The sequence below is a fragment of the Hyalella azteca genome, unplaced genomic scaffold (assembly GCF_000764305.2).
Source record: "Hyalella azteca isolate HAZT.00-mixed unplaced genomic scaffold, Hazt_2.0.2 contig6811, whole genome shotgun sequence".
NCBI lineage: Eukaryota > Metazoa > Arthropoda > Malacostraca > Amphipoda > Hyalellidae > Hyalella > Hyalella azteca.
The window spans coordinates 471219-587537 of NW_025936959.1; the positions used below are offsets into that span (position 1 = coordinate 471219).

At 37.0% G+C, this 116319-nt stretch overlaps 3 protein-coding genes and 1 long non-coding RNA gene across 5 annotated transcripts; 3 read left to right on the top strand and 1 right to left on the bottom strand.

Moving 5' to 3' along the window:
* Positions 1-11365: 11365 nt before the first annotated feature.
* On the top strand, positions 11366-12648 carry LOC125178072. Its single transcript, XR_007156777.1, has 3 exons — positions 11366-11446; positions 11569-11616; positions 11868-12648. It is a non-coding gene; the product is annotated as an uncharacterized LOC125178072 (long non-coding RNA).
* Positions 12649-24897: 12249 nt separating this feature from the next.
* LOC108677236 (visual system homeobox 2) lies at positions 24898-97214 on the top strand. Of its 2 annotated transcripts, XM_047881008.1 has the most exons (8): positions 24898-25306; positions 26219-27262; positions 57970-58029; positions 65905-65992; positions 79970-80096; positions 90400-90577; positions 94005-94402; positions 95049-97214. In XM_047881008.1, the coding sequence occupies exons 2-8, from the start codon at positions 26875-26877 to the stop codon at positions 95682-95684; spliced, it is 1875 nt and encodes a 624-aa protein (XP_047736964.1). In that variant the 5' UTR covers positions 24898-25306; positions 26219-26874; the 3' UTR covers positions 95685-97214. The 2 variants fall into 2 exon arrangements, with proteins under 2 accessions (XP_047736964.1, XP_018020921.1); XM_018165432.2 differs by lacking the exon at positions 57970-58029.
* On the bottom strand, positions 91226-93467 carry LOC125178071. Its single transcript, XM_047881009.1, has 3 exons — positions 92912-93467; positions 92003-92116; positions 91226-91376 (listed from the first exon to the last, which is right to left on the bottom strand). Exons 1-3 carry the CDS (start codon positions 93214-93216, stop codon positions 91241-91243), a joined length of 555 nt encoding a protein of 184 aa, XP_047736965.1. The 5' UTR covers positions 93217-93467; the 3' UTR covers positions 91226-91240.
* A 7061-nt stretch (positions 97215-104275) lies between the features above and the next one.
* On the top strand, positions 104276-112144 carry LOC108677230. The gene is made up of 2 exons (XM_018165426.2): positions 104276-104421; positions 107542-112144. The coding sequence occupies exons 1-2, from the start codon at positions 104276-104278 to the stop codon at positions 108392-108394; spliced, it is 999 nt and encodes a 332-aa protein (XP_018020915.1). The 3' UTR covers positions 108395-112144.
* Positions 112145-116319: the final 4175 nt, after the last annotated feature.

The following is a 116319-nucleotide window of genomic DNA, read 5'->3' on the forward strand; positions in this document are numbered from 1 at the left end:
TAATTATAAAGTCATTAACATAATAATAAGGCAATAATTTTTTATTTATGTCTGTTCTAAACAGGACGATGTTCTGAGTAGCTGGAGTAGCTGCTAGAAAGAAAGAGCCTTCACAGACACCCGCTATCCCGACATACGTACGTCTCAGTGACAGGCTGTCACTAGAGCTCGGCCTGCTTGAGGATCGCATCCAGGTTCACCACTTTTGTTTTACCTTTAATGAGACGATTACTATTGAAATGTTGTATGTGATAGTTAATTATGCTAGGCTGTATACTATAAAACAATTCGTTCAACACATAGATTAAAAAAAATTGACTATTAGTGGAATGTTAATCAAATTAGTATAAACTTTAGGATATATTACGAAGGCTGTTATATTTATGATTTATAAAGCGAATTAACAAATTTAACTGAACAGCTCGGTAAAGCATATGAATAGAGTTATGGTGTCTATGCAGTTGAACAGAGTTCACTGCATACCTCGGCTGAACGAATATTCTAAAGTAACTGGGAAATTACGAATGCAAATTTTAACATTTCTGCTTCACTAAACATTTTTTCTGGTATAAAAAGCGTATAATATCGTATAAACTAAATGATATTACTGACCGAAACGGAGTAATTTATTCCCCAGATTTTTTTTGTAACACAAATTATATGATGAAATTCTCAATAATTGTGGTAATATTTAAATTTTTTCAACACTAACTGAATTAATCTTTGCCATTTTGAAGCTCGCTGAAATAACTAATTACTAATTTCATCATAAGAACGGAATCGCATTAAGTCAATTGAGCAGCGAACAAAGTAATCTAATCTAAGTTATGACCAACATCCACGAACCCAATGACCTCGCGCACACTTCTTAATTAATTTGCACTCTGCGCCCTCAAACCCAGGTCGTGAAACTCAATTTATAGAGCGGCTTGCTGCGTTCGTCCTGCTTGACTCAGAGCCAAACTAATCCTGCAGGGCCTATGAGGACATATCCTACACTATATCCTACACTATATCCTACACTATATCCTGCACTATATCCTGCACTACTGCTCCTCAAGCAACGCTAAGGTATTCATTTAACTCGCTAATTGCTCACAAACTCTACTCTCACCCTCGCAGACGCATCGTTTGACGAGTGTATATATGCAGTATTTGCTGGAGGCTATTTGGACTTATGGTGCGGTAGTCAACTAGCGAAATTGTTGATTAAGTATCAGATAATTATCACAATTATTTACTTGACTTTCATTTCAAAATGCTAATGTTCAGCTGATGATTACGTTGTCGAAGTGAACGAACTGGTCAATTAAGACAATAATTGCTGATATGAATATTTGTTACCGTTTGATACTTGCAAATTATTAGCGATGTGTAACACTTTACACTCAATGAACTTGAGTGTAAATGGGTTATGGCATTATCTGTGCATTGGACTGATACTTGGGTAAACATGTTTTAATTAATCTGATTAGATAATGTCTGTGCGCAGCAATTTCTCGGCAAATGAGCGACTTCAATTCATCCTACGTTTTGTAATACAATATTCCTAGTAAACAATCCTAGGTAATTTGACAATCGTTACAAACTATCTATGACAAACTATCATATTTGTTATGAAATCTACGGTATAAAATCGCATATTATTTACACTTCCGAATCTACAGAATTAAATCGTAGGTTACTTGCTTTAGATGCGGTGGCATCTCCAGCTTACAAATATGCTAGATTATTCTACCTATTGAATCTACAGCATATAATCGTAGATTATTTTTAACACAATATTTTCTGTATACAAATGAAGACGATTTAAATAAACTATCTATAGTACATAGTCTTACATTCAGGATTACTACTTAACTAGAAACCTGTGGCCAGTGAATCTGGCCCAAAGTGTTACACGATGACTCAAGTGAATGTGTCAATGCAACGATGACGACAAAACGATGATGAATTGATAACACACCACTTAGGAACACAATCAATGATGGCATTCAAGATCCAGGTAGGTAACATCCCGTTAGATGCTAAATTAATCTCATTGACACTTGAAATTAGCACTCACAGGCACAAGTTATCCTGGAATCAAACTACAATTAATAAGACGGCAGAGTCGACAGCTCGCATGGTTGTCGTTGCGTCTTGCTTCAGTCGCACTCTGGAGGCCGTCATTAGCAAGCAAATTGGTCATTGCGTTCTTAATCGGAGCCGCCGCCAGCGACCCGTTGAACTGCCTTCAATTCTGACCATAATTGTTCCCTTTGCGTTTAATAATACGGCAACAGCGGATAATTGTTCCCTTTGCGTTTAGTAATGCGGCAACAACGGATAATTGTTCCTTTTACGTTTAGTAATGCGGCAACAACGGATAATATTCCCCTTGCGTTTTGTAATGCGGCAACAACTGAAAATTGTTCCCCTTGCGTTTAATTAGTAATGAGGCGACAACGGGAAATTTTTCCCTTTAAGTCACGAGATGAAGCGTATGCAGATAGTTATCCCCCTTGAGTTACGAGATGAAGCAAAAGTGGATAGTTGTTCTCCTGACGTCAAGGAATGTAGCACCATAAAATTTGTTCGACTTAAACACCATTGTGAGAAAAAAAATCATTCGAGACTTTTGCGACACTCCAGCAAACTGTTGACAAATAAATGACAATTAATCAATACATTCTTCCATTTGTTTGTATTTGAATGAAAATACAATTAAATCTTGACCCATTATCAGGCCATGACAGGATATCTAATATATTTATTTTGTATATTGAATTTCGTAATACGTTTTCATATATTTTTGATTCTCATTGCCCTCTATCTGGCCTTAAATTCTTTTCTAACAGAAAACCATTTTTTTCTCACGTAATCGGGGATTTCATGAAATAATCGAATCCAATTTTGTGTAAGCACATAATACTTGAATAAATTCAAAAAACATAGCGCGAATAATTCACGGATGTTCACGATTAAATATTCGGCGAGTGAAGTCGTACATTTCGCTACATGGTAGCCATTGGATGGCCGTCATTAAGATGCAAGAGAGAGAGCAAATTAAAGCACGTTGTTGGGCAGAGACACTGCAGCGCCTGACGAAATTAACAGAGAGGCCAGGCCGAGACTGTCCAATATAGCATCATGGCGGGTGCCGACCCCAATACTTGCGTTCAAATTACCAAGTGGAACGGACCGGTCAAGCCCACGAGCTTTAATTGAGTCCGTTGCTTGAGGGGCCAGCGGTAATTTGAAATCCTACGGCCGAGTTGTACGAGCTGTGCAGAATGTAGGTACAAGACTGAGCTGTGCAGTATGCAGGTATAGGACTGTGCTGTACAGAATGTAGGTACAAGACTGAGCTGTGCAGAATGTAGGTACAGGACTGAGCTGTGCAGTATGTAGTTACAAGACTGAGCTGTACACAATGTAGGTACAAGACTGAGCCGTGCAGTGTGTTGCTGCAAGACTGAGCTGTGCACTGCTGTTAAAGGACTGTATGCAGTTAAAAGACCTAGTCTGAGCGGTATGTAGTTCAAAAAAGAGGCTATGCGGCAAGTAATAACTAGTTCACGAGTACAAAACTCATTTCGGAAAAAATACGTCTATTTCTATTTTGAAGGACGCTTTGACAAAATAAACCCTGCAAATATGCTATCCATAACTAGCAAAATATGAGTAATTGCTGAATGAATTAAGAGAAAGCATGCAAACCTATCATCATAATTTTTTATATATTGGCCGGTTTATCGGCGTACAACGAAATACTGAAGGTTGCGTGAGAATTGCGCGTGTCACGCTGCGTGACGCGTGACGCTGTAACAGCATTATCGTAGCACTTCACTAACGAACGCAGATAACGCTACAACAATGCGTGCTTCTCAGCATGACGCTGTTTTATTTGCTATTCATTCATATGCGATTTCATGTGAGGAATATTTTATCGCATTCAGTGTATCATAAAAAGAAAATTTTGATTTAAAAATGTTAACAGAAAAAGGAACGTGGGAAAACGAGACCGAGTAGTTCAGTTTTGTTTAGCAGTAAACTCTTAGTAATTATTATGAGCGTTTTAGCTTTGAAAACAAATTCTCGACGTCAGTAATAAAAAAAAGTAAAACGTCTAGTACAAAAAATTCCAGGAAATCCATCAAAGTTGCCCGGTTCTCGTCAGGGGCAATTTGTTTGGGCACAAAGACTAGGAATTGGCTGAAAAGTTTGAAGTTCTGCAGCGAGCTGAAGAATTCCCAAGATTGGCGTCGTTACCTGCCTGCAAAGTGCCTTGATTGCCACCACTGTTTTCAATCGCAATCTTGCGCCAATAAAGAAAAATGAAACGATATGTATGGTTCATTTCAAAACACGGACTTTCTGATAAATTTCTATCAAATAAATATTTTGCTAGTAAACTTATACGGAATTTTTGAGGAAAATAGCTGTTAAATAATTTCCTCATTTTTTAGAAATTACCACGTGACCAACCTCTGCTAATCTCTAATCACGCACTCACCATTCAGCTCTTTATACTTTACTCGGCTCATCACAATTCATGCTCCCTCAGCTCAGCCTCTAACCATTCCTGTTCTCTCATCTGAGCCCCTCACAATTCCCACACTCACAACTCTGCTCCTCACAATTCCTACGCGCACAACTCTTCTCCTCACAATTCCCACACTCACAACTCTGCTCCTCACAATTCCTACACGCACATTTCTGCTCCCCACAATTTCAACACTCACAACTCTGCTCCTCACAATCCTACGCGCACAACTCTTCTCCTCACAATTCCCACACTCACAACTCTGCTCCTCACAATTCCTACACACACAACTCTGCTCCTCATAATTCCTACACGCACAACTCTGTTCCTCACAATTCCCACACTCACAACTCTGTTCCTCACAATTCCCACACTCACAACTCTGCTCCTCACAATTCCCACACTCAAAACTCTGTTTTTCACAATTTCCACACTCACAACTCTGCTCCTCACAATTCCCACACTCACAAGTCAGTTCCTCACAATTCCCACACTCAAAACTCTGTTCCTCACAATTTCCACACTCACAACTCTGCTCCTCACAATTCCCACACTCACACCTCTGCTCCTCACAATTTCCACACTCACAACTCTGCTCCTCACAATTCCCACACTCACATCTTGGTTTCCGATAATCACATTGCAGTCGGTGACAAAGATCACTCATTTTCAGTGTCCCTTCAGAGAGGATTATCAGCAGATTATCGATGTCCAATCAGCGACCAATTGCTGGCCGTCGAAGATTCTGCCATAATTCTGCACTGGGCGGGACAGCGGCGCGTGTGGCCATAGATCCTTGGTTGTAATCTCATTGCTGGACCCGACGTTCGCAGCAACACTGTCACTCGCATGTAACATTCGGACTATATAGACTAAAACTGAAGGAAACTATGAAGTAAAAGCATCAGATTCTGCGTTAATATTGCGCTCTATGTCTTGCATATTCGGTTTGATTTAATGTGCAAATTTTCGATAGTCAATTATAAGTTTATCGTAAACTTCGGAACTCGCAAGGCACACGAGCGGGTAGCAACAATCTGATAGAGCACTATAACGAATAACTCTAAATCTCCTACACCACATAATTTTACAGCGCTGATGAAGTAATTGAGCCGAAAACTAAACTTAACAGCCTGAAATATTTTTTCAAACGCAATGCATTGTGTAAAAGTCCAAAGCTGCAAACGACAAGTCGTATAAAGAACGACAAAACACGACCTGTATGAGGATTTTTGGAATTGATAAATCATGCTTATCACTTAATTAAGAAGTACTAAATCAAGTAAAAAATTTAGAGCACTAAATTGCGCATAATGCAAAAATAATTAATCATGTAGGATCTGCCTAAATACAGTTGATGATACTGTATATATTGTTTCGGGTGCCATATTTTATTAATTTGTTCTGCTATGGTTCACGGTAGGATTGGTATGGTTTCCAGTAGGGTTGATATGGTTTCTAGTAGGATTGGTATGGTTCCCAATAGGACTGGTATGGTTCTCAGTAGAATTGGTATGGTTTCCAGTAGGGTTTGTATGGTTTTAAGTAGGGATGGTATGTTTTCCTTTCCAGTAGGGTTGGTATGGTTTCCAGTAGGATTGGTATATGGTTTCCGGTAGGATTGGCATGGTTCACAGTAGGATTGGTATGGTTTCCAGTAGGATTGGTATGGTTCACAGTAGGATTGTTATGGTTTCCAGTAGGGTTGGTATGGTTTCTAGTAGGGTTGGCAAGGTTTCCAGTAGGGTTGGTATGGTGTCCAGTAGGGTTGATATGGTTTACACTAGGGTTGGTATGGTTCCCAGTAGGATTGGTATGGTTTCCAGTAGGGTTGGTATATTTCACAGTAGGATTGGTATGGTTTCCAGTAGGGTTGATATGGTTCACAGTAGGATTGGTATGGTTTCCAGTAGGATTGGTATGGTTCTCAGTAGAATTGGTATGGTTTCCAGTAGGGTTGGTATGGTTTCCAGTAGGGTTGGTATGGTTTTCAGTAGGGTTGTCATGGTTCACCGTAGGATTGGTATGGTTTCCAGTAGGATTGGTATTGTTTATAGTAGGATTGGTATGGTTTCCAGTAGGATTGGTATGGTTTCCAGTGAGGTTGGTATAGTTCACATTAGGATTGGTATGGTTTCGCAGTAAGGGAGGTCTCACACTCGAGAAGGTTTCCCTCGACTGCTGGTGCTTAATATATCGCCATAGCTCGCGCTTGATTCAATTTACTAATGATAGCGGTCATTAGGAGGACTTAGAGAGTTGTGGCGTGTGGGCGAGTGGGTGTGGTGGGTGAGTGGCGTGTGGGCGAGTGGTTGTGGTGGGTGAGAGGGGTGAGTGGCATGTGGATGAGTGGGGTGAGTGAGAATGGGTGTTCGGTCCTAGGAAGTTGTCTCAAAGCAAACTTTGTTGGAACTTAGAATTCAATTCCCAGACACAATTCATCGGAAGGTTGAAGATAACATAAATGGTGGATGAAGTCCTAATTAGAACAATGCTTCAACTCGTGACAAAATGCAGTGATGGAATGAGAAAAAAGGGCTAAAAGAGCTATAGTGTCAGCTAAAAAGTTTATGAAACATTAGAACACGACTCCGTGTAAGCGAAAATCGAAAATGACATAAGTTATGTACTTTCTTGGATAACTTGATCGAACTGAAGTGACGGTGTTGTGTTACAATCTATGAAAATAATCTCAGTTAGATCAAAGCTGGAAACTTTATATAGGACTACTCATTTTATCATACAATTTAATTAAAACGCATTCTGTTTATTTGCTCCTATGTCTATTTCGCAATCCGCTAGTTTTCCTAATATAGCGTCGTTATTTAATTATCGGTTGCATTATTATTATAAATATTTATAATTATAGTTCCCTATCTTTGAAATTTATCGTCGACATTTTCCGTTCAATTACTGATAAGTAATTCCTTTGTTGAGTGATCACGCAAAACTCAGCGATAATTTTGGCACCGGACTTATTTCATTCCATTTCCAGCTTGATAAATTAACGAATTAAATCGAAGCAAATGACGGTCATTACGTAGCAGGGTTATTTGTATCACCTCGAGGAACATCCCTCCTGGCTCCTCGATGCTCCATTTAACAGCGCTTAGTGTTCAGCCTCGTGAGAGAATATCGCCGCTTTATAGGCGGTCAATGGCCGGCTTATGTGCGACCACCGATGTGTAAGAGTGTCGGATGGTAGACTATATATTCTTAAATTAATCTAGGGCATTGTAGGTTTGAGTGATCATTAGTTCAAAATTCTGAGTTAAGACTGGGAGGCCAGTTTGTAAATGATAACAGAAATGTTCCGTTGGCTCATTATCATTTTGGCACGAAATTGTAATGTTACTTAGAGGGTAACATTACACTAGTCGTCGTATCATGCTACATATTAATTATTTGCATCATCATTGTTATTGCTTTCAATTGTTAAAATTTTACCATCCGCTTCGAATGCTGTTAACTTAAAATCACGGTCAGAAACCAATTTGGAAAAAATTGTGTGTAGCCACGGTGTGATAGCCAAAATTTGTTGAGAAAATAAGTAATGACTGCTAATATATATCAATACACAAAAGTTTCAGCAGAGATTTTGAAGAAATTATATTATTTTTGTATTTTGCAGGCCGTCTTGTTGCGGTTCTGAAAAAAAACAGACCTGGAAGTCGAAGCTTTGTCTATTTACGAGCATCGCAAACTCATTCAAAAGTCTTCACCTAGTTTTGCTTTCTGACTTAGGAAAAATATATTCCCGATAAAATTATATTTCTTCTTCTATCGGGCAATGAGTGCATTCGATCAATTGGTTTGCGTTGATCTACAACTAATGAAATTTGATTGTTATTTAAATTATTATTAGCAGCTTTTTGTTTGCGAGATTAACTTGGTCGGCTGCTTTCATTTACTCGTTATGTTTTCTAGAGATAAAAAGACATGTATTACATATCAGAAGTTACAGATGTTCTATAATTGGCCATTCTAAGCCGACAATCGGCTACCGCTTATGGATTCTGAGGAACATTAGTTCGTTCACTGAAAAAATATACGGATTACAGAGGTCACTGAATGCAGTGGTTAACCGACTGTCATCAAGCATTTACTACTAAACAGAAGCTAATTACCAATTTACTAAACATAAATGCCGATCAAGATCATTCGAGTGGCCACACATATCGTAGTTTCATACTCCTAACAATCGTCTATAAATTCTGATACGGGAAACAGCTTCAACAGAGAACGCTCGTCGCTTATGAATTCTTGACCAGGAATCTTCTCTGGAATGCCGTGGATGGTAGGAATGGCCTCAGGAATGCTAGGAGGCGTCATTTGCGGCTGTTGTGAATCCCACCCTCGGCCTCACGTCCCTTTGTCAGACGAACTACATCATATCGCTGTTCATTTGACCTCCACAGCGATATTTGCAGGGAATTAGGGAAGTGTCATGGGTGGCCGAACTGCCAGCCTATGAGTGGCCACATAAATGAGCCTGGGATGACTTTAATAGAGTTTATTATGGCACATTTGTTCGAAAATGAAAGGAACTTATCACCAATCGACCAAATATCGGGAATTTGATGGTCAACAATAAGATTCATCAGACTTGAATATGATTCTTGATGTATTTGGTTATATAATTTATGGTTTGATTAATGGTGGCTGATGAATGGCCATTTAACTAAGCAGAGAATTGGGTGATTGTTAAATAAATTTTTAATAATTACGCCTGAATATAAAATTTAGCAGCCGTTGCCGTCGAGAGTGTTAAGCAAGTCAAGTATTACTATTATAATTATTATTATAATTATTATTATTACTATTATTATTATTCATGCGAGTTCAAAAATCCTATAGTCGTCCTCTTGTTAAGTTCATGATTTCTAATACAGAGCGCGGCTCCACAAGTGTTGCGTTATCATATTGAAATTTTCATATTTTCCCTAAAAAATCATATGAGCTGCAGTCATGATGAGCAATATAACTCATTCGATGGCAGCTATGCATGCAACATACTTGTTTTATGCTTGAAAATTTTGTGTACATTGCACCCTAGCAAATCCCCATGCTTATTGAAAACATCTTGAAATTCACAATTATGTGGCAAACAGATCGGGATTATTATGAATAATGCCAAAACGTCGGAATTTACATTTCTAGTCAACCATGCCGTAATTTGCATGCTTTTGGCTTATGTTTGTGGTAATGATTCCGGAATTCAAAAGATTTTCCCGTCAGAGGAAAACATATCGGGATTTCCATGTTTTTGTCAAACATTCCCAGATTCCGATGTTGGTGGCACCCTTGTCGCGATGTCCATCATTGTGACAAACATGCCTAGGTTCCTAAAATTGTGGCAAACGTGACTTGATTTCCATGTCTGTGGCAAAAATGACTAGATTCCCATGTTTGTGGCAAAAATGATCATATTCCTATATGTGTGGCAAAAAATGATCATATTCCTATTATAGTGGCAAAAATGATCATATTCCTATATTTGCGGCAAAAAGACCATATTCCAATATATGTGGAAAAAATTATCATATTCCCATATTTGTGGCAAAAAATGATCATATTCCTATTATAGTGGCAAAAAAGACCATATTCCTATATTTGCGGCAAAAAAAAACATATTCCTATATTTGCGGCAAAAAAAAACATATTCCTATATTTGTGGCGAACATGTCGGGATTAAATGCGCCTAACGATTGTCGTCGCGTAGCCAGCGTCACAGCGTCGGTGCCATCGATTTGTCATGGGAGTTTATTGGGTTAGCTTGACCGCCGTATCAGCGGCCAGCTATAATCTAATTCTGCGGCCGATTTTACGACATAATTCGACCCTCAGTGATGATTTATCACCCGTGGCTCACACGATTAGCATTTGGCTCAGTGGGATTTATCTCGTGGACGAAATATTTCCGTACGTCTCCTGGAAATTTCTGCCAGTAATTCGCGAAAAAGTTGAATAGGAGACATCTGAGAACAACGGGAAGGTTGGGATCTTATGTTGCTGTTTAACTGATATTCTACTTTCTTTGACAATGCAAGGGAAAGTCAAGGTATTTTGGACATAATGATGAGTAAACTGAAAAACAAACAAACATCAAGTGTAAACACGCAAACATTTTGTGTAAACTAAAGAGGTTAGCAATGTGCACTGCATGCTCGGTCGAAGTCTACAATAGCTACGATTCATTTAAAAACAAATTAAGAAGTTGCGTATTGGACTCTTAAGTATATATAGCAATATTTAGTTCTGCTTACTCGATAATCATTGACTGTTCTACGTAGATACGTTGACTGTTCACAAATAATCTACGAATAAAGGTTAGCTGATCTATTTAATTTTTCTCTGTCGTTCATAAGCATTAGGGATAAAATGGCTAGGGAGGCAACGGCATTATGACCGCTATTGAATTACCCAAACCTGATTTGGGTTGTAGGACGCTATTCTGGCGCTCATGAGAGAATCTGTTGCCAGATTTTATTGCATCGTTTGTTTGCATTTGGAAGAGAAAGCGAGAGTCGCGTATTATAGATGGAGCGTAGATAGCTTTGTGAGACAGCTTTTGACAACCAGAGTTGGCCCAACCAAGAGGCAGAGTTTGGTTTTTCGTACAACCAGACAGCAGAGATGGTTGTTGACACTTAATAGGGTTATTTATAGGAGCATATTTGTTCCGGTTATACCTAGAATAAACAACAAGATTTACTCGTGAAGATTTGTTCAAAATTTATTACTTTAATTATAACGAACCATGCAGATAAAGATGTATTCCAGAAACCATCATGTCTTATGATGGAAATTCTCTACTTGTTATATGTGCAGGTTTGGTTCCAGTCGCACCAAGTGGCGCAAGACGGAGAAGACGTACGTGGGTGTCAAGAGCGCTATATAGGCCTCTACGGCGCACTGGTGCGTATCAATACAATAGGTTTATAACTTGATTTAATGCGATATAAGATTTTATCATCATTAAATAATCAGATTTATGAAACATTCATCGTCACTGTCTAATTATTATTCTATATTTTCAGAAGATGTGCGCAAGAACAGCCGAGGAGCCACTGAAGTAATTCATGAAGGTGAAGATTTAAGACGAAAGATGATGGTATATATATTGGGGATTGGCATTATTGTGAAGAAAATTGTTGTTGTGATAGTGGAAGCGCATAACTATAAAATACAATTGACAATCTTCAAAAATGATTACAAAATAATTAATTGAACAATAATTGTATTATTTACCCACTGATTAGGGATGATTATGTTTATCAAGACGAATAGAGTTTTTCATACTCGATACTAATTGATAGTGTCCAATATTGTGTCCCAGGTTATCGCTCTCTGGCGGCTCAGCGTCAACAAAAACACTGGAAAAAAATATGGAAGTGCGGAAGAAATAACATGCCCTGGTGATAACCATGCTGATTGCTGATGAATACAAAGCAATGTTTTCTTCAACAGTTTCATCAAGTTTTTATTTTCTGTTGTTCTCAAATTTTATGTTATTCTTGTCTCCCGGCTTTTCATCGGTATGGCTTTGCCCAGGCACTGAATCAAAATATGCAATACCGGTCATTCGTTTCCAGGCTTTCATCTTCATTCGGCAATGTATTGCTTCCCCGTTTTGAGGAAACGCTGTGGAGGAATGCTTGCAACTTAAGAAAATCCAAATCGCATATCGCTATCGGCACATAATGAGATACAAACAAACTTTGAAAGGAATTAATGCAGAGTTTAACTGTGACTTTAATTCTGACTATGACAGTTTCTTAATTTGCTGGAAAATGAAAAGTTTTCGGTAGAACGAACATTCCTGTCTTCCATAAATGGCACATGCATTGGCTCCTGCATGATGTCGGTAACACAATTTTTGTCATTTTACTGAAACTCAGAAAATGCTATAGCAATCATCATCACTCCGATTTTATATTGAAGTGGCAACTCAAGTGTTGTAGATCACAATAATTATGGTTTAAATAAAATGATCAATGCACAATTACTGTTTGTTTTACCATTATCGTCATACTGCTTATAAGGAGAATGAATGGTCGCAACATCGGTGGCCGGTGAGAGACTATACGCAATAGCCCTTCACATTGAAAGGCGTTTTCCTATGTTTTTCGAAATTAAGAAAATTTTCTTCGATTTTTTTCCACGCAGATTTCATTACAAGAAATTTAATTTAAGAAATTTGAGTGACTTATAATTATTGAGTATTTTCTATTGAAGTTTACGATGAATGATGTTTATTACTAATGCAGGTGCGGATAACATACCTGACGATCTAATACGCGACAAAAATAGCAATGTGTTAAATATTTAAATAACAATGTGTTAAAGTCTGGGAGACTTCTAAATAAGGCAGGTTGGGATACCTCTGATTGTTTGTAATGCATGCCAATAAATCTTACTTTTTCTCTAAGGTCTTATATAAATTTCAAAAATTCGATTCAAGATCATAGACATTTGCTCAATAAATGTTTTATAAAGCTATTTCCTTGTGTTGATTTCTTACCCAATTATTCATTTAACGAAAACGTATATCATATAAGAAAGAAGGAGAGATATTCGAGTTGAACGAACAATTTTATGGCTTCAATTAAATTTTGATATGATTATTGCTCTAACTGATGGATAAAATTTGATCAGCATTCCTGTGAGAACTTGTTAGCTGCTTGTTCATTCAATAATTTTTAATTGATGCCGAGAGAAAGGTAAAACTTTTACATATATCATAATTCTTCCGAAAATATTATTCACGTTATGAATATTACAATTTATTTTCCAAGTCAAAGAACAATAAATACTTTACATATGTGACACCGAATGAAAACTTGTAAAGGGCAAGGTAAATTTGAATCAAAATTGGATTATTTAAGAACGGTTCTCTTACCTTACCAAAAATTCGATGCATGCATTCGAATATCGGCTCCAATGACAACCAGAACAAAATAATCTTTCAATGAACTAACTACGTGCATAAAATAAACGATTCTAAAGCTCGAGTTACCCATCCTGCTTTTCCATCTCTGTACTTGACAGGCGTTTGTGTTCGAAAACAGGTGAATTTTGCAGAAATATTTTTCTCTCGAATAAATCCATGAACATACCCACCTCATTCCCATGTTCCCTATTATGTTAGACTCTCACATGACGGGACAGACGTCAAGTGCATATTATTTACGACAGGTCATGAAATGCATAGAATTTGACACCCGATCGACCGTCTCGTCCTTCTATAGCACAAGACAATTGCTCGCGGAAACCTAATATATCTGCAGGAAAATTCTGCAAATTGGAGTAGTTCTTTTATTTGATCACTTAGGTGATTGTGTTGGACCAGGTCAATATTGTATGACAATGGTGACACTGGAATGTGTTTACTGCATTTTGGTCTCCACGTCGATCTCCACATGCATCTCAAAGCGAATCTTTACTTGGGTCGAGAAAAGACTTTTCGACGACTTTCATATGAATGTTCTTAATGCATAAGAGTTTGATTATTGGCAGAATCTACACGCGATTTTCCACAACAGCTTCCGAATTTACCTCCGCAAATATCACCTTAAGGCTGTCTACTAAATTTACAAGAATTATAATTTGAATCAAGAAATGAAAATCCTAATAGATCTAATAATACAAAATTAATAACTTATATCATAAGAAGAAATTTCCATGGTAATCCCTATTATACTCACCAACAGCTTTCGATAGATCTGCACAAATCTTACCCAGAGATCTCTCACAGTATTTCCACTGGGATCTCTACAGAGACCTCGGTCACGAACACACACGTTCGAACACCGCGCATTGTTCGTGCACACGCTCGCACGTAAACACATGCACTCGAAATGCCGCCAGTTTTGTTCCAGCGCCTTTGCGGCCAAAAACACTTGTCGTCAAGTTACCAAGCCCGATTGTTCGACAGGTACTGTAGAATAGTCTCATAATTATGACGTTAAATATTTTGGAACACGGGTAGTTTTACATAAAATTAAACGTTACTTGAGAGAAAATAGTCCTGTCAAGTTTCTGGTAAAGTAGTAGGAGATAAATACATTTTTTTAATATTGGTTATAAGACGTGCAATTTCAGAAGCACCTCCTAGCCTCTGTCAATTGGTATTGTTAACAATTCATACTGATACTGTTGAAAGGTGTTGTAGTAAATTGTAAAAATGGTGGTAAATTGATGGAAAAGAAAAATAATTCAAAATAATTTGTATACATTTCGTTGGCCTAAAAGACTTGAGAGTATCTATTGATAAACACTCATAGATATGGAGTTGTGATGTCCGTGTTTTTGTTAGACAAAATAGCCTCAATATCAGTTTGTTGAAAAATCTAGTTACGTCGTAAAAATCTTGATACATTTAACAAGCTACTAGCTGCTACGCAGAGCGGAATGCATATTCATGATCTTATTTAAATAAAGTTTTTGAATTACATTAAAAAGGGCTACACATTTCTCGAACACAAATTAATTACAACAAATTTTTAATATTTCTGTAAAATTCATGAATTCATGAAACATTCTCTCATTAATTATATGGTTAACATAGAGCAATTAAATGTACAAGACTGAGCCAAACTATAGCGCCTAGCCTAGCTGCAATAATCCAGCCAACATTCACCGAAAACTGAACCATAAATAATTTGTTCACAGCTTGCGTCTTTTGAATGCATGGAAAAGCTCTCAACATTCAAGAGTCCCGGCGAACATCTCAGTTGAATTCTCGAAGCGCACCATAAATTACACTCAATGATCACCACGCACGAGTGTTTCGACTCTGTGAAAAGGCGCCCGACTTTCGAGAGCCTCGTCAGAATCCGTAATTTTTTATCCAGTGAAGAGGTCCTCGGGATCCAGCGTTCCTAGCACGTCATTGTGACGGCAGCTGAGCAGCGCCGGCCTTCGAGAGCCAAATGATCACCGAAGAGTGCCTCGTGGATGCCAATTATATCGTTACCTCAATTCTGACTACACTGCTCAGAAAATTTGTTAACTGCTCATGCGGTCAAGAATTTCTGTGAATGTTTTACTCATATTTTCTTTCATGAAATGTCTTATTTTATTATTACATGACCGTGATAGGGGTCATAAATTTCTCTAGACTCTTACGAGCATGAAAAAATATTGTGATAAAAAAATTGAAAATAGCACCTCAACTTATCATCACTTATCGAAGGATTCGATGCTTCTCTACCAAAAGAAAAGAGTAATAATAATTGTATAACATACCGATTATGATGATTCAAACTGTGCAGAAACCAATTGACTGATTATGATGCATGGCAAAACACGAGTTTTTACACCAACTGTAAACGATTTTAAGATTTTAAAACACTTGCTATAGCGAATCCAGTTTTTATTGCGACTGAACACATGAAATGAATTAAGTCCCAACAGGAATTTTTGTTGAAAATTTAGGGCTAGCTGAATTGATACCGACCAACTCCAACTCTGGAAGCTCTGTAAGTTTGTCTCGCTCTGGAAACCATAGAAGTTTGGCTCGCTCTGTATGCTCTGTAAATTTGTCTCGCTTTGGATGCTCTGTAAGTTTGTCTCGCTCTGCATGCTCTGTAAGTTTGTCTCGCTCTGCATGCTCTGTAAGTTTGTCTCGCTCTGCATGCTCTGTAAGTTTGTCTCGCTCTGGAAGCTCTGTAACTTTGTCTCGCTTGGATTCTCTGTAAGTTTGTCACGCTCTGAAAACTATGGAAGATTGTTCGCTTAGGATGCTCAGTAAGCTTTCCCGTGCTAAATACATTGGTAGTTTGTTTTGCACTGGCAGCTCTGTAAGTCTGTCTCGCTCTGGATCCTCTGGAAGTTTGTCTTGCTCTGGTAACTTTGTAATTTTTTATCGCGCTAGAGACTCTGGAAGTTTTTTTCGCTCTGGATACTCTGTAAGTTTGGCTCAGACTGAAGAGGATGCAACGAAGAATTATCTCAATTTTGCTGCTCAATTATCGCTGCTCTGGATGTTTGTCTCAGCTCTGGTCACTCTGACCGAGCATGATGAAGCAGAACAGCTCTGTCACGCAATCGCCCGGGCTGAAGGCATCATTCAAGTGGAACAATTTCTTAAGTAAACAACCTAAGTGTCAAGCTCCGTCTTTAAAAAATGGGGGCAGGACCAACGGAGGTTTTTTAGAGACCAAAAGTTGGCCATACATGATCCGACCATATCAAGCAATTCCAACTCTTATCTTGAAATATAATTTATTAGTCAAGACAGAAATGGTGGAGATAAGCCTAAAATAATGGGGACTTAGGCCTAAAATATGTGAGGAGACCTGAACTTACATAATGGTGAAATCAAGTACAAAAGTTCATAGTTCATCCCAAAAGTTATAAGTATAGTAAACAATAAAATTATCAGACATTTGAAACTAAATATTGAAGAAGTCACGCCTGAAAGAATGAAGTTGGATATAGAAAAATGAGCAGGTGGAGGCTCTTCGAAAAGTGAAACGTAGCGCCGGAAATTTTGAGTGATCGGTCACATTCATTTATGATGAGGGGTGAAACCTCATATAATTGAGATGACAAACCCGCAGTAATAAAAGAACTCATTCCTAAAATAAAAGATCTTGGGCTATGAATACCGGAGCAGTGAGGCCTAGATTTTACATGGATTGCTTGTTTATATATCCTTCATAAATAATATTTACTGTTGCATAAAATATGTCATTTATATATTACACGCTCACCAATATTAAAGGTTATTTAATGTCAGAAAATTTCTAGATACAAGTTGAATATTTTTGATTAGAAATTTTGATATAATTAGCAGAACAATCAACACACCGAACGACAACCTAACTTGAAAATATAATGAAAGTTTTTGGGATGTAAAATCATATAATAAAAAAATGTAATAAAAGTTTTTGTCTTGTAAAAACATTGCCTGGTGTTATGCTTCTCTTATATAAATTGCCATCTTTGCTACCATTTAAATTTCCATCTGTTTACAGCCATTTCATTCTCTCCGTTATTCTCATCAAAAATTATATTAGTTTAATTTTCACTCAAACTTCCTATTTAACTGTAATTACTGACGAGAGAACTTTGTTATAGTTGCTGTCCAGTGACGCAGCTCGCATGTCATCTTTTTCCATGGACCTGTTCGTGAAACCGGGACTTTCTTCAGTCGTTACTGCATTTAGTTGTGTTGTCCAGCATCAGGGAGGTTCCACCTGCATTTAACCCCTAACAAAATTTAGGGCATATGCTTCAGCCTCCGCCTCAGAGTTGCTATGTTCGCGTAAGAGTTATTCTGGGTTTAGTTGGCCACCTGATCGCAATCAGCGACTAGTCAGAACCTCCTTGCCGATTTTATAGTCTCCTGAGAGTAAGGCAAGAGTTGGCAGAATAAGGACCAGGCGCTTGTACGTAGCTGTTTGATTCGGAGACCGGAATGTAGACCGGCAAGCGGACATATATAGAAAAGCTGATTTACGTTCGGTCCCCGTCCTATAGGCGGTTCCTAATTCAGGGTCGCCACCAACTCAAAATTTTGACAGGCCGTCTTCACTTGTATATGTAGTCCAGCATCAGGGAGGTTCCATCTGCATTTCCCGTCTGCACTTGGTTTATGTGGTCCAGCATCAGGGAAGTCCCATCTGCATTTCCCATCTGCACTTGGTTTATGTGGTCCAGCATCAGGGAGGTTCCAGCTAGATTTCTCATTTTTATTTCAGTTTTTAGGTTCCAGCAGCTGACTAGTTCCTAGATATTCTTATGACCTACGGTGGCGGACATCTTTAACTAATATTCGTAAAGTCACTGGGAACGGTGGTATAGAGTGCTCTTATTTCTGTGCGTGACTTCAATAAATTTTTATTTTGCGTTTAAGATTTTCACTCTATCCAATGATTATTCTGTATATTTTGACACACCCGCTTCGTGGTAGGCAATTTTGAGTCTGTACGTGTTTTTTATATAAATGGGGGTATGGCCTATTTTTAGGATTTTCTAGTCCTCAATAAGAAGTACACTTTGATTACAACAGATTACTTTGCTGCGTCACAAATCTCTCTGCTTTTTGACTTATTCAAAATCCCAGTTTCAACGTAATTAGAAAAATACAACTGCGACAATTTTTGTGATGCGACAACCTAATAAGGTCCACCTGTATATTGTTCAACTACACTTACCTCTAATTATTGATCGCGATATCAAAAGTGCTGTAAGCTTTCCCGGTCTACCCATTCTATAATTTCCTTACATTTTTGTCTCGATCAATATCCGACCTACGGTCTACTGGCTGGATCAACACTCCATGTTTGATGTAATTTATACCGACCAAATTTTTGCTGCGCATTAACGCTACGTGGAACGCGTGTGCGAGACATGTTTTACTATAATTCTTATTTATTTTTGATTCTAATAGATGGAAAGTCGGGAAAAATTTATGTGCATCCATAAATTCCCGTTGTCAATATACCGGCTTCTTCAACCGCCGGCATCTTTTTCAGTCCCTGATGTCTATTCCAGATTTTTTGGTTCTCTTATTCCATCCTGGAGGATTTTAATTGTCTTTCCCATATCTCCCCTTATCCTGTCATCTCCTGTTTATTCTTTCTCCCTCCCCACCCGTCGCTCGCTCTTCGTCCATGTCATTCCCCTACTCCCACACTTCCAGTTTATCCTGTCTCCCTGAGCCTGTCTCCCCGCCTCTTGTTCTTCCCGTTAAACCCCCTATTTCGTTGTCAGCAGCCCCCCTTTCTCACCCCATGCCCCTCTCTCGCCCCCTGCTCCTTCTTCCCCCTTCACCTCTCACCCCCTCAACCCACGTCTCCCAGCCCTTTGCACTCTCTCACCCCTTATCCGTCTCTCACTTGCATCCTCTCAACCCCTTGCTTCTCTCTCAACTCCTTACCCCTCTCCACTCTCTCTCACCCCTTTGCATTCTCTCATCTTACCCCCTCGCCCCTCTCTCGACCCCTTGATCTTCTCACTTCCTCGTCACTCTTTTACCCCCTCCCCCCTTGCCTCTTTATCACCCCATTCCCCTCTCTCGCCCCCATGCCCCTCTATCACCCCTCTATCCTTCCCTCACCCCTTCGTCCCTTTCCCGCTCACTCTACCCTGTATCGCCTCCTTCCCCCTTGCCCCTCTCACTCCCTCAACCCACGTCTCCCAGCCCCTCGCCTCACTCACACCCCCGTCGCCCCCACGTTGCCCCCGGTCTGCCATTGTGATGCTAATGCAGCACCGCTGCCACCAACGCCTCACAACACTCGCTGTGCTTCCTCTGCTGCTGTTACAGCTGCTCCTGCTGCTGCTGTTACAGCTGCTGCTGCTGTTGCTGTTGCTGTTACAGCTGCTCCTGCTGCTGCTGTTACAGCTGCTCCTGCTGCTGCTGTTGCTGTTACAGCTGCTCCTGCTGCTGTTACAGCTGCTCCTGCTGCTGTTACAGCTGCTCCTGCTGCTGTTGCTGTTACAGCTGCTCGTGCTGCTGCTGTTGCTGTTACAGCTGCTCCTGTTGCTGTTACAGCTGCTCCTGCTGCAGTTACAGCTGCTCCTGCTCCTGTTGCTGTTACAGCTGCTCCTGCTGCAGTTACAGCTGCTCCTGCTAAGATGCTAGTTCTGCTGCTGCTGCAGATGATAGTTCTGTTGCAGTGCAGATGCTAGTTCTGCTGCTAATTTGTTGCCTGGTCCACCGTTAATATTTACGCATTAGTTGCTAATGGAAAAGTTTAGTGTTCTTTCTGTTGCTGGTGTTATGGCTGATGCTGTCCTATTTCTTATTTAAGTGCTGCGGTAAAATTAACTATATTTTTGCGTGCAGCTCAGTCATTAAATTTTTTACAAGTGTCTTTCGATCTGGTCTCATACACCCCCTCAATGAATCAAATATCAATCCCCAAACCACAAAACATTGAATATGTTTGCGCTGAAAATAAATGTTTAATTGAAATATTTTGTTGAAGATGCGGTCAGCGAGGCTGCAGTGTCTGAATAAACAGGCCGTAAACTGGCAAACATGTCGCAGTACAAATGCATTCAAATCTGAGCAAGGTAAAATTTAAATATTTATTCAAATATGTGGGATATAAAATCAGTAAATTGCAGGTTCTTTTAAAATACTTCAATCATTATTTTGAAAACGATTTTTACATCTAACGTTGTTTAGTTTATGAAGAAGAATATTTTGCATGTATAATTATTTAATTATTTATCGAAAAAGAAAACTTTTTTAAAAAGCAGCTCTTAGCCAGCGACAGTTACAATTTGCCCCCCTAATTTCGAACAACAATATTAGAAATGTGGAATATATCTGATATCTTTTAGGTGGTTTACAAATTACAGTTTATTTACATCAGCTATTTATTTGGTTATCAAAATGTTTTATTTAGATCTTCATATCCTAATGTTAATCTAATATAATAAACGTAAGCAATGAAAACTTTTGACCAGTACTTATATCATTAGTCTGCTTATATCGCAAGTTCACAAGGAATTTAAAAGCAAAGAAAAGGCCAAGAAAATTCACTATATCGATATTGAAAACGTTTCGGAGTCCAGCTCCATCATCAGTTCGACTAATCCAGATTATATGAGCTAAACGCATTATTGAGACATGGTTTTCGTTTGAAGATATGTAGAGACTCCAAAATTCTCAAATCCGAGCAGCCAGAAGGGGAACCGAGAATCCTGAAATATTTCGATATAATGTTAGGTCTTGTTTAGGTTTTATGTCTGTCTTTGAATTTTGACTTTTAAAGTGATTTTATTCATTTTTAGTTTAGTCGAACTGATGATGGAGCTGGACTCCGAAACGTTTTCAATATCGATATGGTGAATTTTCTTGGCCTTTTCTTTGCTTTTAAATTCCTTGTGAATTTTAGACCAATTATTTATAAGCGCAGTTATTCAGTTTACATAATCATTGTTATATAATTGCGAATTCGCTTGAAATAATTAATGTTAAACAAAATCAATGTTAATATGTTAGCAAATCATGCATTCAACTATACTGAGTTTGACTTAATGAATTAAAAAACGAACTATAGAAAGTGAAAACTCAAAATAAAATTCGTCATCTATACTGGCTACGTGGTGGTGCATGAGTCACTCACGAGACTTTAACTTATGAAAGATACCTATTATTATTATAATAAAATATTATAAAAACTTATTATTATATTATAAGCTCATTACGGATAATAAACTATTAGTATCTCAGTGATACTTATATATATGAGAGATTGCACGCAATTCATGGTTGACATGCATATGGTTGACATGCTATATAGTGGAGACAAAAGACACTCTGCGTTGAGGTTGAATTCTGCATGAAGACTGAACGCAATTCGTGCAAAAATAAGGAGTCTGCCATGGTAGAACTGGAACGCTTCACCAAAATTAAGAAAAATTAACCCTAAGGTTGAACCTACTTTGTAGCAGAGAAATTATTTTGTTGGCGGAAACTTTATTTCATGATATACGAGTCGACTAAAATAACAATTAAATATTCTAATGACCATCGTTGACTGTCTAATTTTCTTCACTTTATAATTATGCATGGAAAATATATCACTACACGGCTACACGTGGCCGAACTTCTAGAAGAAACACTTGTACGTATATAATGAATGAATTAAGAATTAAGTTTCATAAATAGTTGAATTTGTTTCATTTCCTATCGAATAATATCATATTTGCTACTTGTCAATAATTTAAATATTTTGATTGAAACGGTTAGTTGAAATTATAATCTGTCAAATATTTCAGGTGGCGTTTTGAGAACACTGAATTGTTCAGAAAGAATAATTTTTTGAGAAAGAATAATTATATATACTGGTAACTCCGCACAAGTCATTTTATGTCTGAGCAATTCATTATCAATCAATTCACATTCAAATTTAATTACGTTTTATAACGAGTTTGAGTTCGAATATGAAAATATTTATTATGAATACCATACGAGATGGCTCCTTGATTTGTGGTGTGAAAAAATGGCGAAAAACGTTTTAGTAAGGAAATACGTGCACAATAAACAAAAAGAATTTAAGTTTCTGCAATAATTAATAAAATCTGCCTCCAAATTGACGACCCATAAAAAATCTATATATGATAGATGTGCAGATAAAGATATGAATGCGCCGATTTTTTATATGTATAACTTTTATGATAATATCTACTTATGAGAAACACACGCTTATAAATATTGGGCTATATATGTCGATCGATCTCGGCTTATTCAACGATCAAGTTCCAATGCTAAATTGAAATTCTTATCTCTTCAATAGGATTTAAAAATTTTTTATCGTTATAGTACAATTAACAAAAAATATAACTCAGTACTCACTGCAGTGAGTGACAGAGAGCTCATTTTCTCGTCGACGAAAACGTGAAATCACGGACAGACGGACGGACGGACATGACGAGCTCAATTAATTAATTGCACCTTTTTTCCATAAATGAGAAAATTAACAGTCTTAGAGTTACTCACAGGCAATTAACAGTCTTAGAGTTAATAGGAAGTTGCATATTGAAAATTACAGGGAATTTATTTATTGATGATTTATCACGTATTTGTAATTCTTGATAAAAATCAAAGGAAAAATTAAGGTTTTGAAACACGAAATTGTGTTTTATGTTGAGTAAATGAACAAGAAGAACGATGAAGGAGAGTGAGGCTAGTACTACATATATTTTTCATGGTATTATAAAAAATACAGTTTGTCATAAATTTTTCATTGTGATAAATGAACTTGCCTTCTCTGCACCTGAGCGACAATTAAGTTGAGCGCGATGACGTATGAGTGGCACTGAAAACAAAGATTCTTTATAGATTAGTGCATGAAAATTGCGAACGAATTCCAGCTATTGTTACAAGTTACTGTACTTTACCTGTAAACTTTTCGTATATATTATATATAATTACTGCGCTGAAGAGACGCAGATCATCGATTGCCTGCTATATGCAGGAGGCAACGGCCCAAACGTGTGCTTGACATGCGTGATGTGGACAGACGAATCCATGATTCAACAAAAATATTTATATCTCATTTAAAAATATATAATAAGATTTTTAAAATATATAATATTTGGTTGATTAAAATTAAATCAACAAGTTACCAATAGATTAACTTAGTCCAAATAATGCCTAATCCTCAATTAAGAAGTGTATAAAATTTGAATTTTCAAACAGGTGTGATTAATCCATCGATCTTTATACGCATATGGTGATTATTTATTTTTTCTCAGTGAAAGTATACATCATAAAGATTCAAAGTTATCAATAATAAGCTAGTAACTTACGAAATCGTTTATGTTGAATTACTTCAATATGATCAAAAAAGTTTCGCATTTTTCACTTATGAAATTAAAAGTTCATTTGGCCTGCTTGATAATATTTTCAAATGAAATTAGATATTAAGACTGGGCACTGGTATTTGTTTTTTATCAACTGTAGAGAATATAGTGAACTCTGTTCGAGTGTATTCGAGACCAGTGGCGCTTAGTAGCTTGAAAATGGAGCAACATCAACATCGTTTGCTCGTTCGCCTGTGCTGGTTTTGAAGGTTCGTTAGAGATCGAGGCAGGTTCTGTGACAGTTACAGAGATATCATGTCAGTTGCATCATCGCTGTTATATGAAGTTGCGGCAGCCAGCCTATATCTACTGAGCTTCAGTCATTTACCGATGATTGGCCATGTAATCAATAGATGGGCAAGTTGATTGGGTGCTACTTTAGCTGGTTCAGCTGGTCTAGCTAGCTTATTGGCTGCTAGTTTGTTCAGGTCAGGTAAGTTAGGTTGTTCATTGGCTTGTTGTAGCCCGAGGCGTAACCTTTTACTGAATTATCGACCAGTAACACCTCTACGGTAGCATCAAAATTCGCATTGTCCTTCTCATTACGCATGAATATCAAAATTCCTCTGTAAAGTTTTACTTGATATTCACAATAATTTCTTCAATCCAAAATAATTATGACCTTTATAAGCGTAAGTTAAATAATAATATCAATTAACATGTGAGCAGTCGAAGCGCTTTTCATGCACAGGTTGGCGTTCACAGGCAACTGTGGTGGGCCACGGCCGTCCCTTGCGCAGCGCACGCCCCACGCAGGCAACGTAAGGAGGCCTGCCATTTTCTCGGTGGCAGCGCAGCGCAGGACCGACAGACCGCCCAATTCTCGGCTCAGGTCGCAGGCAGAAGCGCTTCGGTGGCCGCAGACGCAGCAGTCCGCACCGACGATCTCAGCAGCACTGTCGCCGCGCTCGCTTGCTCTGAGTCGCGTTCTCTCTTATCTCCACCAACTCCGCTATGTTGCACCGATGATCTCTGAAATGTTTTAATATGTATCATGGAAATTGAACATTTAATTCGATTTATAATTTGGAAAATTTAGCTGTTAGTCGATTTATTTTTAAACTAAAGGTGAGAAAAAGACTTGTATGGTGAATTCAAGTCATGCGATAAATGAAATAACGTGTATTTCTTTCCGGTGCAATCGGAGGGACTTGCATTACTCGTTTTGTTCTAATATTTACGCGCATTCGAGATAAGGCCACCATATGAACGCAAATAAAATTAAGTGGTAATTTTGATAAATAACTGTTTTTTCGCGAGTGCATTTCAATTTACCGATAAAGAAATTCTTCTTGGAGATTAAAAATGTCGCAATAATTCAAACGTCGAAAGAATATGAGAATAATAATAACAAAAATCTGTGAAACGCACTGCGAGATTTGACACTCATCGCAGGAAGAAAATCAGATGATATACAGATCGAGGAGAAATTAACAAAACACGGTAAGTAAATGCATCCATCAATTTGTGTAAGCATCAATGAATTTTCCTAAAACTATTCTAACAACATTTCAGAAAAACAAAAATTTAACATCTTCATTCTTTTAGTCTTATATGAAGAAACTCTGCGATGTTGATCCTGAAATACAAGTTCGGTATCACGGAAAACATCACACGCACTTGGTGTTGTTGAACTGACAATAAAAAACTCTAATTCAAGCTGACAAGTCATGAAAAGTTTTAACACAATATATTCCGCATTAAGTTCGAACGCTGAAAAACAGACAGACACGTTACGGAAAGTTTATACACTCATTCATATAGATTTAGTCCTGCCCATCTTCGTCATTGTTACCTGACCGCTGATAGTGCAGTATATATGTATATACATCAATATGCAGTATAGTATAGGTTCAGACTCTTTATTAATTCATTATGCACTGATGCATATAACGTTATCCATCGCGGGCCACGCCATGTTTTGCAAATAATCTTTTATCATTTATGTCGTTCATAGGAAAACGAACAAAAAATGGGCAGAAAGATGTTTTATCTTCTATATAGTGTGTTTTTGGTAAAAGATTGAAATTAAAAATATTTATGCTTCAAATGGGTAGTGTAGAAAATTATTGTATCTTTAGTCCCTTACGAATTAGAAATTTGATTAGTAATTATATATATACCCGCTTGCTACTTTCATTACGTGTATATAGGAACTTTAGTATGCGCAATTTTGTGGTGAAAATAATGACGATTAAATTTATTTAGTAACCATTTGCTTTTTCGGGAGATTTATATGTATGCATTTTTGAATATTTCAGTTTTCTTTCAAGCTGAAATGAAATCTGATGTATAGAACGCTTATAAATATTTTCAATGATCGCAGTTAACGTTAGCTACCTTCTGCAATTTCAGGTTATGAAGAAACCGCCTGGGCTGGACCTGCAAAAGTAACGAAAAAGTAACGAAAAAGTTGAAAATGTGAAACGATTATTCCTGATATTACGAGAAGTATCTGAAAATATTTTGAAATATTAAATAGACAGAAATCAATCGAGTGAAATGTAAGATTGGATTTTAATTGTTCTTTTAGTGATTGTTAGAAGCTTGAAAATTCATCGAGGCCTTACAGTCACTTCTAATGCTGCAATTTACATAAAAACATTGCAAAATTTACCGTTCGAAGTTGTCAAAAATTTTTATTGATTGCACATGATTCATAAAAAGAAAACTCACCTACATTGAATATCTGGAAACTATCGGTTCTGATGCAATATATTCGAAAAAAATATCGTTTCAAAGCCAAAATAATTTCGCTTGTTGTTCATTTGAATTATATCCACATTTGAAAGCAGGGATGGAACATTGATACTTTGATCATTATTATGTTTTTGCATGTAGGTAAATGAAGGTATTCTGCATCTGCATGTTTATTAATAGATAATAATTCCAAACCAAGTTCTTGCAACTCGCATGAGAAGAACTGAAGACCAAGATCTCACTAGCTATAAACGCCGCAAGGAAGTTGAGAATTTAAGATTTAAAATATTAATTAAAACTAAAACTTCCAAATGATGGACCGAGGCGGACTCCATGTTTCCCCGTCACTCCAAGCCGCCCACGCGCACATGACAGCCCTAACAGCCCCATCGTTGCCCCAGCGAAGTCCATTTGCAATACAAGAACTTTTGGGCTTGAACAGTCAAGGAGATTCTGGTGCCCCGTCGATCAGTCAAGGCGGATCTCTCGGCGCTGCGCCCCCCTTGATCTACTCCCGACACGCGCTAGCGGCGCAGCATGCCGCCACCGCGCCGTTCTTCCCCGACTCCCGACATATGTGGATGAACCATGCCTTCCTCCCCGCCATGGGGGGAATATCTCCCGTCGGGGGAACAGTGTCGGGGGTCACTTCCATGTTGGGCTTGCGACATGATCATCCACCGCAACCTCATAGTCCTGGTGAGTAAACTTTTCGCACGGTGTTTTTTTACTGTTATTAATACATATTCAAATAAAATTGTTATTTTTCTATAGTAAATGCACGTAATACTTTAGATAAATGATATTAATAATCTAATTGGTATGATAGTTCTATACTTCTATTAAAAACTGTTGTGCTCTATCATTCTATTGAAAAAATTGCTCCAATATTTAAAATTTTACAACGATGAACTCGTCAATATAAAAGTCGACAAATTAACAAAGAACCAATAATCACTTGTTCGTTCTAAAATTGTGGCTCGTATTCAAAAGAGTCTAATTTTTTGTCGTTGTGACTCGCTGTTATTTTTTTGTTCAATTCATTATTTCGTTTCAATTTATCCCTGTATGTAATGCACCATTGATAAAAACTTCTTAATTGAAATTACTAACTTTTTAATGAGAACCTAATACCTGCTAACTGGGGAAAATATTTGTATTAGATCTTATTATTATTTTCACAAAGTCTAAAATATATTTATTTATATCGCCGTGAAGTGAAATAGACAGTAAATGCAGAGCCATAAATAGTAGTTGATACAAACTAACATATGGATCATTTCAAATGATAATCGACCTATATGAGAAACCATACTTATTTTCACAAATTTTTGATAATATCCTGAGTGATATGAACAAAATTATCGAAAGTCGCACCTGAATAAATAAGAGATTTTCTCACTAACAAATTTTTTATATGATTCTGAAGCTTAATACCTCCATGTTATTAAAATTATGAAAAGGAAAAATTTATCCGGGCATCAATTTGATCTTCGATTTAGATAATGTTTTGCATAGAAACTTTTCTTTTCTTGAAAACAAAGCCAAGCCTATCCTTGTAGTGGCAAAATTAGGTATTCAAATATGTGGATCAAAGTCCGTGGACTTGATCCTATTTTTTTCATGTTCACAATAAAATGGTAGGGTGTACGTAGATACCTGTGTTGCAGCTTATTCTGCCCATTTGGGGTGATTCATTAAATAAAACAGTCAAAAATGTAAAAATTTTCATATATGTGTACTTTAAGATCTAATTTCGCGAATATCAGCTGTTTTTTAGTGACTCAGATGCATTAATTAGAGCGCATATTTTGCTAGCCTTTTGGAAATCAGTTATGATACGGATGTTCACGTTTTTGAACTTACAATGTTTCAGATAAATTATAGGCTTGGAATATGGAGAACTTGATTGTTGAATCAGCATATATCTACATGGCCAACGATTCGAAATTTTATTACGCGGCTTCATCGAATAGGCAAAATGCATAAAAAAATTTTCGACGGCTCGAATGACTGTAACCTACATGCTATAGGATTTAAAGCCATATACAAATTCTAATACTCTAGTATCATCAGATGTATGAAAAATTCTATTATATTTATTTTTACATACACCTTTAATTTTCCATTCGGTTATACAGCGAGAAAATTTGATCTATTTGCTCGAGGACGGATATACACAATTCCGATTATTGTTGATTTAATTGACAGTTTATTATATGGTACCCCAATAATGTTACACGATAGACACAAGAGCTTAGTTATTATCTTGTAAACATTTAACATTAAGGATGCTTGCTAAACTTGCGGTTCTATATCGTTTTTCAGCTTCAGTTGTGACAATTGAAACACAAGAAAAAAATTTATTGCTTCTTGTATGTAGTGGTCTTTCCTTCTAAGTTTGCATTTAAATTTTAAACGATTAGAATACAAATAAAACAGCCTTAATTTTAAAATAATCAAAGCATAATACAGCAGCAGAGTCGTTGACTTCAAAATATCGTGGATCAAATTATTCAGTCTCACGATGAATTAACCCGTCAGATTATCCTCATCGATGCTTAATTAAGTCGTAATTTAGCTTCATATGTGATTTATATAATTAAGCGGAATTGATTTTAAAAACATACTCGCGTACAAATCTCTGATAACATGGAAACTCGCACGAAACATTTTTTTTTCATCACAATGACCCACAAAAAAAACATTTTTTAACATCATAATGACAGGCAAAAACAAAACATTCTTATCAGCTATAATGACCAACGAAAAAACATTTTTATCATCATAATGGCCGACAAAAAAAATATTTTATCAGCATAATGACCAAGGAAAAAATATTTTTATCATCATAATGGCCGACAAGAAACCTTTTTTTATCAGGGTAAGGACAGACGAAAAAATATTTTACACATCAGAACAATATAATTCACATGACGAATATGAATCAACTTAATTGTTATGTGATGCGTACTGTGAATTCTCAATTATTTTTATAGACGCTCATTTTGTACGGTATTTTAAAATACATTTTATTTAAGTATTGAAAACGCTAAAAATGCTTCGTTATCTGTTAACTTACTAAATAACAGTTTGTATAAGTATATAAGTTAGTATAAAGTTCACTGAATTTTGGGAAGCTTTCATGTATAAAAACTCGTTATGCTAGTGAACAAAAGGTTATTATAAAATGTATTCAGGTTATTCACGTATCTAAATTAAATTTCATTCCAGAGATGAAGTTAAAAATGTCTAATAATAAGTAAATGAATTTCGGTTTTCTTCATTCGAAATAATATCTGCAAGATGGAATCTTAAATCTTCATGAAGTTATATGTTTGCAGTAGTCACCTGCTAAAATATTATCGCCTAAAATTTGAATGAAAGGAATGGACTGCTGAGAACAGTAATTTTTAATTTCCGTGCTGAAGTTTGTTTTTAGACGTCCGGAAAAATATCAAAAGTGATTTATAGTAACAGAAATTTTATCACGTACATTTCTACAAGTCATTAAAAGATACATATATATTATAATATCTATATCATACGTTCACAATATTATTATATAATTTTATTATTCCTATTTTATAGCCAAAGTAAGCCAACTAAAACGCCACCATATATAAAGCCTCAATGGGACAAAACTGGTCGGGAGTCGTTCTCCATGACAGCCTTCAAGAGCTTCCCTCCCCCTTCTTCTCATTCTCAACCAAACGGAATTGATTTATTGAACAACCTACTGCTAACCCCCGCTCTAAACCCCCTCTCCAGTTAACGCTCTCTCTCTCTCCCTCTCTTTCGCTCTTAAATTTTGATTGCACTCTCAATAAATCCAGACATTCTACTCCGTGTTCTTTATTCCACACACGGCTTCCTACATATCCACATATATTGTGTGACAACTTTATATTAATGCAAAATTTAACACACAAGTTTTTTAATATGCAATATACAAAATTCATTACAAAATGTACAACACAATTAATAACAGCAGGAACATGACTCATTCCTGGAAACAAATTAACTTTTTATTATAAGACTATAGAAATACATTAAATAATTATTTAACATGAGGTAAAAACTACACGATAAAAAATTTGTGTTCTAAATTGTTTGTATATAATTCTAATAAAACGACTGTTTTCAACGCTCAATGCTTCAAAGATGTGAAAATATGTTGAGAAATTCAACTTAAATAAAGGTATTAAAACATCTTACAATAAAACATGAGAGAAGCAGAGCTAACAAGATCAGATTTTTAAGCTGCAAAATTTATTCTCGGCACTTGAATGAAGAATAAATTTGTTATGAATATTTTTTCTTGAATTCCATTGTTTTTCAGAGGAACTAACACGCGTAATTTTTTTTAAAGCTTAGGCGTAGAAAGTTGGAGTGCAATGAATCATATTCATCATTTATTTAAATGTGAAATGGAGAAGCTAACCGAAATTCATGGTATGAGAAAATAATTCTAATGCTCGTCAATTTGTATAAACTTGAAATTCTCGCCTAAGCAATTTACACAATTTGTCTACAGTCTCGCCGTTATCAGTACTAAATTGTTTATATATTTTCGTCATCGAATATAATTTTATTTATATTGTCTAATCATCAGGTTTAGTGGACTTTGTTTTCTTAAAAACCTATTCTGGGGTAAGCTAATTCCATGCTTATTTATTAAACACAATATTTGTTAATTATATTGTGTTTTAATACATGCTCTTTTAAGATAAAATTTCGAAATATTATTGAAACATGAGGTATATATTCAAGTCACCATAAAATTTATGCTCGATTTCCATATTAACACTGTTATTACATTATCACCTATCATTGCTCTACAGTAATATTATATTTGATTATATTATTTGCAGTTGACATTCTTAATTTTTCTCTCATTACATTCAACTGTAAAAGACTGTTTGTCATTTGAACATACCATCATATTGAAATATTAGTGCTGAACATAACATCTTCTTGATCCGTTCTAATTTCCCGTTTTATTCATTCGTAAACTTTTCACTTCAGATTATCCATAATCTAAACTTCTCTACTTCATGCTCTATGTTAAAGTTTCATTAATACCCTATGTTGCATCTTATCCATATATTAATGCTCTATTTTACAAATTATCGGCACATTATCAATCGTTCATATATCATATGTTATCGACAAATCCATACTCCATGTTATATGTAATAGGGACAACCTTACTCCATATTCCAAGTTATCAACACGTTCATACTCTATATTACATTTTATCGACACCTTCCTATACTCTATTTTCTTCGCTATCGACTAATTCTTACGCAATATTTCATGTTATTGAAACATTCCCGGCCCCTTTTTCTATGTTATCGACACATTCTTGCTCCATATTCTATATAATCGACACATTCATAGTCCTTATTTTCTATGTTATCATCACATTCCTACACTATTTTCTATTATCGACACATTCCAATCTTATTTTCTACGTTATTGACACATTCCTACCTTATTTTCTTTGTTATCGACACATTCCTACATTATTTCCTATTATTTACACATTCCTACCTTATTTTCTTTGTTATCATCATATTACTACCTTATTTTCTTTGTTATCGCCACATTCTTGCTTGGTTTAGCCGCTTTTTGTATTAGACGAAATTTTTTCCGATGTTGCCATTTCCTGTTCCAATTAGCGGCGAGGGGAGCGTCAGACCTCCCTCGGTCGCTGCCGCGGGGAGCCTGCCCTCGCCGGGCGGCCGTAGCGGGCGACGTGCGAGACTAGTGTGAGGGGAGAGGTGATAACAACGACTAGGTGCGAGGGAAGAGGTGATGATAATGACTAGGCGCGAGGGGAGAGGTGATGACAACGACTATGCGCGAGGAGAGAGGTGATGATAACGACTAGGCGCGAGGAGAGAGGTGATGATGACGACTAGGCGCGAGGGGAGAGGTGATGACAATGACTAGGCGCGAGGGGAGAGGTGATGATAACGACTAGGCGCGACGGGAGAGGTGATGACAATGACTAGGCGCGAGGGGAGAGTGATGACAACGACTAGGCGCGAGGGGAGAGGTGATGACAACGACTAACGAGAGAGAGGTGATGATAACGACTAGGCGCGAGGGGAGAGGTGATGACAACGACTAGACGTGAGGGAGAGGTGATGACAACGACTAGGCGCGAGGGAGAGGTGATGATAACGACTAGGCGCGAGAGGAGAGGTGATGACAACGACTCGGCGCGAGGGAAAGGTGATGACAACGACTAGGCGCGAGGGGAGAGGTGATGACAACGACTAGGCGCGAGGAGGGAGGTGATAACAACGACTAGGCGCGAGGGGAGAGGTGATGACAACAATTAGGTGCGAGGGAGAGGTGATAACAATGACTAGGCGCGAGGGAGAGGTGATGCCAACGACTAGGCGTGAGCGGGAGAGGTGATGACAACGACTAGGCGTGATGGGGAGGTGATGACAATGACTAGGTGCAAAGGGAAAGGAGTAGTTACGACTAGGCGGGAGGAGAGAGGTAATAAAATATTTGCCGCAAGAGGAGAGGAGCAGTAACGCCTAGGCGCGAGAAGAGAAGTGATAAAATCTAATAAGGTGAAAAAAGGAGTAGAACAGTAATTATTAGGCGTGCGGGGAGAGGTAATGAAAAAGATTAGACGTAAGGAGAGAGGTAATATCAACGACTAGGCGCAAGGGATGAGTGATAAAACACTAGACGTGCGAAGAGAGGAGCAATAACAACTAGGCACAGGGAAAGATGTGATAACTACGACTAGATGCAAGAATGAGGTGATAACGATTAGGCTCGAGGGGATGCGTGATAATAACGACTAAGTATGGCAAGAGAGATGATAACAACGAATGTGTATATATAAGAGGAGAATTGTTAACTTCAGATGAACTTGAGGCGAGATGTGTGAATAGTGACTGAAGCCTGAAGTGGATTAATGCACTTAAACTTCAATGATAAGCGATTTATATAATTAAAATCAGTAAATATGTTATTATTGCCAGATCTCCCTTGGAGTTCTGATAACTACCACTAGTCCAGTGGAAAGACGTGATAAATATATGTGGGGGTACTGATAACTACGACTAGTCTTGTGAAAAGAGTTGATAAGTTGTACTAGATTCATTGGGCAGCTGCTAGAAATGGAATTAAATTTGATACGAGCACAATTTCACACCGGATTTCCAACCAACAAAACAGGTTGAAATTTGCTTAGTACGGTTCTACTGACGTCTGCTCCTACTGATATCCACAGGTGTAAAGACAACGCTCCAGTATGCCTATTAAAGTAAACAATATTCATTTAGTACTCTAGATAAATGAGTCAGAAGGCAGCACCGAAGTGGTAGACCTCAGTGAAGCACGGACCTTTACATCAAAAACCTGACATAAAATACATCAGTTCATGGTAAGCTATGGTCCATGTTCCTAATTACTTCATAATCGCTCCTCGGCGTGTCTCGCTGTTTTGTTTATTCGCGACGAATTCATTACATAAAGTTTGAAGTGACGCATATCTCGTCTTGTATTAAATCATTAAATCATACAAAAATCCCACGAAAACGAGTGATTTTCCATGGATTATTCAACACTGGTTGTTATAAACGACGTAACTTTAATCGTTCGCCATCTAAAAAGCAGGGCAGCTATCAGCGGGGTTAGAGTGGCTTCATCAGCAGCAAATTGGCTGACATTAACACGAGTTTCTTGCACGGAACTCCGTGAGAGTTGCACTCATCTGTAGAGCCAGGACAGACTCGTAGAAGTAATATTGCTCAATCTTTCCCTTTGTCGCGTATAGCTCTCTCCTCCTACCTCATATAGCTCTCTCCTCCTACCTCGTATAGCTCTCTCCACCTATACCTCGTATAGCTCTCTTTTCCTACCTCGTTTAGCTCTCTCCTCCTACCTCATATAGCTCTCTCCTCCTACCTCATATAGCTCTCTCCTCCTACCTCATATAGCTCTCTCTTCCTATACTCAGTTCTCTTCTTTTGCTATCTTTGCTTCGTCAGTGCTTTTGATTCCGTTATTATGATCTATCAGTCACTTATTATTTTTTCACTGGATTATTTTTACCAAATTTCAATCTCTTAACTTCCTACCAACGATTTTTTTATGTGGTAGTTTTACCATTTTATGCATTGGTCCTCAATTCAATACGTCAATTATACAGTCACGTTAATTCTCTTTTTATCTTTTCATTCTTCCTTACTCTCTTCCATCTTACGCCTCTCACTCCCCTACTCCTCACGCTTCCCTATACCCCCATCTCATCACGCTCCCTCACATCCCTTTTCTTTCACTCCCTCCCTCACTCCCCCCTCACTTCCCCACCCTTGAACTCCCCACTTTCTCCCGTTCCACCTCTTCCTTACTCCCCCACACTCCTCCCAAACCTTACTCTCTTCTCATCCCTACTCCTCTGTTCCCTATTCCTTTACACTCCCTCACATCCCCTCGCCACACACCAATCACACTCCTTCACCCTCCCTACACTCTCCCACACTCCCTCACATTCCTTTTTCCCTCACACTCACTGCACTCCCACACTCCGTCACATTCCCCTTTCCCTCACACTCCCACACTCCTTCACATCCTTTTGCCACACACCCCTCACACTCCCTCACCCTCCCTACACTCCCTCACATTCCCCTTTTCCCCACACTCCCTCACACTCCCTCATACTCCCACACTCCCACACTCCCACACTTCCCCCAGCAACGCTTCCTTCTCAGCGCGGTGACTTGCAGGACTCGCATCCTCCGCAGCAGCTCTCGCATCCTACATGCAAATCATGTCCTCATATTTGCCAATGGATAATTCATCCGTAATTTTTTACATTATTAATCTTTAATTGAATTCATAGACTAATAAAAGGAAACTAATTTTTTATCGTAAGTTTTATTGTTCAGTGTTCATACAATATAATGTGCATGTGACTCAGAACGTTTTTCTTGTCGTCTAATTCAAAGGCAATATTTTATCAAACGAGTGCATATTTGGCCGTGTTGTAAGCGGCAGTATGGATCAAAAGATGATATATTAACTAAGTACATGTACTCATAAACTGCAATACGAAACAATAATACCATGATATCAGCACAACACGTCAGAGGTCGGTAAATTTGTGAGCACCGCTGCGTTTATACTGAAAAATTCCAGTAATAAAAAATGAATTTACTCTTAAATACTAAATTCCCAGGCAATAATAGCAAGAAATCAACATTAATACAGATAAATTTTAGTGTGGATTGATAAGGGGGATATACAATGTTGGTGAATTCGCAAGCACGGAGCTGTGATCGGTCTAGAGTGTCAAGTTGCTGAGCGTTGTGTGGTCCAATTAGACCTTTAACTTGAGCCGTGGCTCAGCTCGATCTTGGTGTCCGGTTACACTTCAGATTTATCGCACATGTTAAAGAATCTATCGCGGACCTTACATTTCTCTCCATAAACTAAATGTTTGGAAGTACCTCATTGGAACTAGTGAAAAAGCATTGGGAAAAATTTGTACTCTGATAGTAAAAACAGTTGTGAAATATTAGGCAAATAATATGTATGCATGAAAAGTGATTGAAGGAAGCTGGGGAGGAGATACTCTATTAATAATTTCGATAAGACGATGAGTTATTCAGCTCTTTTGAATAATATCTTGAATACGTTATTGTTATCTGTGAATCCAATATTGCGCCACCAATCAATTGATCTGGGTTTAGAGTTTGACGTTTTTTAGAGGAAAAAATACTCAATAAAAAATACCCAAATAAACTTCGTCGTACAAATTTTTTCAATCGTCACAATAATTAATTTTCAAGTAATATTACCGTTAGGTTCTCAGAAAGAAAACTTCATTACAAATGCTCATTAATATCACTCGAAGTGTATTGTGATGCTATTATTCCACTTTAATATACCAGATCCTGGTCCAAATTTTTCCCAAAAAATCGCTTGATTCACCATACCTAACAATTAGTTTTCATCTGTACATAAATAATATAAATAAAGTATAATTTACAACTCATCGATGGCGCCTGGAATAATGACTTTATTTTTGACGGCGAAATTATAAAATCCTTGAAAATGATCCAGTCGGATCGCTGGCTCAAATTTAGGTTTTTTTGTAGGATCCATAAAACCGCAAGGACATACCGGGCGAAGTTCCTTTATTCCTCTATTGACGTCGGTTAACAATACCTCCTCAATACAGAAGAAAAATGTTCTTAGCTATCCGATCTTCTGTCACCACCTTGTCGTACGTTGATCTAAGCTCTCTGGTTTCTCCAGGTTTATTCCCTATGGCTTTTAATATTTAGACATTATTGAGAAATTCAGATCTAATTTATTTTTCTTCCGTTATTCTTATATTGTTTGATTTCATTTATTTCATAAATTCTGTACAAATTTCGAATAAAATTTTTATTTTCGTTTCTTAATTCTGAATTTAGTTTGCCTGAAATAGCTTCCAAATTTTCTTTCGATTGGCTAATTGAAAGAATTTGATGAGATCTGAAGCTTTAATTCGGACCTGAGAAAGTTTCTTAATGTAATCCCTAATTTCCCTTTAGCAATTTTTCCATTAACTAGTTTACTAATATAAATATTATCGTTGGACTCGCTGTAGCAAAAAAGACCGATATTTCTACAATTTTATTCAATATCTCAAATTTATGCATACAGTCACACATTATAAATTAATGTCATCATAAACCTCTAACTGATCCATCATAAGATTTTTCTTAATTTCCCACGTTCGTCTGATTTTCTACAAGAAAGTCAGGCAGATCACATAACCGTGCGCGCTGTTGTTGTGCCCACCAGACGTCACTCACACGTCAAGGTTTGATCAGCGATCGAGTCAAAGCGAACGAATATTTGCACATCGTCTGAGCCATGAGGTTCCGGTGAGGTACCAATTAAAAAAGGCATTCAATGCGTACAATGAAAGATGAGAAGGATTTGTATTATTCGGATTTCAATTAATAATTTTTGTGCAATTTGACAAACGAGACTTTGGAAGTTTTAATCAATTTAAAGCCTTACTGAAACACAAGTAATTGTTTCGATTAGATATTTTTCTCTTCTTTTGTTGAAGTTCTAGCATCTTGCAATGAATCTCTTTGAATCATTATAAATCGAATTACAAACGTATCATTAGCAATCATGTTTCTCCGTTACTTATTCCTCCTACTTTTTACACGTCATATTTTTCCTCTCATTACAATTTTTTCAAACCGCGGCAAGTTTTTTGAGAAACTTTGTTGGCCGAGCGTCCGCCTGGACAAGAGCGTTGCAGTTGACTCAGCTGAAGATGAGACGCCGATAACCGTTAATTAAAGACGGATTTCCAGGTTCCTGGAGAGTGGACTGAATGCAGTGCCGAATAAAGAGTGTTTTCATAAGTGCCTGTCAAAGGCTGGCTGCGTCAATGGACTTCTGGGCAAATTGTTGTTGACGATTGGATCCTTTCTTAATAGGATTCCTCCTAAGATGTGGGATTGCTCAATAGCACACGACCAGATTATATAGAAGGAAAAATGACGCTATTCACTTTTTCGTGGATTGTGATCTGGAAGCTTAATTCTTGGTACTTCAAAATTTACTTGAAATGATATTAGGATTTTTAGAAAATTTCTGAATTGTCGTTCGTTTGAGTACGAATATCGTAGTGTGCCGGAATGAATACACAACTTCGCAAGTAGTAACTAAAAAATGTACTCCAAAAAATTTATAAAACTTAATATAATTTTCAAACTTCCACTCTTCCTTCTTTGCCACGAATTGTAAAAAATTGGAAATGAAAGTTATCTAAAGTGCGAGTACCACTAAACTCGCACTTTATCTAAGGATATTTAAGTAACTTTATCATTACCTTCTATCATTTATTTACTTCTCTTTCCCTCATTCCTTTTCTGCACGCGGATTATTTACGTAGTCGTAATATTGCACAGATTTCATTTATCTGTATGTTCATTATTACTGAGTTTTTCTGTATCTTACCTTTATTAAATCACATTTAACATTCGACTCAATTTCCATCACAATCCGTTCAATTACTCAATTTTTATTTTTTCCGGTAATTTTTTATAGCGAAATCTTCCCCATCAACAACGTTTTTTTCCGTGTTCGCAGAAGAATAAATATCAGTTTTCATCCAGCTTTAGTTTTTCAGATTCTATGATTTATTAGCGCAAAAGATGCCGCAATATTTATTGATGACTCAGTCATATATATACTCGGAAAAAATAAGTGAGAGCCATACTGACCCATTTTCACTAGACAAATAATAGTAGCACCGCCACGTCCGCTCTCTGCTCGCTCTGAAAGTAAGAAAGTAGATCACTATTTGGACAACATGAACTACTCGTTTTCAATACTACTATCACTACTACTGCTACTACTACTACTGCTACTACTACTACTGCTACTACTACTACTGCTACTACTACTACTGCTACTACTACTACTACTATAACTATTACTGCTACTATAAAGTCGTTTCCTTGCTTCACTTCTTGCCGACGCCAAACGTGATTTGCTCTTCTCACGTCCAGCCTAAAGTAAGAGCGAAGATTTTTTCAGGCTGCCTTCTTGGTTTCGGGATCAATTGCGTGGCGCGGACTGACCACTCGGGCTGCATGTATCGCAGTCGAGCAGCAAACCTTTTAGGGTATTGCTTTACACATCACTAATGGAGGTGTCACTCCGGTCCTGCTTCTGCATCCTTTTTATGTTCTTTCACTTTGATTATTTATTTGTTATTTTATTTATTTATACTTCACTTTGATTTATTTTTATTTATTATTTATCTAGAAATAGAAGGGACTAAAGTCACTTCTATTTCTTTATATTTCTTCTTACGCGGTAAAATGAATTTCGTCTTCATATATTACTGTTTAATTTTATTTATTTTTGTGAAGTATTATGTTTTTTCTTTAATTTGTTTTCTTTCTGTACTGTATTTTTATTTGTATTTACTCGCATTTTCTAACTATTTTCAGATATTTTTTACACTCCTACGATTATTCTGTCCATTTTGCTTCTCTTTTCGGCATAGAAGGATTTTCATTACCTTGTATGTATATTGTAAATTACTGTATGGTTATTGACAACATCTTGAATGTTAACTCAGTTAAAAATTACTTTTCCTTCTCAAGTCTATATAAATTCAAAGCAATATGCATGCATCAGACGACATAGTGCGGATGAATTTCTAAATAATCAAAAATTGCGTAATTTTTTATGGTTAACTTCGAAAACGTTGTATAGGATAAAAGACACAATACTCTTCGCTAAAAAGATATATATAATTTTAACAATGCTATGGATTTTGTTCATTAAAGATCTTGGAACGCAAGAGAACAACAACAATGTCTGCCGCTCTAGCTACACCGCGACTGCCACACTCTGCTACTGAATCTTTTAACAGGCAATTTGGTCGTGCTAATTGTAAGGCTGTGGTGCACCCTGCTGATATTGGCCGCATGGCTTGCAGTCAGCCATGCTCCAGCAGCCATCATGGCTGCTTAAAAAGCCAGCATCGATCTTTTATATTGAATTAAACATTGCCGTTTGCAAAGATGACACAATATTTATTGATGACTCAGTCATATACACTCAGAGAAATAAGTGAGAGTTCGTCCGTATAGCGATAGATATTTTTATATATATTTTATGAAATTAATATATACCACACATGGCAATAGAATTCAGCTTCAACCAAAATAAAGTTGAAGGAAAGTGTACATTGATCGTTAACAAAGACGTCAATATGGCAGCAGCAACAGCTATGAGAAGCCTTTATTACATTTTGTATATTTCTACTTGTTGATGATATGGTGAACATGGTATCCAAAAGTCGTAAAAATGCTAAATTTTAATTTATAGCCGTAATTCATTTTCACGAGGAAATCAAATTGTTTTATATAACATACAGGAAGGATGAATAAGTTATGAATGACTCAATAGTGATACGTAGGCCATTAAACCATATCGATGAGCGAAAATTATCCGCCTATTATATTGAAAAAAATTTACCGCTCAAGTTTATTTGTTGATCTACCTTTTCTATGGATATTTTGCGATTGAAATAAGCATGAAGTCAAAATTTTGTTCGTATGAATTTTAACTTTGACCAGTACTGCTTTTGAATCATTCATAAAAAATTTTACTTTACTCATAATCAATTAACTAATCATTAAATGAATAATCATTTGTAAATTGTAACTAATCATTATTCATCATTATCCTAAATTCGCTGTAACTTTTTCCGATTTTTCAAATTATCTGTCGAATAATTTGAAGATAAAAAAAAGATAGCGAGATCAATGGCGTTAAGAAGACATCAAAAATGAATGTACGAATCACCCTCCAGAGAGCGCATTTCACTCAGCCATTCATTGACAGCAGCATTACTACACACTAATGGTCGGGCATATACAATATACATAATATACTGTGTTCCAAAGTGCGTTACTTTTATACTCAGAAGGCTGATATTTAATAGGGTTTAGCCTGTCGTCTTCTCCATGAAATTAATAGGAACGCGGCTTTGGCCGTCACTATTATTTGCACTTGTAATATTAAGTCAAAAATGCCCCGAGGAGTTGAATCCAATTGCGATATTTAATGACTTAAGAAATAAATGCAAAGAGTGTGGGATAAAAAATGCATTCAGGTTATTGTCATTTAAGTGTCCACAAAATGAGGCCTTAAATTTAGTGAATTTTGGTAAATAAAATATTTTGAAAATACTCCAAAAACTTTCAAGTGTTGATCTATTTGACGTCCGAAAACATTTTGTTTATCTTGCATTTAATAGTTATTTTATATACTTTTTATTCTAAATTTATAGCTTCGAGGCTAAAAAACAGTATCTTGACGTCAATATTACTGAGCATCCTCTACCAAAGTGAAAGCTTGTCAGTTACGTGGATAGACAACAACCTCAATACTCAAAAGGGATTAATCTTGATGAAGAATAAATAATGAAGCTACTATGTATCGTAGCTTGGTTATCTTTTGAATATTCAATCACTCACGCACAACCTAGCGTAAAATGCACCGAAAATTCTATTCATCCAAAATTCGTGAAAAAACAGTAAATCAAGAATAAATTTGCATGTATGAATTTATGTCAAAACGATAAAGACTCTAGCTGCTAGCAGGCAGTAGAAATATTAGGACAACTTTGAAAAAGTTGTTGATTGATATTTAAAAAGATCCATTATCTCTCCAATTCATTAATTAAAATTTGTTACATGTCACCAATTAAATGGTGAAATTTCTATTGAGAAGTGAGGCACAAAATTCCAATGGAAGCTCGAAAGGAAGATCAAATGTGAGCAAAGGAGAGGTTAACACGTTGGTCCCGGGCATGGCAGTTCGTTGCCACCAAATAAAGCTTTTTATAACCACTTACGCTCGGCAATAAGCTGCCGCAACGCTACTTTACCGGACGCATCTTGCACATGCAAATCTTGAGGACATGAGACCATGCTACTGCGCCTGTTATTGCTGCTGCTGCTACTGCGCCTGTTATTGCTGCTGCTACTGTGCCTGTTATTGCTGCTGCTACTGCGCCTGTTATTGCTGCTGCTACTGCGCCTGTTATTGCTGCTACTGCTGCTCCTGTTATTGCTGCTGCTACTGCGCCTGTTATTGCTGCTGCTACTGCTCCTGTTATTGCTGCTGCTACTGCTCCTGTTATTGCTGCTGCTACTGCGCCTGTTATTGCTGCTGCTACTGCGGCTGTTATTGCTGCTGCTACTGCGGCTGTTATTGCTGCTGCTGCTCCTGTTATTGCTGCTGCTACTGCGCCTGTTATTGCTGCTGCTACTGCGCCTGTTATTGCTGCTGTTACTGCGCCTGTTATTGTCTCTAATATCGGTACTGTTATTACTGCTGCTACTGCGCCTGTTATTACTGCTGCTACTGCGCCTGTTATTGCTGCTGTTACTGCGCCTGTTTTTGTCTCTGATATCGGTACTGTTATTGCTGCTGCTACTGCGCCTGTTATTACTGCTGCTACTGCGCCTGTTACTGCTGCTGTGACTGCGCCTGTTATTGTCTCTGATATCGGTACTGTTATTGCTGCTGCTTCAGCTACTCTCATTGCCAGTTTTATTGCGATGATGTCGTTACTGTTATTCCTAATTATACAGGGCTGCTTGTGTTGCTGATATTACTTCTGTTATTGATTCTGATAACGGTACTGTTATCACTGCTGCTGCTGCAGCTGCTATTGCTCTGTTATTGCGGCAGATTTGCTGCTACTACAGCGGCATGAGTAATTATTGCCGTTGACATAAACATGACCAAGTTCCTTTATTTATTTATTTAATCGAATTTCAATGCCTTAACCATTGCTGCGCCGTCTTCAGGAGATTTTATTTTTCTCTATAATATTTTCATATATTACATTATGACTTGCTTTTGAAATCAATGACCATTTTTCTTCGAGTTCTTTAATTGCTTCTCATGCAGGCAGTGAAAGAAGAGAAGCATTTCTTCTGAAATACATTATTTGAACTTGTTCAATCACTTTCTTGCTTGAACCGGAATATCTCTAAATTATTCCGTAATAATTTAATTTGAGAACATAATTCCTCTCAAATATGGTGTCAGAATGTTTGCGCGCTGAGACATATTTCTAAGAAGTCAGATATTTCTATGACGCCAGACATATTGCAGACATACTTCTATGACTCACAAGCTTCTATGTTTCGATATTTCAGACGTACTTCTATGACTCAAAAGCGCCCATGTTTCGAACACATCGATCTTCACACATGTAACGCAAGGACAAAAATGTGTCGCATGTTTTCCCTTTGATTATTTTTGTTCGTGAAGCTTGGCAGTGAAGTCTGCCGGTCCTCCATGGCCGAGAACTTCAATGAAACACTCGTCCTCGGGACCTCCAAAGGCGCCTTTTGTGATAGCAGGGTAATCACGGTGCGGAAACGAGAGCTCGATTCCCATTGATTCGCAATCCTGTGTTATTCCTACGGGACCTTTTGAAAATGCTGGCCTCGAGTGGTTTAAATTAACATATAATTTCGTTCTTTCAAAGATTCTGGAGAGCCAATCAGAAACGAGGAGCTGAATTGAGCCTTTTGCTCATTGGCTGAATATTGCTCGCGAACTCCTATACCCTCGGCACCAGTCTCTTGCATAGCAGCCCTTCTTTTGTGCTCTCTCAATTGGCTTCCACAACGCTAATAAAGCCTTCATCATTGAATTAAAGAAAGATTAGTGTCGCTTCAAAGACCATCTTTGTTTGTGCTTATTTTATTTGCTTCCTGCTATCGACTTTATTACCCACACTCCTGGTCCAGTATCCTTAAAGAGTGACTACTATTAAATTTATCTCTAAACCTCTGCTTTAAGCAGACCGAACAATCTTAGACAGAATGAATGAATTTATAATTATTAAGCTGATGAATCTAAGCATTGAGGTTGAGAATAAATTTCTATAAATGTGGTGAGGCCGGTATTTGTTGCTACGTTCGTTAAAGTTTCCCTCAAAAAATTGAAATTTTAAATAATTTTTACGATTTTAATTGAATTCGTCCTGAAGAGAATTCAAGCATTTCCCATCTAGCGGCCGCCGATACTCCACCGATAAAGGCACCTGAAAGAGCTGGAGAAGATAATGATACTATGGCTCTAAAGACCCAGGCTTGTGGACTTTTTAAACATCTTTATGTCCTTTTTATTACTTCATTTTCAGAGAATTTGCTCGTTGCGTTCACTTTTTCGTTTTGTTTGGGTGAGGTGCAAATGATTCCTTCAAACACATGTCATCGTCGGCCATATTGGGAGAATGTATAACTATATAAACTTAAAAAAATACTCTCCTAATCTAGGTCTTCAAAGTCCGGTAAAGAACGTACAATGTGGGATTTGATACTCGTAATTGAATTTTCCGCGAAGCTTGTTTTTATATTTCTATTGATTGTTTGAAATATGTTACCGAATTTACAATGAGCCATGTTTCAGTCGGACTTGACTGTTCAATAACGAGTAAAATCTTAAGTTATCCCAAATTATAGGCAGTTATGTTTATAATAATTATTTCAACCTTTACATAAAATTTAAAGCGGCGGAATTACGTCCATCCTCAATCAAAAGTCTTTGTATTTGCGATTGTTCTCATTTAATGGAAAAAATGTTAATAGTAACTTTAATATCAGTATTCGTGCTTATAATTAATCTTCAGACATTATTCAAATTGGATGTGATATAAGAATAAAAAATTTAGAGCTTTGTCTTCAATTGCAATACGTGGAGTACACGTGAAATATAATCGGGTCAATCATATTTTTCATTTAATTTGACATAAACTAACTATATACTCATGACAGAACAAGTATAATTTTATACCGGTATATAACGTACCTAGTTACTGCACTTAACCTTTATAACTTTTTACGGTAACTTACGTGTTTTTTTGGGTCACAATCCAGGCAATTAGCCAATAAAAATTTCCGCAAAATGCTGTTTTTTAGTTCATATAATTCAAAATTGTTATTTATCCATAATTGAACACATTATCTTACCATACCAATTGTATAATAGGCGATGAGACTCGTGCAAGAGCGACCGAATGTCGTTCACGGTCTTTAGCTCCCCTCAAATTAGTCCCTAAGTAATAAAAGTTTTCAATTAAGACCACAACGAAAGGGTTACTCCATCAGGCTTTATGGCGAATTTTTAAAGCTTTATTGCCACTCGTAGCGCTGCAAACGACGTAAAAACAACACCATATTGGACGGCCGCCGTGAGCTTTGCAGAATAACTGGATAAGTGGCAGCGCGCGTCACTATAAGTAGCAGGTTTGAGATTCGTTCTGCAGCGTCTTATCGAAAACATTAATAACTACGAGCCTTCATATAAATGTTGTGTTTTGCAATTGATGGAATGATTATTAGTAATTTTTATAGGTATGAGTAATTCTGAGCAGTTCGTACGCAGTTTGAGGTTCTTCCTGTGTGCCAGGGCCTTAAATCGTACAAAATGTTTTACTTCTTCTTTCACGTACTTGCGCTCAACTATACGCTTTTGTCATCTAAACACATTAATAATCTCTAATATTGACTAAAGTTTTCTGTGATGTCATTCTATGGAAAAACAAAATAAAGAAGATTTTTGAAGAGTCAAATGGAAACTTGTTAGTTGAAGCATTAAAGGAAAGAATGTTCTTGAATTTCATCTAGGCTCCCTCGCTGAATACCGAGCTACTGGAGTTTGTTCATTCAAATTCGATTCGTTTTCTGTTCTTTAACTTTAGTGGAGCGCTCTGCCTCTTCTTATCAACGTCTATGAGGCCCGCCTGTTGCAAACCCTCGAACTGCAATCGACTGCGAGACAATATATTTGAGGGCAATTTAAAAATTGTCACTTGTCGCCATCGCCAATGTTTCGAAGAAAGTTGCCGCACTTTGCAGTTGGGAAGCGCCATTATGAATTTTAGACTTCGGTATCCAAGAATAGGCCATTGAAGAGCTAAATTTTTATTCGTGTACAAGACTCATTGAGATATTAACCATAAAAATATCCTGGGTAAATGAATAACTTAAAATATTTCAACGTGTAAAATCGTGTATTTTAGCGGTGAAATTATGAAGAAGGTTTTTAAGAGAGAAACTGAATGCTTCAAATTTGCTTCTGAGAGGGTCTTTTAGATTTCTATTAGATTTATTTTATGAAATTAGAGTTTTATTCATTGACTTCGCTACTTATAATAGCTAAAACTATTTGCAAATTATTCACTACTAAATTATGTTTTCAGGATGATCGACCATTTCAATGTAAATTTCGTACGGATGAATAACATTGATTGTGTCTATGTGCAGAAATACGTATTCATTGCACAGAATTGATTCATGGAAGATTGCGAGGTACTCCTATTATTAATTTATTTACAGACACCTCATCTCCCTACACATTAGATTTTTTTTTTAAGAATTGGTATTACTTGAGCCTAATGTTTACTTTTATATCGTAAAGTAGTTGCCAATTCCTTCTTAAATGTTTTACACTGCCTTAGCCGAATGTTTCCAGCCACACATTGTACAATATTTCTTTAGAATTAATTTTCCTAAATTTCATCGTAAACTCGATATTCCGCAACGCAATGTTTCAGTTGATGTTTTCGCTGAAATTCGCACGCATTAACCTAAATAAACATTATATTTTAACTTATTTATTACTTTGTAACAGAAATGTTTTATGTAGCATGGAATTTCTAAAATTTCGTAGTGAGCTCGATGTTCCGCAACGCAATGTTCCAGTCTACATTTTCACTGAAATTCGCACGCATTCACATGAAGAAACATTTAATTTCAACTTCTATTTTAAGATATTTATAACTTTATAACAAAAATGTTTTTTTTTTCACATGGAATTTATTTTCTATGAAGTTAATGAAAATTTTAGAAGCGGTTGAGTTGCCCAACCATCGCCCATTTTTCCTCCCCGTTTTAATAGGCAACGATATTAAGTTTTGATCGTTACAACTTATTTCAAACGTATTAATTACCATGAGTATTGCCGATACTTTCTAAATACTCAGTTTTCAATTATTTCTGCGTTTAAGGGGGCCTTCTACAAACGTTTTCAATAATGACTAATGCATCTAAGATTTTCCGCGCGATATTTCATTAACAGGGATACATGATTGAGCAACTGAGAATGTCGTAAACATGTCCTTTACTTATGATCATTTGATTCCTATGTTTCAGTCAATTTATTTATATGGATAAAATTCACCGAAATTTCGTAAGATTTTTTTTATTTCTTGCAAGAATTTGGTGACGATGGCCATGGAGTTGGTGGTTGTTTGCAGCAGTTAGAGGTTCGGGGTTCATGCGACAGAGCTGTTTGCAATCGATACTTAAAGAGCTCTGTCTCTTGAGGAGACCTCTCGACATGCTGCTGCTTACCACTCTCGAGCGGTGCAGTGGTTCGCCGCACCGCTGCTGTGGTGCGCTGCAGTGGTTCGCCGCACCGCTGCTGTGGTGCGCTGCCGTGGTTCGCCGCACCGCTGCGTTAGTGTGCTGCCGTGGTTCGCCGCACCGCTGCTGTGGTGCGCTGCCGTGGTTCGGCGTACCACTCCTGAGGTACGCTGCAGTGGTTTGCCATACGGCTGCAATGGCGCGCTGAAGTGGTACGTCCCACCGCTGCCGTGGTTCGCATTACCGTTTCTGTGGTGCGTTGCGGTGGTTCGCCATACCGCTGCTGAGGTGCCCTCGAATGGTTCGTGTTATGGTTGGCGCGGTGCGCTCAAGTGGTTCGCCGTACGTCTGGTGAGCTGCCGTGTGTGATTCGCCATGCATTTGACTAGTTTGGTGCATCGGATCGGTTCATCGCATCACTGATTTGGTGCGCTGTGAAAGTTTGCAGTACGACTAAAGTGGTACGCTGGAGTGGTACATTGTATGACTGGTGCACTGCACGACTTGAGTGGTGCTTAGCAAGTAGTGGGAGGTGTAACTTCGGGACCGAAATGATTGCAACATCACTCTGGACTGTCGCATGCGGACAATAAATAGCGAATTTTAAGACGATGAACACAACCTTCTCTGATTGCCCGCTTATTCCAGCACAAATTATGAGAAAAATATTTTACGTTATAGACATTTGTTCGGTGAATGAATTAGAAGCAGGATAACTGATGTCAAGATGAATCTGAAGGAGTAATAATTTTTTGCTTCATTAAGCTGATGGTGCAATAATTGATACCTTGATTTAGATTAAAATAATTTTAATTAATGCGCGTTTTGAATGAACCAGATTGACTTCATGCTATGAAATTATTGTAGGATATTACTAGATATGGGCAAACGTACTTAATGTACAAGGCAGAAATGGAGAAAGCAGTAGTGCAGTGTGCAAAGTATTTTTCAGTATGACTTATATGTAGACACATGAAATCATCATTTGGGCAAACGAGATATTGAATAATCATAATAAAGCATATTAAATCTGAATGTGGTTGATATTAGTGACATGTATACCGTCATTTCTCAATAATTCTATTATTGGGCAATTGACGTTCTTTCACTAATACTGCATATCAAATACTTCACTAACGATGATGCTCACATTATCGGCTGCCATTCAACGACCACCGTTGGTTCGTCCCTATAGTTACGAAATAATCTTTAAAGTTACACAGCTCTTCAAGCTTTACTTGTTCATCCTACGCTCGTCAATGCTACACCAGCTCAATGTTGTCATTTATTCATCGGCCCTCATCGTCGCAAACACTCCTTCATCGGTGCAAGTTCACCCACATTGACCAAGTAGGCTCTGCTCTCATCGGTGAAAATCGAACTTAATCGGTGCATATCTACCACATCGGTGCAAATCTACCGCATCGGGGCAAATCTACCACATCGGTGTAAATCTACCACATCGGCGCAAATCTACCACATCAGGCAGAACTTGTCAAAGATAATCAACTCATACGGATATTAGGAGTTGAATTTATCTGTGGATACTCGGCGGCCAGCCGTTGATTATAATTATCCAACCAACCAAAATCCATCAATGATTTCCAACCGAGACTGGAAAATGATTGACATTCAGCTAAAGTGCGTGGCTCATCTATTGAAAAGTGCCCTGCCATGAATGGATATCAGCATGAATAGAGGTTCATCAGCATACAAGTGTCCCGTGACACCAACTCACGTTAAGCTTGGACGCTTAACTCAAAACTTAACTGCACTCACCGACACTCATTTATCCATGATTGAGATATACGAGCAGTCGATACAGCTTAGGCGGTGAATCCTGCAGTGAAGTGGTGCGATTAAAATCTTTTTTGAAACCGCAAATGAGATAAAAATCCTTTAGGAGCAGCGAAAACTACCTCCTTTCTTTTGTTTGTAACAAAATATGTTATACATGCGGACAATTTTTGCGTAAATACATATCCGATATGTGCATTGAACACCTGAACGGGATTTTAGATAAAAGTGAATAAAAATAAAGAATTAGTCTCTGAATATTGCTTGAAAGCGGATAGAATAGTAAAAATATTCATAATATCAAGATAAAATATGCACTAAATTCTCAGCAAACAAAATGTTCAAAGTAAGATCAAGTCAACATACTTGGTCTCGTACCTTGCCTAGTCTTAGAGGAGGAGAAGTACTGCTACGTCGCATCCAGTCCCTGGCCGGTAATCGAGCCAATCAGAGACGGTAATTAGGTAACTCGACCGACCAATCAAGATGCCGGTAAATTGTGACGTCACTATCCATCGTCTTCACAGGTTTCGGTCAGATGTGGCAAAATCTTCCCTTTCAAATCTCTATGTTCTGTTATATTCGCTGATCTCGGAATTTTAAAATAAAAAATTTAAAGTCAGTGTGATGCAATCCGAACATTTATTACCGATATAGAAAATTACACTATTGAAGACGTCTAAAAGGATTAATGTATTTAATTGCTTTGCATTTTTTCACCTTTCGGATCAATACGAAAGTTGAATCCAAATTTGCGGTATTATCCCTAAAACTCCACGGTCATACAGAGTAGAATTTCACTTACTCGAAGCCCCACATGATCAACAAATGTAAAACTCAAGAGATAAAGTGTTAGTAAATTTTTGTTAATAAACCATTTTCAGACGAAAGTCATTGAAAATTATGCTAAATTGCTTGTTTTTACATTCTTAATGTGATGTTCGGTTCTATATATGAGATCCAATGGGTAGTTATCATTTGAATATTTTTGATAAAGTCATTATTGGTCTCCCAGGGCTCCTAGAGCACTTAGTTTCTAATGATAATTACATTTTAAAGATGATCTTTTCCAAAGCATTGATGGCTTATGATTTCACAGTTAAAATCAAATGTCAGGGCATTGCTGATGATCAATATATACCATAGGGATTTCTTTTTCGAACCGTTATCTTAATCGTTGAACGCTTAAAGGTGAGCATGTCTAAAAAAATGGACCACCGATAATTTTCTGAGATTTTTTCCTAAAACTCCTCCGATTCTTTCTTACTCCGCGACCTGCGTAAACTGAAAATTCTTTGGTCGTTGTGCGCACCACCAACATTTTCCAACGTTCTCGGTGTACGCAGCACAAAATTGAAGCGTCGTAGCGGAGGGCGACATCGATGAGAGACAAAAACGGCCGCCCGATAACGGCCAATGAAAGGCAACGGGAATGCCTCCAGGAATTGTAGGAATGGGCAAAGCGGTCGCGACGGTGAGAGCGACGCAAACGGGAATGAGGGAACCTGCGAGTATCAGGAATTGGAATTTACAATGAGGGCGCATGGAAATAGTGCAAAATAGCGTCGGGGTAAGTTGTGGGATTTGAGTAAATTAATCAATGCGAAGATTGAAGAAATACCATGTATAAATTAAATACTTTTTTTTCTGTGTGAAACATTGCTGATATAACATAGGTACTTTTTTCAAGTTATTACACGTGGGATCATTAAGAATGCTTCCACATCAGTGCTCAAAATACTTCTTGGTGTCTGCATTCACATATTGATGAAAAATATGATATCAGGTACACCTGAATTAAAGCTACCAATTGTGAATGTCGTTAATAACTTCATACAACGTGTAACTAATTCCTCAGTCATGATTAATTTTTCAATCTACTTTCGGTAGAAACAATTTTGTCCCTCAACCTATCAATATCAATTGACTATTTGGTGCATGCCAATTTACCATTTTCTACATATGAGGTACTGCCGTAAATAGTATTTCATCCAATATTATGATTAAATGTTTAATACATAATTAACCGTTAAACTAGTAAACAGAACTTATCCAAGAATTGTCAGATTGTCCCAATCCCCTTCCTTTCATTAAGTCCTCATCAAAACCTCCTTCCCCAATCACGGAAATTTCGGGAGTAAACTAACAAAGGTTCAGTTGTCGAAACTGAAACTCGGTTTTCCATTGAGTCTTTGTGGAGTCAAGCTGTCCTTTGTGGGACTTCAGGTCGACACGAGACGAGTTTGAAACTTTTAGCAAAACTCGGCCGGCGAGAACGGATTGGCACAGAACTGCTCTCAGTCTTGCCTTTGTCCATGAGCCGATAGACTGGGGCGAGTATGTCAACAATCTTTGGCTCGACTTACTTCATTCTGCACAGCGCGATTAATTTCAAGATTGCTCTAAAAAAGTGAATTGAATGTTAATCCTATAAAATTCTAAGGCATATTACATCGGCCTTTTAATACAGCGTTTCATTGATGAAATTGTATATCTGAGTATATGGTTTGTAAACTTTCTACTCCTAATGAAAAGAATGACGATTGAAGGGTTTTCGTGGTCAACAGCACACGACTACACTTCAGCTTTTTCTTTCCAGTGAAGAAATTTCTTATCAAAATAGACGAAAATCGTGATCATCTCGAGTTGTAGCTTCGCATGAGACAATAAATTATTTCGAAAAACTACATTTAGCTTACTTTCCAAAGGCTGAATTCTGAAAAATGTGATGAGAAAAAATCCATAGTGTTTTTCAAAATGGATAAAAATTTGGCTGCAGAATGCAATTTTTCGCTGTTTTTATGAAAATAATTAAAAACTATGGCTGGATGCGGTCATTCATTTTAAAAAACAAAAATTTTTATCTGAAATGCGGAACACAGCAGGATGAAAGTCAGCCGGAAATTCAACACAGATTCGTTCCGATAATTGTTCCCGTCTATCCAATCATAACAGAGACGAAAATTCTAAATCATAAAATTTTGATGTCATAAAAGCAATTTTGAATCTGAGATCGAAAATAATTATATTTATCATGATGATAAATGTGTTTCTCAGTAAAATTATATAATTTAGTGGACAGATGAACTCGGTGACTAGCTATTCAAATAATCATTTCTGCTGACTGGAATCAAACTGTAGAAGCAAGTGGCGAGATCAAGTGTTCAAAAACTGCTTACTGTCACGCGTATGGAAGGCCAGCAAATTGCAGACAAAACCCAGCTATGATTTTCCATTAGGGAGGCACGGTGTCTAATAATAGGCTAAGAGAGCCGTTCACTGTCACAAGCTATTCAAGGAGCGCAGCAGCAATGAAAGGCGTGATAGAATTTACATGCAGAGTATTGTCGTCAGATTGGGGTGGATATCGGCAGGCGGCTATTCCCCTCTACATTTGAACGCAACGAGACATACGCTCGACAAAATTAAAACTCCAGAACTTGTGGATCCTGAGAATTCTAACTCGCGAGGTTGCCGCGGCGCTTGCTTCTTGGAGACTTTTATGCGGTTTATATTATGATATGATTGTGGGGTACGAGAAAATTGAAATTGTGCCGTCAGCTATACAGAATGAAGAACACTTTGCATTTTTATTTAACAAAATTGCGCTTTAATTAATAATTTGCTGATGAAGAGATTGAGCTTTTACTGATTCTGTAACAGATTATGCGCTAAAAATCAATTGATTTTTTTACCTGTGATTCCCGTGCCTAAACGGGATGAAGTCTTGGAATATTTAAATTATTCTTGTTTATGCACCAATTATGATCCTTATTACGTCTCATGAAAACTTGCAATGCAAAAACCGGAAAGGAATATCAGAGAAGGTGAATACCATTTATTTAATTTAAGATAACTCATCCAGAAATTTCTTTAAGTGCATTTATATCACATTGGAGCGCTAACGTTGGAGTGACGTACCCAGAACTTGCACATTATATGAAACTATTGAAAAATACACATATTTTGACATACCTTTTCAAGAAAGCCAAGAAGTTGAGTCAATGTTGGCTATTATATGAGATTTTGTCATTCAGAAGACTTTCAAAAAGTTTATTCACGCTTTAATTCTCTTTTTCTCCCTGCCGTTCTTTAAAATTTCCTTCCTCAAAATAATTTGCAAAAAGTCTATGTGGTAAATTAAACTTCATCGGTCATCTGTAATATGCTAATTGATTTTTTTAAACATTGTTCAATGTACATTTTTCTGAGATAAATTAAAAAATCATTATTTTTGGGCTTCCTGCATCCTGCGGCTGCAAGATTCTCGTTATACATTCTCAATAAATATTACATGTTTGATCGCTGACCAATCAGTGGTCGATCATGAAAGGACACCTATTTGAATAACAATTAGAAACTTGCTGCAAACTTATTTCTAAAAGAAGAAAACTGTTCATGAGATTAAATTATTTTTGCATTACGAAACTGTGGCTAAATGACCAGCAAAAATGATAGTTTTTAATCAGCAAATTATTCAAAGATGGTTAATTAACTTGTCCAGGTTAACAGCCGCACCTTCACAGTACAGTTTTCTACACACCAACAGCTCTACACACCAACCACACAAAAAGCCTTACGTCACACAACCCATTTTCTCGCACAAAAAGCTAACGTACATGCAGACACGCCTTTACCCTGCCCGTTCAGCCCACCATGATCCCAACATCCTGCACAATTTCAGGTTGTAGATATCAGAGTTGGTTTATAGGCGGCCAATGCATGGCCAGCTGCTGGCCGGGGCTAGTTTAGCCATCATTTTTGATAAGGTTGCACCCAAGGATAATCCTTAGACTGTGAGGAACGCTAGTAAGTGAGGGTCGCCAGTATGTGAGGGTCGCCAGTATGTGAGGGTCGCCAGTATGTGAGGGTCGCCAGTATGTGAGGGTCGCCAGTATGTGAGGGACGCCAGTATGTGAACATCATGCCGTCCTATGACCAATCAATCGACACAACGACCAGCGCAGTTCGCGACACCTGCTCGCTATAACCATGATGACCTTATCACTGATCCATCGGAGACCGACAATCAGTTCATATCACTTTAATTTATATAAAGCACGGACATTCACTTTCAAATCGCCAGCTCGTTACTTTTTCGATCAAAGACATATTTATTACATATTGCCCTATTCCAGACGTAATTCACGAATATTTTTCAAAATAGTGCAGGTTCATAAATTAACGGCAATTACACAAACAAATCATAATATAATTTGTACATCCTTCGATAATTCTCATGCACAGTGTTTCAACTATCCTTCTCCATTACGTTAAGACTAGCATGCATCTTCTTGCATCCAATCGGGGAAATATTGGCCACGCTGAGGTCGACGATCCACGTTAAGCCCTGAAGGCCAATAATATTTCTTCATTATACGATGGCCATCACTGATTAAGTGCGTTAATTCCGTACGAACCCTAGCGTTGAAAATGTAATGGGTGTACCCTTTAGAACGCGATCCATAAACTTGCTTCTGGCATCCAATAAAAAGACACTCCCGAGGGCGCTGTCCTATGAGGGAGACCATGTCCTTCCTTCTCGAGGTGCTGGCTTTTGAGAAGGATGCTCTTTGCAAACTTCTGGAGATTAATCCTACCGTTTATAAGCTTATTTTATATTGTCAGCTGGTGTACAAGTGTGATTTACTTAGTGGTTCTTTAAAAGCGTTAATATTCTTCTAACCGACGCAGCGAATTTTTCCATCCAGCTTTTTAAACTCCATATTCAGTGGCCTTCTTTCTTAGTCTATTTTTTCTGCCCACACTTTTCAATTATTTTTCCAATTTTCATCACTACAACTTCCTTCTTCCATTTGTTCTGTCCGCCCTTTCCAACTCCTTATCTACATGTCATCACTCCAGCTTTCTTCGTCCATTTCTTCGATCCGCCCTTTCACGCTCCTTACCCACTTGAGCCAAGCCGCTCTCCATATATCCAATTTGGCGTAGCCTTTATCAACAGCTACTCAATCTAGCGTAATCTGCTGCAATCGGCTCTGATCGGCTCTAATCTGCTTCGACCTACCAAAACCTCTCCAGATTTGGAGAGATGTTCGATTGTGCAACTTTTCGCTACCAGTCAATCGTTTGAGTCAAATAGACGAAATATCTATTCAGCGAAAGTTTTATTTTATTTTTAATTCTCAATAATATGCAGAATGAAAATGAAAAATTTCAAAGTTTCGAATTAAGAAAAAATCAAAACACGTTCAACTTTTCGTCAAATTAATTGGTTCTCTGTCAGTAATGCATTGAAAATAAAATTTCATGTCTGAGAATGCACTGGTCAAACAGCGAGTTAGATATTCGTTTGTGTATAGTCGCTGCTACTTGAAAAGTTCTAATCTTTTATAAAATGTTAGAAAACCACAAAAAATGGGCAGTCATCAAAATCATCTCGAATTCAGATACGGCCAATGTACTGAACCATGAGTTAAGCACATTGAATCTTGTTCTGGTGGCTGGCTTTAGATTGGCAAGTCGTAATTTTATTTAATTACTATGAACCAAGTAGCGTGCCTGCTTGCTGTGTTCTTGGAGGATGAATAAACGCATTCTGAACGCAAGACACATCGTATTTTCCGGCCCACGCATGTTTATGAGAATTATAGATGTTGGTATGTTAATAAAATTATTGCATGAATGGAAAAAAATGGCCACGGAACATACAGCTTTAGAAAATAATATTTTGGAAATTAGACTCAATTTACCTAAAATGCTGAATAATAAAAATTTCTAATTCATTTGCAGTCAACCGGTAGCGATTTTTCGGTCTCAGATATACAACTTATAATTTTCAGGTAGGTGGATCCTCCGAAATTACTACCTTGGCTAAATGCTTTCGGCCCATCCGCGGCCACCGATACTATGGCCATGATTTCGACTCGGTGATAAGGCCTCTAAAATGAGCCTGCAAACGCTCGTCACGATATTAGCCGCAGCAACCCAATTTCTGCAGGTAATATCCTCGCGCTCTCATAGCCCTCGGAATCGCCGCTAAATTTCGTTGCAGCCACAAAACCGAGACCGAAGACACGGTGGAGAAAACGCCGTTGTAGCAGTAAGGTTTAGCTGCACGATATTGTTGCCACTGCAAGGAGATGTTGCTGCTGCACGATATTGTTGCCACTGCGAGGAGATGTTGCTGCTGCACGATATTGTTGCCACTACAAGGAGATGTTGCTGCTGCACGATACTGTTGCCACTACAAGGAGATGTTGCTGCTGCACGATACTGTTGCCACTGCAAGGAGATGTTGCTGCTGCACGATATTGTTGCCACTGCAAGGGGATGTTGCTGCTGCGCTAAATTGTTGCCACTACAAGAAGGTGTTTCGCATGGAGTTGCTGCTGCTGGTGCTGCATACTATTGTTGAAATTGCATAGAGTTGCTGCTGTTGTAACGCATTGTCGTTACAGTAAGAACTTACTGATGGTGATGCACGAGGTGGTTGCTACTACAAGAATTTGTTGCAAAGGGTTCTTGCTGCGGCATTGAGTTGGTGCTGCAGCACACGTTTTTGAAAAACATGTGTAGATTTTTTCCAATTGCAAACATGAATCTATTTACAATATATGCTAAATTTTTGCTGCAAAGACGTCGTTGTTGCGGTTTGATGTAGTTGTTCACGCAATCGACAGCTGCTGCAGTATGTGGTTGTTCTGATTACGTGTACTAGTAATATTTTACGGTAAAAAATGTAGCCTTAGGTGAAGCTCTGTTAGGTTTTAACTGATTTTGTGAGAGGTTGTTGCAACGCTTTAGGTTATGTTTAATCTGCGGAATGCAGGTGCTAATTCAGGTTGATGTTGCTTCAAAAATGGTTATCAGTTTATTTGCAATTTGACATTTTGTTTGTTGAACTGAAGATGGAGCTGGGCTCGGAAACGCTTTCAATGAAGAGGCGGAAAATTTACGTGGCGTTATCATTATTTTAAATTGTAAGTGAAGTTACTATTTAGGAATAGTAAATATAATATAATATAATACAGAACCACACTAGCTCTCCCAAATGAATTTTCAATGTTGAAGTGCATTTTAGCATAAAAAATGTTAACTTGTTTTTATTCGGCTACTCACTGAGACTACGGTGTCAACATCAAGTTACGTCAGTTGTAGGTTTCTTGAGAAGAAATCAGTTTTACATAATTATCTAATCTTGGACAGGACAAAAAAAACTCAAGATGAACGAAGTGTACATGAACATTACATCAAATTGATCAAAAGCATGGGAAATATATCTTCTCCTATTGTGTTAGCCTATACTCAATTCAAAAACAATCTTGCTTCCTAAAACATAAAAATTAATTTCAATTTTCTTTCAGAGTGCAAAGTGATGAAGACGAAGAAGTAAAAATGTGCTCTAAATGCCTTTTTTCTGCATAGTTAAAAAAATAAAAAATAATTGCATTTATTCAACAAAAAATGATTGCATATATTCAACATTACAATTTTTTTCAAATCCGATGATTAGATTTATTCAAACTGGATTTTAACTCGTGATAGCCTTCTGCCAGATCAATTAACGAAATAATTCCAACAACAAAATGAAATAAATGCGATGTTTTTCTCTAAAAAAGCGAACTTGCAACAAAATTTTAGAGTCATAAATAAAGGCCATGTTTGTCTCCGTTGTAGGACTGGCGGAGGCCACTACACGCTGTGAGCCCTCGTGGTGGTCGTGCTCGCATCTCAACGGTACTGCATTCATTTTAGTCGAAAAATATAACTCAGTACTCACTGTAGTAAGTGACAGAGAGCACATTTTCTCGTCGACGAAAAAGGGTCACGGACGGACGGACGGACGGACAGACAGACGGACAGACGGACAGACGGACGGACATGACGAGAACAATTGCGCCCTTTTTCCATAAATGAGAAAATGCGCTAAAAATTAAATGGGTTGTCGGCATTCATTAATTTGAAAAAGTAATTTGTCAGTTTAGAGATCAACTATTGGGAAAAATATATTTGCAGTTATATTTAAAAGAATTCATGTTATTTATGAGGAGCGGGCGATCTATTGAAATAATATCTATCTATATCTATTGAAATATTATATGATACACTGCGTTATAACGCGCTAAATACATGAAAGATCAACTATTAAATAATGTTGCTATTTTGTTCAAAATTTTTGGAAAAAGGCATGCCCTGTAAAACTTTACATCTACCTAAAATCTACATGTAATGGCACCACGAGAGTTTAGGATGAGCATTAATAGGACTCTGCAAGACGTGTTTTCCAGCGAATGTCAAATTGAACGACGCATTACAGACGCTACAAATCGTTACGTTTACGCTGATCGCTAGGCACACTGAGTAAAAGTCGCCAGGTATGTGGCGACTTTATTACTCAATTGATTGCGTGGTAACGAGTGAGCCATGATGACCGTCCTGCTCACGGCTAGAGAGATGGCATGAGCTGGGAATAAAAATTGGTGAGCATGAATTGCATTCCCTTAAGAAGAAATGCAAGTAAGAGAAAGGCAAGGAAATCAATTGTTGACTGGGTGATTGAATGAGTGATTATTACAAATTTAATAGCTGGAAAAGGAAAATTGGTGAGCATGAATTGCATATTCCCTTAAGAAGAAATGCAAGTAAGAGAAAGGCAAGGAAATCAATTGTTGACTGAGTGATTGAATGAGTGATTATTACAAATTTAATAGCTGGAAAAGGAAAATTGGTAAGCATGAATTGCATTCCCTTAAGAAGAAATGCAAGTAAGAGAAAGGCAAGGAAATCAATTGTTGACTGAGTGATTGAATGATTGATTATAACAAATTTAATAAAGATAGAGAGAGATCGTGCTAATGTGAACGTGAGACAGAAAGAAGAAATCGCAAGCGGCAAGTGACCGAGCCTAAGCATTCATTAGATAATTGAGAAAGCATCGGAGCTGTAGCGATAAATAGTGTAATTAATTTTTGTCTTAAACGGTCCGCGGGGAATAATTGGAGCGACGCCGTGTGGTTTATGGGGAAGAGACTTTGAGGGGTTGAAATAAAATGAAAAATATAATTTAGAGGATGAAAAGAAAATAGAAACTTGGATAATAAAGAGCGATGGAACGAGGAGCGTGAAATATGAAATGGAACAATGATGAGAAAACACGCGAGGGAAAATAGAAGGCGCATAAGTAAGAGAAAGGCAAAATGTCAATGGGTCAGAGGTGAAAAATCTAAATTATAAATCATATGTGTGCATTGCACACAAATGGTATTCACGCCGCAAATTTAAAATTGTACGTTTTAATCGTAAATCATGTAGTGAAAGATTTTCTTCAGTCAACACGCGAAGTTCTCTCCTAGATTCCAATATTCACAATTTTACAATTTTTTGAATAGCAGTCGAGAACATATACAGGGAAACTAAGATTTAATGTTCATGCGGTTACACGCGAGTATTATTCCTATTAATAGGAATTTAATCCTCAAAAGTAGGAATTTTTCAAATAAATTTTACAAATTAATAATATTATTGAGTTTTGGTGAGTTTTGTTTTCGTTACAACTCAGGCTTTATATTCATGTCACTTAACTTTGATTTTGCTGTGACTACCAAAGCATTCATTCTTCACATCCTCACTGGATGTGATTCATTACATTAATTATAATGCATTATTTTTAAAGCATTCACAATTCTAAATTTACAGCGTCCACAGCAACATTGGTTAGAAGACAAAAGCCACACCTGAGAGATCAATGGAGGGAGTCAATCTGCGTCCAGAGAAGATCTCTCGTCTCTCGGTGGCTGCTTGCTTTTTCAATCTCTCTTAATTTCGAGCCACTCGCTCCCGCAGCCCGCGTCGCCCCCGGATCGCAACATTTTCTCCTTCCTGAAGACTCCCTGGGGCGTGATCGCCGGCCCCGCGGATGCCGTAAAGTGCAGTGCGTGGCGCGCACGGCCGACCTGCCCTAATCACGCAGCCTCAGCGCAGCCCGCTGCGCTGAACACCGTTACTGTGTGGCAACGGTGTTCAGCGTACAAGGTTGCCTCAGCGCAGCCCGCGCTAAACACCGCTGCCTGCCACGCGGCTTAGCTTAGCGCAGCCCGCACTAAACACAGCGGCCTGCCACCTGGCTTAGCTCAGCCCGCGCTAAACACCGCGGCCTGCCACCTGGCTTAGCGCAGCCCGCGCTAAACACCGCTGCCTGCCACGCGGCTTAGCTTAGCGCAGCCCGCACTAAACACAGCGGCCTGCCACCTGGCTTAGCTCAGCCCGCGCTAAACACCACGGCCTGCCACACGGCTTATCTCAGCACAGCCCGCGCTAAACACCGCGGCCTGCTACGCGGCTTAGCTTAGCGCAGCCCGCACTAAACACAGCGGCCTGCCACCTGGCTTAGCTCAGCCCGCGCTAAACACCACGGCCTGCCACACGGCTTATCTCAGCACAGCCCGCGCTAAACACCGCGGCCTGCCACACGGCTTATCTCAGCACAGCCCGCGCTAAACACCGCGGCCTGCCACGCGGCTTAGCTCAGCCCGTTACGTTGATGATGCAAAATATTTTCTTAGGGCTGCACACTTTCATTTTTGAAATGCATGATCGTTAATGAATGTAAAACACAGTTAAAGTTTCATTGGAAACTCATTAATGAGTTTTTGTTAGGAAATTGTACTATAAGAGCGTTCGGTCTAGTTTAGTACATCAAAGCAATAATATAGATTGATGCAAAACTTGTGAGAACGGAATGAATGTAAATAGTCTTTCTTGTTCAAAGTAAAATACGTTGCATTTTTTAACACTTGAAAAATCTAAGTAAGTTCAATTTCAGCTGACTGCGGAAAGTTTTTTTCTATGAAAATTTAAGGTTTATATGCAGCAAGAAACCAATTGTTCGAAAAAGCCAATGTAAGCATATTCTTGAAATTTATAACTTGTACCGCAAGCGATATGAACAATATGAAGAAAACAGATTTTTGCAGATATTTTTGCGTAAATATTTCCAAAACTGCAAAATTTTGAAATTCCTCATCATTAAAGATAATTGATTCTTCACGAGTTGAATTATTTTTAAGTTCAGTAAATGTTTGCGTCTACGATGGTAATTAAACTATTTGCGTCTACGATGGTAATTAAACTAAATTGAAACTATTTTTTTCATAAGCTCTTATAAATTTAATAATGAAACCGGAATGCTCTAAAGTGTTTGTAATTTATATACCCATATAGATGAAAGCTGAATAAACCTCGAATATGCGACAAATTAGTTCAATTTCGTGGTATTTTCTAACAACATTATTGAAGTTGTAGAATTAAATATAGTATGGTATTATAACACCAAAAAATTTGGAACGATGTAAGAGAAAATACTTCCATTACATGATCATAGAAATTAATCTTTAGCCCCAAGCATACATTCATTTAATCTCGCTCTTGCACGTAAAAGTTTTTTCCAATGTTCATTACATAAACGCAGATTTTTTTTTCATTTTAGTTATTTTATTATTTTACATACCATTTAGTTCTATTTGATAATTTCACTACAGAAATTGCTAATTTTGTTGTTATTTCCATAATTAGGATTTAGTTAATAAAAAACATACCCGGTGTGAGGCCGCAGAGCTAAGCGTTCCAGTTGATGAGCACTTCATGAACGTGAGTTGCGAGCTACTCATTTTCTATGCCGTGAAATTACTTCATAAATCCTGAACTTAAGACGCATAACTGGTATGCAAAAGTTCACGAAATAACTTTTTAAATTTACGATTATACCGCTCGCTTGCTCACTAAAAGCTCAGTGCAGAGCCTTTTAACTGATCGCACTGCAGGCTTTCATATCATTGCAGTTGGGAGTAAATGGACAATTTGTTAACACCTACTTTGTAAACGACTACTTGCATTCTTTAATCCTACGTTTAATATAACAAACCCCGATGAATATGAGCACATAAGTACATTTCGGAGTACGATAGTGTCTGAGAAACACAGGTGCCGTAATATTTTAACCTTAACGACCGTACTTTGTTCGCTCAATTCTACTAGCAACATCCATAGGAGCGATGGACAGAAGCCATGAGTGTCTTTTAGAGGGCGGCACCGTAATAGAAATAAAGGTGCTTTTCATAGTTCAACTCGCTGCTGCTCCTCCACAAAAGCCATCTTGGGGAGGAGGAAAGCCATAGGGAGGCTCCGATCTCCTCTTGCGGAGGCCATTTCTTGGCGGCTAACAATAAAAAATCAAACTACTTTGCTTGAGTAGGAATAAACGTGCGACGGATGGAATAAAAACGGAATGAAGTGGTCATATTGTAGGATGCTGCGGACGATGTGCATGCCGTTCATAGGGCCTCCCGGGACCCGCACGACCACTCGTCCGCATACGCATTGCCTCATGGTTCTCTGAGGGCGAATTGCGGACGCACACCTGAATAAAATGAAGCACCTCGACCATAGTTCGCAAGTCACAGCATTTCCACCTTCAACTTCACAACAATGTGATGAGGAGTGAAAATGTTTGAAGCCTCATTTGCATTATGTTGTTTGTGAAGTTTCTTGAAAGCCGCTGAAAACGAGAGCTTCCACGACTGTTCCAGCAGCGAGTGGGTGCAACAGTTTGTAACATGAACCAGTCGAGCAGCGCACTCCACTTTATTGTGAAACAAACACTGTTTCCACGGAAGCTACACAAAAAGGATCGGCGAATTCAATTCGTAAGATTACAGTCATCCGAATCAATTGATCATTGCGGCTTCCAATTGCTCAATCCGGACACATGGTGACGAATGTCGGTCCCTAGGCTCCGGCAGCCGTTGTCGACGCCTCCAATCCCGTTATGGAAGACCGTCTCAAAACCATCGAGGCCACCGTCACCTTATGGGGCACTGATCGAAACTTGATGGCTATCCCCCTGGAACCCCGAGTATCGTGAAGTGTTGCGCGCACTTTCGATGAAGCGACTCGATCGTTTCCTTTTCTTTTAATCAAATGCGTAATATTTGCGGAGAAATACCGAGAGCAAAACAACTTTAATTCGGTTTTATTTTACTTAGCGAACCAATTCTAGTTTTTCATCGTGGTTGTTGTGGATGCTACTGATGTATTGGTGTACATTGAGTAATGATTACATTGTTCAGGTTGAATGTTGGCACACTTCTAATTTTTTTGATTAATTCTCTGAACTTGAGAGGAAAAATTAAAATTGAGACATGTGTTCGAAATATTCAATTTACGCAATGCAGCTTTTATTTCTGGCAATTTTCTCTTATTTGGCTCTCTAATACATGTGATAATTATGTGAATTCGCATAATTTCAGCATGAAAATTATTAAGAAGGCAGGAAAAACAATTGAAGGAAAATATTTTCATCGAAATATTTCTATCTTCACCAATTTTTCACACTAACCAAGCATCTGTAAAGCATTCAAATTTAGTTATCCAGATGTTACCTGATATATAAAATGTTGCTATAATCAATGTTGAGCAGACGCTCAACATTGATATATAAATTGTCCTCATTCTATCAAAGCTGTACAACATCATATTTTTAAATGATTCTTAGGAAGTTTTACGTGATATTACCATATAAACTTGAAATTTTAAATTCCGCCTGAAAAAAATTGACCACTAATTTATTACTGCCAAGTTTGCGATAATATAATTACATTCTATGTTAACTCAATTTCTTGTCATTGAAGATAAGGAACATTTAAGAATATCAAGCCTCTTTCATTGGTAAGGAAATGTTAAGAGTTTACCTCCCGATTATTTTCATAAACATAAGATGGATAATGATGAAAATAAGTGTGTAATATCTCAAAATTTACCTTTAGAATTTAAATCAATGAAAGTATAAACTATTTTCCTCTAGAGAGCACAGACAAATTTAGTAATTATATTCGTTTAGAAAGTCTGTTTGCATCTGGAAGAGTTCAGTGCCGTGGTCGACGGTAGTTTGAGGAATAGCAAGCGTCATAAGAGCATCCCACTGCCAACTGTGAACATGAAATGACATCCACATTTGCATAATGGGCAGAATTTTCCATGGGCATTGCTAAGGGAACGAACAATTCTGCTTCGTCACGCAAAAACTCCCTAGTGTGAAAAAATGTTCACCGCTTGAATGAAGCGCTTCCCGAATTAAAGGATTTTGCTTATTCGCAATTTGTGCTTCGAGCCAAACTTTTTCAAAACGTACAAAATGATCATATAAAAATCATTTACATCTACATATCCTTCATATTCGTGCCATTTCCTCACATTTATTTTATCGTAAACACGAACAGTAATCATTATTCGCGAGCGTTTCCTAATGCCTAATATCATGCGATGTCCTAACCTAAAATATATCTAGATTGAATTCAAAATTTTATCAATTTTTAGATTGAACTCGCCATTTTATCAAAATCTTAAAATTGCTTTGGCGTAATTGCTAAATTTCTTGAGTGAAGACATAATTCCATGCGTTCTCTACATACATCCAGAATAATTATTAACAATACAAATTGAACAGTTAGAAATATTAATAATGCACCACTTAAAAATAAAAACTCAGTGATGAGATGAAACAAATTCAAACATAATCAAAAACTGTTAAAAGAACCTCGAGCAACCCACTGTTCTACGCTTTTTGATCTTCACTTTTCTACGGAGATCAGAGAGAGCTGCGAAAGAAAGAAGCCTTTCAGCACATTGTTCTTTTTTGAGGTCTTCGGTGTAGCAATAATCGTAGATCGCGGACAGCATCGTTAGCTGTCACTGTAAGAGCTCTACTAGACCTACAAGATCACGCAACTTCCAATACCAATTCTAACGCACGCTCTTATTAGACACCAACTTGCTGCGTGGGCCTGCGGTTCCTTTCAACTTAAAATTGTAGGTGCATCAACAGCGGCAGGTTTGACCGAATTCAGGCCTCCGATAAGGCGGCCATGCCATTTATGGGCGAGAGTGTTGCGGCCATGCCATTTATGGGCGAGAGTGTTGCGGCCATGCCATTAATGGGCGAGAGTGTTGCGGCCATGCCATTTATGGGCAAGTGTGTTGCGGCCATGCCATTTATGGGCGAGGGTGTTGCGGCCTTGCAGTTTATTTTGAGCCAATGATTAGGTCATGTTATTCATAAGCACTGGTGTTACGACCATAAAGTTTATTTTCCGCCGATGATATTTTTCTGAAAATTTTGAGCCGCCAATGATGTCCGGGACATTGACAGGCCAATAATAATGCGGCCTAGTAGTTCATAGGCCGGCGATGACGCAGTCAGGGCATCTCTAGACGATTGATTATTATTCGCCTAAATGACGACCTCACGTAGGCAGCTTGACTCACATCCACTGACAAATCAGTGAATAAATTCTTGGAAGAAATTGCAAGCCAGTTCAATGATTGCTCATTATTTTTATCAATTATTAATACCAATTTTAACTTTTTTCAATTAATATTAATCTACCACTATTCATGATCATTATGGTGAAATGAACAAAATCAGTCCGATATCAACCCTAGCGTTCTTGCAATAACAATTTTTATAAATATTGACTTCTAAAATATATATCCTTTTGTAAAACGACGGTTTTTAAAATAATCCTAATTGAATTTACGGAATTTTTCTGTTATTTTCAGGCCTGGATTCCTCGGACTCGATGAGTAAAAATTTCGACGGCAACCCAACGGGCGTCGGCAAAAAGAAGAAAAAGAAGCGCCGTCACAGGTCAGATTTAACAATTATTTGTATTTTGCTTTGAATTTAAACTTTAATTTTAAATGCTTCAACTATTATTATAGATAACGATTATCTTATGTTATTAAGGCCATGACGTGTTACAGTCATCTGTAGATGTCAAAAGTTAATATGTGATTTCGCATTTAAAGCAGAAATATGATTTCTTATTTAGATAAATCGGAAATACACGCCCAATTTCAAACGTTTTATCCATTCCGTGACAATGAAAGGTTGCAAGTAATATTACATTACATTAAACCAATTAAAATGTAAAAGTCAATATTTAATATGTGTTTTGGCATTTAAAGCAGAAATATGATTTCTTATATATATAAATCGGAGATACACGCCCAATTTTAAACGTTTTGTCTATTCCATAACAATGAAAGGTTGCAAGTTATATTACATTATATTAAACCAATTAAAATACTCCTTCCCTCTCTTGTTCCTGGCTTTCCTCACCCTCACCCTTGTTTCCCCTCTACGCCAAGACCCTCTCAATATTCCACTGTTCCTGAAAATTAAAAACCGGTCGCCTAATTGGATCCTCAAATCCTAATGGCCTTCGACCAGACTGATTCCCACTCCTAATTATCGTTTTGGAAACTAATTATACTTCCATGGCAAATTATCGGGTGACAAACTAATTATATTCCCTCATTTTATTCCCATCTGGTAAAGTAATAACGGTTTTATTTTTAACTATATTTTTTTTCAATTGTTATTATTATCTAAGATGAATGCTACGCTGATGACCTTTTTTCTATCTCAAATTGTCAGGAAGTAAACTATTATGTTGTTCACACATATTTTTTCCGAAATGAGTTTGAGGTTCCCTCTCACTCTGAACAATTTGTTTTATTTTGATGCATGAAATTTCACGGCGCAAAATCAATGTACCATAATATTTTACACGACTTTCAATTTGCGAAATTAAGTTTATTATTAAGCTTCTGATTTTCCAGGATTTCATTTACGAAGTGTATGAGCAAAATCTAACGGAAATTTAGCAGACCAGCCGTCCCGTATGACATGCATGGCCGCAAACAAAGGGGCCAATTTTCATAATAGTTAAAAACCATGGGAAAATGATGTTGGGGCTTTCAAGTGATTGTTTTGAGCACATCGCCTGCAGGCTTGTCATCTTGTCCTTGTAGTGAGCTTCGGGTGACGTTTATATGGCGTCACAATTCGGCGACGTTAATGAGACGCACGCGATGATGATGTTGAAATTCTCTCCAAATACTATAATTTTAAATGCAGCGATGTTGTTGAAACGAGTGAAGCTTTCACTCCACGTACCATAAATTCGGGATGCAGTGACGTTTATAAGACGCCTGCCATAATGATGTTGAGATTCACTCCAAATGCCATAATTTTAAATGCAGCCATGTTGAAACGAGTGAAGCGATGATGTTGAAATTCACTCCACGTACCACAATCGGGGATTTAGCGACGTTGTTGAGGCGTGTACGACAATGATGTTGAAATTCACTCCAAATACCATAATTTTGGATGCACTTGATAATTAATAATGTGAAAAATCTGATATTGACTTGTGAAACAGCGCAGTGGGGTTCTTGATGCACATAATTTGATGAGAATGTAATTAATTGGTTCCCATGTTATCAAAAGAATCTAAATTCAACAAATCATACAAGTATTTCTTGATGCACCTGATTTTACACATACTTTGATAGGTCTTCATTTAATTATAGAAATCAATGAAATATTCCCGCTGATGAATGATCCTAAAGCAAATTATTTTTATAAGCAAATTATTTTGCATGCATCCTAGCATGAAAGGAATTCAATCGCCATTAATTTTGCATCAATCGCGCATTAGTCAATATTTGGCTGTCACTGGTAAACCAATCATAACATGTAATTTTTTGGCATTTGTCCTGAAATTCCAGCACACTTTTGTGAACTTAGCATTCCTGGTGCTCAGTAATTTCAGTTGAAAAAAAAAACGAAATTTTCATGTGACGTCAATTCATTCACATTTATAATATTCAATTCATATAGCCGAAACGTTAACCAATTTGCGATCATGTAACCTATAACCAATTTGTCATTTACAACATGACTTCACAACATCAGACTAATTCACTTAATGCGTTTAATAAATAGTAAATGTGTAGAGACAATGTGCTAGCTATCACCTCTGAACCTATTTGCAGTAGGTGATAAGTAAAGCAACTTCTCTCGTCTCAAACTTCGATGTTTGTCAAGGATTAGAAAGCTTCCCATCGAAATAAAATGTTCAATTTAAAAATAAAACATTTTTTTGAAGTGCAATCTACGATTTATTGAAGCTGGCCGCCTTAAACCTGCCATATAAGCCGCTGTGTGCCTCGCGCGCGCGTCACCGCACAGACTGACCGTGAACTGCGCTACAATGAACTGCCATGTATAATTCTGCTCCAGGCTGCCGCATGACTTGATGGATTGAGTCGTCGCTGCAAGCTTTAGCGGGCTGCAGACAGCAGAAGAGTAGCGTCTGCAGACTGCAGACTTTAGAATAGTAGCGTGTGCAGACAGCAGGAAAAATAGCGTCTGCAGACAACAGGCAGCATTGAATGAAGACAGAAGGAGGATAGCGTCTGTAGACAGAAGGAGGATAGCGTCTGCAGACAGAAGGAGGATAGCGTCTGCAGAGCGTCTGCAGACAGAAGGAGGATTGCGTCTGCAGACAGAAGGAGGATAGCGTCTGCAGACAGAAGGAGGATAGCGTCTGCAGACAGAAGGAGGATAGCGTCCGCAGACAGAAGGAGCATAGCGTCTGCAGACAGAAGGAGCATAGCGTCTGCAGACAGAAGGAGCATAGCGTCTGCAGACAGAAGGAGCATAGCGTCTGCAGACAAAAGGAGGATAGCGTCTGCAGACAGTAGGAGGAAAGCGTCTGCAGACAGTAGGAGGATAGCGTCTGCAGACAGAAGGAGCATAGCGTTTGCAGACAGAAGGAGCATAGCGTCTGCAGACAGAAGGAGGATAGCGTCTGCAGACAGAAGGAGGATAGCGTCTGCAGACAGAAGGAGGATAGCGTCTGCAGACAGAAGGAGCATAGCGTCTGCAGACAGAAGGAGCATAGCGTCTGCAGACAGCAGTACATTATTGTGGCAATATCATTTGAGTTTATTCCGAAGTGGGCGGAAGTTCGTGGCATTTCTTCAGTTTTTATGCCTCATCACTGCAAATAAACTAATTCCGATAGCCGGGAACCTATTTCTTTACACACTTGGAAAGTTCTCGTTTAATTTTAACAAATACTGAACAGGTTTTACTTTAACTTACAACTTACTTTGAAGTGACCACTTCGTCTCCGTTGAATCACCGTGTAAGTGATCAACTATTAACGAGTATTTATCTTCATTTTCCGCAACGGCCCATCATATCTCAGGCGAGTAACACAGATAACAATCATTGCCGCATTAGAGCTGGCCGACCATTGGCCGTTGTTTGGCCATAGAAAATGCAGCGATATATGACGCTGTCATACACGCATGTGTCGTGGTACACAGCCTATATGTGCCAATACAAGCAATCAGGATACTTAGGCAGGCTAACGTGTCAATTACAGAGTCTATTAAATCCCAATTTGCGACGCCAGGATGTTCGTTAGACACCGACGAACATCTGAATCATAGCTGAAAAATATCTACGCCGCATAGATGAATAGACACCTCATTTAGCAAGCACTTATTGGACAAAAATATGCGTGCCATGCTGCGCGGTTTAATGCGGTCATAGTAACGGACATAGAAGAAATCGGAATTCAATTGACGAGATCTGATTCGCTGAACGTTAGTGAAACTTTTTGGTAATTAATAAAAGTGCGAATAGTATATAATTTAAAGTTGTATAGTTTCCCTGTATGAATTTGAGTTATAGTTTTCATTCACGTAAAACTCGCATTCGTGGTCGAATGCTTTTAAACAATGTTTTTGTTTTCTGAATGTCTCTATTTTGTATAAACTTCTGCTTTTATGTTATAATTAATTCATTCATTCCAATTCATTTCAATTCATTTGCGCCACATAGTCATTTTCAGTTGAAGACAATAATGACTCATCACTGACGTCACGTTTTTTACATGCAACCTTACGCCAACATTATTTATTGTCTGGCTAGTACATTTAATTAAGCATTGAAGTAAGTTAGAATGTTTATAACCATGATTGCTTCCACCTTTAGGCTATGATTGAAAATTAATTCAAATAGTGGCCTGAAGTATTTACCTTAATAACGAATCTATTATAACGAGACTATGAGACGAATTCGATACCAGTGTGAGTGATTAGACATATTTTTTTAAAATTACCGCCCGCGTCAGGCTGTTTGTTACCAGAAACTTTTACTCAGTAAATGAGAAATTAATATATGGAGTTGAAATGAACCATAATATACATGACACTTTCATACCTTTAGGTAAAAATGTTCATTTAGGACTGGAATGTGGAAAGAAATGCGTTTTGGACCGTAAATTATTGATATTTAGGACCTGAAAAGGCGACAAATTATCATGCAACTCATCTCTTTTGTTCTTGCTCGATCACAGCCGCGGACGCTACTGCCTTTCGTTTGAAACCTCCAAGTCATGCTCTGAACCTGAGCTCGAGCAAAAACTCCAGAGTGAAAAAAGAGGAAAGTAGAGTCATAAAAATAAACCTGCTACATTACCGAATAAATTATAAATTTCATAATCATCTATTAACTGCAAATTTAAGACAAGTTAGAGTTACCGCAACTTATTAGGGTCCAACACTAGACCGACAATGTACGTCAGAATTATATAAATTGTAAACTTACTTGAAAATGCAACATCAAAGTTGGAAAAAGTTCAATTCCAAATTTTTTCATGTTACGATGCATAATTTGACTCGCAATTAATGGGGCGTGAGGTCACTCGATCAAGTCAGAGGGTTTGAGGTTCGCACCCCCGATGCACTGACGCTAATTCCGCGTCATTGCATTCCAAGCTGTCGAAGTCGAGGCAAATGAAAGAGACGTATTTCAATATTTCATGATTATCCGCAATCAATCTTGATTTCTCTTAAGAAATGCGTTTTGGACCGTAAATTATTGATATTTAGGACCTGAAAAGGCGACAAATTATCATGCAACTCATCTCTTTTGTTCTTGCTCGATCACAGCCGCGGACGCTACTGCCTTTCGTTTGAAACCTCCAAGTCATGCTCTGAACCTGAGCTCGAGCAAAAACTCCAGAGTGAAAAAAGAGGAAAGTAGAGTCATAAAAATAAACCTGCTACATTACCGAATAAATTATAAATTTCATAATCATCTATTAACTGCAAATTTAAGACAAGTTAGAGTTACCGCAACTTATTAGGGTCCAACACTAGACCGACAATGTACGTCAGAATTATATAAATTGTAAACTTACTTGAAAATGCAACATCAAAGTTGGAAAAAGTTCAATTCCAAATTTTTTCATGTTACGATGCATAATTTGACTCGCAATGGATGGGGCGTGAGGTCACTCGATCAAGTCAGAGGGTTTGAGGTTCGCACCCCCGATGCACTGACGCTAATTCCGCGTCATTGCATTCCAAGCTGTCGAAGTCGAGGCAAATGAAAGAGACGTATTTCAATATTTCATGATTATCCGCAATCAATCTTGATTTCTCTTAATTCTTAATTGAGATCTGGTTCTTAATAATTATCAGTGGTTGATCACCGGACAAAAGTAGAGCCGAAGAATCTACCAAAATTTAAGCTAGAGCGCAAATTTGGCAGCAAATACACAAAATTTAATTCAGAGAACCACAAGTACAACATATTCCAAAATTCTATAAACAATTTCGCTCGCAAATTATCAAAATTTCAAATAATTTCAAATTTTATACTTTGACCACCGCATCATAGGCGTCCAGTCACTGATCATTTACAGGCCGAATGTAAGACGCCTAGGAGCAAGAAATGACGCCACGCAGTTAAGTTACCGATATACTGTCATCATTGAAATCCGTCAGATGCTTTTCAGTGGTCGTATTATTATTAGTAATAAGCACACAGTTTTTAGTAGTCGTATTAGTATTAGTTATCGAAGCACACGATTTTTAGTTGTATTTGAATTATTTATTAGTCAAAGCACGCGATTTTTAGTAGTTGTACTCGTATTATTAATCAAAGTAGCTGATTATTAGTAACCGCGTCGGTGTTCGTGACTTATGAAAAGCCAGTGCCCAAAATAACTAACGACTCATATGGTAGGAATCAACTTGCACTTTTGACCAGAGTTCCTCACGCGGTGAAGTAGTCAGTCGGCTAAACGTGTGATCTCCTCTGCTCATTTTAGTGGGTTTAGCAATGAATTATTGAGGGTGACTCAGCAAGAATTAGCACGAGCGCACTATGATTAACTCGGGCTGACATAAGCCGTATCTTGTCGGTTCTTTCTTACCATCTAACCAATCTAAGGCTTATCTCCAAAACTCGGCGACTTTTTGCTTCGTGTCACCGAATTAAAGACCAAATGTGACATTCGAGATCGCGATAACGCAGAGTTAAGGCCCTTTTTCTTTAACTACTGCCATTTGCTTTCAAAACCTGAAATTCTTCTTGCCACTCATTGCAAGGCAAGCTATTTTGTCATTTGAATTAATTATTTTAATATATATTAAACATCATGTTGCAGCCTTCTACTGTCATTTTACTCATTATTTTGAATAAATATATTGCTCTAACCTTCGAATTCGGGATATAAATAGAAATTTTTTGAATATGTTGAGGTTTTACCTGATATATGATATTTTACACAATATTCAGTATCCGCGTTGTATATACCGGACATACTAAAATATATTCAACATAAATGCATATATATTTTACAAAGGTTTTTATATCTTGAAAGGCTTGCAGCATTGTTGGACAGCTACATGTGAACTGCTCGGCAGTGATCTCTGTGAATTCGAACATATTAATCCATGTTTACATGACACAATCTATCTAATCTCAACATAGCAATGATTTCAAAAATAAAAAAAAACATAGCAAAATTACGCACATGGGTGATTAACGCAAGACAAATATCCCGCTCTTGTTTCAGATAAACACGACGGGAACTATGCCATTTATCAACAGATTATCGTCGTATAATGTGCAGTAATAATGAGAATGGCATCACATCAGTCGACAGATAAATATATTTCCCCCTGTCTCTCAAAAATCTGCCCTGGATTTGCGACGGCTGATTATATTGGTCGAGCGCAGCCAAAAAACGTTTGCAATATTTTCGCATCGATGTGCTGCAAAAGAAACATATATATTGAATCGCAATTTCCGGTGGCAATTACCGCATCTCAAGCAATATAGCTAATTACTTGGACTCCGTAAAGCAACAACATCCGAACTTTTCAAAAGACCGCCCTAGAATAACTAGCACACAACATCCGGTGACATTATTCTATGGCAATACATATAGCCCAGCGTCTGCCTGTCATAACTTGTGTGCTGGTTAAGCGACCCATTTTGTTATTAAGATTATGCCACGTCATGCCGGCGTCCAGCATAAAGCTTCATTAGGGAGGCTATCTGCGGATGCCGCTTCCGTCTGATGCGTTTCCTGCCCAGACTTTATATTAATCCTTCACTAATTGCGCCGCTCGAACCATGGCTTCGTGAATGCTGCGTGACAGTGAGAGTCAAGTTTCTCCACAATCTCACGCTTACGTCATCCAAAACACAGCCAAATAATAGCATTCAATGATTGTTGTACTCTTCTACCTATTCCTAAAAATTATCAAATAATACTTTTATTAGCCTGTCACATAAGGTGAACGGAATTAATTTTCTAGCATAGTCTCAATCAAGAAAAATCTCTAATACTTACTCAGGCAATAAGAAGTGCCAGAGATCCTACCGATAAATTATTTGGCTCACTCTTGACTGAAAAATTTTACGATCAGTTACTAAGGAAGAATATTCATCGATCTTCATTATATACGATAGGTTACGATATGGCTTTAACCTAGAATGACAGAAGTGACGACATGGATAAGCATAAATGGTATAAATAGATGAAAGAGCTCATGTTAAACGTCTAAATCCATTATGTGAAAACAAAACATGTATGATTCACCATTGGCCATCGAGCGGCCAACGATCGTCGTACGAACTTTTCCAGCCAGGAACGGCCGGCGTTTCATGCTCCATTTGGTGCTCGATTACTGGCCGCGTCCCGATCAACTAATCACTTTCTTTCGGGAGGCCGAAGGTCTGCCTGTAAAACGCCTGATGGGATCAATATCACTCGACGAAGGCTGATCCTGGCCTTCATTTGTCGCAGCTTTAGACGCCCATCTGGTGGCCCCTACGGCGGTGACTTAATCGTTCCTCATAATTGTCCGACATTCGGGCCGAGATAATGTGGCTGAAGGCCAGAACTACGGGCGAATGATGTAGTGGTAGTCTTTGGAAACTTATTGATGCTTCAACACCTTACTAGTTTTTCGAATGTTTGAGGCTCAATAGGAGTAATAAGGCAATATTGTAAACTAAGCTTAAAATCTCGTAACAATTTCTGTGGATATAAAATCGATGCAATTACGTTTTCGTGGTTCGGTAGTCAATGTTGCCATGAGGCAGTAGATTTTATGAGAAAATTTGGACCTCTCACGCCTTGTAAGAGGTAATCCCGAGATAGTTACCGTGTGCTTGTGGTATACTATAGTCATTGATATTAATGGGGTAACATATTGCGGGCCAAGACTTGGTTTTAGTAAGACTTGATGGATATATAATGCCACTATAAAATTTGATGCGACGGTTATTTTTTTTCAACCCTTCAATCCAACTACTAAATCTGAACATTTTCATTTACATTTCAATTCAAAGTGGTGTATCGCATTTAATGTCGTGCATATTCAATGTCATGTAGTTGAATGTACTAATTTCAACGTGTAGTTGAATGTAATAGTAAAGGTCAACCCGCTGTGTTGTCGGCTTTAGCTAGAAGAATACACGTCCCACAAAATTCAATAAATACATTACAAGGTACTAAAGATATTTATCAATACTGCAAACACTCACAAAAAAGTATTAGGAACATTGTGCTATAGTTTTCGAGAAAAATATATCAGGAATTATTTGATTTTTTTTAATTTAACAGAGATAATTTCTTCGCCTATTTTCATATTGACCTTTAAATTAATTATTTATTTTCAAATAAAATTAGTTACAGGGACCTGTCTGATGAAAGCTGAAGAAATGCTGTCCAAAAAACGGGCATAAATCCGACGATCAGTGTCACGGAAGCTGTCCTCTTAACAAAAGGTGATATCCCGCCCGGGCGTTCGGTGGCCACCCATAACGCGCCTATACACTTAGAGGGGCGCCGAGAAATCATTTAGCAAAACATCTGTCGTCCAGCGGCTAATGCTTCACGCACGACGCCGTCCACACAGACATAATTGACAGGGTAGTTTATGAGACTGGGACTTGACCATGCCGTCCATGGGACACTGCCGTCCATGGGACACTGCCGTCCATGGGACACTGCCGTCCATGGGACTCTGCCGTCCACGGGACACTGCCGTCCATGGGACACTGCCGTCCATGGGACACTGCCGTCCATGGGACACCGCCGTCCACGGCACAGTATCTCGGAAGCTCTTGCGCAACCTAGAATTGATTAGACTTCTGTTAATTTTTTAATCAATTTATTAATTTATCTTTCAATTCTTTGGACGGCATCAATTAATAGATTCGATTGAACTTTTTAACTGATGAAGGAGCCTGGGCGTCGTCTTGTTAAAAATGGAATTACGAAAAACCTGCTTGACATTTTCATCAATTTTATTTTTTTAACTAGCCTTTGAGTAAGCTAAACAATGATATAATATCATCAAACACGGTTTTTGGAATCGACGATCTATTTCAGATGTTTTGGTTTTCACTTGTTGCTGTCATCGTGCAACTGCAATCAGTGCACTAGATATTTAATGGCTGATAGTTATTAAATGATGCTTGATTGTTTGAACTGAAATTAAATGTTGAAAAAAATGTCCATATAACTATCAGGTTAACCCGGCGTCGCTTGGAGGTTAGCAGGTTACCAGGTTAAACTCCCGCGACGGATTGAGCCTGCGCCACTTGTTTTTGAGATTTTTTTTAACAAAACAATATTTTTTTCAACAAAATCTTTAAGCATGCTTGCTTCCTCACACTTTTTCCCCGTCAAATGCAATGATGCTTGGCTTGCTTGTATTGCTCTTCGTTGTACAAATTGGGTGTACGCTCTCGAGAACACTCATTCAATTTGCCAACACAATTCATGCAAAAAATCATGCATTGTTATGTTTAATACTGATGACAGAATACTGAAATTCCCTCAATTGGATATTGAGCCCATGATGATGAAATTTACTTCAGAATATCTCGTGCCATAATACTTGTAGCAGTCCTTTCCAGTTACAAATGTATTTCATTTATTTTGTGCAAAACTCTCCAATTTCATGGAAGCAGTATAACGTATTTCAAAATATTATTCAAAATCAATATATGTCGATGAATTAAGCACTCCTTGTTAATATCAGATATTATTAAATTTTACGTATTTAAAGAATAAAAATTTATCAAATCACTTTGCTTGTTTGTCGCTATTTTGTTTATACACGGCAAACCGACCGCATGAAAGGTCAGCTCAATTAACAATTAAGCATAATTCGCAGTAGCGATCAATTTTCTCTACAAGAAAACGAATTTATGACTTATTCATCCACACATAATAATTAATATATCATTCATTATCTACTTTTCGATTACTTACTCAGTTCTGGTAGGATAAAAATTTGAAAGACGGTATTAATGTAGACAGGAGCAGCAAATTATCAACCAAACGTAACAGATTCCCTACATCAATTGATATGAATATTCCTGATAACGTACTTATTTCAGCAATAAAAACTTCGAATGAACGTACCAAACATTCGTAATGTACCGAACGTACCAAGCAGAAATGAAAAATTTTTCGTTTACGTCCTTAAAAATTTGAACAAAACCCACACTGGAAACTAAAGGTGTGTCAGGGACGGCCGTTTTCAAAGTGGCCTCTGCTCTTGGAATTTTTAATAAGGAGGCCTCATCGACACGTCAGTCCTTCGTCAAGAGGCTTGTTATTAACTCGTAATTGACCTGTTATCAACTGGTTATTAACAGGTTAGGCCGGCAGGACAGCAGAAAAACAGCTCTATAGGTTAACAAGGAACGTTGTTAGTCTATTAGACGCATCTGTCATTACAACAACACGCGACGCTGTAAATCACCGTTAATAACTGTAATTTGAACACCGCTGATTGGTTTTAACGAAGGAACACACAACATCCTTTGGTGCGAACATCTTTCTGAGACTACGATGAATCTTGGGCGGCGCGTGGTACTCATTTATTGGTGCAAGTCTTAAGACACTTTGTTTTAGATTTGATTTCGTTTGTTTTTTGTTTTATATTTGATTTCGTTTGTTTTTAGGGAAAAATTGCACCCGTCTCTCAAACTCTTCTGAACTACGACCATGAAAAAATTAGTTTGAATTAATCGTACAACAATATTTTTAATTTACTCGTTTTTTCGTTACTCAAAGAATTGATCAGAAAACAATTATAAAAAGAATTCCGAATGATTCAAACACAAAATAATCTTGATAATTAAAGGAGAAAATGATGCAAATTAAGTTGCTCAAAACGTTCGAAATTTATTTTATAGTTTAAAATATTAAAATATTTCAGGGGTAAAAAATAAGAACAAAAAACAAAGGCAAAGAAAGCCCAGTTACAAATGTTTCAAGACATTTGAACTGAATTTTTAGGACACAACTTAAAATATACTCCAAATTCAGTAGCTTGCTTCCTTTCTATTTCAATTTAGCTCCTTTTTCACCTTGAAACAATTTATCTCATCCCTATACTGAGGTAATTAAATGCTTCAGTTTCCATCAGTAGACGTTTCAGTGACGCTTACATGTTTTTTCTTTTCTCCATGTAGGTGTATGAGGAACCTCAGACCGTTCTGCAGAGCTTATAAACAAAACACGTTGCTATCTTAGTCGAAAGAATCTGTTTCCTGTATAGTTTTTCTTAATTTGCCAATTATCATCTCTGAATCAGGAATAACTTTTAATTCATCAAGGAATGTCAACGTCAAGTTTTTCAGTTCATCGCCAAGTTCAATTCTGTCGAAAGCCATATTGAGTATGGTGGTAAAATTCCTTGATGCTTATGGGACATTTTCCAGAGGCTGTACGGAGTTGAAGAAATCCTAGACTTGAAGCTGAGGTTGCTTAAGTTCAACAATTTCTTTCTTGGCTGCTTGCAGGTCGTCTAGCACAGCCACTTGCGCTTCAGAAAGATCACTTAAATCGCATGAGCTTGTGTTGCTCTCGAGATTGAGTTCTTGCATTATATTCATCACATTAGTCCTAAGTTACGGAAAGAAATTGATATCGTTTTCTGAAGTCTAGCATTGCAGGTTGAGTTCTCTGATGGTTGCAGCGGCTTGCTCATAATGCTCGTAAGATACAAATCTGCCTCTTATTTTTGATTACTCGATGTTTTCCAAAGAAATTGATTTGTCGTTCTCTTTTTCATCATGTCGAGGGTTCTTTTTGAAGCGTTACCCGTCATCTTCTTGCGTTGAATCGTTGCGCCCGCCACAATGCAAGCTCTGCATCAACTTTGCAAGCTGATTTTAATCGAAGGCAATGACTTACTTACTGGAACGGCACGCACCATGTAAATAATGCCTGGCAAATTCCGAGGGCTGTTCACGATCATACCCGATAAACGAATTTTGCAGATGCAACTTCTTGCTGGGGACAACGTCTTCAATCGTTAACAGGTCGTTCTCTTCACACCAACTTCGGTATGCACTGTATGATGTGCAACCTTAATCTGCATCCTATACATAATTTTCGAAATTATTTGTCGCTGGATGATGCGCCGCTTCTTAATGAAATTCTTCAGCTTCAGGCCAGTTTTCTGCAAAATCGAGGGCGGGATTGCATTTGTCCTCCACGTACTGGGAATTTATTAAGTCTAAGCCTTTTTCAGCCCTATTTTTGAGTGTTGCTTCCTTCACATCCATTGATCTTTCGGCTACATAAGGAATAGGGGGCTTGCCTAGGCGAAATTTGTGATATCTTCGCATCTTGTCTCAACAAATGACGAGAGGGACGACAGTTTAAGCTTTGAATTATAGTGCAGTGGACCATTTGCTTCGAATGTCGTAGATACAATACCAATGACGATAAATCTTATCTTCTTGCCTCACAGGCTATAGCTTCGATAATCCTTTCGTCAAATTGTCTCTTATGTAGGAGTATCCAAAGCATTCACATTAATAAAAAACTTGATTCGGCTCATGCGAACTTTCAGCTAACAAAATACAATATATTCAGATTTCGAACTTCGCTAGAAATGTAAATTTGGAATTTCAAATCGAAGAGTAGGATGACGGATTAAATATTAAATCAAAACGATATTTTTATTGCAGCCACTCTGTATGTATGATAGATAATTTCACCACTAAAACACAATATCTCGGTGCTGCCTCAACTCAATAGGAACTTGGATACGAAATTGGAAACCTCTTCTTCGTTGCTGAAGCACCGGGCTTCTGTAACGGAACACATAAAAATATCCATACTCTTAAATCAATAAAATTTTAGACACGAAGCGATTCAATTATAGTTGCTTTCAGGTTTTATTTTGGTTATTATAAATTATTTTACTGTAGAGTGTTCATCCAGGAGGCAATCGCAGTAAAAAAAATACGAGAGTTGATAGGTTTTGGGGATGTACATCAGGTTTTTCCTGAATAAAAGAAGTAATCTGTAATTATACCCAAATAATAATTGCTTGTTAAAAAATATCTAGCTGCTCATAAGTAATGATGATCCATGAATTATATGGAAACAAATTGTTAATTATGTTAATATTTTTCTTTCAGTCGGACGATTTTCACGTCGTTCCAGTTGGAAGAACTGGAGAAAGCTTTCAAGGAGTCGCACTATCCTGACGTCTACGCGCGGGAGATGATCAGCCTGAAGACCGACCTGCCCGAAGACCGGATACAAGTGAGTCTTCGTTCCTGCGTGATGTAAATAATCAAATTCAGTATCAGTAAGCATTCAGTATCAGGAATGGTAGAACCTGAAAACCGACCGCCGTGAGACCTAATTCATGACTTAAAGGAGACATAGTACAGGTATTCTTCAAAATATTGTTTCTTTTTATTTAAATTGCGGACTGATTATTTTGTGTCCCTGAATTGGTGGATACCATTAAGAAAACATAAATGATAGGTTTAAGACAGCGTTTTAAACTCATTAAAACAATAAATGATCATAAAACCATATCAAAACATTTTCGTGATCATCCTGTGCCGAGACCACGAGTCTCTAACGTGCTATTGCATGGCGCTATATCTCCTCCCAGATCGATTGGGCTCCACGTATCATCTAATTCCGATCTAATAAGAAGAAGCAGCCAGGCGTTGTACTGCCGCTGTGTGTGTACAAAATATATATCTATATAAAGACCTGCATGATCATAGAGCTCATCTCAAAACTTGCATTGGCTCCCGCGGTGAAATTGAGCGCGAAAACTTCTAATGAGAGAAAGGGAATCGGCCAAAGAAGCCTACCGACGATGCAGCTCAGCTCTGTGTCGTCATAATGAAGAAACGATTTAAGCTGCGGGACAGATTTTATTAGTGATTGGTCTTTACGGGCCAAACTGAAACTTTTAGCAGATGTATTAATTTATTAACTATACTTAATTTGTTATTGTTCTGTATACAATGTGATACATATGCTCAACTGATAACAAATAATTAATATCCATGAAATTAAAAAAAAGTATTTATAAGTGGTTTACAAATTAACAGGCATGGGGCGTCTGAAAAATTTTCACGAAAAATTAGAAAGCGAAACAAAACCTATGATACAAACGACTTAATTTTTGCGATTAACATATTTCGCTGTGTAACATTTCTTTTTTCTGATGATAAATTGCTTATTATTTTATTTCAGATTGCGACAAGTTTACTTACGTGTTTCGTGAATTTCAATGCCTAAATTGACGATGCTTTTCATTTTTTAGAATTGAACCTTTTAGACTTGCACGACAAATGATCAAAATCAGCAATGACAACATTTTACACTCGTACTTCATTGCTACAATTTCGGAAAAATATTTGCTGACCATTATGCATTAAAAACATGGTTTAGTGTGCTACTTACATTTGCTGTCTATTAAACTATCACGATTAAAATTTTCCACGATACAAATTAATAATGAAAGTTTTCTACGTGAAATTGAGAGCCGACACGCGTATTGCTAATATTTTTAAGTGATAAACATGTTCCAAAGCCATTCAAGCGTCCATTTTAATTGTCGAGCAATTTAACATGTACTCATGAACTCATTAGAAAAGGTATTGAAATTTTAGTTCTTCCATTTATTAAAAGTATTCAGGAATGATTCAAGCCAAACTTCACAAACTGCACTGCTGAAGGAAAACAATCACGAAATTATGGACTGAGTTTTACTCACAATAGCCTATGATATTTCATTGATGGAGGCTTTAGTCTACATCATTTACTTTTGTGTTTGACCTTTTAGCCGATCATCCATGTGAACCTAGCGACATTCCGTGATGTTGTGGAGTTAAACCAACGGTAACCATAACAAGATTATTAACGGCCTCATCACATTGAACGTCGCTCAGAGTGATGAGACTTCCTTATTGGGAACCAAGGGCGAAATGGCCAACGGCCACCGACGGCCCGAAGTTATACCCCAAGATGATACGACGATGATTCTCAATAGGGTTACTTCTCTTTTGCGCGAGTATGAAAAATTTTAAGGTTTTTCTTAACGGGCGAAACAATACAATGGGAACAAAATTGACCAATTGAAAATTAGTGGTGGTTGATCAGTGGTCCCTGATTAACCGACGCTCGACTACAGGTCCGAAGTGATTATTTCAACAGGGTTGACTGAGCTGCGCAGTGCCGTTTGATTCCAGAAACAACCTCCAATCAAGCTTTTGTTTTATGCCAAAAAATATAATGAAAATATAACTCACTAATCACTGCAGTGAGTGACAGAGAGCGCATTTTCTCAAAATCGACGATAACGTGAAGTCACGGACAGACGGACGGAAAGACAGACGGACATGACAAGTGCAATAGCGAATTTTTTCCATAAATGAGAAAATACGATAATAAGTGAACACAGGTGCAAACTAACTATGATTTCTCCCGTTTAATCGATACCTCAGCTCAGCCGTCACGGATTCATTAATTATTTTAAGATCTAAAAACCACAAACATTTTATAAACAAAAAAGTCGTTAATCGAAGCTTCACTAAACATAATTTGCCATTCAATCAATTTGTTCTATGGCAATGGCATTTTATAATAGTTTGCTTCAAAAGATTCGCACACTATTACTAAAGTAATGGCGTTCCGCAAATTGCTGTTTTTTTCCTATTCATAATTTTATTATCTTTGTTTCATCACCTAACGATATTAAATGAGTATTAATTGATTAATAACAACCACTTAATTTGATTGCATGGCACTCAAACACAATATTTTTTTTCAACCATCCTTGAGTTCTGAGTTCCGTTCATTTTGCACGCCTCTCATCAAAATTTAGGTGCTTCTCTAGAAGAAAATTAAAATTGTATTGACGGGCTCATTGAATTTTGTATCGACTAGAAGTATAGTGATTATCTGAATGTATGACATAACGTTATTAAATGCGATCAAAAACAGGACCCGAAAATTTTTACTCTGCGTTAGAAAATCAAAAACAGTATTCGAGAAAATTTGCAGAGTACGTATTATTTTCGCAAGATTTTTATGATGCATAAACTGAGTTCTAACTGATGGACAGTGCATGATAAAATATTAATTTGGGTAGTGAGTGACGATATTGATGCCATTTTGGGCAAACGGTTGTAACTATAAATTTCTGGATGACGAAATGTAACTCAGAAAAATCTATAATTAATTTTTGTAAAGTAACCCGAAGGTCGCCGCCATATAACACACATACACCGAACATATCGCATCCCGTACGACAGACTGAAAATAAATTCCCTACAAGTCAACAAGCACGGCTGCCGACAACGCGTTATTCTGTCGTGAAGGCTTGCGGTGTTGATAATTACGAGCTCTTAGCTGTGGAGAAGAGTTAAGCATCTTTTTTCCCCTCTTTCCCTCTATCTTCCCTTCTCTTTCCACCTTTCCTTCTCCCTCCCTTTCCTTTCCTTCTCGTCCTCTTGGACGCGCTCAAGTCGCGTTCTTTCTTGCTCGCTCTCTCCTCCGGTACTCAAGAGCGTCTTAATTAACTGGACTTCACATGAGCAGCTGCCTCCATTAACTCCCTGAACATTTTAATTTGGATCTTTGAAGATGGAAATTTTCACCGAAAACGACGCCAAAACTGTTGACATTCTTGCCGCGTCGACCTCGTTTGTCTGCTACGTAATACAAGAAGCTTGATGTGCGCTACAAAGGCCTTCTGTCTTAAGGCCTAATGAACATCTTTTTTGTATACGAAATAACAGGAAAACATGGTCGGATTTCTATCAGTTCCAGTCAATTTAAAGTTGCTGATTGCCTTAGAATTTAGGAGGATTTACTTCTATTTCCCGGCTCTCGTTCTAATGAAATAGGTTTATAAAATTACAAGTGAGCATCGGTAGCTTTTGATCAGTTTTAGGTAATTTGGAGCTGTCAATTGGCAATAATCTTTACTTGATAGCTTAATTTTCTGATGCTCACGTGATTTATTAGCAGATTAGTTTAACAATATATATTTCTACCTTTCAATCAGACCTAGAACATTCAAAAGCATTTAATACCTACACATTCCAGACGAATTAAACCAAAAGTAGATAATTCTTCAACAAAGTTATTGCCATTTTCAAGCTTATAAATTAAAAAACGTTTCTTTAGCTTTCACTCATCTTGTGGGAATGATCGATTGCCCTTTAATTCTTAATGATTTATTTCCAAATTGAACATTTTAATGCGATGCAAAGTTCTCTGTCCCTTGACAAACACCAGAGTTTGAGATGAGAGGATTTGCTTTACATAAGCGCCGCCTAATAGCCTACTGCAAATTAGTTCAGACGATTCCTACGACGAAATCTTCTACAAACTCAATGTTTGTTCCACCGTTACGTCGATAAAGATACTCGGAATCGTTTTGTGTTGGACTTTTTTTTATTGATAAATAGGCCTAATTTTGTTGAGAAATAGCGTAAAGTTTATTTTTGGTTGGCATGAATTAATAATGAAAAGGCGATTTATCCTATTGCAATTCCATTTATGCTGAAATCTCCACCATGAATGCATAAAACATCTACAACTACTTCACTGTTTCAAAGAGGAAAATTACAAGAAGGTACAAAATAATTTAATTAGTTGCGAAAGATTATAGACCTGCGAACCAATAAATTTTCTGCATAACATTAAAAAACAACATTTCAGTATCAAAGTAATCGCAGTTAAAATCGCAGTTCATTTTGATTTCAACTCTATATCGTTTTGGGGTGCTCATGTGCAGCCGGTTATTGCTTCTTGCTTCCAAATGAAATAATATTTTGATTGTTTTTTATCATAGCAAAGTGCTTCATGCACCATTTATTGAAAGATTCAAGAAAAATAACTTTCTATGGTCACCAATGAAAACTAAACAGAATAAAGTAATTTAATTGCAGATACGCCAGTGATTCAACGTTGTTAACAAAGTGCTTGCCAATTGCGAAGGCTGTTTGTCGCCAAGATGTAACAAAGGAAGCTTTCTGGCGCCCGAACTTCGGCCCAATGATCCAATCAAGCAAGCAAACAAACACTCCTGCTTCGTCCAAAAATATTCGTTCTTCCCATGAATATTTGATGGCGCTGCGCAATGTTCGAATGACTCATACACGAAATGTTGAACGGAAATGTTTCGTCGAAGTCGGCCGAGTCAGAAACGGGCAGTCGCTGGTCATTAGAGAAAATACGGAAACCGGAAATTGTTTTCTCTGCCGAGATTTACAACGAAATTAAAAAAAAAACGATAAAAACTGAGGAAGGTTATCTATGAATTCCGACTTCGACTATTAATTTTAATTATTATTATCCCTATTACGCGTTTCAATCAAGTTAATGTTTTAAATTAAGATATATCTTATTTACGGGCAGGCCCTAGCTGGACCTGCGCCATCAGTGTTCATTAGAGGCCATTCCTCCCGTAAAAGTCCAGTATATATTAAAAATCGTGTTTGTAGTAACTGTGATTCCGCCTTTGACTTAGATTTAACGTGCAAAGATAAAATTTTATGTATTATTAAGTCAAACTTAAAAACTGGAATGTATAATGTACTGAAATTTGCCCAACATTTTCACACATGGTGGGAGATACATATAGTACAGATATCCGTGTACAGAAGATATATATAATAATAACACAAAGAAGAACAGGAGCCGCCGGTTGATGATGTGAATGATGTAGGGAATCACACTCGAGGGTTCTTAGTGCTTAATCCACTTAGGCCGACGATAACGCGGCCGTAACCAGATTTTCGGCTACATTTGCGGGAAGACTTGATGTGGTTACGCCGAGTCCGACACGTGCTATGCCGACGCTCTGTCGGAGATGCTGGTGAGTTAGCTGGAGATCTTGTGGATAGCTGAATAGTGTTGTGGAATAGCTGGAGATCTTTACGGATAGTTGGAGATCTTTAGGGATAGTTGGAGATCTTTAGAGATAGTTGAAGATCTTTAGGGACAGTTGGAGATCTTTAAGGATAGTTGGAGATTTTTAGCGATAGTTGGAGATCTTTAGGGATAGTTGGTGATCTTTAGGTACAGTTAAAGATCTTTTGGATAAGCAAATATTGTTGAGGGATAGTTTAGGATTTAATAGCCATACGAACATTTATGTTAGAAAGGTTAAGATCTCTTGGAAATGTGGGAATTATTTTGGGTTAGTTAGCGATAGTTTTGGAAAGTCGAAGTTTCCCGTTGGTTAGATATCGGTGATTTGGAATCTCGGGGAATCTTGTTATGTAGATAGTGTACTTTTGGCTAGTAGGAGCTGCCTGTGAGTCTTTTATATCTTTTATATCGTATGATAGTCAGAGATTTTACCAGCATTTTGCTGGTAAAATGATGTTGTCATCGATGGAGGCATTCTTGATAGTTGTTGATAATTGCAAGGTAGTGAGATATCTCAGCGGAGCAGGCAGGTCTGTAAGAGACTACGAGAGATCTTTACATTTGTGAAAGATCTTGGTAAAATAGTTGAATATCCTCAGCGATAGTTGGCAAATTGATTGTTGGCGATCCTGGAGGTTAAATCGGAAATCCTGGCAATCATTTTTACTTTTTGCAATGGAAAATTAGTGACGGATCACCAGATATATCCATTGTTACATCCAATATCATAAATTCCTTTTAGATGTAGATAACCTCGAGACGTTCAACGAAAAGTGCAACAACGAGATATCGCATATAATTTCAATCCAAACGTAAAATAATAAAAGTTGATATTCATTTCGATTTTTGGAGAAGCCTTTATTTCCATCAGATCCATGAAACCAACGTTGAAACTGATGTCGAATTATTTTGATTTTACTTGGGTAACTTGGCCTCTTCTTTTGTATTGTTCATCCTTAATTAATCGAAGATATATTTTAATATTATTGTATTCCTATACTATTTTTTATATTCAAGTTACGATCGTAATAAATTTTTTTTAAAAAAATCGACGTCCTGAGAGAAGGAGTCTGTAGGCAAAACTCTCTGCGCGCGGCCGCCCTTCTCCGCACGCTTCGGATCAATGGTAATTCGAGCCACATTCGTTAGACCAACACTCCTGAGCTCATATTAATAGACGGATCCATTACTTGGTCCCTAATAGTCTAATTAATGGTGTTTGATCCTTCGTAAGCTCCAAACAAAACTCTGCTTCCTCTCACAGAGGGTAAGTTTCCAAGCTGGTCCCATGACGGCGCGCAAAGTTCACACTGTTCTTAGGTTTTCATGAGTTGTTAATTTTTATATTTTTTAAATTGTTTCAATGGAATTTCGTACTCCTAAAATGCATTGAAAATTTCAATGCTCCATTTTGTAGCTTATGTGTTATATTTATACGTATCTTAGTTAATTAAAGAAATTATCTGCACCTTGATGTCACGTAAAACCTCACCATCGATTGGTGAATAAAATAAAGACCCCACTTGTTGTGATCAATTTTAGTTTGAACTTTCCTAATGGATGAGAAACAAGCACTCAAAATTCTAATATGAATGAAATAATTCTATGTACGTTTTCAAATCTAGCCAATTTTATCCTATGACCAAATACGTAAGCCATAAACTAGTCCACAAATTTTAGTGGAGAAACTATTTATTTTTAGCGCATTTTCTCATTTATGCAAAAAATGCACTATTGTGCTCGCCACCTCCGTCTGTCCGTCCGTCTGTCCGTCTGTCTGTCCGTCTGTCTGTCCGTCCGTGACTTCACGTTTTCGTCGACGAGAAAATGCGCTCTCTGTCACTCACTGCAGTGAGTACCGAGTTATATTTTTTATTTCGGTGAGGGCATTGAGCGAGCTGCGGCCAGTCTCGTCCTCGAAACTAATTACCGTCAATTTGCCTATTAGACTTCAGTGGTCCTCATCTCAGGTCCTTCAGGGCCTGTGAAGTTCTCTCGTTTATTTTCTGCCTTGGCCCTAGTATAAAAGCTTGGTCGTCTTATAAGTGCCTATTAAATGGTTTGAGGTCGAAGCCTAGGAACATTTTTACGAATTAGATAAATTATGAAATAATTTAGTTTCCATTTTAAATTAAAATAAACTATTATTTAGATATTTAGTGTTGGATAAATGAAATACCAATGTATTTCATGTATTTACCAGTTCATTCACGATTATATTCATTCAAATTAATCTTTTTTACCTGCGCATGCATAGCATGAAATTAAGTCTTCTTTTCGGGCATCATATGATTATAAGCTATCAAAGAGCTTGTGATTATCCTTGATTATCCATATTCTCAAAACAGAGAGCTCAATAATGACGATTACGTAAACAATAATTCAATAAAAGTATCAAGCCATGATTCCTTGTTTATGAGAGAATTATAATAAAATTAGAATTATAATATGCAATTGTAATATTCAATTAAATTACGCGAAATTCTTACTAGTTCTAAAGAATATAGTATTTACCATTTGCAAGTGTTATCAATGCTTCGAAAAAAATATCTTTAAATATATTCTCCGTTAGTTCGTTTCGTAAGTATACATATGCGTAAGTCATCTTCTTCAAATATTTATCGAACCTCATTTTATTGAAACTGCATATACTTATGACATCTATTGTTGAAACTCACTACGCCAGAGGGGTAACTCTGGCGAAGCTGCTTGTTTAAAATTAAATTTGGCAACAATTGGCCTCCAACCGAGAAACTCGCTGAACTTCCCTACCGCTGAGATTTTACATGTAGCCTGATTTGGATGGCCAGAGCTTCACAATTACATTGTTTTGTTTTTAAAGGCCTGCAGGCAAGTTAAGGACTTCAGTGTCGCGTGTGTTGTTGAGAGGTAGGGTGGCGCTTCTAAGCTGCCTCTTCGGTGACACGTGAACATCGCAATGGGGTTCCTCATTTACAGGGGATACGGCGTGTAGCGCACGTGACTAACGTGTGACGTAAAAACGTAACTCCTGCTCAGCTCTTTGCTGTATTGCGTTAACCCATGTCCATGTATGTGAACAATTCTTAATACTATGCGTAAGGAATTCATATTGTGCGGTAGTAAGAATGGTAAGATACTGGTGTGATATTAAGCATATGACATAAGAACAACTAATTTTTATTAGTAAAAGGAAGATTATTTGAAGTGAATTCAGATCGAAAGACGTCAAAGACAGAAAGATAATGTTTATTATCAAAACGATACTTCTATATTAACTGCATGCACAGCAGAAAAAAAGTATAAGCGATAATTACTCTTTTTATTCTATCTTGATTGCACAAATGTCTTGAGCCTTGGTTGCCTGAGTTAGATTCATAAAAAAAATTATTATTATAGCGTCAACAACTTTCAACGGCGTTTTCTCCTGAACCGAAAAGTTGATAGCACATAAATCGGTACAAAGAAACAATAGCAAGGTAAAATAGCACTGAGACGTCGGGAGATTTTGAATAATTTTCTTCAAAAAAATTCAGCTAATTTGTATTGTAGCGGTCTCGTTCAGGATTTTGAATTAATGTATTAAAATATTTTTAAATTTAGAATTAGATTTAAATTGTAAAAATAAGATTTTGTTATATATGAACGCCACCTCGATGAATACAACAGCCGTAGTTAACTTAATTCCAACTTTTAGTATTTAGATTCATTTCACCGGAACCTCTTATTAGAGTGAGGACCAAGTGTTGCCACTGTAATCGCATAGTAATTACTCTGTTAAATAGATGAACTGATTTATAATTATTATAATCTTTTTCTATGTACTTGTATTTGTGTAACTTGAGATTATCGGTTATTGTACTTGTATCGGTCTGTACAGAGACAAAAAAAAGTGTCTTTATTTATTCCGAAATCAACGTGAGACGCTTTAGTATATTGAGATTTCGTATTTTATCATGAACCAATTGAACTAATTGTCTTTATTTCATTAGTTCGAAAGGTTAAAATACATCGTTTTATTTTCTTTGGTTTACTGACCACTACCATAAAATTTTACGGTTATTTGTCGAATTCATTATATTGTCGAATTCATTCATTACATTCCCTTATCAGCCACTTAAATATTCAGCATTACGCGATAAATTTGGTTGTGGCACGATAGTATATCGTCTTCAGGGTTGTGCTGGACTGGTGCATGTGCTATGGTATTCAGGGTTCGTTATTCCTCAAAGTTTACAAAATTTCTCACATGAAAGAATTATTCCCGCAACATGGTAATGCATTTCGTTACTAATTAAAAAGCATTTTTTTGTGTTTGTGTGCAGATTTGGTTCCACTAAAGTTATGCATCTCCTTTCTACTTCGATTGTAATTTTTTCACTTTTACATACTCAGTCTTATCTCTAGAACCATATTGATGTATTTCGTTACAACTTAGAATGTACAGAAGTTCTTGCGTGTGCAGGTTTGGTTCCAGAACCATAGTGATGCATTTCGTTACAACTTAGAATGTACAGAAGTTCTTGCATGTGCAGGTTTGTCTCCAGAACCATAGTGATGCATTTCATTGCAACTTAGAATGTACAGAAGTTCTTGCATGTGCAGGATTGTCTCCAGAACCATAGTGATGCATTTCATTGCAACTTAGAATGTACAGAAGTTCTTGCATGTGCAGGTTTGGTTCCAGAACCGTCGCGCGAAGTGGCGCAAGACAGAGAAGACCTGGGGCAAGAGCACCATCATGGCAGAGTACGGCCTCTACGGCGCTATGGTGCGACACTCTCTGCCTCTACCTGACGCTATCATCAAGAGCGTCGAGTCCGGAAACGAGTGTCCGGCGCCCTGGCTTCTAGGTTTGTTTAAAAAATATCTCCTTTAGCATACATTGATAATGATTAAATTATACGATCTCCTTTAAAATACGTTGATAATGATTAAATATTACGATACGGGGAATATGATGCGCCTTTTACTCCAACCATCGGTGGTCATCGCTAGTAGGAGGTCAGATGCGGTCACGAGTCTCGTAGATTGGCGTTTCAGACACAGCAGCTTGTGTACAAAGTCGCGCAGAGTAGAGATAATCTCATAACTATTCCGTACTTCGAAACACGCTTCAATATGAATTTGCGCTTATGAACTTATGTTCATAAATGTTGGTCCTTTCTTCTATTTTTCAATTCCTTTTAACACTTATTAACACAAATACTTTTATTTTATTTTTTTAGGAAGAAACGGCAAAATAAGACACATTTTGAAACGGCACATTTTGAAACGGCAAAAATAAGACTAAGTAATCAAGAATGCCAGAGCTAAAAATTATTTATTTTCTAAAAATACAATTTTATTCTGATTCAGCATGTTATTAACAAATTTTATATTGCTCTGCCCCTACGAAAAAATTCGCTTCAAATGAATAGAAAGCGGAATGGTACGCTCGGGAGAAAGGAAAATCCCCCAGAGGAAGCAGAATGCACAAAGGAAAATTTTAATCACAAAGCAATGAAATTATATATTTAATAAGGTGACTGCTGAGGTTTGTAGAGCTCGAAGTCAGTTCCGCTGAAGTCGTGGGCTCCTTTAACGGGACACACGACAAACTTGATGTATTGCTCAACAGTGAGACCGTTCGGCAGCTTTTTCATGTGGCCACTGTTAAAAAAAGTGGACATATTAAAATATTTTGGCGACATAATTGAAATATCGGTGTAAGAATTATAATTATAAATTATAAGAAGAATTAATAAGAAGCGGGGCATGCGAGATCACAATCTAAACTTATAGGATTGTAAAAATCGAACAACGCAACCAATTCATGATGTGATGTATATTAACAATACTGAAAAATATGTTAGAATAAGTGAGTTTCGTTACGAATGTCCTAAAATTAACTTATAGTATCGAAATCAGAATGCCAAATAGTCTCAAATTGTCAACAGTGAATTCGAATAATTTATTCATGGAGATATCACCGCACTAATCACCGACAAAATCAAAGAAAATGTTTGTCTCGTCGTCCAAATAAAGATAACTCTTCGTTTCAAATTTATCTTCTCAAGTATGATTACAGACAACGCGTTTAATGTGGAAAGTGGAAACGGAAATATGGATTATCGTATATTCTTGATTCTGAATGGGACGTAAATTTTTCGTCAATGAAATCGAATTGGGGCAATATCCACGATTTCAAACTAGGCAAGCATGAATTACATAAGTGAAGAAATGGGTAGAATGTAGTGACATGAGTTATATAAACAATAAAATGTTTAATAACTTACTTCGATTTACGAAGGTGACTAAGTAGAAAATTTTGTTTTTCGATGGAGTTGTGGTAGAAATATACCGGCGTCCCCACAATACTCATGATGACGCGATTGCATACTGGGCAGTTTCTGTTGAGTTAACGATATCAATTATCTATAACTTTCATCCCATTTATCGTAAAAATTTTTTGGGCAAATATCCTTAAATCAATCACAATTCAGAAGTGGGGAATAAAATATACATCATTTAAAAAAATATATTTTAGATATCCTGGTTGGAAAGTTTGATATATTTAATAAATTATACCTGTGTTATACATAAATAAATATATTAGACATAAATAAAAAGGATGAAGCATAGTAACATCTATCAATTTTTAGCGCATTTTCTCATTTATGGACAAAATGCACAATTGTGCTCGCCATGTCCGTCGGTCTGTCCGTCCGTCCGTGACCTCAAGTTTTCGTCGACGAGAAAATGCGCTCTCTGTCACTCACTGCAGTGAGTACTGAGTTATATTTTTAGTGGTTTTAACCTTCAAATACCATAGACTATCATGACATATTATAACTCCAGTATTGTAAGGAATAAAAACATGAATTACTAATTGCACTTGGGGTGTTTTTTCTCCCTAATTATGAATATACACTAAATTTAAGTAATTAAAATCACATCAATGCATACATGATGACGATATTATATCTGAATGACTTCAAATATTAAGAAGGATATTGAATTTCTTTTCTTTCAATATCTCCACTGATACGTCAGTTCATCTACAATACACCATAAACATATTAAAAATATCCTCGATAATTAATCAAAGCTTACATTACTCGTGAGCTCGTACGTGAGCTCACATTACTCGTGAGCTCGTACATTGCTCGTACACATCACTCGTGATATAATTTTATTGAACTTACTTTCCCATGATGCCTCTGTTCTTCCACCTTGTGATGCAGATGTAGCAAAACACATGTTCGCAGCCCGGTAGCAAGCCGTAATATCGTTTACAATCTTCGACCACCCGCGAACACAGTTGACACGCTTGTTTCGGTTTCGCTGTGCGTGGCGCAATCGAATTATTTTCTGCAATGGCAGAGTTTTTGTCGTCTAAGACATTGGTGGAATCTTTAACTCCTATATTGCCCATAGTTCTGAATTTGATGGTTTTCTTGGTTTCCTTGAAATTCCTGATGAATTTTAAACGCCTGGAATTTTTCACCATGAAAATTTGGGCGGAAAATTTTACTTGGTAAATAATTTGTATCAGTTCCAAAATTTTTGTTTCGTGTCGCAGTTCCTCAGCTTGTTTTCAACGAAAAGTTTACCTTTTAGAGAAATTTTGGTTTCCTCTGAGTTTAATAGGTGAAATACGCAGCTAAAATGATCTTGAAAACAATATGTTAGTGTTCTTCGTTGACGTCACAACAATATTTACTTAATACACTAGCAGTCGTACAATCGATGCGGACTTCAGTGAAGTCAACCAATAAGTGATGGGACAAAAGTTTCCAACTGGGCCTAAGGCTCGTCCTGGTATCGTACGGAAAACCACACCTTATCTTACAGCGATCTTCTCTTTGTTTAGTGTTAAGAGTATCTCCAAGGAACTGACCATATTTTAAGTAGGCCTTGGGCGATCTTGAAGTTCTTGAATATTCCTGAACATATCAGTTAATAGCGATAACAATTGATAATAAACAGTTTACGATACGTAAATGTTATTTCACCGGAGTGGATAAGAAAATTTCTAGAAGAATTGGGGTGGCCGCTGTTTATTAGACTAGAATTAGACGCTAGAAGAATATCTCTCCGTAGCAATGCATCAAAATTGAATTTCGTTGTGTAAGAATTTGTTAGAAAAATCTTTACATTGATGATTGTTCTGCAGAAATAAATAAAAAATGTTCAATGAAATGATTGATCTGTTGGAATGCACCAAAATTTTTGTGAATTGATGATCGTTGTTCAGAATTTAGCTAGAAATTTTTTTAATTGTTAATCGTTTCGCAGGGATGCACCGGAAGAGCATGGAAGCTGCTAGCCACTTGCAGGACACCGACAACGACGGTGAGAATGAAGACAACAACAGCAATCAACAAGAAGAAATAAATAAAGAAGAAAAACAGAAAAAACTTGATAATTTAACAGATAAAGACGCACAGCTACAGCAAAAACAACGTAGCAGCGTCGAGCCTATGAATGAAGATAACAAGAACAGCAATATTGAAGATGATGATAACTCGAGGGGATCCAGCAACAACAACAATAACAACCAAGAGCAAAATGATAACCGAGATGAACAGCGAAATAACAGCGAAGCTCAAGATCAAGCGAAAACAATAAAAGAGGAAGCAGCGAGAGGAACTGATAATTTTTCTCACAATACAGCCCCTTTTATGCCTAAGAAGGTAAACAGCAAATAAAAGTGATTAAATTTTTGTGAAAAAATTACGAATTTTTCATAATTTCTTGGGCGAACAACATGTTAAATGATATTTGTAGAAAAATGTGGAAAATGGTATATAAAGAACAAGGTGTTAAATAGTATTTGTCATTTTCTAAATTTTTTAGCGATGAACATCACTGTAGGCGTTAATACTTCATACATTCTAATTGTATGAAGTATTAACGATTAGATTGTCCCACTAATTCATAAAGTTCAGAAAAAAGTTACTGACGTCTCAATCTAAGATAACAACAGGAATTAGCTACTTAGTCCCAGATTTATCCTGTGAGTTCAACCAATTGGTTGCCAGAAATCAAATGCATTAAGAGCCACATTCTTTATGATTTGGATACTTGACAGTACCTCATAGTTGGTGGTAGGATTTGTTGTAATTAGATTTATGATATAGTTCAAAACATTTCAGCAATTTTAGTGGCAAGTAGAAAACAGAGAGGTGTTTTTTCCTCAAAAAAGTAAATTTGAATTAATTCCGAAGTTCTTTTTGCCTATTAATTACGTTTACAACTGCTGAAACCCTCAAAAGTTTCACGCGATGATTCGTTAAGATTATTATTATACGTTATAATATTAATTATTATTTTGTGCAGGAATCTGTCCCTGGTAGCAGTTACGGAGGAGGCATGGGCCATCGCTCAGCCCGCCACAGCCCCGCATCGATGTCATCGCCGTCGCCGAACAGCTCGATTTCTTCCCCCAACTCGATAAGCAACTGTAACAACATCATTGCAACACTGGCGAACTCCATGCCTTTGCAACACCCTAATAACACCTTGAGTATAATAAGCACCGCCGCGTCGATCATGGCGAACGCAAGTTCTATGTTAGGCGCCGCCGAAAACTCGTCACTCATGTCATCGCTGCCAAATTCTTCGGGAGCTTCGGTAGTGCAGTCTCTTTTGGGACCGGGGATGGGGAACGCTTTAGTTGGGAGCGGGGCAAACTCTTCGGGTTCTTCGGTAGTACAGTCCCTTTTGGGGCCAGGAATGGGGACCGGTCCCTCCTTGCTACACGGAGCTCTTGGGTCAGCGTCGAGTCTGGGACTGCAAGACGTGCAAGTTGACGATTTGAGGAGCTCGAGCATCGCGACTCTGCGGCAGAAGGCCCAGGAGCACGCTGCCAGACTCGGCCTATGTCACATCAATTCGAATTTAGCCGCTCTGCATCAATCCGCCGAAGCGATGCATCATCATCACCATCATCATCATCACTTAGCACACTTCTAACGCAGCTGTATTTTTTGTAAATTGTTGTTATTGTATATAACATTATTATTTCATGTTTACTTCCCATTTCAAGGTATTTATCTCACCCCTTTTTAATAGTACAATATTGATTTTCACAAGAAGTTGTGCACAGTTTTGGTAGTCTTTTTAAATTTTTTATTTTCCACATTAGATTCTTTACTTCACGATTTTATTTCAATTCTCGTGAGATTAAGAAATCTCATAAAATAATCTCATAAGATTTCGGCCGCTCGGCGGCGGAAATTTATGCTTACATTATATATATGATCGCTTAAACTTGATGAGATCACCATCGACAAATATTTATGCAATTATGATTTATTCGAATTGTATAAAATGTGTTCTCAAAGTTCAATAATTCCTCAATATTGGGAGCTCGGGATTCCCTGTTAAAATTTTATATCGCTTGCGCTCATTTGTTAAATTTTTATCACTAGAAGCTTTTTGAACCTAATTTTTCCCTAATTGGCCTCAACAAAAGTTTTATTTAATTTACACGTATTTATTACCTTCAATTTCATCTAACTCAACTTTCAAAATGCGCAACGTAAATTTAAATTGAACTTTTTATGCATTCAATTAATATGATACAAGTTATATGATTATTATATCTAAGCAACCACTCGTAGTATCTTGCCTGTTCATCAACAATTTTTCGTGTCAACGAGTCTTTATGTGTTCATCACGAACACGATTTATGCTCACTATTTATGCCAATAAATGGCATTCAATGCATTTCTTTACAACGAAATGTTATAGACCTGACATGACCGGGCAATTTCTTCATTATTTTGTAACATGACTATGCATCGTCTCCTCATGCAAACGTTTGTATTGACGGACAATTATTTATTCCTGTAACTGTTCTCGCAATGCATTTTTAATTAGTGAAATGAAGATAAAAAGTGGATGTTGACTGCAGGAAAGCTTATTTTCATCACTTTTCTTTTACACTCAGTTTCATGAACTGTTGGCAAGCAAATTGAATTTTCTAGTTCTGTTTACTATAGTTATGCTTCGACCCTAGATTGCAGTGATAAATTGGTTCAAAACATTCATAGGCAACGGATTGAATGGTTCCGGACGTAATTTTTTAATGAAATGTTCGTCATCCAAATCATGTATATAAGTCAAAATCTGTTAGAAAATTACTCCTGCAGGTACGCACGATGTCAATTGATACAAATATAATTAAAATTTAGGTTTCATTGAAGACCAGAGAGTATTTATTATTGACAATTTTCTTATTGTTTTTCTTTATTCGGCGAATTAAGCCTTTGATGGGACTTGTAAACTAAAATATAAGGTTTACAAGGGGACAGTTTATTTTGATTTACTGACTTTCGAATGCAGCTATATTCATTATCAAGTAGGGGGGAGAGTTTTGCAACACTTGCCTATGAAATTTTGAAATTACGTTAATACAAACATAGGGTTTAATGGATACCCTCTGTTTGTACTAACGTCATTTCAAATTCAATTGTTACAAAAATCTTCCCTACTTGATAATGAATGCAGTTGCATTCGAAACTTAGTAAATTATATTAAAATGTCAATTGAAAACATAATATTTGAATTTTCAAATCCTATCAAAAGCTTAATTCGTTTAAATTTAATAATTTAATTTAATGGAGAAAAACAATAAGAAAATTGTCAATAAAAAATAGTACTCTCTGGTCTTCAATGAAACCTGCATTATAGAAAACAACTTCTGCCGAACTGCAACAATATAATCAAAGTAACACTATATCAACTCATTCCAAATTTCTATAGTATTACCTTTTTTATAGTTTCTCAAAGCGAATATATTGGGACTACTGGACTAGAGAGAAATTTAAGAATGCTCTGTTAAATTGAGAAATTATTCGTTGTATTTTCTATGTACAAATTGTACCCATGGTCCATACGACCTCCCGTTGAATCCAAATCAATATAATTGTAATTGAATCTAGAAGCGTAAAATTATTTGGTGAATTTGTAAATAGTGAAACAGTAATATATTGCAACTGCAACTAGCATCGTAACTTGAGGCTTCGATGGGCTGCACTTGAGGCCTGAACACTGCAAATGTTTAAGATAATTATGTGCTCACGTCATCGAAGAATATTTAAGTGCAATAACGTAGAAAATTTAAGATAATACCATAGTTCATTGTCTGTTTTATAATGCCGGACTTGAAGCACGCGTCTATTTACTAGAGGCAAAAATGCCTCACGGATTTGATGCCGATATTTTTCATCCTGCATTTGATGCTCAATTAGTTCTTTTGCCAACGCATATGATCGTCGCATGCGCTTCTTAAATCTTTCTTAATTAATGTTACGAGATATTTAGTAAAATTTTTGTGGTAAAATTTAATTCGAATGAGCTGAATTCTTTGCTTTCTTCAAACTGAAATCATATAATTTTGCTGTAAAATGATTGCTGCAAAATCAAATGTATTAAGGCGCAAATATAAAATTTTCGTCATCAAGACACCTATAAAAACCGGTAGAATTTACATAAATTTCCATATTATTTCAGTACTGAATCGCTAAAAAATAGAATATAAATCTCATACTTGATTTAAATCCGAATCCATGCACGTTAACTTGACCATTTCCACGTTAACGTTGGATTGTCGATAATCTTACGTGCCACAACATGATGGTATTAACCCATTATAATGGCGAACAGCGTTCGCTTCTTATCCCATGAGTTGTAACCTTTTGTATTGAATATGAATGATATTGATTAGAATTAACACGTTAATCATTGAGCGATCGTCGTCCGTGTTCATTTTTCCCTCGGATTTGATGGTCCGAATTCCCTCATCGATGTCCGTGTACCATAAGATTTCCCATTTTCCAGTGTTCCTGTTTTTATGTGCTTAATATACAATAAAGAATAATTAAATTCTTTCTCATCCTTCATAGGTGATACTAGAAACAAAACTATAAACTGAAAATTTGAAGCTAAGTCAAAACATCACAAAATGAAAAGAAAGCAAGCCGAAATCGGAGCGATGAGTTCTCTTTAGTAGCTCAGTGTATTTCAAAAGACTGCTCTCTTATATATATACTCATAAAGACTGCTCTTTAAGCAGTCTTTATGTATAAAGCAGTCTTATGAAATAAAGACTGCTCTTTTATATGTATCTGTTGCAAAATTAACCCTGAAATTTTTGAACACGGCCAATTTTAGTACATAAAATAAACGGCAGTTATAAAAAGAATACAAAAGACAGATATCGCTTCATAGTTCAAAATCGGATCTACTCAAACAAATCACGTAAACTTATTTTTTGTTTCTGATAAACTTTGAGATGATTATTTGAGTAATAATTTTAATTTGCATCTCTATTGGGACATAGTCTCACTCATTACCTTGAGTGTGCAACATCAGGAGGAGTGCGCCTTAGCTGGAAGAATGCTAAATGCGTGATGCTTAGGATGTTTTATGCTTAGGATGCTTGATGCTTAGGATGTTTGATGCTTAGGATGCGTGATGCTTAGGATGCTTAGGATGCTTGATGCTTAGGATGCTTGATGCTTAGGATGCTTGATGCTTAGGATGCTTGATGCTTAGGATGCTTGATGCCTAGGATGCTTGAGGCTTTGGAAGTTTGATCGCCTCGTTTCCTTAAAAGCACGCATTTCTTTACCTGCGTTTTTTTGCAATATGTCACTTTTTCTGCAATGAATCAAGTGTTTTGATACTATCGTACACTACCAAGATCTCTCAAGTAATTTTCATGGAATTTAATTAAAAGCACGCATTTCTTTACCTGCGTTTATTTGCAATTTGTCAACTTTTCTGCAATGAATCAAGTGTTTTGAAACTATCGTACACTATCAAGATCTCTCAAGTAATTTTCATGGAATACTAAAATTTGGAAGGATAATTTAGAAATGAAATTTGATTTCCAGTGTACTTAAATGGTAGATTTCAAACTTCCAAGCTTCGGAACATTACCAATAAATTTATTATTAATCATACTAATGGAATTTATTTTTTTAATTACTCTGAACTTCATTGTTAGGAAAAGACTAGCAGTCGGGAGCATGATTTTTTAAAGTACATTTTTACAATTTTTCGAATTTTGAGGAAATATATTTCCCTTTCAAAGCATTGGCTCATAGATGCTGTCAGCAGAAAAGAGTAGTTATACCAAGTAATCCTTGCTTTCTTTCTAGTTTTCGTTTTCTTCCAAGTTTTTCTCTATCGATTTTATGAAGCATTGAAGGGGCCACTCCGGTATTTACTTGCTTCCTGCGATGCCCGATGGAAAACTATTCTGAATTTCAATAACTATCTATAGCAAAGGGTCACAAATTTGCAGCATTATGTTCTATGCTGATTAATTTAGGTAAGTCTCCGTCAACTCTGGTCGCATTATATTCTCTGTTCCACAACTGAGCAAATAATTTCCTTAGGATTCGTTCAAATTTCTTTCACCTACAAGAACAAGAAATTCGCTCAGTGTTGATTTGCTAAAGATCGAGGGAGGTTATGCGAATGTTGTTAAGCCTTAAGTTGTGCACTTGGAGGTGTTTGCACTGTGCTATGGGGTTAAACGTAGAAATCAAAGTTTTTGTAAGAATTGGTTCAAGAGAATGTGCCTAAGTAACTCTGTAATCATCTGATCGAGCTAAATGCTTGATCAACGTTCTTGTTGTTGAGCTTCAAGTCGACTTACTCTAGCATATGCAAGATATTTTACTTTGTTTTCTTCGTCAGCTTACTTTTAATCCCATCTAACGCTAAACATTGTAGACTGATTTTTAGTATAAATATCCGCCATGAAAAATTGTTTTGACTAAATTGTAGCCCGATTCATGACTCTATTCGAGTAGGTATATATATATACCTACCGTAATATACGCAACCATTGACTCCCGTGACAACCAAATTCTTCCACGTAAAACATTTTTACGTAATTTTTTTAGATCAGCTTGTTAGTGTCATATTCTTACAGTTTTTAAGACGGTGACTGTCTCGTATCCTTCTAAGTTGTTTAATAAAAATTGCGTCATTAATGCTTACACGCCCAGCGGCCAGTCACGACCTCTCATTACAAGGCTATTCCTACCTGATGGCTTTTCTTTCATTTTTTTCAGTAGTCTTCCGCCATCTAAGTGACCAAACGTGCGCACTGGGTGCAACGCTATTCTTACCAGTTCATACATTTGGTCATATTAACTGTCACTCAAGAGACCAGTGAACTGATCAATGTAAACATGTCTTTTGAGGCGATTTTTATTCCAGATGGAAAACAAAGTCCAGGAAATGTCAAAATCGAAAATGCGGAAACGAAAGAATTCTCGAAATTCACTATACGATGTTTGCGTTTACCTCTCGTATTCACTTACCTACCCATGATTCATATGCCTGGGCCACATTGTCTCAGCTCATCCTACTATAATCTTCACTTCTTCTGAACTAAATTTACGGCACAAATTTTCTATTTGTGAGATTGGAAAAGGATGAATAATGCATCATATTAGCTTGTATAAATAGTTAGGTATGCGTACTTGCATGAACGTCTTCGTATTTTTTAGCATTGCAAAATCGATTGGGCAAGATGCGCGTGGCATGACGAAAGAATTAAGGAAGAAAACTACTGACTTTGTTAAGGTTATTTCGAGTACAATGCTTTTATTTGAAATTGAAATATCCAAACACCGACTGCATTAAATCATTGAATAATATGAGATTAAGTCGTTCTTAAAATTCATTCAAAATTCAATAATAAAGAAAAGATATGACAACAAAATATCGAATTGAAGCTGAATTCACTGGGTTTACGTTTAGTCTTTCAACTGAATAGAATACTATTTACAATCGATATCATGCTGCATTACTAAATTTTAGTTTAAGAACATATATTTAGAGCCATGTTGCTGCACAAGCAAGTGCAAAATTTTCTACTGAATTTCCTCGTAAACTCGGGCCTGAACAATTGCTCAATGTAATGCAATGCAGCTGTGCTGTTCCAGCCATTGAGTTAGCCACCACTAGACGTGGTCACACGTAAGTGCTATAAATACGAGCAGAACTCACTGGAATTTATTTCTATTACTTATAAACTGTGGAAAACTATATCAATGTTTGTATTAGAATGTATTATATACTAGTCTGATAATGTATTATACATACATATATTTATTTATGTCTAAAAATATTTGTATTAGTCGCAACAATTGGTCAGGAAACATATAAAACTCAATCATGTTTGTCAGTGAAAAAAGTAAATATATACTGGGAGAAATTAATAGCTGGAGATAAACATATTTAATTAAACATTTCTGTGCGCTACCGTGGACAATTAGAATATTACAATTGAACATTTTAATTAATGAACATTAATATACATTACTATAATATAAACATTAAAACAAATAAACATTAGAATTGACAATTTAAATTAATGGTGAATTTTGGTGGAATTAAAATAGCATAGAATAGAAGTGTCGGCACTGAAGAAATATGCCCATAGCCTGTTGAGGATTATTGTACTTTTCGTGACTTGAATTCACTTTAAAATTATATTCAATAATTGTAGTTCGTGCATGTTTTGGGGTTGGCCTGGATACTGAAATTGAATGCATCATTGATATTTTTTAAAGTAATTTTGCTATTTCAGTGAAGCGAATATGGTTTTCGCCCCCATTTAACGTCGTAACTGGTCGGCGAATAGGAGCGTACGAGAGACCAATTTGTTCGTGCCAAACTCATTCAAAATCGTGCGTTTCGCAAAGCACGTCAGAGCGATGTTGTTCACCGTAGTTTCGGATTTCATTTTTTTTTAATTCCTTGAGTGCGCATTACAGATGATATGAATATCATGTTTGCTCTCAATTTTTCTTGAATGATATTGATTCAATTTAATTTTACTTAATATAGTAATAAATAACGGCCGTTTTCCCTAGACATGCGTGCGCGAAGTCACTTGCATTAGCTCCTTCAAACGTGGAATCGACATGAAAAATTATTTTTTTTACAAATTTATTTTTAATTCAACTACGGTATATGGCAGTACGCTTTGTTTATATATGCCATTCGTTATCTAAAGCAAATTGGGATTGAACCATCATTGTTGGACCATATGAAATCTGCCTATAGGTTTTTGAACTCGCATCACATTGAAGGCATAATGTGTCTCTCCTGCTAATAAAGATAGATGATAATTTCGTTCTCTTTATAGTTTGTTTCAAGATATCATTACCGCACTCGAACCTAAACTATATGCCATAATTCATATTTTTTTTGTTTGACAAGCATGAAAATGTCAAGTTATTACGAGAAAATTGCTCCGTCACCTATAGAATTATCAGCATAAAGCTTGCGTAACCACATGATTATATTTTGATATTTTTTATCCGAGAACACGCTAAATCTACTCTTCACTAAGAATACGACTACCTACTCTAACTATTAGCAATTGATATTGAATGCGACATACTTCAATTAAATGAAATTCGCGATTATGTGCTTGATAATACCTAAGTGGGCTGAATTTTTATAATTATTGTTCCATTATCTTATTGTTCAATTATTATTCTCACAGAGCATTTTTTTCAAACGTCCAATTGTGAGGTATAGAATCTTGAATTTAATAAGGTGATCAAAAAGAAAATCTCCATCAATCTATCCCACTACCTAAGCAATCATGCTCATCTCTGGAGAGAATGGAACCTGCGACGCCCAACGTTGACTCATCGAGTCAATGCCCTCGACCTCGATGCAACTTCGGCAAGTCACTCTTCTTCGCGGCATGTCTAACCTGCCTCTGCATGGTAGGGCTCCTTGTCTTCATGGGAATAGGGCGTGATGTGCAACCATTTCTGATATTCCTTTTCTGTTTTGTCGTTTATCTCTCAGTTTCCTGCTGTTTCGCTCGTTTTCATCCGAACCCCACGAATATTCTCATTAAGGAAGAGGATCTCGAGAACCCTTCGTTCTGCCGTTTCCCAGTCGGTGGTCGTCGGTGCGCACGTGTCGACATAGGCGGCATTGACCTTGGCCATCATGGGGCTTTAGGAGACCTTGACGATTCCGGATCGGCGTCTCACGGACAATCACAACCAGTTTTAGAAGAACGGCCTCCGACTTACCAAGAGGCTGTAAATCTTCCTTCAGAGTCCCCTCAAACAGCAATGACTCGAACAGAAACGCCTCCTCCAGACTTCGATGACATAGAAGCTTCTTGGAAGACAGGCAGAGGTGATTCCATTGTCAGTCCATCTTAGTCAGACAATTTTAATGTTTCCGTTCAATCTTTGTGGAGTTGAAAACCACAAGTGCCGTCTTATCGCGAGTCAATAGCTGTTTATGAAGCGTGAATGATTGTTTAATGAAGTCGGACTATTCAGATGCAAGAGCAGTTTGCTTGTTATGCTGAGAGCTAAAGTTTTTCTAAAAAAGAAGCTAAGAAGTTAGCTGTAAATTCACATTTCGAAGCAAGGACCATATAAATGCTCTTAAGGGGTCTGGAGCCGCTCTCGCTGCCATACGTGAACATGGGGATCGAGTACCACAGACACACCAGATCAATTATTAAAAGTTTTATTCCTTTACATCGAATATGAATGAACTGTTCTTTCAAGCTGAATGAACGCAAAGCTCTCGAGCTTGGAGCACTACCTGTCCCGATGTTGGCATATTCGATGGCCTGGACAGCAAACCCCTGCGCGTTCAAACCCAGGGGTCGCCCAATGGTTGCTCCCATACTCAGGTGAGTGTTAAAAAAAAATACTAACTTAGGTGTAAATGCGATTGTAATATTCATGACTTTCTCAGAGATGTTATCTAAAATTACAATGTTTGTTGATTTGTTTTTAAATCTGGATTGAGTTAAAGAAATATTTTATTCATACGGTATATCTATAGTATATTTACTAATCTCACCCAATCAAGCGATGAGGTATGCTACGCTGACGTTAGAACGGGCCGCATGGATGAAGTACGGGAACGTGATGATTTCAAAGTTGATTGATTGATGTTTTTAACTCATGTAATCGATCTGGTATCTTTCTATCGAACGTATATAAATAAATATAATGAGAAACACACTTAGTATGCATTTAAATTCCTGTTGATAAGTTTCAACACCTGAACCTTTAAGGCATATGAAGCAATATAAATTTAAATAGATCGAGTTGCAGAGATTTGCTATGGTCGGTAAGTAGAAATGGAAATCCACCCTGCATAACCTGCACGTTTGAAAAGGTATGGATTAGTTTCAGGTAGTTTATTTAAAAAATTATTCCAACAATAAGTCTTGAAAGAATTGAAATTGAATTATTCCAATTATAAATTTTCAAAGAATTACATGTTCAAAATGCATTTCTGGATAATCACTTTCGAAATACTCATTAGTGACTTTTCATATTGAGTCATTACTATCGTCAATATTATCTAGGGAAGGCGAAAAGAAACCTTTTCATTTATTTTTCACAATATTCATTTGGAGAAAATTTTTTAGTGTGCATCATTTTTATTGTATAAGTTTCATTTCGTTGCGTTATTTCCTGCAGTTTTAGGACCGGCCGCAGCTTCAAATTGCAGTATTTCAAAACAAAACTATATAATTGAGAACCAAAATAATGAAATTTCTCCAACTTTAAGTCTTCGTTTCATAGTTGGCAACTTTAACTTTTTAATCACTAAATTATAAATACAGCACTTGACACTGATTTAATTATCGCATTTAATTTATAATTAATATGTCCTCTATAGTTTACCTTCAATTGATTTGTTATTAGAAGGCAAGATTCGGTTATATTACATGTACAGTCATTTGCAAAAGTTTAAGACCACCCTCCGAATTTGGGTTTTTTGTATTAAAAAATGATAATGAGGCAAAATATTCAAACTGTTTGTATTTGATGAGACAAAGTGAATAAATAACAAGCAATTTATGATACATTTGATATATTCAGAACCTAGTGTGTCCCTCTTTATTGTCAATAACAGCCAGCTACCGTTAGGCCCGCCGCAGGCTCAAACTTGTACATCACTCATCCAAAAAGGGTCATTTCCTGATTTAGTTCAAATTCTGTGGGTGGTCTTAAACTTTTGCAAATGACTGTAGTATTACAATTATTTGGCTGTTGTTTATCGTGATGATTTAGCAGAAAACATTTACTGCACATGTAAACTTACAATATTCATAAAAGAAATTGCAGGGTTTTTTCATTGGAAGTCGTACTAGCGGAAGTAATTTGCATAGAAAACTTGGAAAATGCAACAATATAATTATATTAAAAATATTCTATATAAATAATTTCTTCTTAATTGATATTCGTATAGGCATTTTTGCTGCATTTGGCATTATGTTTAAATTAAACTGTTCAAATTAAACTAGTTCTTATCTCAAGCGGTTTTGAGAAACTCTGTCTCGACTGAAGTTATTCAAATTAACAATGGATCGAGGGAAGTGTTTTTTATTGGTCCATGCACGCTTTTTGTAAACGACACCTCGCGCTATATGAAGGACAAGTGGTTTACTCAATTGCTAGCAAATTGAGTTATCTAAAAATTCGCAAAACCTAATTTATTTTCAGATTAATTTGATAATCTGATAGAGATTTGACAGATTCCGCGAAACATCGATGAAACATTTTCCCCTTCAATTAATAGTCTTTAAGCACCTACGATACCGATTGGCTTTGAATATTGCGGAAAAACTAGTTTACGTACAAAATTTTCTACCCATGTACTTATTTTTGTCCGACCTTGAAACTGAGCTATAATTGCCAGACTCGCGAGGCGTATGCCAGATTAAAAGGTTTGGGGGAGACTACGATAATCAGGCGTTGTTGCTCGGCCTTAAAATTTCTCCTTATATTGTTGATTAAAAATGATACAGTTTACAAATACCCTGAAGTTCCTAATCTCGAAACTGCTCATAATAAGTGATTCTAAGCTTTTTATGTTAAATTTTATGGTCGAAAATACCCAATACAATTTACGAAATTCTCTCAAGTCTGTAAGTTCAGTCTGTTCAAATATATTTGAATTTTGAAACGACATTCTTTTTTTTTTATTTGATTTCGGTCTTCAAATTAATTATACCTGCCTAACTTCATACTTCGCTCTTAACTGATAACCATATCTTGTCAGTAACTTTTAAATAACTAATTTATTCTGAATTTCTCAAAATTAATACTAAAAAAAGAACAACATCGCCAAAAATAAGAAGAGGTTTCTGCTTTTATTACAAAATATTTTATATATCCGTAAAATTCTCAAATATATCAGCCCAGTTATCATCATTGGAAGTATACAGGACATCAATTCAATTTTTCTACTTTCAATCCCTATTTTGATTATTTACAACTACGCGTGTATTTTTTAATCGAACATTTTTTCTATGACTTGATAGTTAATTCTATTATACTTTTCTAATTGGATTTCATCGTTAGTTGCAAGTCATTAGTTTTATGATGTGTACTTTAACGTTTACGATTTTCTGATACAAGTTTTTTTTTCGAAGATTCTGTCAGGCAGGATCACTAAAAATTTATTTCACGTATTAATACGACTAAGAAATTTCAGAAGGATTGTGACTGGAATGAACTAACGTATTGATGACAATTTATGAATATTTATGGATGTAGTTCAATGTAGGTGATGTCCCAGTGTTTTGAAAAAATACATATGCCTTACGCCCAATTTTTTTGTTGTATTGTCATTTTGTGTCATAATATTTTCAAATCGAAAATAATTTCCATATTTAGACTGCTACACGAGTTCTAAATGAATCATGCTACTCCGTAATCATCGGTAGGCTACAGAAAATTGAATTAAATACAACACTAAGACTCTTGTCTGAATAGATTATTTCTTGCAGGTTCCAACACATCGAGTCCGCGGCGATGGACAACGGACGAGCCACCGTCAGCCCGCGGCGGTGCTCGGACTGCAACAGGAGGTGCGGACACGCCCGAAGATGTGCCGGCTGCTCTCGACTCACTACCTTCGAGCACGAGCTCACCCGAGCGCCATACAGCGTCCCTGAGCACCAAAGAACCATCCTCATGGAGGCTGGCACTCTGGAATCAAGTGTCCGGGAAGGCAGCTCTGATGGAGCACAGAACCAGATCACAACAACTGCACAGTTACCTGATAATTTTAATAGGTTCCGAATGGGGAGCCTCAATTGGGGGATATGGGCGGGGTTCCTCTTAGCAACTGTTATGTTAGTCCCGACACACATTTATCTTAAGAAATACGACTATAGGATAGACTTGCTCGGTATTATCTTTGTATTGACCGTGCTTTTCCTCGTGTGTTTTTCAGTCTCCATGTTCCATTCCAAAACTAGAGAAATTCTTCTCCATAGATTACACATCGAAGAAGAAACGCGTGCGTTCCCAGCCTCGAGTTCCCCGGCGTCACGACGTAGACGTTACCGCAGGAACGTGCGTTTCTCGTCGCGTTACAACCAATACCCATTACGCCGCGTGCGCTCCACACCTGAACTCCATCTCACGAGACTCTCGTCGAGCTCCACGGGGTCACCCATACTCATGTACCCCACGAACAACACCGGCGCTGCTTCGACCCTGGCTGCGCGCTGCGCCCGGAACGCCAGCATGGCAAGCAGGGCTGACCCTCCACCCTACGACATCGCAGTGCTGCTGCCCAAGCCCCCCATGCGGCGCTGTGAGACTCCTCCTCCATCTTACGAACACATACAATAGGCACAGCGGGTGTAACCATCGTAGATACATACTGAACAGACTTGCAATCATAGTCGTAAGCTCCTTATTTGATTAAAATACACTCGGAATACCGATATACGAATATTGAATACTTCGTGGGACTTTGAAAGTTCTAAGTCCCACGATGAACACTTTAGCTAATTACAGTGATCTCGCGTGCAATTGACATATTGGATATATAGTCCAATATTTCGTACTAGTAGCTGTTTTGTTTTGGGACATGAATTTTAATTGGAATAAAAGAAAGATTAACTTTTGATCATAGAATATGAATGGTCTAAAATACACGAGTTATCATTTTACCGCTGTCGTTTTTAAATTCAAAGTAGGAAAGAAAAGATTCAGCACTCTACTGCCAAACTTATATGTGACTCTGACTGGATTAATAATTAATATTTGTGATTAGTTAGAGAAAGCAAGAGACTGTGCACCTGTAACTTAAATCAGCCGAACCTAACCTGTAATTTAGACCAATAAAACACATAACACATTCTTTAAAGTTGAATTACTTCCAGCTGATATCAGTTAAGTTTTACTAAAAAATAGATAGGTTTTTACTAACACCTGTACCATCACAAGTGTCATTAGTGCAGTCTATCGCTGATGGGGTTCAAACCTCTCTGAACTCAATATAACCTTATAAACGATGTAGCTACAGGACTTCAGTTATTCCAGGAAGAACTAAATGCATGCGTTGCTGGAAATTTTGCAATTCGAAATCGAAAATCCCTTAGATTGCCATGTTAAATCGAAGGATTGGTTGGAGACACACTAATCTACGTACATTTAGTACTTCGTAGTACCTTTAGTACTTAGTGAAACGGCATAGATAAATTTTGGCGGCCATGCTATGCAATATTTCATTACCCGAAACATCAGTATAGGGGCAAATATTTCATTCAAACATTTATAGTGGAGTTCGATTACAGATCATTATTCGATAGCAGAATTCTTATTTGAATATTCGAAGAATATGTTATGTGTTAGGCTAATTTAGAGGTTTAGTCAACTTATGACACCTAATGTTATAAAATTCATGCCCATTTAGGTAATGAGTATTGAGTATTGACCCTTCATTCACTGCCTAGTCTTAATAGGTGTTTGAATAATAACTATTTCAGCTACTAGTCTGAGTGAGAATATGATTAATGAGTTAACAATAATGTTTACCACCTAAGGTGAATATGAGCTAAATTTAAAAGAAGTAGCTGCGCTAACTTCAAGTTTGGTACGAGTGCTGTAGAAATCCATTTTCGTGAAATAGACTATATAGTTAATGCAAATTTTAGTACCTTACGTAAGGAAAATCCTAGCTAATGATGACGATGATTTGTTCATCGAGGTGATTTTTTATCGTTTTCAAGGCTGTGGTGACTGGATAAGTATTACTATTGAAAGGTTTTCCGTGTAACGGTAAGTGATGTACATGCGTTAAAGTGATTCAGTGTTTCCTTCACATACGTTCAGTGTTTCCTTCAGCGCAGAAGCATTACTTTTGATTTCATGTTATAGGTGCAAATTTTTTTAATCTAACGATACAAGATTTATATAGATTTTGATGGTTGTATTCAGCGAATTTTGAGGAATTATGTGAGTTTGATCCCTAGCAGTTATCTTGTACTTTTAAGTGTGTCTTAATAGCTACTTTTATACGTTATTCTTCTTGAGCAGAGCTCTTTGATGTGTATTTATGAGTCATAGTGTATTTGCGACGGAAAAAATTTATTTCCATCTGTTTTCAACGACGCTAGTATTTCATTTTATGCTTGCATTCGTTATTACCTGCAAATTAGCTTTTTTATATCGTAATTATGTGGTAAAATATTTTCTCGGTGTTCCGTTCGTTATTTTCGAATGTCATGGGTTTCGAAACTGGCGAAATTTACGTTATCAAAATCAATCCATTTCAGAAATGATCTGAATTCACGTAGTTATGGTACCTGAAGTACGTACCTATAGTTCGGTCTACCTCACTCGAAAATTTGATATTTGGATTGATCCAGCTTTAGTATTTTAACTTTAAATTGGGATTAGAAAATTTATGCATTTTAATCAGAAATTCGACTTGAAATTGGTTGGTAAACAATTGCCTTCTTAGATAGATGAACCTATTTAGATTTAGAACATTTCTATTCGAAATGAAGAGTCTAATTTCACACGCATGTTGATTCTCGGTTACCGAATTTACTGTATTTGACGCCTGAAATATTTTATTCGTTGAGTTGAGCAATTTTTATATAATTTTCTTGCTTTTTAGAGGTATCAGTACTAAATTTAACAAAAATTATAACTGTGCGGAAAACCTTTAATACATATAAATGTTAATATTCATATGTAAAATTTTATCTCCGTCGTCCTAATTAGTTTCCGTCTCAGGTATAACTCAGCTGTTTTGTTTATGTCAAATTTATTATTATACTTTATTTCCTTAGCGCATAATCCTTATTTCCTTAGCGCATTTATTTCCTTAGCGCAGTGGTAATGTAATTATGTCAGTGTTTCAGCTTTCAATATTTCCCACTAGAACGGATGAAACAATCAACTATGAATTTTATTATAATGATAATTGTGTTTATTGAGATAAAACGACATTGCTGAAAAAATATTATTTGACACTCTTGTATTCAGAATTTGTTTCTGACCAAATTAGGCTTAACAATTTTTTTGATTGGCAACATTTTCCTGAAAATTACAAAAAAGCTTTGATTGATTTATAACGATAAAAGTTAGGCTGACGTTCTAATATAGCATTTTCAAGTATTAACCCACACTTCGTATATCGATTCTTACGAATATTACACAATTTGTTATTAACTAATATCCTAATTGGGAGGACGATAGAGAAAAAATTCGCATTTTTTCTTTAAATATTTTTAATAACTTCCATCAATCGCTACACAATTGTTCGAGCTTGTGTTTGAGCGCAAATTTTGACAGGATTTAGTCAAAAATATATAAAATAAGTGCGTTGCAGTTATTTACTTCTAAAATATCTGTGCAGCTTACAGTAAGATTATCGTGAATTATGGTGAATTTCCAGTATCATGACAATCTAGCAAGGTTTGGATTTGAATTTTAGCTACTCATTTTTTTAGTCTTTATCATTCAGCCTATAAAATCATTTAGCCCATAAAAACCCCTCTATATATTAATTTTACATCTGTTATCAAATAATTTTTCCGATTACTATGATAGTTCCTTTAAATGGTAAATTTTTTGTGTCCTACAATGTTTTTAATCAGTACTACAATGTTTTTTCGGATCTATTAATCCTACAAGCATACGTTGCTGGTTTTAATTAGGGGCAACTAGTTACAATATTTAGCGTTGAAGTAACTTTCTTGCAGCTGAAAAGCTAATTTGGAAATTTTATTTAACGCCGTGCTCCTGTAAAATGAGAAAGCCAAGGAAGCTTCCTACAAATTCTCACTAAGTTTAAACTTATTTTGTGAGGATTACATTGAATTTAAGGAAGCCGAGATTTTACGGATAATTTGTCGTTTTCGATATCTTAATTCTCAACAGCCTGAGAAAAGTAACAGCACGGTTTATTGGCAGGAAGAGAAAGAACCATCTTTTTTGGCCATGTTCCTGTAAACTATCATTTTATGATTAGTTAAGCATTCTGCGGCAAATTATCCCATATTATATAATTTTTACCCTTTATTCTCAATAGCTTCGTGGTTTTATCAGATCCCTGTTAAATAAAGTGGAATTTTAGAGGTTTCAGAAGGTGTTTTATTTGTGTTTCTTAACCTGGAATTTGATGCAGGACGTCGAATTTAGCTCCATAAATGTAAGTGTGGATATAGAATGAATTAATTATAGATAATTTCATCCGTGTTCATAAATATCGTACGATCGCAGATGAATATTACATGAATTTTATTGAAAACAAATTTAATATATAACCTTAATTGCGGTCTTTTTACGACGATGTTGAATTTTTTATTTATGAGATATTGATGAAATGACCGTCTTCACGTTCATCGCATAGATTGCTTATGAAGATAATGTGGGATGATTCCGCTGGAAACAATTATTCAACATCTGACTTCCTCTTTTTGTTGCGATCATCTTCAAGAAATAAGCTTTATGGTGCAGCGTACGTATTTAGAAAATGGCTTGAACTTAATTGCGCAATTTTCTCCCATAGGATTAGCAGTAAATCTCGTCGAAACGTATGCTGTTCGGCATGAAAGTGTCTAGGATTTTTTGAGATTCATTATTATTGAACCACGAATTTTCAGTGACCATCTCTTAATCGAGTAACACTTCGGATGTCGAAACTGCTCTTTACATCGTCTTCGCTTCTACCGTTTGTGGGATCCTGATTTCTCATCACTCGCTGTAAATATTTTCTTACAACTCGGTTATTTTTCATTCACATTGCTACCTTTGTTCGACTCCAGCCCACTGTTAATAAAAGGCGAGGCTGCAACGCATCTACACTTACAAATGTTTTATCCATGCACGAACGATACGCTAGAAGGTAAATGCCGCTGGTAACCATGGCGACGGTCTGGTAACAAGCAATCTCTGCAATGATTAAATTCTCATCCTAGTTGATAATTATAGTTGAATTAAAGGCGGCCGACTGTCAGTGGCGACCTACTCTCTTTGCTGTATTTTTAACAATAACGGAACGGTCATGAATATAATATGAATTAGCTTTCGAGGTTTGTGAAATTATTCGAAAAATGTGACTCACGCGGATGAGCGAAATTAATTTATTTACCGAGCTTTACCTGATAACACTTTTGGAATCCATCGGCAATCCATTCCTTAACTTATCGATTCGTAATATGTACGGTCGAGATACTCTGCATAATACATGTAATCAGCCCTATGCTTAGTCCTTTAAAATTATTTATGCTTCTTTCTTTACATGACATCAGTTAACTCTAAATTTTAGATACCAGATTAAATTCCATATGTGCTTTTAACCAAGCTATAATTTTAATTACAGAAAGACATAACACAGCAGCAACATGAATATAACATCCAGGAACGGAGGCTCTGGCCTCAGTCGTGAGTCGAGAGCGAGCGACGTCGGGAGTGCCTGAGTGTAGAGACCGAGCACTCAGTCTCGGTTGCGTCTCTTCTATATCTTCTAACTGCTCGAATAAACGAGTATAATTGAATGTCGCATGAATTAAATAACTTATATAATATACTGTGTATTCTGAAAGATGTTATGGCCGAAATCTCACGATCTTTAGGCGTCGAAGCGGCATACTCTAACTGCAAGAAAGAAAACTTTTAATTGCATGCCACTGGACATAACAGTTTCAATTGAAATAATAGGCGGAAAATTCTGGAATACGTTACAGCCCTTAATTGCAGTTCAGGGCTCTACACGTACAAAAATCGAACTGTCATAAAACTTCAATGATTCCAGTGTGGTATTGGAAGGAGTCTTTCTGGTCTCTCTAAATTTTATGATATTTTTATATCATTATTGAGTATTATCATAGACGACTGCTATGACGAATAGTATCGGGGTTGTGACCGCAATGTGTGTTATTTTCAAAATTATCCACAGCATAAAACCAGAAACTAGTTTAACTAAACTCCCAAAATTATTCTCTGGTAAATTAACTGTTACATCATTCTCGCTAAAGGTTTTAATATACATGTACAATTGTTGCAGCTTGCATTAATTTTACGCAAAGCTAATGTTAAGATTGACTATTTATAACTTGGTGTGAAGTACCGTGGAGTTTCTTCTCGGAACCTCTTCGCGTCAGCCTGTGCTGCAATTACATTGATTTACAGAACAAACAGCGACAGGTTAGTTTACATACATACTAATTATATATATATGTCAAATGAATGAATATTTGCTCTATTATACAGACATTTTTATTCAAAAAAGTGATGCATTGACTCCAAAAATGTATACATATTTTTCAAACATAAATAAGCAGACTGCACAAATTAATAGTAGACGTACGTATATTCTATTATTTATTTATGTCAAAATTATTTAACTAATTTCTTTATATTGATTGTCGGAAAAGTTAGTTTCTCTTTTTTAAGAAACATAACTTGAAATGTAGGATATTAATTATTCTCAAATTGATTATAATAAATTGAAATAATTTAAGAATAGCCGCGAAATTTGAAGACAGAAAGCCTAACAAATCAATGCAGGATCTCAGAAGTATGATTTATAAATAAGAATTTATATAATAAATTAATCTATATTATGAGAATGAGTACATTGTATTATTGTCATCTACAGCAGCATATTCTTCAAAAAGACAAGTCCAAATTATTCTTCGAAATAGTGTTTTCCTTTTAATTATGTATTACACGGCTCTGTGGTAGCTCTTAAGGTTTCCACTTTACTATATTTCCACTTTCGTCTTGAATTGTCATGTGATTTCGGGTTGCCTGCCATTAAACTTTCCACATTATGGTCACAAAGTTCCCTTCAATATCATCAATATTGACAACAGGATGTGAAATTTTAAGATTAAGTGGGCAACATTGGGTTGATTAATAATTTAGTTGGAACGTTTTTTATAGTGGACACGCGTCTTGCTTCGGCCTTGTCGATAGCGTAGTCGTGTTGTTATAAGTGCAGAAAGCGTTAACGTCATAACTGCCACTTATCGTTATACCGCCGCTCAATAGTATGCGCTGTAATTAAGTTGCAAAATAGAAACTAAATTAATTGTAATTTTCATCTGAAAAATATACTCTGCTTACGTTTAGATATAATATTAAGGGCATTAAGGATTTAATTTTTTATAATTGAGGGGCATAAAAACACACTCCTTATTGTACAGCAACAGCTACTGGGTTAAATATTTTAATTTAGTTTAATGTGGCCATTGTTAAAAGACAGAAAGAATATAAATTCAATTCACATATGAGAATAAAGACTTTCATATCAACGCATGGCGAGGAATGACTTTTTTCTGCGTATGACCCAAATTCAAACTTGTCCAGTGATTACCTTCATTCCAACTTTTGCCATAGCTTGACCTAGTCATTTGCTGGTGAGCAATAGAGCGACGTTCACGAATCGGTGACTGGGCAATCGGAATCGATTCACATCTAAATAATTTTCACATATTCGGCATAATCAATCAAAGGAAGTGACTGCATCGGTTGAACAAGATTGCATAAAATTTATTGTACCACTTTCCAAAATGGTTGGAATTAGCTTGATATGTCACTAAACAAAGAACTAAAATTTTCTCATTGACGAATATGTCGGACCTGTGGAGCGCTGCCACAGGCATGCGGAGTAACTGAGTGTTGCTTAGATACCCGCTCAAAACATTCCATCTGCCGGATACCCAAACTCAGACACATTTACACTCGAACTTAAATGCATTAGTTTTACATTTATTATTATCTATGCCTTTTCCTAGGTGTGTTCTGCTGTTAGAAAAAAAAATCAAACAAAGATATCATGAACTAAGAAAACTTTTTTTGAACGATATACTGTAAAGCTGCAATAAATTTGTGTTAAATATTTTAACACAAATGAATTCATTTGATTGAGGGAGTATACAATGATGTTGGCAGTATAGTTAACGGGCGCGTAGGCCGGCTCGTTGGCACGACACACACTCTTTTACAATCCAGAATTCGGGGCTGGAATTAATGTGTATGTGGAAGAAGCTCGATACGTTCAGGGCAGGTGCTTTATTCTAATTTTGCTGCAGTTGAGCTCAATCTCTCTTCAGTGGAGGTTTCTTGTAGCTTTTGGTCGTGCATTGTGTTGACATTACTCATTATTCTAAACTCAGGAATGATTTCAGAGGAGTTTTCAAATTAGAACAGACTTAGGTCGAGAAATTTCAGGAAGTATTAATTATTTTTTAAAGTTTTGTCAAAAGTTCTTGAATGTCCTAAAAACTGAATATCGTCGATCGTACAGTTTT

Coding starts and splice junctions, on each gene's coding strand:
- LOC108677236 (XM_047881008.1), top strand. CDS start 26,875: ATGATGGACCGAGGCGGACTCCATGTTTCCCCGTCACTCCAAGCCGCC. Junction 27,263..57,969: donor ACCGCAACCTCATAGTCCTG/GTGAGTAAACTT, acceptor TCTCCGTTGTAG/GACTGGCGGAGGCCACTACA. Junction 80,097..90,399: donor TGCCCGAAGACCGGATACAA/GTGAGTCTTCGT, acceptor TTGCATGTGCAG/GTTTGGTTCCAGAACCGTCG.
- LOC125178071 (XM_047881009.1), bottom strand. CDS start 93,216: ATGGTGAAAAATTCCAGGCGTTTAAAATTCATCAGGAATTTCAAGGAA. Junction 92,117..92,911: donor AACAGAGGCATCATGGGAAA/GTAAGTTCAATA, acceptor TTAACTCAACAG/AAACTGCCCAGTATGCAATC. Junction 91,377..92,002: donor AGTCACCTTCGTAAATCGAA/GTAAGTTATTAA, acceptor TTTTTTTAACAG/TGGCCACATGAAAAAGCTGC.
- LOC108677230 (XM_018165426.2), top strand. CDS start 104,276: ATGAACTGTTCTTTCAAGCTGAATGAACGCAAAGCTCTCGAGCTTGGA. Junction 104,422..107,541: donor ATGGTTGCTCCCATACTCAG/GTGAGTGTTAAA, acceptor TATTTCTTGCAG/GTTCCAACACATCGAGTCCG.